This window comes from Lissotriton vulgaris, chromosome 8 (assembly GCF_964263255.1).
Source record: "Lissotriton vulgaris chromosome 8, aLisVul1.2, whole genome shotgun sequence".
Taxonomy (NCBI): Eukaryota; Metazoa; Chordata; class Amphibia; order Caudata; family Salamandridae; genus Lissotriton; species Lissotriton vulgaris.
The window spans coordinates 279,256,278-279,400,456 of record NC_141696.1 but is presented as its reverse complement, the minus strand read 5'-3'; the positions used below and the strand labels follow the sequence as shown (position 1 = coordinate 279,400,456).

The 144,179-nt window shown below is 45.4% G+C and overlaps 1 protein-coding gene across 2 annotated transcripts; it reads right to left on the bottom strand.

Moving 5' to 3' along the window:
- Positions 1-51,369: 51,369 nt before the first annotated feature.
- Positions 51,370-141,820, bottom strand: C8H21orf91 (chromosome 8 C21orf91 homolog). Of its 2 annotated transcripts, XR_015299272.1 has the most exons (6): positions 141,664-141,795; positions 129,637-129,770; positions 77,279-77,812; positions 70,363-70,425; positions 55,009-57,047; positions 51,370-54,131 (listed from the first exon to the last, which is right to left on the bottom strand). XR_015299272.1 is itself a non-coding variant. In XM_086934045.1 (5 exons), coding segments are annotated over exons 1-5 (900 nt in total). In that variant the 5' UTR covers positions 141,666-141,820; the 3' UTR covers positions 51,370-56,880. The 2 variants fall into 2 exon arrangements, 1 of the variants encoding a protein (XP_086790171.1); XM_086934045.1 differs by having other exon boundaries at positions 51,370-57,047; positions 141,664-141,820.
- Between the last annotated feature and the right edge of the window lie 2,359 nt (positions 141,821-144,179).

Sequence of the window (144,179 nt, the reverse complement as noted above, 5' to 3'; positions counted from 1 at the left end):
TTTGTTTGCAAGAAAATGTCCAACATTTGGCAGCCGAATAATAGTCACACGCACACTGAAACCACACAAATGTTATTCACAAGCTGTGTGTATAACTTAGCAGCTAAGATGACTAATGACCTCACAGGCCTCAGGGCTGTGAGATTGTCGGGCAGGCAAATTCTATTTGCAGCCAGATGTCAAGTCTGCCCATGCGCATCAGCGCTTTTCAAAACTCAACCTCACCAAGGGAATCTACGTGCTTTTTAAAAAAAAATTTAAATGAGCAATGTCCAAACTATGGTACAGATTTGCCATGCAAGGCAACAGAAGGCAATGTAAGCACTTAAGGGAGATTCACTATACAACACAGAGCCACCTTGTGTGGGTTTCCGTGACATAGTAAAACTGGAGTAACGCAAGAAGGCACACTCTGCATGGGGAAGGAGTTCCATGGGTGAAGTGTGGGTGTTCCCATGCATCCACCCATGCATTCTGGCACGTTCCCAAATTTACTAAGAGTAGTAAACCTGGGAATGCGTTAAAATTATATGTCTTCCCATGTGAGGCGTAACAAAGAGAAATATGTTTATTTTTCCTCACGATTTCCTCTTTGTACATGTGCTGCATTCTGAAACAGACGTACATAGAGGAAAATACCCTGGGGGATTGTTTCTGTGCAAGAAGGTGTCCCTTACTGTACAAAAACAATCCTTGCTGTAACGTAGACACCCTTAAACTATGGTGCAATGGTTCCTGCATTGGCAGCCACAACTGCATCAGCGCAGTGGGAAATCAGGATAGCGCCATATTCATAATTCCTGCTCTCTCCATTTGACACTGCGCCAAACGTTTAGAAATCTGAGCCTAAGTCTTCCCAAAAAATTAAAATTTATTTGGCCTAGGGAAAAAAATAGAAGGTGAAGACCACTGCAACATACACAAAGAGAGATTGAATTCGGGTCGGAGGCCAAAATTTGAAGACTAGCTGGAATATGTAGCCCCTAAACTGACTTAAACATACAAAATATACTCCAGCGTCTATATAACGAGAGAACTAAAAAAGGAAGTTCCCACCAAGAATCAAACTATAAAATTAAATAAACATAAGAATTTATGTGTATGGATTCCCATCATTCACCAAGCCTGGTGATAAGCGTCATCATTTGGGTATCCTTGATGTATAGAATGACAGACTAGCTCTATAGGCATCAGAGCTTGCGAATGTCAAATGGGTGTATTTCCAAGATGAGCAAGATGTAATACATGGGACCCCAAAGAAAATGTTTTTTTTGTGGGTATTTTATTAAATGCAGTGTAAAAGTGAAGTGTGAAAATATAGAATTGGTGCGTGAACAGACTAACTCTTCTTATTTGTGTCAGTCACGATCAAAGATTAAAAACATGAACGCCAGGACTAGTTTTCACAAATAGCTGCCCTAGGCAGTGGTGGTCAACATATTTCAGCACGTTAAGGCAATAGATAAAGCCATGTGCTTTCGTCAGGACCTCAACACAACAAAACTGCAATGACTATTAATTACAATACAAAAAAAGGATATGGTGTGAGTACAACATCTCACAATTCCGATTCCTTCTTGATATCTTCAATTTTCTGAAAGATACAGAACACAAGAGATTCTTGGAGAGAAACGACCAAAAAAGTTCACTCTTATATGTGGCCACAAAACATTCTGCCTACATATATGCCCCTAAATGGTGCTTGATTCCATCTTACCTTCGTAATATGGAAGACAAAGCCTCACCCCACCTGGCAACGGCTCAGGATGTAAGAGGCACCGCTCTAAAAAGAAAAATACACCAAACTAAAATTCTTGTGGTGCATCAGACTTTAACATTTAAAAACAATAACATCTATCCTCAGTACACAACCACAAAACCATTCAGCATTAGGTACACTTTCCACATGTATGTAATTTGGCACCTAATAATAGATGTCAAAACACAGACCCTAGATGTAGAAATACGCAATGCTCTAGGGTACATTCCAACTAAATATATGTATAAAGTTCATCTGTTATTACACAGATTCGAAGAAAGGTTGTAGCTACTTTCTCATATGCAGGTACTCATCCTACATCTATATGAACCCATTAAGTCATGTGCTGCCTCTGTTTACCAAACAGACAATCAGTGAGGTGACTTTTCAATAGCATAGGTGTAATATGTCCCTTCTATGTAAGTAATACGTGAAGGATTGTCAGCCTAGTCTTAATGAAACAAACCCATATCTGTCCTGTGTACCGCGTTCTGCCACACGATTATTTAGCATGAAAAACAACCAGACAACTGTTTCTATGGCTATCAATATCTTAAGTATACTAAGCCCCTTTCTTAAGAGCAATGCGTCTACAAATATATCAGCCTAAGTTAGAGGAAACAACCCCCTAATTGCTGAATGCTCTGCGTACTTCCGCTCGATTGTTAGCCCAAAGGGGACATTCAGTATGCCACTTACCTTTCCGTCGGTACCTCGGACGGTCAGCAGAGCCGTCGGGGAGGTACCGAACGGAAGGTGAACCCGGTATTAGTATGCTTGGCTGCTGCTGCAGTCTTCCGGGTCCTGCTCCGTGATCCCGCGGTCTGGGAAGTCCCGCGAAATTATGGATTGAACTACAAAAACAATGGGAATTGTAGTTCTCTTGCGGCCCAATCGAGCTGTGTTCTGTATCTTTCAGAAAATTGAAGATATCAAGAAGGAATCGGAATTGTGAGATGTTGTACTCACACCATATCATTTTTTTGTATTGTAATTAATAGTCATTGCAGTTTTGTTGTGTTGAGGTCCTGACGAAAGCACATGGCTTTATCTATTGCCTTAACGTGCTGAAACATGTTGACCACCACTGCCTAGGACAGCTATTTGTGAAAACTAGTCCTGGCGTTCATGTTTTTAATCTTTGATCGTGACTGACACAAATAAGAAGAGTTAGTCTGTTCACGCACCAATTTTATATTTTCACACTTCACTTTTACACTGCATTTAATAAAATACCCACAAAAAAAAATTTTCTTTGGGGTCCCATGTATTACATCTTGCTCATCTTGGAAATACACCCATTTGACATTCGCAAGCTCTGATGCCTATAGAGCTAGTCTGTCATTCTATACATCAAGGATACCCAAATGATGACGCTTATCACCAGGCTTGGTGAATAATGGGAATCCATACACATACATTCTTATGTTTATTTAATTTCATAGTTTTGATTCTTGGTGGGAACTTCCTTTTTTAGTTCTCTTGTTATATAGACGCTGGAGTATATTTTGTATGTTTAGGTGAAGACCACTGCCCATGTTGGCAAACTGCCACTGTTGTTGAAGTAAAACACAGTTTTAATGACTTATAAATAGGTGCAACCCACTGGTAGCTATGGCACAGAGCAAACCGGATTACCTTATGAAAATGTGTAAAGTGTTTAGCAGTGTCAGAACAGTTAAAGTCAGAAATCAATACAATGAAAAACCCACAACCAATTTAGAGAAATAGAGAAACATTTATTGAGTAAAACAAAAATCCAATAAGGGGAACCAGAGATATTGATTTTGAAAGATTTAAGGCAGAATTAACCAAGAAAGTGTATAGCGCCAATCAGTTGTCATTTTTTGCAGTTGACAGGTACAACTTCAGGCCGACTTCGATGGAGCATGGACTGAATACACCAAACTGGTTCATTCTGATAAAAGATTTTACTTTCTTGCTTAATCTCTATAATGAAAGTCTAAATCCTCTAGCAGAACAAGCTTGCATGCTGTATTGATGAAGTTGTCTGAAAGCCAAATAGCAGCTGATCATGGACAAACTGAAGCAGTTGGTTCTGGCAGGAAAAGCGCTGAATGGGACCGATATCCTCATGCTGCATAAATACTTTTGTGACTTTGCCTGGTCAAGGTTTCTACCTTTGGACTTCTAATATTTTATGGAGCTCAAAATCCTCCAACGAGGCAACCCTAAAGCTGTCCCCAGCAAAGTCCTTCCAAAATCAGCCGCCTTTGACATTGGACATTGGTGTGTTTCCTTCCGGTCACCTGTTGTTGCTGCTCTTCGGAGTTCCCTGGCTGTCCGCTGCAGTTATCCGCTGGGCTCTTCCTCTCCATCGCGGGACCTGCCTGTGGCGCCCAGCGCGCTCCCCTGTCATCGCTGGTCTCCTCCCCCCGCTGCAGCCTCTGACCACCAGTGCTGCCGCCGAGCGGGGGAGTTGAGGACCACAAACCCCAGAAGCCTCCGCGACCAGGACGGAAGTCGCGTCGAGGCTGAGCGCGCCAGGAGGCGCACAAAAGGGGCATCCCTTGCTGGGGAGTGGGTGTGTTTCCTTCCGGTCACCTGTTGTTGCTGCTCTTCGGAGTTCCCTGGCTGTCCGCTGCAGTTATCCGCTGGGCTCTTCCTCTCCATCGCGGGACCTGCCTGTGGCGCCCAGCGCGCTCCCCTGTCATCGCTGGTCTCCTCCCCCCGCTGCAGCCTCTGACCACCAGTGCTGCCGCCGAGCGGGGGAGTTGAGGACCACAAACCCCAGAAGCCTCCGCGACCAGGACGGAAGTCGCGTCGAGGCTGAGCGCGCCAGGAGGCGCACAAAAGGGGCATCCCTTGCTGGGGAGTGGGTGTGTTTCCTTCCGGTCACCTGTTGTTGCTGCTCTTCGGAGTTCCCTGGCTGTCCGCTGCAGTTATCCGCTGGGCTCTTCCTCTCCATCGCGGGACCTGCCTGTGGCGCCCAGCGCGCTCCCCTGTCATCGCTGGTCTCCTCCCCCCGCTGCAGCCTCTGACCACCAGTGCTGCCGCCGAGCGGGGGAGTTGAGGACCACAAACCCCAGAAGCCTCCGCGACCAGGACGGAAGTCGCGTCGAGGCTGAGCGCGCCAGGAGGCGCACAAAAGGGGCATCCCTTGCTGGGGAGTGGGTGTGTTTCCTTCCGGTCACCTGTTGTTGCTGCTCTTCGGAGTTCCCTGGCTGTCCGCTGCAGTTATCCGCTGGGCTCTTCCTCTCCATCGCGGGACCTGCCTGTGGCGCCCAGCGCGCTCCCCTGTCATCGCTGGTCTCCTCCCCCCGCTGCAGCCTCTGACCACCAGTGCTGCCGCCGAGCGGGGGAGTTGAGGACCACAAACCCCAGAAGCCTCCGCGACCAGGACGGAAGTCGCGTCGAGGCTGAGCGCGCCAGGAGGCGCACAAAAGGGGCATCCCTTCCCGCGTCGCGGGCAGCGCGCGGGCAGGCGCCGGGCTAAGCCCGGGCAAAGGGCGGGCCCTCTGTGGCCCTCAGAGGCCTGAGGAGACTGGGCTGGGCACCACCCCCTGGCCAATTTCGCAGCGACCATCAAGGTAACAACGCTTTGTGATTAATATATTGCTAATGGCTCCAATTGCATCTAAACCCACCACCAAGAACACGGTTAAAAAAACGCCTATTAACACACGCTCCGTTGCAAGGACCGCTGCCCAAATCAAGACACCATTACCAACGTTAACTGCAATTGACCGCATGCTTCAACAGACAATTGTAGTGGTAGCAAATGCCATCGAAAACACTGAGAGACGTTTGTCTCTACCACCTAGTGCCTGTTTAATTCACCGCACACCACTACCTGTTGATAGCACTGTATATAATATCAATATGACAGCATTATCCAACGATTCCATTCTTATGCAATCTTACACAGGTCTCCCTGGAACTGTGCCTCCACCCACAGTAGATCTTCCTACATCTCCCACACAACTCCAAGATAGGGACAGCCGTCTATCCCTAACTCCTAACTTACATATTGATGTCCCACCACTTGAGGAATCGGGCCCCAGTGCAGCGCCTAGCGCACCATTGATTACCTGCGATACTGCAGATACTATGCATACAATAGACTTAGTCAACAACAGCAGCGACAGTAGTATAACCAACCAGGGCACCGCCCAACGCAGAACCAGACGCACTTACACCAAGAAACCACAGGCTTTTTTAAGGGGATGTTTGAAACAAAAGGGCAAAAGAAAGAAGACCATCTTACCAACACCGCCCATAGATCCACTTAATGGAATTGCACAATTGATGCCTAATACAGGACCGGTAGTTAATATGGAGTCAATACTGGTCCAAATCACGGATGCTATGAAGCACCTTATTGCTCCCTTAAATGAAAAACTTGAGCAAATAGGCAAAAAGGTGGAAAACCTGGAAAAATTGGGCCTAGCCAAATTAGACATCCTTGAACACCTAGGCCCACAAACTACACAAACCACTCAACCCATCACAAATGTATCTACCAGGAATAAGGCTAAAACAACTGCCCATACTGCACCTAAACCACAGGCTCCAACAGTGAGTAATACGAACCCACCAGCACCTACCTATAAAACTGTAACTTTACAAAGTAACACCCATAACGGCCCATCTTCTTCCATCTCTAACAGAGCAGCCGGGGAGGTGCTCAAGGATTATACCTCAGCAAGCAGGAACCCACCGGCGCGTAGCTACTATAACAATATCATCCCTGCCGTGATCAATCTCCCACCAGAAAGTAGGCCTTTGGTGGCAATCCTTGCTAACGTACCAAAACTCAAACCCTCCCAATTTGAAAATAGTGAAACTCTTAAAAATAAAATTTTATATTGGCTGGTCAACAACTGTGGCTTCCCCTTAAGTGGTGCAGGCCAGATTATCTCAACTCAAAGGGTAGGGTGGGTGGGTCCAAGCAAAAAGGAAATAAACGGGGACTGCGTAATTATAAATTACAAAACCACTGAATGGGCGCGTGACTCCATCTTGAACGCACCCATCCCCTCCGACAATGAATATAACACAACCCTGTTCCCTTTGGATTATTTTTATAGAAACCTGGTGGGGTTCAAGACACCCGTGCAGAATTTCAAACACCCTAGAGCAACTAATACACCTTATCCATCTGCACAGCAGGCACCTGCACTATTAGCCGGGCATCCTCCCCATCCTTTGTACCCCACGACCACTCATGTATTTAATAACCAGCATGTTCCACAACCACCTATGGAATTGTACAGAATGCCTAACCCCAATTATCTCAATTACCACAATACAACCGGGTCTGGAAGTAACATCTTTGGACAATTCGCTGTTCCAACATCTAATAGATTCCAGATGTTCAACCCTCTTGACGAAAACGATTGACTGCCAGATACATCTACTGGAGAAAGCGAAATCCATATAAACACCTCTGCTCTAAGTCCAAATAATCTAACCACGATATCCGACCCCAACCGCACATGCCCGCCTAAAATCCTACCTGCAAATGAACCGTCCATAGAGAACCCCATAACCAGCCCTAATGACATGGCAACGATAGTTAACAGTACCTGTCCTGTTGTAAACAATCTAGGCGATCAAATGTCATCGACAGCCACAACAGAAATGATTCCATCCCATGTATCCAGGGAAAGTTCACTGAGGGTTATCACATGGAATGTAGCGGGCCTAGCTTCCAAAGTAAACACTCCCGTATGGGATGGCTTTCTTAAGCAAGGCTATGACATCATATGCCTTCAAGAAACGTGGGACAGAGCAGAAGTACATGTCGAGGGATATTCCTCTTTTAGCGTGCTGGCTGTGGCTTCGCAGGCTGGCCGCGCTAAGGGGGGGTTAGTGACCCTGCTATCTACAACATTGACTGAGTTTTGGGTCAGTAGCCATGTAGTCGTGGGAGATTATGCATCTGTTTTGCGTGTGACCCATAGTGGACCTAAAGATTTAATAATCGTGAACTTTTACAATAACATCGCCAGCCACAGCCAGGGGTTGTTCATCTCTGAGATCGAGCAGGCTATTGACGCAATGTTATCAAACTCCCCTAAACCAGCGGTAATCTTGTGGGCCGGAGATTTTAACATCAAAACGTGCTCCTATGCGCTTAAGGGGGCTTGTGGCCACAGGGAGGAATACTCTGGAAGGGAAACTACCAGCGTCTTCAACCACTTCCCACATAACACCTTAGGAAGTGCCTTGAATAACCTATTGGCCAAATATGATTTGGAACTTCTGGAATGCAATACGAATGCTAATAATGTTAGATGCCCGACATTCCACGGAAGGAACAGCCATTCACTTATAGATCACATTATTGTCTCCAGCTCTGCAACGTATATAAATGTGTGGGTAATCGAACAAACGGTCAGTGACCACAACAGTGTATCCGTCGAATTACTGGGCTGGCCGTCAAAAAGGAATTTCCACGGCCAACCTATCCAGGACATCTCCGTAGGAAGACCAAACGGAATGAGGGTGAAATGGACAAAAGTTGACCCCACCAAAATTGTCACCAACGTAATCATTAATTGCCACGGAGAAGTGGAGTACTGTTTATCCCCAACACCATGCCCAGAAATCTTGCTGTCTAAATTTCTAATCATCACACAAACTGTTGAGAAATCATTGACAAATAAATCAAGGGAACGAAGAAAAGTTAAGACAGCGTGGTTTGATGATAACTGTGCCCAGTCACTAAAAAGGCTAAAAACCTCATTAGACACAAAACCGAGAGACCACTGCAAGATAAGGGAAGACCGTCACAACTATAAAATTGCCCTGGCTACTCGGAAGAGAGAACTACAGGATGAGGCATGGGTTAAATTAGATCGGGCAGCTGAAACAAAAGATCACAAACTCTTCTGGGACACTGTAAACAGTCCGTTCTTAAAAAATGATAACATCCCTGAGCTTACCTCACATGTCAGTTGTCAAGATTGGATTATACACTTCACTGGGATTTTTAACTCTGATTGTTCAGATTCTAATGTTTTAACTGGAATGCCAATTAATTTTAAATGGGAGAAATTATTGTTTACAGTATCTTTGAATGAGGTGCAGGATGCTATAGAGAAAAGCAAGGGGGGGAAAGCCCCGGGCCCAGACGGGGTCCCTGTGGACTTTTTTAAATCTGAGATTGACCTTTGGGCGCCTATTTTAACACGTTATTTCAATGCTGCTATTGAGAACGAACTACCTACCTCATGGGGTCAATCCATTTTGGTGCCTCTTTTTAAAAAAGGTTCAAGGGCTGAAGCACGTAATTATCGCCCAATTTCTCTTTTGGACTCGTCATTAAAAATACTTAGTCGCGTGCTTCTGGGAAGATTAGAGTCCTGGGTTGAGGACAATAATGTCCTATCACCCATCCAGTACGGGTTCCGTAGGGGTATAGGAACCATGGAGCAGTGTGTGAACCTTGAGCTTATCATCGGCAAGTACACAAGAGCAAAGGAAGGGCATTTGTTCATGTGTTTTGCCGATCTAAGCTCGGCGTTCGACCTAGTGGAACACACACTGCTCTGGCCAACATTACTCGCTATGGGCGCACCCCCCGAAATTATTCACCTGCTGGCCAGAATGTACAGTAGCCTATCAAGCAAAGTTAGATTTGGGCCAAATGGAGAGTGCACCCCCTTTTTTAAAATAGGTAGAGGGATTAGGCAGGGGTGCGTTCTCGCACCCTTGCTGTTTTCCCTTTTTATAAACCAGGTCGATCAGTCCCTACAAGAGTCCTATGCAGATGCCCCTATGATAAATGGCAAACAAATACCCGTCCTCTTATACGCGGACGACGCGGTCCTGATTTCCAGGACCGCGAATGGGCTCCAAAAGTTAATTGACAAATTTAATGTTTTTATTAAAGGCAGAATGCTCAAAATTAATAAGGGTAAGACTATGACTATGACTTGTGGGAAGAAATTAAAGAAAAGTAAGTCATTTTTTCTTGATGGGGATAAACTCGAGTCTGTGCAACATTTCTGTTACCTAGGCATTACCTTTTCTGGGGATGGGAGATGGGCTAATGAGCAATCTTGCATAGGCATGAAGATGATCAGAAATACTAACCGCATCTTCAGATTCGCCTCCAAATTAGGGGGGCGTAGAATAAGGGAGATGATTTCTATTTATAACTCCAGGTGCATGTCCTCTGCCCTTTACGGAGCAGGGATATGGGGATATAATTCCCAGATCGCCCTCTCCATTCAGCAGGAAGAAAATAGGTATCTTAAACGCCTATTATGTCTTCCTGCTTCAGCTTCCAACGAAATTACACATAGGGAGTTGGGCATACACCATGCCACAGACTTGATTGCACTACGTCCCCTCTCCCTTTGGCGTTCTATCTGGGCCAAAGATGAAACCAAGTTTACCCAGGAATTAATTTTAGATTGTATTAAACTGGACCAGCATTTAAAAATCCCCTGGCTAAAACACATTTTTCACTGGTATAATTCCCTTTTTTTCCAGGATATTTTTAAAGATACCCCAACAGAATTAGTTTTAACGAAGCGTGACCTTAAAACCACCTTCATGGATCATGCTGAAGGGATTAGAATGAAGGGGTACATTACACAAAGTACCTTCAAACTGTACCTGGAATACAATTTAAATACAGGATTCCCATCATACCTTATATTCGTCAGTATTAACTCCCATCGTTTCGTTTTGGCACGCCTGAGGCTGGGTATAGTCCACCATTTGGTGGCCTTCCCTACTATAAAGAAGCCGGGGTCTTGCCCGTGCCCATGCGATGGGAAATCGAAACAGAGTATCTGCCACTTTTTACTATGTTGCAACTTTTATACTGGTTTTAGAAAATTTTATTTAAAACAATTATTTTTAGAATACAGTACGTATGATATAAGAGCTGCAATGCAACTACTGTTTGACCTGTCGTCCCCTAACATATGTTATCGTGTAGCCACTTATATTCTTAAATGTATTAGGCACAGGAAATCAATTATCATATGATCTCCGTTGGAAAAGACACCTATGATCAATTGTGAGCTACTGTCAAACCTTATGCATTTCTCTTATACGTGACCTTTGGTTTTTATCATGATTTTAGATTTTGTATCAACTGCTCCTTTGGCTTGTACCCCTCTGGACTTATACCTTTTTAAAAATTCCTGTATATATTTGTTGATAAATATGTAAACAGATTTTTATAGTTAATGCACTTTAGTTACTCTGGCATATTTTTGCACATACTACTGCACTTTATGCCCAGTTCAGGCCTCTTTTTGATTGTATACAATTGCTGCTAAAATACGTGAGAGAAGTTGTAAACATTGCACTTTAGTTATCTCTTGCATAATTTGCACACACTATTGCACTTTATGCTCAGTCTAAACCCCCCCTTGACTGGTACCACCACTTAGCAAGTTTTGCACTACACTTTAAAAATTGCTGCTAAATATAAACGCCTCCCTTTTTATTGCATATTTTGCACACTTTACCGCACTTTAGACCTGGAATATGTCTCTTGTTTAAGTACTACCTATTTGCATGTTGTACCAAACGTTAAAAATGGCTGCTATCTACAAGTGATTATCCCATGGTACATTGATGTGATATGTTTTGCATTAATTTGCTGATCGCTGCTAAAATGCTATGTCCAATCCTTGCTTATTTTGCACATATTACTGCACTTTTCGCCCTGTATAGGTCTCTTATTTTTATTCCTCCCGGCATTTCTTGCACAAAACGTGTAAACTGACACCACATTTAGTGATTATTTTTTCTTTCAGATTTTATCTTGATTGCCTGTACTAATGCAATTGTTTTAGCAAGTTTCATCATTCTTTACAAAAGTGACTTCAATTGTATTTATGAATGTGCTATATGGTTGTATCTATACAAACCGAATAAAGCATTTTGAAACGAAACGACATTGGACTCACTCCAGCAGAGATCCCCAGCATGGTCCAGTCCAGCACCAGTTGCTACTGGTCCACTGTGCACTTTAGGAAAAAAGTACTCTGCTACAACTTACTTTATCCCCTTAGCCAAACAGGAGGTCAGCCAACTGACCCAGTGGAGTACACTTCTTAGTCCTGTGGACAAGGGAGAGCAGGTCCAGTCCTCTTCGGTTCTTCCTCAGGTAATTAGGAATTGGTCTGTCCCTAAATGGAGATTGCTGTCCACCTAGGGTTGTGGGTAGGGAATTGAGCAGCCCCCTTCTCCTCAGCCACACCAAACTGGTTCTGGGACAATCTCCCCTTTCCATTGGGCTAGTACCAATTTGGCTACAGACTGCCATGGCCAAAAAAGGCTTCTCTTTCCTAGGTCTCTCTTTACATACAATTTTGAATTGGACTGCCATACCCTGGTCCCTTTCAATTTAATGAAGTTCCTTAACCCTCCCCAGCTGCCATTCCTGAGCTGATACGTGTCACGTATCTCACACCCAGATCTTCCAGCCAAACAACCTAAGTAAATGTTTCTGGTTTGGGAACATTTTTCACACCTCATTAACAGGAAGCACTGACAGAGCAATCTGACAGCAGGCTGGTGCTAATTAGCTGGCTGGGGGTTCAGGCAGAAAAAGTCTAACTTTTTAAGTGTCACTTCTAAATATTTACTAAAGATCTGACCACCACAGAATTGTTTTTTAATAACATTAAAAATACTGTTCGATTTATTCTAGTACCTGGCCGTAAACTTGAGATAGAGTTATGATTTTATATTGAACTTTTTCTCATATGACATCTACAGCCCTATACAGAGAAAATAGCTTTTGTGGGCAAGTCGCTCTACTCTAGGTACATGCCAACATTAAATTCTTGCATGATTCACTATTGAATACTAGGCACCCTAATAAGTAGAATATAAGACTTACTTAAGTGTGATTTATTTGATATTTTAGAATAGGGTTCTTTGCTGATAAAAATAATTATTTTGACAGATTCACCTGGAGGTTTAAAAGGTGTTGGAGTCAGGCTACACGTGTAGGCCTAAAGCCATGTTTTCTTAGTTAGCTTAGTGGATGGCACAACCTGTGCCTCAGTCCACAAATTAGATTTAAAATGTTCATGTCTTTGATGAATTTTTAGCACCATAGACTATGGACTTCTCGTGAAACTGAATAGCCCTCCAGGCTACAACCTCATATTCAATCTTACTGATTGCTCTTGAAAAAGGCCAGAACCTTGGAAATACCTTCTGACCTCTGTGCCCTTCATCAAAGTTCTAAGGCTAATGTTCACAATGTGTGTAAGGATGTGTAATTGTGCTGCTGTTTCCACAGGAAGATAACAAACCTTACCTCAAAGAGTGTTTATATAGTATATTGTTTATACCTATGTACTGTAGAGGAGAGTTCTTTGTTTAATACAGCTGTACTGTGCGGTAGAGCTTATTATTATGATTGTTTATGCCTCATGTTGTTAGGTTACATTGGTGGCAGCTCTATTTTCTAGCATTCCATATAGAATGTTTGTGATTGAATTCTCTGGACTTCTGCATTGATCTGGATGGTGTAAGCAATATGGTGGCTTGCTGTCCATAATAACTAATCAATAAAAATGTTGTCGTCTCATACTCCCTGTGTCCCTCTGAACGACTGTTAAGATAATTTCATATCGTTCAAATAAAATTAAACCCCAGAACACTACAAATTGTTATGCCTAACATTAGTGGAAATAACGAAGCTTGAGTGCATTTTGAACTTCAACAAAGAAGGTTCTTTCTGTAAATGGAGTGTCCATTTCAGCAGACCATCCTTAAGGGACTGATTTTTTCATCTTTGAAGAATGTTGGAGACGGGACCCTGGCCGGCCAAGACTCGCGTCGAGGTCAGTCAGGGATCGCCATTTCCAAGTGTCAGGGCAAGGGAGTCACACGCCAAGGCAACCCCCACTCGCCCTCTAGGTAACGTGGCGCGAGCAGTCAAGGCTAAACTTGGAGGCGATGTAAGTTAAGTATTTGCGCACGCACCCCAGCAACAACAACCAAAGGCCCACCACAAAGGAAAACTCCACACAAGGTTATATGAAAATAGCCTTTGTATTATAATAAATATACATCAGATAAAACACACATCTTGTTACACTGTGCCAACAGGCACGGGCTGAATTTACAAGGGATATTTGTACAGGACAGGGCCACTTGAACCGCTGTCAAGGGTATCAACACTTTTAGCAGCAATACTTTCAGTAATAAAGCAATACCTTCAGTAATAAAGCAATACTTTCAGTAATAGCACTTTAGCAATACCTTCAGTAATAAAGCAATACTTTCAGTAATAAAGCAATACTTTCAGTAATAGCACATTAGCAATATAAAAGTAGAGCCTACAACCAGTAATCACTGGTAACAGGGCCTCTCTAGCACCACCTGTACTAGGGAGAAAACAACCACCTACACGTCACACTACCTGTAGGGGTGCAAAAGCAAAAAACATGATGTCGTAACATTCAGAGGTGTAAAGGCACATGACGCATACACAATACATTCAGAGGTGCAGAATCAATAACAATTTCGCCAAACTCACAAGTCACCACCTGTGACTGTCCCGGTGTCCCAATGTCAGGGCCTAAACGTGGCAGTTGCCCACAAAGTGCTGGGCAACTGGAGCAGGGAAAGTTAGCGCAAAGTTGGAGCCTCTCTGGGCTCAAAGAACCACCACTGGGGCACTGGTGAGCCTCTCTCAGGCTCTCTTATACCAGTAAGGGGGGGGGGGGCTGCTGAACCTCTCAGGGCTCCAGCAACAAAAGGGTGCAGCCTCGCTGGGCTGGGGGGTCCCTCGCTCTGGGGACCCGGATCACAGACAAATGCCCCTCAGAGCCTCTCTGGGCTCGTCAAACAAGAAATGCGCCGGTCGTTGGAGCCTCTCTTAGGCTCGGGTTGGAGTCCCCCTCTTGGGGACTCGGATCGCTCAACAATGCCCCCTAAGAGCCTCTCTGGCTCTTAATCACTACAGGCGCGAGGTCGCGCTACAGAGAGGGGGCGGGGCGGACACCGGCAATGTGTCCCGACGCTCCCCCCTTCCTCTGCAGGCACCTGCACTCACCGGGTTCGCGCTGGGCTCTCCAGCGACGGCGGGTCTCTCCCGCTGGTCCCGGGGCTCTCCTCTTCACTCGGGGAGCCTCGGCAGGCTCTCTCGCGGCTCGGCGATGGAGGCGGGACTTCCGGGTTGACTCTCCCGGGCCGCGCGGTGATTGGTCGGCCGCCTCACCACTTCCGGGTCGCCGCGGGCAGCGCGGCGGCTCGCTTTAGGCAGGCAGGCGGCTTCCCAGTTGATCCGAGGAGTGGGCTCCCTCGTAGATCAATCAAACCGGGCAAAGTAAAGCGGCAATGAGCGGGGTGGCACCCACGCCGCCAAATCACCACACGGGGCGGACAAAATACAGCGCTCACAGCGCTCGGGCAAAATCCAGCGTTTTCAAGCGCTAGGCAGGCGATCTCAGCGCTCCCAGCGCTGAAGGGCAGAGAGCAGCGCTCTCAGGCAAGAAGCCCTCAGTGCTCCCCAGCACTGGAGGACAGGACAGGGCTCCAGCAGGGCTGGAGGCAGGCAGGGGGAACAAGGCTGGGCCAGAGCCAGCACACTGGGTCTCCAGGCAGGGAGACTCCCCAAGTGGCGGTCCTTCTGGCCCCAGCAGCGGCACAAGCCCCCTCTGGCAGGATTCCAAAGTAGAACATTTTCCAAGGGGACACAGCCCCTTCTTATACTGTAAATTCCTTTGTTACAATGTGCAGGGTGGGGGGAAAACCAGTCGCAGCTGGTTCTGGAGCACTCTTGATGGCCCAACCACCCATTCCTTTCACTGGGGAGGCTAGGGTCATTAGACACACCACAGGGGGGCGGAGCCAGCATTGTGTGGGGAAAACCCAGCCCATCCAGGACACAGGTACACTCCTCCCACACATCACTCATGCTAATCTCCCACTCACCACCGGGCAGACCCATCCAGACTTCCTGGAGCCTGGCATGCCAGCCAGCTCCAGCCAATCACGCTCCAGCACCCTCACTGCACACATATCTCCATGTCCAGAAGTAGCACTTCCCAACTAGACACACACATGCCGCAGACACCATCTTGCAGCATTCACTCTCACGAGTTTAAGCATACCAAACTCGAGCCTGCACTCCCCACGCATCAGGAACTACCAGGGACACACACATTCCCCATGCATTCCTATGGGAGGGCAGGCCAGCCATACTTCACGCACGCACTTTCACTCTGGGACTCAGGGGAAAGTGCGCAGGGACCCTAAAATCACTGACACAGGGTCACAAATAAGGCAAAAAGTCTAGGGGTGAACCTGCCCTGCGGGCCAAGTCCAACAAAGAACATCAGTTAAATAAATAATTTTTATTAAAAAGAATACGTTTTCACTACCCAGCCAAAAAACCCTTACAACACCTAAACACTACCCATATCTGAGACCTAAAAGCCTTTAGTACCCTTAAACACTACCCATCCTTGAAGCCTAAAAGATCATTACTAAGCCCTACCTATCCCTGAACCCTAACACCCCCTAATACTCCAAAGTTCTACTGTAAGAAATTGGGTTATTAGTTGAGGAGTGTAAGTATTCAGCTCAAGTTATAGTCACAATCAGTGTCAAGGTGAACCACTAAAGGCACTAATTAAACCTGAGCTCAACCCCCTGGTGGCCATGGCATAGAACAGGCTGCAGCCATGATTGCATTGTCACCGAAGAGGGCACATTCCCATGAACTACCCATCAATGAATGATAAAAATGCCTTACTATCCCTAAACACTAACTATCTCTGGGCCCTAAATACTACCCTTCCCTGAACCCTAAAAATCCTTACTACCCTTCCCTGAACCCTAAAAACAATTACTAGCCATAAAGCCTAGTCATTCCTGAATCCTTAAAACACCTTACTACCCCTAAACACTATACATCCCTGAACCTGAAAAACTCATCACCCAAAACATCCAACCATATACACCCCTAAATACCATTTACCGGTGAAAAAAAACAAACTTAAAAACTTATATCCATTTATTTCTGGATCAAATTTATTTTTATTTTCATTTGCATTCAAGTACAACATTACAGCAATCAGATAGACATAGCCCCTAGTGCGTCCGTCGCCCCAAAGTCCGTGATAAGCATCAGGAGGCTGTTCTCTGGAGCAAAGTGCCATGAGTCCATGCAAGAGGGCACGAGTCCCGCCCAGTAATCAACTGTCTTTCAAAACCCCCGTACCCCGCCTCCCAACAAGACCCTCCCTAACCCCAACCACACTGCCCCCGAAACGAACCCCCTCCCTCCCTCCCCCTTTTCGTCCGGTGTGTTCTGCTGTGTAGGTGTGTGGCAAATGAGTGTTTCCTCTGTTGACCTTTCATGTCCCATCTTCTGGTGGCTTATGGAATTCAGCAACTAGTCTAAGGACTTTGAGATACTTTGGGCAAGTGAGCTCGCGGAATTCTTGTGACAGCAAGGATATTAAGGGTGCCCATGTTTCCCTAAAGATGTCGGAAGTCTGTGTTAGGGACGCCTGTATCCGTTCCATTCCCAGTATATACCAAAGTCTGTGGAGACACCCTGTGTGTGTGGGTTTCCTTGGGGTGCCCCAGATTGAGAGAATATGTTGCGTCGCTGCTCCTATTGCCAGCCCCATTTGGCGTCCCCGAATGGACTTGAGTGGAAAGGTGAGCTTGTTGGGCAGGCCTAGGATCGCGTATGCGGGGAAACGGGGAATCTCTGTTTCGAAACAGTCATCTACATCCCGAAGGACCTCCTCCCAGTACTCCAGTACTGTCGGGCATTCCCAGAGCAGATGGAGCATTGTCCCTATGTGTCCGCAGCCCCTCCAGCACATGGGGTCTCAGCGAGAATTGTTTTTGTGTAGCCGCTCCGACGTCATGTGCCAGTAATATGCCACTTTAACCGCCGCCTCCCGACTGGATATATTACGGGCCGTGTGATGTGCCGGGTAGTAGACGTCCTGCCATTCCTTGTGTGAGAGCGTGCGGCCCAGCTCCCACTCCCACCGCTCCTGTCCTGCGGATTTAGCCGTTGGCTGGGGGGGAGATAACATCCTGAATAGTTCTGTAATCGCCCGTTTATCCAAGGTTTTGGCAAGAAGCCATTTCTCGTATGGCTTAAGAGTGCGGCCTGTGTGTGGTATGACGTCTGTACTGGTGAGCCAATGCCGCACATGGAAATATTGAAAGTTGTGTGGTTTATTGATGGAGTACCCATCTTGTATAGCTTTCAGTGTCATAAAGCCTTGTGTGTCAAATAGGTGACCTGCCGAGTTGCACTCGATCTGTTTCCATTGCGGGAAGGAGCTACGGACCATTCCCGGTGGGAATGCCGAATTCTCAAATAGTGGCGACATTGGCGAGGGAAAGGACGTGAGGTCTTTAGTTATCGCTACCGCATCCCAGACGTGTAGAAGCGTTCTGGTGATGGGTGATTTCTTAATGTATGCTGGTCTATCTGTTCACGCCAAGAACGGAATCTTCCAGAGCGGCATCCCGGCCATTGCCCTGTCCTGGAATAGCCAGCGCTTCTCAGACATCGGCCTGGACCACTCCAACAGGTATCGCATCAGTGCAGCCTGAAAGTACCGCAGTAAGTCTGGGACCCCTTCCGCGGGGACATGCATGAGCAGGTCACGTCGCATCCTAGGGCACTTGCCAGCCCATACGTATTGCAGTATTGTGTCTTGCAGCTTCTTGATCATGCCTATCGGAGGGGTGATTGGAATGGTTTGAAACAAGTACAACACCTTTGGCAGCAGGGACATTTTGATTGCAGCTACCCGGCCCAGCCACGAGAACGGTTGTTGTTTCCATCGCTGAATATCCTCCTGGATGCGTGCGAGCAGTTTAGTGTAATTCAGCTCCACTGTTTGAGCCGTGTTGGGCGTTAGTTCAATCCCCAAATATGAGAGTGCAGTTTGTGTGGATAGCCCTCTCAGATTCAACGAGCCCCTGTTGACCTGGTGGGTGTTGCACCCCCGGGGAAGAATGACCGATTTGCTAATATTCATCTTAAAGCCCGACACCTCCCCAAATCGTTCCATCTCTTCCAAGAACGCTGGTATCGAGACCCTAGGATTATCCACGGTGACCAGGATGTCGTCCGCGTACAGGCTTATCGTGTGTTCCTCGCCCCCGAATTTAATGCCCGTGATGGCCCCGTTGTCCCTCACGCGTTGGGCGAAAGGTTCTATTTAGAGGGCGAACAGCAGGGGCGAGAGCGGGCAGCCCTGCCTCGTGCCGCGGCGTATGACGAACGGTTTGGAGCTCGTTCCGTTCACTTTAACCGGTGTTGGCTGCGCTTTGGTGTGTGGGGATAAAGCCCGCCTGATCCGGCTCTAATATGCCGGGGAGGCATGGGCCTAGTCGCGCTGCCAGGATCCCAGTGAAAAGTTTTAAGTCTAGGTTGAGGAGGGAGATTGGCCAGTAAGCCGCGCAGTGAGTCTTGTCCTTGCCTGGTTTTGGTAGAACGATAATGTCGGCCTCTAGCATCTCTGGAGGGATCGATCCAGGCCCCTGAAAGGAATTGAACAGCTTCGTTAGTACCGGGGCTAGAAGGGGGCAGAAGGACTTCTAGAAGCCCACGGAGAATCCATCCGGGCCTGGTGCCTTGAGCGGTTTGAGGCGTGCAATAGCGGAGATCACTTCGTCTAGTCGTATGGGAGCGTCCAGCGCCCGGGCGTTAGCCTCATTGAGGGCCGTCACATTAGCTCCATCTAGGTATGCTGCTCCCGTTTCAGCATCTGAGGCGGGATCAGCTGTGTAGAGCGTGGCATAGAATGCCTTAAATGCCTCCGCTATATGGTCGTCTTCTCAAAGCTCTCGGCTCCCTTCCTCGTATGAGTGGGATTTTAGCTCGGACGATTTTCGCTTTGATCTTATTGGCGAGTAAACGGCCCGTCCTGTCCCCTCCCACGTAGTACGTGTGTTTGAGGCGCATGGCAGCGTATTCCGCCCGATCAAGATCCAGGCTCGCCAGCTGTGCCCTGGGTGCTTTCAGCTTGCGACAGATTCTAGGTGCCCCCGTACGGCTGTGCGCCTGTTCCAATTCTAGCACTTGTGCCGTCAACTCCTGGCGGCGCTCCTTCCTTTCCCTATTTTCTGCAGCTGAAATTGCAATCAGCTCTCCTCTAATAACCGCCTTGAGCGCCCCCCAGACCGCTGTCATTGCCACCTCGCCTGTGTCATTCTGGCTTAAGTAGTCCGTGATACTCTGGCCTATCTGTTGTGTGACCCCTTTGCGGGAGAGCAGAGTTTCCCGGAGACGCCAAATACCCCTGTGTGTACGTTGTCGTGGAACCTGTAGGTACATTACTACTGCATCATGGTCAGATAAGGCCGCTGGGGTAACTTCCATATCTCGCACCATCTGGGCGAAGTCAACGGAGCTGAGGAAATGGTCAATTCTGGCATACGTGTGGAGTACATGAGAGTAGAAGGTGTACCCCGGGGCTGTGTGGTGAGTTTTCCTCCAGGTATCCAGGAACCCCCAGTCGGTGAGCCAACGTTTCCCTTCAATGGAGAGAGCCCCAGAATCGCCAAACCTACGAACCGACCGATCTCTTTTGTTATCCATGACCAAATTTATGTCCCCGCCAATCAGTATGCGCCTCGAACTAGCGCTCAGAACTTCGTAGAGTGCCCCTGTAAGAAACGCCTCCTGCTTTGTGTTAGGGGCATAGATGGACCCCACTGTGAGTGACAAGTTCCCAATGTGGATCGTGTGGGCTAGGAGCCTGCCCTTAATCTCCGCTACTTTGTCCCCCATTCGGCCTTTGAAATGTTTAGCAAAGAGTAAGGCCACTCCTGCTTTTTTCTCTGTGTTGGAGGAGTAGAGCTGGGTCGGAAACGCCCTGGACCGCATGCGGTGCCAATCCTTAGCTAATAGATGTGTCTCCTGTAGGAGGCACACTGCCGCTCCAGAGTGTTCTAGGTATGAGAGCACTGCTCTCCTCTTGATTGGGTTGTTTAGCCCTTTAACATTGAGGGTGAGAATCTGGATAGACTCTTCAGCCATGAGGAGGCCTATAACAACTCACTCTCTTCCAAGGTTTTAGTGGAAGATCACTCGCCCCTTCTAATCTCGCTGTCTGGGCAAATGGAACACACCTGGACTCAGCCCCTGACCCCCCCCCCCCCCATCCCGCGCCCTCCCCTCCCTCCCCTACCCCTACCAGTCCAAACATGGAACTCCAACTGGTAAACATTGTCCCAGGCCTCTATACTGTCTGTCCAGGCCTGTGGTGGATGAGTAAACGTGTGGGTTATGTGGCAGTGGCGGCTCAAGACCCCCGGTCCCGCCCCCCAACCGTGTCGCCATAACTTAGCTGATTACGACCATTGCTGCAGTCTCTCAGGATTCGGCGCCAGTGTCTTTGGAGACCTCCTGAATCACTGCGGCCTGTTCTTGTGCCATTGTCTCTGGATTCGGCTTGAGGCTTTTCTTAGGGGGACGTCCTCTTCTCACCTTTTGCCAGCCGTCGCCAGTCACCTGTGGGGATCTGGATGAAGCCCCGGATGACCGCCCTCCCTCGTTGTCGTCCGGTTGGTCCTCCTCGTGCTGAATGCCCAGCAGGGTGCAAGTGTCTCGTAAGGAGCACAGCTGGTGAAGGGCCCGTTCCATTTGAAGATCAGTCAAAACGGGTGCCCCCAGGAGTATGGGACCCCCTGGTTGCGAAGAAAGGTGGTGGCTATCTTGAATGATCTCCACTTTTGTAGGGTGATAGCCGATAGATCCTGGAATAATTCCACTGCGTGGCCTTGGAAGCGGAGAGGCTGTTTGAGACGTGCCGCCTTCAGTATGCGTTCCTTGAGAGGGTAGTCAGACAGGAAAGCCAGGATGTCTGGCGTGGGACCTTGAGCTCGGCGAAATGGGCCCACCATGTGGGCTCTATCAATACGGATCTCGAAGGCTTCGTCTTCGTCGAGCACCGTTCGGAATAGGGGTTGTAGGTATCCTGCCATATCGTCCCCCTCTGCTTTGGATGGCACATTTCGGACCCGAATGTTGTTGCGCCTTGAGCGGTTTTCTAGGTCTTCTGTGTGGGATTGGAGGTCCGTTTGTTGCTTGTTGAGCCTAATGATTTCCTGCCCCAAGAGCTCTATCTCTTCGCTTCTGGCCTGTCCCCTGAGCTCGTTCGCGGCAACCCTCTCCCCAAGGTCGTCGACATCCCGTCGGAGTTCTTTATAGTCCCCTGCCATTTCTTGCCGGAAGGTTTGGATGTCTTCCTTAACCCTTTCGATGCTCATGACGAGCTCAGCTCGTCATGATGCACAGTTGAGCTGTGCTGATGACGAGCTGAGCTCGTCATGAATAAAGAAGAATAGCAATTTTCAGCACAGGAGGGGGAAAACGCCTAGCAGCCAAGATGTTAAGAGAGGTGAAGAGGCCTTCCATGAACGCTTTAGTCGCCGGGGCCTCCCCCTCTGCGTGGGCTTTTGTCGATCTTAGAAGTCCCTTTGGTCAGCATCTCAGATATGGTGCGGTTCCCTTTGCGGTTGGAGGATGCCATCCTTCTCCCCTCTGCCGGTCCGGGAGTCCCCCAGTCGCCTCGCTTTCCTTGGCAGGACCTCAGTCAGTCCGTGACGGACGCGCAATGGGGGGAGGGGGTGCAGTGCGTCGGGATGGCATTGCGACTCCGTGAGGGTCGTGTATCCCTAGGCCCGGGATCCCGGAATGTGCTGTCTCGTGGCGCCCTGCAGCGGCTTGCTCCGTTGCACCCTGGAGGCCACATCTCCTCGGTATGGCCCTTGGTCTCTGCCCAACACCAGAGGCTCGTGTTATGCCCCCCGAGCTGCTACCCCTGTGGCAGGGTCTCTCTGCACCTCGTGTTCCGCTGACAGATCGCTGAGCCCTTTCCAAATCAGCCCCCAGGCGCGTCAATCTGTCCGTAGGCACTCTTTGGGGTCCCGAACACTGCCCCCTGAGCCCTCTCTCGTTTACTGTGGTTTCGGCGGCTCCCTTCGTCCTCTTCTCCCGGTTCGTGGACCTGTTGGGCAATGGAGGTGCACGGTCAGCGCTTGCGGTGTTGGGGCCACTCGCTTTGTCACGGTCAGGGGCCCGGGACTCCCTTCAAAGGCTCGCTTAGCACCCCCTGATCTCTCCTGTCCGCCCTGGGGTTGCCGCTCTCTTGCCCCTGTGCAGGTGGCTCCACAGCTCTTATTTGTGGCCTAGTTATGCTAGGCCCTGTGGCGCCATTGTTTTAACTGTGGCAGCGCTATCTTGGGCCCTTGCAGGGTCTCATTGTGTCTTTGGGCGCTTGGGACTTGTGAGTCCGCTCCCCAGAGTTGCACCCTCCGATCCGCCGCGCCGTCCCCCTCACTTGGCAGAGCAGCCCGCGGTCGCCGCACCTCCGGCGTTTAGGCCCAAGCCGGGGCCTTGCGTGAATCCGGGCGCCAGCTCCGTAGGCGCCTCATGTCGCGGGCCGCTCCCCCGGGGATCGCAGTCAAATTTAGGCAGGCACCGCTCCGGGACTGCTTCACCCGTTGTGGAAGCCTATGGTGCAGCAGCACAGTCTCTAGGGTGCAGCGTGAGGCCCGTAAGCTCCTTTCCCTGCAGGAGCCGGGTCGTGGTTTTCGCGCCTCCGGTCTGCCTCGTTGTTCCGCGGCTCGTTTCTCCGTCCCCAAGTCTCGCTGGGGGCCCTGGCTGCCCAGCTGATGTCCCGCTTGCCTTCGGCTTTCAGTAGCTGGGCTTAGTGGCGTATAGGTCTGCTTGTAAGCCCGGTCGGGGGATCAGGAACGGGGAGCCTCCTCGGGACACGTCTTACCGAGCCGCCATCTTAGCCATGCCCCCATCCATTTATTTCTTAAACATAAAAAACAGATAGTTAAAAAATATTGACTACAATAAATGTAAATAATAAAACTTAAATTGACTTTAATTTTAACTTATTAACTAAATGTCATTTAATATTAAATAAAATTTAATTTAGAACTCTATTGCAAATAAAGAAACCTAACCTTAAAAATATATATAAATGTTAAAATTAGATGACTTATCTGTAATGTAAAGACCCCCGATGTAGAGCCTATGAACAAAAGGTCAAGAGGTACTTGCTCCATCACTTTCCTAACACTATAGAAAAAATTGGAATGCAGAATTTTGAAACTTCACTGGAAAAAAAGACATGGATGGATACATGACGGAAGCTCCTGGGAATAAGGTTTCAGTGAAACTTCATAGTGGACACCAGTATTAGGTGAAAAATGTTCCATTTGGAAGCGAAACAGGCATTGACCAGTCTGAGGTTGAAAGATTCCATACCTTATTACCGAACTTAAATATCTGCAAAGATCATTCATAATCATGGGTGTATGAGATATCTATAAATACTAATGGGGGTGCACAATTTAAAAAGTCCAGAGAGACGAAAAGTATGTGAAAATAGCTCTTCTTTATTCAATTAAGTTCTTTCGGATAAAAAAATTCAGTTGCATCAAAGATCAGCCAAAGCGTTTCTCTCGCACACTGGGAGCTTCCTCAGGGCTGTGGATCATGTGCAATCAAATCATATTGATGAGGCACGTGCTAGCCGAGGCAAAGATTCTGTAGTCACTAGTTCCAAGCCTCTCAAAATATAACTGGAAACTTCACAGACAAGGATTCGTCCTCTGGGTGAAGTGTACAGTGTCCAAAGTAAGATCGTCTTCAAAGAATTTGCAAGAGGATGAGTTGTGCCTGCTACAAAAAGCCACCCACTTGGAATTGAGATACATATATATCCTTTGGACCACTGATTAGAACCATTTCGGTAGTCCTCGTGCTAATTCTTTGAAGACGATTTTGCCATACTTATTTTCCCTCCTTGCCCGGAACTTGCTCTTTCCCTTATCATCCACTCTTTTTCCAGTACAGATCTATTCCTTATTTCTTACTCCTATCCAACTTTTCGTATACCCCTACCTTACCTGCACAACTCTTAGCTCTATAATCTAATTTCTTCTTTAAAAATGTAGCACCTTCACACATGACAGTGAACATTTCTTCTTCTGCGCACCCATTACACATTATCTTGTGGAAAATTCATGGCTTTACACCTTTTATTAAACGTAAATTGTGGTGCGATTGGGTGGGAAAAGTCATTCATTGTAGATTTACAATACAATCTCTTCCTAAGGAGAGCCAACCAAAGAATTTCGGAGTGGCTATCCTCCTACACAAATCTTTACCCATCACAATTGTCGAGACTTGGTTTGATCCAGAAGGCAGATATGTTTCTTGCAAAGGTAAAAATAGGTATGACTGACCTTCCACAATGGGTTGCAATGGAACATTCTCTACTTAAGCGAAATGACGGCTGTGACTTTTTTTATGGCGCTCATTATTCACAATCTTCCCTTCTGTATCCGGTGACACAGGCCACATACCAAGCATGGCAGCAAGCACATCGTCTTTTATGGGTCACTGCACTTTTGCACTATAAAGCTCTACTTTAGGTTAATGAAGGTATTCGAATAAATGGTCATGCGCTTCACTGGTCTAGTTGGAAGTAGAGAGGAATTCAGACAATTGATCAGGTCATACGAAATGGAGAGCTAAAATCCTTTGATTTACAACGTAAATAGTTTGGTCTCCCATTGCACCAGACTTCACAACATTTGCAACTACAGCACTGTCTGAGGTGGTATCTGGGTCCTCTACCCTGGGCATTAGATTCCTTGCCAATTTTAGAATATCTCCTTTTTTGGGGATGACATAAAGGAGTGATGTCAGGTCTGTATGGTGTTCTAACATCACCTATATTCACAACCACTTCTTAAAGCTCTTCGTGAGAAATGGCAGAAGAGCTTACTCATTACCATTGAAGAAGATGTCTGGTCAGATATAGTGGAAACACTTAACAAGGGTACTCGAGAAGCACGTTTGAAATTTTGCCTTTTCAAAACTTTGCATGATTGGTTTTGGACACCTTTGAAATTGCAAAAGGCAGGATTACTGCCACATTCTAGTGTTGGAGGTGCTCTGGAGTCAATTGTGACCGTCCCTATATACTCTGCAAATATCCTATGCAGAGCTTTTGGGCTTATGTAGGGGAAACAATTTCTTCCCTTCGTCTCCCCTCACCCCTTCCATCATCTTACTGCATGATCTTGGGAACTTACCAGCCAATACACGTCTGCAACATCGCCTTTTGCGTACTGCACCCCCTACAGGCAAATTTTTTATCTTAAGGCATTGGCAATTGCATAATCCCTCCTCGCAAGAAGATTGGATGGTTGCAATGATTCAGACGGCATCCCATGAACGTATAATATATCAATTACAAGACCATGAGGAAGTTTTCCAACAAGTTTGGGCTCCTTTTCTTTGAGATCATTGAATGTTCCCTTCTTCTTTCATATACTTCATTCATTTTTCTTCTTCTCCTGTTCCTCCTCTCCTTCTACTCCTCCCCGTCCCCTTCCTCTTTCTTCTCTTCCTCTTCTTTCTCCCCCATCCTACCCTTCCTTCTCTCTTTTCACCTTCTCTCCTCCTTAACCTTCCCCTTTTCCCTCTTGCTTTTGTTCTTTTCTTATCCTTTGTAAGGAATCTACATTCATTCTACAATCATTCAGCTTTACACATTCATTTATTTATATATGTACTTATTTATTTATTTACTATTTATTTATGTTTCCTTAATGATTCCCCATCATCTTCAATGTTCACCCCCATCTTACGCATGCAATGCTCCACAGATTAAATTCTACTCCCCTATTCATATTCATGTTCTATTCTGTCTCAACTTTTCTATGGTCATATATAAAGAGAGTTAGGAACTTACAAACATACCATATACTATATATTTTCTTCCATTATCTGTTTCTTGTCTCTTATATAACCCCTTGTTTATTTCTACTTTTGTTTATTCTGTGTAATCTTCTCTCCTTTGAAATATAGTGATACCTTTATTGATGATAACCTTTTGTGAGCCCATAATGTTATGCAGCACTTTATGTTTTCTTGTATTTACATATCTTACATTTTTCCAATAAAAAATTACGAAACAAGAAATTTGATTTAGATGTTGTTGGAAGAGTCGGAAGTTTTCCTTTAGATGTAACAGACTTTGTGGTGGGCAAAACAAATACTTAGGCCTTTTTAGTATATAAAGTATTAGAAATGTGATTCTGGTTAAAACGGGATTTATTAGTACATGTGGTATAAAGAACTAATAAAGCTATTGAATTCTTGTTTGGACCACCACAGATTCAACTACATGGGTGAAGTAATAAACTGTATTGAGCACTGACACTGATAAAGAGGAAATGCACTGTTCTACAATTTATGATTGAAGCAGAAAAGTATATGATAAAGTTGAACAGTTTAACATTATTGCAGTAAATGTTAGTTCCTAATAATGGTTGTACTATGTCTAGTTATAAGGTTTTTATTTACTTCAACAACTTAGCTTGTTTCAGAAGGTGGGCAAACCAGTCGTCAATTATCTTCAATTCTATTCTCTGCTTTTGGTCAACAAATTTCTAATGATTTAGAGGGACTGCAAACCCAAATAAGGAAGGCAACTAAAGAAGGATGATTTAAAGAAATGCAAAGAAACCAATGGCCTCATTTACAAAGATTGGTGAAGGGCAGCGCTGCACGTGATTTTGCTGAGATGCCCTATGGCAATTTGAAAGGGCCGGAATACACTGTATTTACAAGGTACAGTGCATTACTGTCCTTTCAGCCAGCGCTGGCACACAATTTGCAGCCGAGCGACAACACAGCCACCCTTGCACCATGGTGCAAGAGTGTCTGTGTTGTTGGCATGATTGGTTTTTGTGCAGGAAAGGGCACCTTCCTGCACAAAAACAATCATGAGAGGCATTTTCCACATTCTATGGGTGCTGGAGAATGCAGCACATGTGGAAAGAAGAAAAAAACTAAGAGAAATTTTATAATTTCTCCTCGTTATGCCTGCTCTGGGGGGCATACGTGTTTGGTGCTACCACAGGTTTACATGATGTTGTAAATCTGGGGCTGTATCAAATCCCATGGGTGTTGTGTGGGAACCCCCGACTCCTTGATGCAGAGCAATTTGCACTGCTTTTTCTTACTCCATATCTATGAGGCCATGCAAAGCCATGCAAGGTGACTTTGCGTTCCCTCATCGATACAATTGAGAGGCCTGCGCCACTGTATACCATGAAAAGTAACACCCCCGGCGGTGCATCCCTCTTGTAAATGAGAGTCCAAGTTTCAGGGCACAGGTTCAATCCATGGGGGCTCAGGTACTGCAAGCACAAGGAATGAAAATTGCTTTGGAGTCTATAAGAAGAATTTAGAATACACAGAGATAGATCTAGGAGCTGTGATAAAAAAAATTATCAGTCCTCTGCAATAGATCTAAAGTAATAATGTATATGGAGCTATTGGGTGTGGTAGAGGTAGGGTGGGGGTAAAGTGTTCTTGCCCACTAGCGTCCTATGTTGATCTTTGAAGCACGTCAATTGAAACAATTTACGGGTAGAAAACAAATATATCCACAGTATCTGGAATTGCAGTGATGTTAGCGCCATTTAGGATTACTATTCATGCACTTATTTTTTGTAGGTGTGTTGTGTACCTAACCACAGAGGCAGTGGAATTCCCTACAAACATGCTAGAATGCACTTACCATACCCAGACATTTCAGAATCTAGACATCATGGGGAATCTAGGTGATGTGACTTGCTTGGATGACGACACTTTCTCTTACCCAGAACCGATACATAACTGGATAGGTACACACCTTGTAGAAGAAACTAGCTTCCAGTACATGAAGCTGCCATTACTTGAAGGGTACAGGGGAAGGGTACAGAGGAAGAGGCATAAACATACAATTATGGAAGCAGTTCCAAACTGAATATCGCAACACTGGTACAGGAAACAGTTTGCAAAATCCCACAGCAACTGTTTGTTACCAGTCTCCTCCTCCAGTCCTAGTTAATCAGTTCATCATTGCTGTAGTAAATGAGAGGGAATAGACTGGGCTTGTCATTAGTGCTGCACATGGTGCTCATCAGATTTTGACATTTCCAAGGGATTATGGCTAATACAACATATTATGGTTTGTGCAAGCCTCATCACCGTGTATTCTGCTTTGGCTCTAGTTTTTAGAAATGTCCAAGGTTAGTAATTTCCCAGCAAGGGTGCCTGCGTTGCGGGATGATTGTTGTTGTATAGGAAGGGATAACTTCCTGTACAAAAACAATAATTTATAGCATTTTCCTCTTTCTATGTGTGCTCCAGAATTCAGTACGCATAGAAAGAGGAAAAAACAAGAAGAAATAAAAGTATTTCTCTATGTTGCACCACTCTTATGCCTCCCCTGGGAAGGCGTAGGTTTCTGACATATTCCCAGCTTTACAAAACATTGTGAATTTGGGGTTGTGTCAGGTTCCATGGATCTTGCACTAGAAAACCCACAGCAACATTCATGAAATGACCCTTTGACGCAGAGGAATGCATGAATGTGGCACATATTTACAAGGCCATGAAAAGTCAAGCAGGGTGACGTTATGTGGCCTTGAAAATATATGCAAGCCCATTGCACTGCTGGTGTGCCGAAAAAAAGTGACAACGGCAGTGCAAGGGGCTTGTAAATATGCTGGGGAGTTTAATAGTGAAAATATCAAAACGTCATGTTCAGAGCATTTACTTGGCCAACTTAACCCACAAGAAGTCTGGCTTACAGTGATAGAAACCTTGGGATGTGTAGCTGTTAAAAATAATATGTGTGGTATGTTTCCATAGGGCCCAGAGGTGATGCCTGTAATGAAAAGGCAGGTACTGTAATCTGGCATTTTGCTTTAACTTGCTTTCCAAATTTCAGGAATGCACTGTACCAGTTTATTGTGTGTGGGATCTACTGACCCATAAAAAACCCATACGTGTCTAGTACCTATATGCTGATGAGACCCAGGAGAACATCGATGTACCTGAAAGATGTTTTTTGCATAAGGGAGACTGGAGGGAATTACCATATTTTGGAAACAAAATGGGTACTAACCAGTAGGAGTAGTTTTTCAGCTTGAATAATTTTCTGGATTCACATGCTGTGCATTATTCCACCAGGTAGTGGTTGAGTCCGGAAACGTTCTTGTTTTTTTTGTTGAGAGCGTCGTTGACCACCATTTGGTGGTAGGTCCATCCCCTGTCTGATGTCAGAAGGCACCCCGGAGGTTCCGGTGCACAGTTTTTCCCTCCACTGATTGCTTCATCTCCCGTTTCTGGGGAGGTGGGTGAATTCTGAAACTTCTTCAAGCTGCAAAACTTCTCCTACGGGTAAGTTACCATTTTGATTTGCAGCATGAATCCTTTTCTGGATTCACATGCTGTGCATTAGATTATATAGCGGTATCCCTTCCCTTGGGTTGGTTAGGGTTGAAATGTGGATGTGTTAGCAAACAGGTGTCCCACCTGTGCTTCCTTGTTCATCTGAATGTATACACAATGTTTTGCAAAGGTATGAGAAGATGCCCAGCTAACTGCTGTTCAATGTTTGTCAATAGGAACGTTCACTTTGAACACAAGTGAAATGCCTTTTTTCCTAGTTGAGTGTTCCCTGGGGCGCATTGGTAAGGTCTTCCCAGCCCTGGAGTAGCAAGTTTATATTATTTTCACTAACCATCTGGCGATTGTTCCGTTCTCTACTAGTGATCCCTTGCTTGTTTTGGCAAAGTAGACAAATACATTGTTACCCTTCCAAAGCTCCTATGTTTCCTACAGATAGTACATTAACCCCTGCCCCTGGGGCTAATTCCCCCAGTGCTGGGGGGAGGGGGGCAGTGTGCGGCACCGCGGTGCTCGTGGCGAGCTCAGCTCGTCATGCTGCACAGTGGAGCTTTGCTCATGACGAGCTGCGCTCGCCACAACTCCGCCCACTCAATGGAACGCCTCGCACATTAGGTGAATTATCCCTGCGTGGGTGTTCCGCGGCGGTTATGACGAGCTGAGCTCATCATGAGCACAGCTGCACTGTGCCTCTTGATGAGCTGAGCTCGTCATGAGCGTCGAATGAGTTAAAGCTTGGTTCTGAGGACCACCTAGTCCTTGGGGATTTGTAGGTAGTGTTCCTATATCGTCAATACTTGTTGCTTGCTGACTCTGCATTGCAATGTGATCAGAATTAGAAAGGATGTTTTCTGAGTAAGTGACTTGTGATCTGATTTGTGCATAGGCTCAAAGAGTTCTGTTATTAATTGTGTTAGTACAGTGCTCAAATTCCACAAAGGTGTTGGAAACTATCTTGGTAGTCCACCCTTCTTAGCACCTTCCAAGAATCTCTTCACCACTGGGGATGTGAAGAAGCGGTTACCAATAAACCTCTGGTGTACGCCTCTATTGCTACTAGGAGCCTTTAGTTACGTGTATGCTAGCCGCTGTCTAATAGGTGGTTGAGATGCTGGTAGCATTCCCTATTCTGTCCTGGTTTCCATTCTCCTGTTGTCTGTGCACCAATTGATGTATCAGCTCCATTTTTAGGTCTCATCTGACCCAGCGCATGCGTTGGCTGGCAAGACTTTAGTGAGGGCTCAAAAAATGCTACCATGGCCAGCCTAGAGTTACAGTGCATGTGCACGGGCGCGCGTTTAGGAGCAGATGCGCCATATGGCAAACCTCGTCATGCTCATTAAGCACCCACGATCACTTTCACTTTCTCACACGATCACTTTCGCAGCGCCCCTTTGATGTTCTCCTTCAAAGAACATCAAACATCGTTTGACTTACAACGTGCATTCTCTTTCCACAAACTCGATGTTTGTGTTCCTTTATTTTGACATGCTTTTAATATTACTGTCAGACACACAACCACACACAAAACCACAACCACATGCTCAACCATACACACACAACACACATACACACAACCATAAACACACACACACACAACCACACATCTACACACACACAACCACACACACACACACACACACACACACACACACACACACACACAATCACACACACACAACCACACACACACGAGATCCCAGCAAAGCTGAGAACTGCAGCCCTCACGAGTTTCGTGGAACCAGAACTCCTGGACACCGTGCACATTTGCTAGTGCATCGACTTCCCAAGCTTTCCCGAAGTTGTGCATTGGGCTACTTGTCGTCCAAGCCACAAGCACCATTTGCATTGAAGATTGTGGTCTGTGGGCCCGCTTCTAGCATTTCCGCTCGAGACTCCGTCGCGATCCCTGGTCCATCGACTGGTGGGTCCCCACGAAGGTAACTTTTGTTTCTTGGGCTTCCCTGGTTGCTCCAGACGTGCTCTGACTCCCCTCCAAAGGGTGGGTCCCTCAGACCTTCAAATCTGCACCAAAGCCAATCTCTGCTTTCTGCGTGGGTTGCTGTTGCCAAGGCTTGTTGGGTCCAATTTGGATACCGACACCACAGCACTAGACATCCTTCATGGGACAGCTCGAATCCACCTCCCGGTCATCGTCGACGCCTCCTGGTCCTCGTGGCTGAAGAGTCTAGCTTCACCTTCTGCACCTGAAATCACCTGACATCGGTGGGCATCTGGTCATCGCTTTCCTGGTGACTGGCTAGTGACCCTGACTCTGTCCCACTGCTTTCAGGTTCTTCAGATCGCCGATCCACACTTGGATCCATCCGGACAGTTTCAACTTGGTCGCCTGCAGCAGTTTTAAGCAGCTTGCCATAAAAACTACGAAGAAACCCAACACGAAAAGACACCTATGCACCAGGCTTCCCTGGGTGAGGTAACTCGAGTATTCCGGTGCTTGCGTGGGTATTGACTCAAGAACTGCCTAGTTCTAAAGGGGTTTGCTCCAAGTACACTTCTAAGTGTCCTACATCTTTAAAATTCTAATCGCTACTTTGTCCATAGAAGTCAACGGTGATTCGCAGCTGTGTTTAGACACTACACGCGTCCCCCATGGGTCCCCTGTGTCACTACCTTGGGTGGTTCCTGGTGGCCCCAGCAGTTCTACAGGCCCTAGGCCTCGTCTCTATGTCGATCGTGGTTATTATACCACTTTCTTAGTATATGGTTAGGTACGCCCCTAGGGCTAACCATATATTGTGCTAATTTACTGTGTGCTAAATAAGTTTACTATATGTACTTTTGCTTCTAGCCTCATAAAGAGACTAGAGGGATGCGTTTAGAATAATACATATATTTTATATATATATACCTGGTGTGGTTCTCCTTTCATTTGGTTATTCTTGAGATTATAGACTGGTAAAACAAACTGCTTTACATTCCTTCAAGACTTAGCCTGAAGGCTGCTCTCCACAGCTACCACTAGGATAGCTTTCTATATAGGTTTTCTTTAAAACTACCATCAATAAGGGTCGTTTGGACTGGTGCAAGGTGCCCACTAGAATAGTGAAAGCATATGCTAGGCCAACTTCTCACAACTTGTTCCCAGTTGTCTGGCTTTATCCAGTACCTTGTGGATATGGGGAATTGGAGGAAAGGCGTATGCAAGTTTCCCTGACTAGTTTATTGACAGGGAATTCACCTTTGATTGGTGGTGTGGAAACCTGGAGGCAATGTGTTAGCATTGTTGAGTATTTTGAGGTTGTGAACAGGTCTATGCTTGGCCTGTCACAGACTTTGAGTTTCTTCTCCAGTGTCTCCTGCTTCATCTCCCATTCGTGGGAGGTCATGGTGCTGTTCTGCCTTCTCAGTCTATCTGGCTCTGTATTTTGTTTTCTTGGTAGGTGGACTATCTAATGTGATCTGTCTTTGCATCACCCATCTCCATATTTCCTGGGCTAGCTTTGACAGGGTGAAGGATTTTGTTCCCCCCCCTGCTTGTTGATATGGTTATGTTGTTCGTTTGGATCTGTACAGTCTGACCTGATATGTGCACCTGGAAAGCCTTTAGGGCTAGAAATACTGTCTTTATCTCCAGGTAGTGGCTATGTTTTACTGCATCTCTGTTGTTCCATAATCCTTGTACCCTCAGGTTGCCTGTGTGCGCTCAACAACCTTTGTGGAATGCTTCTGTCACAATGGTCACCACGGGAGCTGGTGTCTTGAATGGTCTCCACCATGTTCATGGTTGTCGAATTCCATCATTGTATTTCCCTTACTACCTTTGCCGTGACAACCACTAGATACTCCCAGCTCACTGTGACTTGTGACCGTTTGTTGCAAATCCATTCCTGAGTGGGGCGCATATGCCATCTCGCATGCAGTATGAGTTGGATGCATGATGCCATCATGCCCAAGAGTTTCATGACAGTCCTCACTGTCAGGGACTGGCCCTTTTGGAAAAGGCCAGTCTGCTCTGCAATTGCCTCGGCTCTCTTCTGTACTGGATATACTTGTGCAGGCCTGGAGTTCAAGGCTGCCCCCATGAACACCTTTTATTGTTCCGACTGTGGTGAAGAAATCAAGGCGTTGCAAAGTGGCAATCACCGTTTGCCCGTCTTTGTGGCATTTTACTTTTGATTGTGCCATCACTAGCCAGCTGTCCAAGTACCGGAAGACATGGATTCCTTGTCTTCTTAGCTGGGCTGCTACTGCCACTAAGCACTTTGTGAATACTCCTAGTGCTACCTTTATGTACTTTTGTGTCTGTGGTTCATAGGTGTTGGACTTGGCCCTTTTTTTCCCAAACATTTCGCATTTCGCCCCCCTGTTTGAGTACGTCTCCCCCATGGTAGAAAGCTGTATAGGCCATATTTGGTGCGAGATGCCCTAGGAAATGTACTGCACTGGTGCGCACACTTGTTAACCCCCCTATTAAAAGAATGTACCCTGGTAACATGCTGCGTTTAAAATGGATGCCATGGCTGTGTGTGATGCCACCTGACTGTAGTAGGCTAGCAGTCTAAATGTTCGGTTCCCAGCCATCCCTGCCTTCGGAGGGAAAGCCTGCCACCCAGGGTGCTCTACTCCTCCCCCTGAGCCAGTTCGAACCAGTTCCCCAGGGGCTTCTAGAAGCTTCTGGCACTGTCTGGTAGGTGGAGAAAGGGGCGTATAAATAAGGGGGCTGTGCCACCATGTGCTCAGACAGAGCAAGGACATGAACGTGAGGGGACCTGCTGCCAGGGGGTACCGCCACTTGGGCCTGTGTGCTGGACCCTGCACCCAACTACAACCGCTCTGCTGTCCCCAGGGCTAGTGGAAGCCCCACTGCAGGAGTACACGCCACGCTACAGTGGAGGATGGTGAAAGCCAACCGCCCTGTCCTAATGAGTACCCACTGACTGCTGACCTTGCCCAGTAGTGCCTGTTGCTCTGCTACCTGGGACCTGAAGAAAGAAGGAGCGCTACCCCGGGGCCATGACTGCTGGCAAGCGCCTGGAGAAGAGCGCTTTCTCTGATGGGCAAGGAGCACCTTTGCCTGGGCCCAGAAGGAGGTGAGGAGCGCTACCTGTTGTCCCCAAAGCCCTGGTGGGACTGAGCCCATCGCAAGCGCTGGATTGAGGGGACTGAGCCCCCTTGCGCTGTGCTACCGAAGCGTTGCAATTCCCTAAGCGCTGTGGGGCCCAGGAGAACTGTTTTATTGGGAAACGCCGGACCTGCAATGCGCCATAATGCCCAAGCGCTACCTTGCCCAGGACCTCTGGCAGACTGCTGCTGCCAGACTGTGCCCTTGCGCTGTGGTCCTAACGCGCTGAGCTACTAGAGTGCTGTGTAGCCTCTAAGCGCTTTGCATGCCAGGAGAATAGCAGGTGCCTACCCTGCTTTATGAAGATTTTGCTGAGCGGGTGCCCACCCCGCGTAATGGCAGCACAGTGGCTTATTTAAATTAGGTGGGATCCTACCACGCGCATTGCCCGCAAGATCGTCACCACCGCTGCCCGGGTACCTTAGAGGAAGCGCTGTGCGACCCCCGATCACCACTGTGACCCAGGAGACGTGGGAGAAGCTGTGCAGACTTTGCCCCGCTTGGCGAAGAGGAGACACCACTGCGAGCCGCAACCGCAGTCCCCCTGGAGCCTGGGACGGCTGCTGTGGTAAAGGAAAGGCTTCAGAAGGCCCGGAGCTCTCCGCAGGTGACGTCATCAGCCGTGTCTGGTGGTAGGCGGGGCCCAATTGGATCCTGCGGCCACACCCACCTGAAGCCGCCACCTCATTGGCTCCTGTGCCCTGCCCCCAGGGGAGCTGTGCAGTAATTGGCGGAGGCTGCCGCGCCCCACGAGAGCCGCACACGGATTTGCTGTGGGGCCCGAAGCGAAGCCAGTGGTGACGTTGCGGGGCTACAGTAGTGACAAGGGAGCCCGGGAGTGGTGAGAGACCGGAGCGGGAGCCCACCCCGCCGGTCAGAGTAGCAACAATTATTGAATCCCCTGTGGGGCCCCACCACGGACAGGGCCACAGTGCCCCGGGGGCTACACAGCGACGCCGCAGTGGCGGGTCGTTGCAGCGATTGAGGCATTATTGAGCCTCGGTCCAGAAGGACTACAAAGTCCCTGGGTTGTTTTGAGGGCTCCTACTTGGCAGCGCTGACTGGAGTTTACACCACTGCCCCGCTGGACAGTGGGCAGTGGCGACAGATGTGGTGAAAGACTGATCTGCCACCTGGGGGGCTGGTTGTTTTGAAGCCAAGTTGTGTCTCTGCCCACTGATAAGGCCTCCTTGCCCCCATGTCACAGTATAATGTTGTATTCTCATAGCAGGGTGGCAGAGGTTGTGCATCAGTTTATTTAGGCCATGGTTAACCCAAGGTGTGGCTCAGACTTTATGCTCTTGATTCCTGCCTATGCCCCTGCTAATCTGACCATACCCAATGTGAAACCGGCCGTGATTCAGGCCCTGGGTTATGTTAATGCTTGCTGATAAGGTTTTTAGGCCCTGTGTTCTGCCTACACTATTGTGCCTGATGTTTTCCCCTAAGGGTGATGCCCACTGTTAATGTGGCTTCTTCTAGAGCAAAGCCTATTAGGCGGTTTTAGGTTAGGCCTAGTGTTCCTGGGCCTCAATATCATCTATGTCTAAGGCCTCATGATTTGTGTCCACAACATGGCTATTCCAAATGTTAATGCTTACGTTTTAATTGCAACAGTGGCACTGCTGGACCTTCTTTTTTTTCCCCATTTACCCTGTAAATAATCCCCTTGTATATAGTGCCCTGGCACCAGTTGGCGCAGCATTGTGACTACTGTGTTTACTATTGCATATTTGACCCAACACAAAAGTTATTCTTTTTCAGCTAATCTGGTGTGGTCTCTTTTTGTGGTGTGCCTTGGGTGTCGTCTGTGTGTACTACGTGAATGCTTCACACATGTCCTCTGGAGTTTGGCCTGCCCGCTCTGCACCACGCCACCCCATTTCTAACAATAGGTATGTGTAGAAAAGTGTCCTTTTATATCCTGTGGTTCATAGGTATGTGTAGATAAGTGTCCTTTAGATCTAGGGTGGTCCTATAATCTCTTTGTATTACTCCTTACAGTGTTGTCATCTTGAGGTGCTGTGTACAGATAACTTGTTTAGAAATCTGAGATCAAGAATTGGTCTCAGAGTCGGATCTTGCTTTGGCACAGGAAAGTATGGGGAGTAGATTTCCTGGTTTGCTTTTTTTGCTGAGACCTTTTCTATACCTCTATTTTGTAACCACTTGATGACCTTTCTGAATTGTATGATTTCTTGTCCCCCGGAGTTCTTTGGTTTTGAGGGGATTTGCGGAGGTTCTTAGATTCATTCTATGCATTATCCATGCCGTATGATGTTCAAAACCCAATTGTCTGATGTAATTGTCCCAGACTCCTGGAGGAATCTCATATCCTGCCCATCGCAGGTGTGGTAGGTTTGAACACTGAATGAGTCAATTGCCTTTTGGTCCTCCCCCTCTGGATGGTTGACCTCTTCCCCTTGCTCTTCCTTGAAAGGGTTGTCTCACCGTATGTTACCTTTGCTGAGCTGTTGTTTGCTGTGTGGCCTGATGTGTGCTGCTTTGGGGCTGCTGGTGTTGCTGCCCAGATGTGAAGGGCACCCTGCCTGTGGCTCTCCTCTTTGCGACTACTCTTCTCCTGAAGGAACCATTGAATTGAAGTGCCCTCATTGCCTCTGCCGTCTCGGTATCCATCATTAATTGTTGAAGGGAATCAACCACTGCTTGACTGAACAGGGTGTCCCCTGTGAATGGCATGTTTAAGATTAAGGCTTGTACCTCCGGTTTGAAGTCTGATACCCTGAGCCAGGCCTGTTTCCTTAGTATTCTCCCCATGCATATCTGCCTGCTGGCAGGATCAGCTGCATCTAGTGCCGACTTAAGGCAGGTATTGGCAATATTCTCTCCTTCCTGTATTACAGCCTTGGCTCTCTTGTGGTATTCCTCTGGGAGGTACTACATAAGACCCTCTATTTCATCCCATTGCTGATGGCAGTAGCAATTAAAGAGAGCACTGGAGTTAGCAATCCTCCATTGGGTGGTGCTTCTCTCCATCTTTCTTCCCACCAAGTCAAGCCTCTTGCTTTCCTTTTGTGGCGGTGACTCAGTGAGAGTTTTTCTCTTCCTAGCAGTCGCTACTTTCATTGAGGCTGCTGGAGCATTGCCCTTTATGTATTTTGGATCCTGAGTGGAATGCTTATACTTCTTTTTCACTCTTGATGTTACAGCCCTTGCAGTAGCTGGTTCGTGGAAGGCATCCTTCCCTTGGTTAAGGATGCTAGGGAGCATGGGCAGATATAGATTTCCCTTTTGGGGGAGCACTCATGTTTCAGTTCAGTTCAATTACTTTATTCGGATAAAACATATCCATAAAAGGACAAACTCACAATGATACATAAACGCACACAAATTCATAATAATCATCATAAAAGGCGCTATATAAAATCAATACTGTGCAGAACAATAAAAATACTATTATACAGTATTCATTATATTATCGAGCGCAGACAGCAGTTGTCAGGAAAGCACCCACACAAAATACTAATTCATCAACCTCTAAATTAAGAAGAATTCTATATACATCTCTCTAATTGACATGAGTGCCTTTTAAAAAGAGGAAGTAAATACAGTTTAGTGTATAGTATAAAAAATAAAAAAAATAAAAAAGTGCAATGTAGTTCAGCCTGAGCATCCATCACATGGGCATGGCACAAGGTCAAATTGGAAGCCAAGAGGAAAACAGAATAGTCACTACACAGTGCCTGCCCTCAGTCAAAAAAGTATGCCCACTCTCAGCGACCCAAAGGTTTAGCCAGATAACTGGCCAGGTGTTGGTAATTATCGATAACCATAAAGGAGGCGGAGGCTACAGTAAATTTACTGGACTCGCTATCAAATCGGTCATTTTTATAGTGCATGTATAGGGCCGCGCGGAGATCCCTTTTGTTTACAGTGTTTAGCTCATGTGGGCTATCAAAATATGTTCATAATTAATCCCACATAAACTAGATCTCAGCTAGCCATGGGATATCAATGCTTTTTTTGCAATTAAGGCAATCTATTATGATTTCTCAAATGCGGGATGCCACAGTGTTTTTCCATATGGGTAGCCAAAATAAAGCGGGACGGGCCCTAATATAATCTTTGATGTAATGTAAGTTTAGTTCACTATGGCAGACATATTAAGAGATAGGTGCTCCCAGAAGCTTTTGACAACACTGGTTCTCCTTGTGCTGAATATTACTGCATTTGGAGATGCCCCATACCATGGCACCGTGAACTGCTATAGGTGTACACTGAATTTTAAGATTTTTAAAATAGAGCCGGTTCTCCTGGGTTGGGGGGAAGACAAAGCACTAAATTAATTGATTTAGAAAACGTGTTCCTACAGTAAACAGTATGCCTCAAATAGGGAAAAGTGTTTGTACATTGTAAACTCTTATTGCCCACAGAGATAACATTTAACAAGTGCTTCCTCGGACCACAGGCCATTCTAAAAGATTTTTTAATGTTAGTACATAAATCTAAAGAGGCCATAAAATCCACTAAGCCTTAAACTAAAAGGCGCAAAGCATTGGGTGTGAAGCCCATTAGGCTCAGTGTATAACAGGGCTGGGAGTAGATGGCCATTAACTCTTTGAACTCCTTTAGTGAGCATTGTTAAAGACACGTGTAAATTATTAATATATAGAATAGAACTTAATGGGGTCAAGACACACACCTGCCTAACACCTCTAAAAACACCAATATCATTAGAAACCTCCCCATGCATGTTAATTCTGATCCTGGCTTTCAAATCTCTATGTAGATACGCTAGGAAGTGTACTAACGCCTCATCCATTCACCTTACTAAGAGGATAGAGCAAAGTCTGGCTCGATTAACAAAATCGAAGACATAAGTCAAGTCCATAAAAGCCAGATATTTTGGGGTCTGCTGGGCAATTGTGTATTTCCCAATTATTAATTTAAGGTTAAGGCATTGTTCAATTGTACCCACGTTGTTCCTAAAACCAAACTGGGCGGTGTGAGAAGTTGGGCTGGCATATGCTGTCCACTATTCTAGTGGGCACCTTGCACCAGTCCAAACTACCCTTATTGATGGTAGGTTTAAAGACAACCTACATAGAAAGCTATCCTAGAGGTAGCTGTGGAGAGCAGCCTTCAGGCTAAGTCTTGAAGAAATGTAAAGCAGCTTGTTTTACCAGTCTATAATCTCATGAATGACCAAATGAAAGAAGAACCACACCAGGTATATATATATATAAAATATATGTATTTATTCTAAACACATCCCTCTAGTCTCTTTATGAGGCTAGAGGCAAAAGTACATTTAGTAAACTTATTTAGCACACAGTCAATTAGCACAATATACGTTGAGCCCTAGAGGCGTACCAAACCATATATTAAGAAAGTGGTAGAAGAACCACAACTGACATAGATACAAGGCCTAGAACCGCTGGGGCCACCAGGAACCACCCAAGGTAGTGACAGAGGGGACCCACTGGGGACGCGAGCAGTATCTGAACACAGCTGCGAATCACCATTAACTTCTATGGGAAAAGTCGCAGTTGTAATTTGAAAGATACAAGGACACTTACAAGAGGACCTGGAGCACCGGAGTACTCGAGTTACCTCACCCGGGTGCATAGGGTTCTTTTTGTGCCAGGTTTCGTCGTCGATTTCAATGGTGATCTGCTGCAAAGTGCTGCTGGCGTCCAAGTGGAAAGTGTCCGGGTGGATCGCAGATGTGAAGAACTTGAAAGCAGAAGGGACAGTGTGTAGGTCACTTGCCAGTGACCAGGAAGGCAATGAGCGGATGCCCACCGATGTCAGGTGATTTCAGGGGAAGAAGGTGAAGCTTGACTCTTCAGCCACGAGGACTGGGAGGCGTCGACGACGACCAGGTTCTGGATTCGAGCTGTCCCACAAAAGTGGTCGAGTGCTGCGGTGTCTATTTCCGGATTGGACCCAACAAGCCCCGGCAACAGCAACCCACGCAGAAAGCAGTGATTGGCTTCGGTGCAGACCAGCAAGGTCTGAGGGACTCACCCCTTGGTGGGGAGTCCGGGCACGTCTGGAGCAACCAGGCAAGCTCAACAAACAGAAGAGTTACCTTCGAGGGGACCCACCAGTCAAGGGACTAGGGATCACGAAGGAGCCTAGAGCAGAAATGCAAGAAGCAGGCTCATGGAACACTTGTGGAGTGTAGGCCCACAATATTCGGTGCAGATGATGCTCGGGGCTTGGGCTACAAGTAGCGCAAAGCACAACTTCAGGAAAGCTCGGGAAGTCAATGCACTAGCAAATGTGCACGGTGTCCAGGAGTTCTGGTTCCACGTCACTCGTGAAGGCTGCAGGTCCCAGCTTCGCTGGGATCTCATGTCGGCCTCAGAGAAGTCTGTGTCCTGAGTCGCAAATACTTTGGTGTCCGACTGGAGTTTTGGAAATGCAGACAGCAAGACGCTTCTATGGTGCCTGTTTGGACAGGGGAGTAACTCTTTGACCTCAAGGGAGATTCTTCCGTCTTCTAGTTGTGTAGAATGTCTATGTTCCTGGATATATGTTGCCGAGTTTCGTCCAGGTGTAATCTGAAGGCCTAAGGACTGGGGTCCCATACTTATACTAAGATAGGGGGTTGGACATACTCTGAGGACCCACCTATGGAAGGGTCTGGGGAGAGGGGTAGTAACACCCCTTTCCCTTTATCTAGTTTCGCGCCAGAGCATGGGCTGAGTGACCCAGCAACTGGTTTGAACTGGGATATGCACAGGGACACCAAGTGTGTCCCCAGCACTGTCTGAAAAGCATTCTCTGAATGCACTTACCCAGCCCAAATACACTAAAGCCTGTCTGGGAGGTGGGTACACCTCCCTGTGACAGGAAACCTATTGTCCAGGCCTCCCCTGCCGGAGTTTCGTTCAGCAGCAGGAGGTCAGACCCGTGTCTGTGGCATCTATTTTGTGATGCCAGGGCTCTTTTAAACTATTACCGGTTAGACCAGTGTGTACATGTCTCTCCCTCTAGAAGGGTGGAAATCTACCCCCGCCACCAGGACTGGCGAGGGATAGGATTCCAAAGTGTTTGACACCAAACAAGACATGTTTCCAGGCAGCCATTCCAAAGTTAGCATTTACAGCGAGATTATAATGCACTTAAGAGTATATGGTCTGGCTGCATCACAGAACAGCCCCAAGAATAGATTCCAAAAGCTAAAGAGGGGTTCTGCTCATGCATGGGCACCCTCTCACACAAAACCAATCATTCTGCCTTCAGGATTATGAAGGCCTGCCATAGGAGTGACTTATAGGTTTATATGTGTCAGTGATAAAAAAAAGGTAGATATAGGTAACCTATATCTTAGCAAGGGGTGTATGCACCATCTTACCCATGCTGCAGTAGCAGACCCGTGGTGCCATTTTGGAAGGCTTCCCAGGGGTGGCATAATATATGCTTCAGCCCATGGTAGGCCTGTGGGGTACCTATGCCCATAGTACCTAAGGTACCATATACTAGGGACTCACAAGGGTAACCCAGTAGCCAATCTGGAGGGTACCTAAAGTAAATGCAATCATTTTAGAGGGGAAGCAGCAAGGCTGGGGTCCTGAATAGCATGGCCCAAGCCAGACTAAAGTTGAAAAACAGTAAAACACCAGCAAAAAGTGGGGGTAACCATAGTAAGCAGATCCTACTCTCCTACAGGTGGGAAGCAAAATAGAGTTCTCCTCAACTCAGATTTTGATCTGTTTATATAGAACCCTGCCTAGGATTCACAGTGTAGTATCTATCAACAAAAATGGGTCTGGCTGGGAGCGTTCGCCCTTTTTAAAAATTGAGACAATAATGCTGGTTGTCCATGTGCTTGGTAACGGGAAACAAACGAAATTATTAAAAACATTAAGTAGGAGCAACATGTTTCCTTCTTCTACTCCTCTAGTTGCATCCCATATGTCTCTACAGCAGAGGTCTTCAATCTGTGGGGGGCCTTGGAGTCCTGGAAACGGGGACGCACATTCCCCTGCTTCACTTGTGCTTGCAATCCAAAACATTAGATTTCCTTTTGGAAAAAGACAGCCGTCCTGGGACAGCTCATTTAGATCTTTATCAGTTGAAGTTTTAGCAACTGAGTCTCTAGTACTGTGAAAAGCTTTGGTGTGAGGGTGCATGACTGCCTGAATGAAATGCAAATGTGCCTATCAGTTCATCTGCAAGGGTAAAGGGTGCTTGGGAGCTGGTTATGGCTTTAATTGATCATATCACTCCAAGCTTCGTGATGACAAAGATTTGTTTTTTGAGTGGTAGTGCAAAGAGTTAACAACTGGACTGTGAAGTGCTTGCCTTTAATTTAAACTGCATTTGCACAGCCTTAGTACCCTTAAAGGGGTGTTAAAGGGACAGTTATGTAAAAATAAAATGCCATTACATACACTCTGGTGTTACTAAAATCTACATTTTGGAAGCACTATTTTATTGTAAAACTATTTGCGCGTTTTGCAGCACTCTATCTTACACCGTGTGTAATGCAAGTATAAAATAATGACTTGCATATTCACAGTGCTTTCTGTCACAGGCGGTAACTTCGTAGCACCAAAAATACATTTTAAATTCTCCACTGCACCAATTGAGATTTAATTCTGTGGCTCTCTGGTTACACATAGAGCTCTGCAGTGCATTAACTTAGAGATTTCATAATGCACTACAGTGCATTTCCCACTGAGTAACAACTTTTTACATTTATTTTTCTTTATGCTGCCCATTATTATATATATAGATACCCGATATTGAAAGACCTAAAAAAACGTACACAATATTTTGGGGCTTATTTTATGAGGCTTGCATCGCCAGAGCCTCACTTTTTTCGATTCTCCGTCAGTGCAAGCGTCTCAACAATACCGATGAGGCTGTGCAAAGTCACCCTGCATGGCTTTACATGGCCTCATAGACATGAAGTAACACAAAGCAGCGCAAGTCACTGCGTTGCCTTACTCTGAGTCAAAGAGTGGTTCCATGGGCTTTGCGTGGGGTTCCCCCGTAACGCTCATGGATTTTGATGCTGCCCCATATTTATAAATCAAGTAAACAGACGCCTCCCCAGCGGAGGCGTAACGAGTAGAAATGTTTTAATTTCTCCTCATTCATTCCTCTTTCGATGTGTGCCTCATTCTGCAGCTCACGAAGAAAGAGGAAAACGCCTTTCAGGATTGTTTTTGTGAAGGTGCTCCTTCCTGTACAAAAGCAATCCTGCCTATGTTGATGCTACGGAATAATTTGTGTGTCAATGCAAGGGAAAAGTACAGGAATGCACTGCATTTCATAACTACGGTACATTCCAACCCTTTCACATTGGCATAGAGCAGCACAGCAAAAAGACTTGCAGCGCTGCCCTACGTCAATTCCTCATAAATGAGGCCCTTTGTTTTTTCTACACATTTGACTACACCCCCACGCTCACTGACCTTTGGTTTGCTAAACAGTGGTTAATATTTCCCCTTCGTAAAAAATATTTGCTGTAGGAATTTGGGGCCTTTAAGGTTGTCGATAGTTGTCAATGATGAGGAGTACCAAGTTCTAGAAATAAGGGGGTCCTTACCCCTAAAAAAGTTTGACAAGGAGGTCTCGGCGTCAAAAAGTTTGAAAACCTCTGCTCTACAATCCTCTTGATCAGGCTGTTGTAAAGGGATAGGTCGCCTGGTGGAGATGCCTTGAAGGATAGCGGTCTACCCGCTACGCTGAGATCCTGCCAGGTCTCCTCAAACTGGTTCTGGTCGTCAAATTCTGTCAAGGCTTTGACCTCCTCATGTTCCTAGATCTTCTGCTCCTCTTCATGAGGCTCTGGGGTTGCTCAGGCCTCCATGCACGAGTAGTCGTCCCTGGCTTCTGTAGCCATCGAAGGTCTTCTAGTGATGAGGAATTCCCTCAAGGAGTCGTCAAACTCCTTTTTTCCTTTGCAGTTGTGCCGATTGTCTGCCTTGAGTCTTTTCTTTCGCTCGACTTAGAGCGCTCTTTGTTTAGCATCGACGGATCTCCCGTCTCCGAAGCCTTGTCCTTCTCTCTCGCTCCCTTTCAAGCAGATGGTTGCGTCGAGGTTTTCAATGGTGTCTTGCCCCATTGGTATCCACGGTCGGGACCTGTGTGGCTCTTTGTTTTTGCTGACCTATGGTCGGCTAATGTTTCTATGCCGAGGCCACCTTTGAGGGCATGGTGTTCGAGTACTTAGTGACCGTGCCTTTCGGTGGTTTAGTGACCTTCATTTCCTTCTTTTCTGCGTCCTTTGCCGCATTTTTTGACGCATGTCTCTTTTTGGTGACAGCTGCGTTGATTTTGATATCAGACTCTCCTCGTGCTGTCTCAGCCTCCTCGACGTACTGCTTCTCGTTGATGGATTAAGCCAAGGTCTTTGAGCGATTCCTGAGTCTTCTGAGTGCTGGCCATGGAGTAGCGCTCTAGCCACTGTTAACGTAGTACCATCGGTGTCATTGGTTAAACACTGCACAGGCCTCGCAGTCTTTGTCCTTGTGGTCCTTTGGGAGACAAAGGTTGCAGACTTCATGGGGGTCTCTTGTGCAAATTTGTGATGGCAGTTGGGGCAGAATGTAAAAGGAGTGTTTTCCATGACTTTCTTCTGCCTTTGCCCTCTTAATTCTCCAACCATTTTATTTATAAAGTTTTACATAGCCTTCCTGGGTCTGGTTTGCGCTATCAGAGAGCTTTGCAAATGTTTCATCAAATAGAAAGTGCAATAAACTAGGAACATATACATGACTAGCTAACAGGAAACATTAATGTTGTCAATACTCGTCGTAGATGAGGAAGGTACTCGAGTGCGTTATTTATTTGTTTTCCCAACTTTCTAAATGCACCCTGAACCCACAAAAACCCACAGGTCTGCTGCTACATACTCAGGAGAGCCGGGAATCCAGGCAAGCACAGATCTGAGTATAGCCTTGGCAAGTCTCAGTTCCTGTGCAAGGAAGACTGAAGGGAATTACCATGGTTTGAAAAGTCAATTGCTGAAAATGTGACAAACACCAGGTTCAGCACATTGTCCAGCTGAGGAAGGTCTAATTTGCATTATTAGATTCTTAAGATTGCCCAGAATATGTTAAGTTATGTGCATTTTTATAGTGTCCGATCACCTGTGAGGTTATCCTTGCTCATTTGCAGGTGTGTGAGGCTAGCCTTGAGTGGACTTACTCAAAGAATAAGAAAAATATGTAATTTCCTATACTCCTGAATTTGATGCCATCTAATGAATAGTACACCATAAACGGCCATTCTTTAGTGAGCACAAGAGACATCTTTGTTGGTAATAGAAGCATGCCATATTAATATTGAGACTGTCAGGAAAGGCATAGGAGGAGCTATGCCTGGGAGGAATTACTACTCAAAGCGATTTCAAAGGATAATATTCTGGCATAGCTTAACACAGGTGAAGCTGGAATACCCAGTTTATTAATACTGAATGCCTGCTGTATGTTTCCAGACTCATCAGTCTACCCTTCAAATTATATTAATGTGGTTAGTGGTGCAGCCCCCAGTAGCACTCCCTGCTTTCCACTTCCATGTATGCCGGACTCTGACACTTCTGTCACAGCTCCCCCTTTTGACCTGCCACCACAACAGACTGTGCTGCAGTGAGGTATCAGTGCTCCCGGACCCTCGCGCTCCAGACTGCTGGGACCTTCAACACCTCCTTGGGACACATAGCCTTCTCTTGGCATCACACTGTGTGCAAACTTACCTGCTGCAGATGCTTAGAGATCTGCACTGGTGGGCATCGCTGCAAATCGTTTGTGGGGTGGTCAAGGACAGTCTCTAAAACGATTTAAATGGGACCTGACCCCGCCCACCAATTTGTTTCTTTAACTGAATGGGGGGTGTTGATGAATTACTTCACAACTCACACCCATGTACCTATACTTGTGAAGTTGTGCACAACATTGGCTCCCTCAAACAAGCATTTGCAATGCAATAGGTCTCCCAGTAAGTAAGTTTGAGCTTTTGGCATTGCTAAATATTGCAACAAAAGTCAATAAATTGTAGGCCAAAAAAAGTGTATTTATTTTTGTAGTAATAGTGGCATGCTGCACTTTAGATGAATATGCTTAAAAGTAAAGTGTGCCATACTGCGATTGCTGCAATAGTTAATTGTGGATGCGTTAACAATTGATGTGTGCAGTGGTGGCTAGTCGTGTGTGTGCCTGTAGAAATTGTGCACCGCTGGCTGTTGGTGTGTGTGTGCCCGGTGCAAGTGTGCACCGCTGGCTGTTGGTGTGTGTGTGTGCCCGGTGCAAGTGTGCACCGACGGCTGTTGGTGTGTGTGTGCCCGGTGCAAGCGTGCACCGACGGCTGTTGGTGTGTGTGTGCCCGGTGCAAGCGTGCACCGATGGCTGTTGGTGTGTTTGTGCCCGGTGAAAGCATTCACTGACGTGGTGTCTCTCTCTCTCTCATGTTCTCTGTCTCCCAACCGTCTACATGGACCTTCAGTAGATTGTGATTTCTATCATACTGATCATCAGGCCATTGTAACAGCCACTGAAAGCACTATGCCTGCTCACTTCACTCTCACAGAGAACAGAATACCAAAAGGTTCCCGAAAGGATAATATGCCAATTAGTGGCCTTAAATGTAGAGGAACATCCTGGATTACAATTCACAGATGGAAGAAAAAGAGGGTCTGCTGTGACAAACTAGCAGTGACCCAGACATGCAAGGCTTACACCCAGACCCTTACAGCAAAATATGCCAAAACTGGCACAAGAGTAGGGCAGCAGCAATCCACATGGTGACATTGGGTGAAGAAAGTCATGGCACGGGGTACTACAGATTTTTCTAACTGATCTTAATCAATAAAAGAACTGTGCTAGAGCCATTAACTGGACTGTCCAGCATTGTATATGACTTCTTTAATATTAAACATATATATTTTGTGTGACAGCAAAATCATATGATGCCTTAAACTGATACATTATGTATTTCAAGCAAATATAAGTGCAAATGTGTCTGTATATTTTCAGATAGTCTACGACTTTTTTTTTTGGTCTAGCTACAAAAAAAACCATACCTTTCCATAGACTATCATCACCTTCACTGTAACTCCAACCCTCACTGGGGCAATTATCGTTCCCTAGGATTAGCGAGGGGTGAGTGGTTGACTTTGGGGAAAAAAACACAAAGTATGCTCTGATATTCTTACTCTTGAAGCGCAGGTCTGCCAACCATTACAAAGTTATCTTTGGAATTTTGGTTCAGGTACGTCTCTTTGCATCTATTGTACTTGCATTGTGCCTTCTGATTTATTGTCTACATACAATTAACTTTGTCTTCCATATCTGATATTCTCACCATGTGGATCCACAAGATTGTATTTGTTTCGTAACATGCGCCTATAATACGCTAGCCCACTTCACTGGAGGAATGAAGTCAATTCTCTGTAATAGACTGGTAGAAACCACATTTGAAAACTTTCACAAATGTGTTCTTTGCTTATTCATTCTGTTGCCAGTTTACTTTATTTATAGGGACTAATTAATTGCCACTAGCAGCATCTTTCCAGTGCTACATGTCACGGTTCATTACAAAAACTTCACAAGGAGAACTAATGTTGTTGGCATTAAATAGGACAAAAGACTGTAATGGATGCACATGCTCTGTTGGGTTACTTTGTTGTAAAATCAATTATTGGCACAAAAACATCATGAGTACAGTAACGTCACCTTTACAAGCCTCTTTTATTTTAGTATGGTTCTATTCCCTGTCCAATCATATAAGCAATTGGTTACAGATGAACACATCTGGTCACTTTCTTTTAGTGGGGTATGCACATTAATATGCTACTCACCAACGATAAGGGCGCTAAATGGAATACCAAACTGCAGCAGACTGGACATTCCTCCCCAGGGCTTTGGTCTTAGTTGAAGGCCGGGATGATTTTGCTTTAGAGACATATTTTTCTTTGTAGTTAATCACATGATTTATCTGGTTGGCCAAAATCCAGCGAGTACCGCCGAAGACCTTTGAACCTGCATACGACACGTTTGCGTTGCTGTTGCCTTTTGCCAAGGATTTGGCCTTCAATGTGTGTGCCTTCCGCCGAACCCGGAAGGGTTGCCGCACAGTATACAGCCAGTCCGCGACCGTGCAAGATGGCCGCTCTGTTTTCCTCTTAGCCGCCCCCAGTAGTCCTCTCCTGCACGTTGTGGACCACTTGACCAACCCGGCCGCTGGACCTCCATCGTGATCATTCAGTGTTGGTCAAAATGCAGGAAGTCGGTGGTAACGAGGTCATGTCTCGTCCGGACCAGGGCGCTACTGCTGTCTGCCGGACGTCCAAGGAGCTACTGTGTGTTGGCGCAGGAGATATTCAGAACAAGCTACTGATTAATTCAAAACTAGTCAAGAAAAATGCGAGTTCCGCAATTGTTGCAATCCCTAGGAGCAGCGTATTGGGCAGGGTGCAAGACTTTCTACCGAAGATGGCACAAGCAAACGAGAAGCTCCAAAAAGAAATGGCAACTGCACCCGTGAACCATTTTGATATAGAAAACCTAGAGGATGCTTCTGCAGACATTATTGAGAAGAATGTTGCTGTAGTGGAATTGAGTGGCTCAGAGGACAGCGACGTAGAGGAAGAATCCCGCCGCGGCCGCACCCGAAGTCAGGCAAGGTTGCCTGTGACGGGGGCGGGGCCGCGTCCGGACCGGAAGAGGAGGCAGATGAAGTAAATGCGTCTCGCGGCCCGGGGCTCCTGTGAGCAGTGGAGAGACCCGGGGCCGCCAGCAGGAGGTTGCGCAAGTGTTGCGGGGCTCCCTTGTCCAAGAGGGAGCCCCGGGAAAGGAGCTGGCAAGAGCCGCAACGTGAACGTGAACTTTGCGGAGGGGGCACGAGGCACATGAACGGTGCCTGCCCCTGCCGCGTGCTGCGAGCGGAGTCCCCCAAGATTGGCCCGGTAAGTTTAAAAGGGCTGGGGTGAGGGGGAGGGGGTTGGTATGGCTGCTAGAGGGGAGAGCAGATATGGGGACTGTGTCTCTGTGTGTGTGTGCATGGGGAGAGCAGACAGTGGGGACTGTCTCTGTGTGTGCGCATGCGTGGGTCTTGGAGCTTTCCAGGAGAGGAGACAGGAGCTGGCCACGGCGAGCGAGTGCACGTGGCCCGTTCAATTCCCTGCGCGTGGCCAGCTCCTGTCCCCTCTCCTGGAAAGCAGATTTGCTCACAATAGGTCTCTGGCGAGACCGCGCTTTTGCTCGGTTCAACGCCAGGAGACGTAAAAAAGCAGTAAAACAAATCCGTGACTGTTTAAACCTGGTCAGCTGATTTTATCATTGGTAGGGTTTTCCAGGGGATTGTTTGTTTTAACAGATTACCGGAAAGCCTACTCATAAAATAAAAGGAGTTTAAATGCAATCATCACAATATGCCTTTACATATAACACGTTACCTACTCTCTTGATGGCCTATCAGGTTAGAGAATAAAAACTATAAATCGAGGCCTAGAACATGAAAAGCACATGACAATATTTGGGGCGTTCAGTGCAATACATAGCATGTCCACAAATGTTGTTATTCGGTTCCTAAATACCTGGCTTTCTCTGCTGCTCACTGCCAACCCTCAAAGAAAGAGCATCTTAGGCATGTAGCACTTTTGTATAAATGAACAAACTGGAGCAAAGAGAGGAGAGTTTTCAAGATTGTTACAGCAAAGAGTCTACAATTTGTGAAAACAACACATCTCACCTGCTGGGAAAAGAGGAGGGTTGGTATACCTTATCATGCATGAAAGCGGTTTAACAGAGAAGGTTCAAACAAATAATGCTAGTTATTCAGATGCCCTTATGTGGCGGCTTAAAAGTAACAGTGTTGGTAGATATCCAAAATTAGAAGGATTTATGATTTCTCAAGTTAGCAAGTGTTGATCCAAGGCAATGGGGTCTCATGTGGTACAGGATTAGGCTGATGTATGTTATAGATGTCTTTTAAAAAACAAAGTAAGCCCAGAATGGTGCCGAGAAAGATGCTTAGCCAAGCAAGAGCATCTCTCTTGTGAGAGTGAACAGCGGTGAAGGGAGTGGGGAATCCAATTATTTTGGGTTGATACAGCTCAAAATATGAAGAAAAGTTCAGACGCAGTATTTACACAATTAAGAAAGGCTACCTATTCCAAACTATCATTTAAATAAAATTAAAAAAAAAAAAAGAATAATCACGTTTCCAGTAAATCCTTAAAACCGAAATAAAGTATGCCTTACGGCAATATGAAGACTATTTTTCCAGAACAGCATAACATTTTAAAATAAGTTGCAATATTAGTGTGTTTAACTTATAAAACATAAGCAAATATTAATAAATAAAAAAGGAAACATATTAATAAAATATGCGCTTTATTGCAAAATGTAGAAAATGTAAAAAAAGCATAAACTGTCACACAGCCCAAAAGCATATCAGGGCTAACAAATTATTGCGACCTATGTAGACCATGATCACGGTTCTCAAACTTTCAAGAATATACTTTAGTTTCTTTGTCATGGATTAAAATGTAACAATGTAATTGTATAAAACAATCAAAAGCACATTTTCTATACAGTTAAATATCTTACAAAGTAATATAGATATATTTGTCCTAGAATTCCCAATCACCAATTAAAGCTACACATTATTCAACAGATTTGATAACTTAACAAAAACACAGAAAATTCAGTTTAAAGCCAAACAATGCGAAGTAGTCTTGCACATTATGCTGAAAAATATCTGTGCACCGATACACTAGAAGGATGCAGACATCAATGGGAACCCCATGGAATCTGTTGAACAGCTGTTTCGCCCAGTTACTGTTGTACATCAAAGTTGATTCAATTCTGAAACATCATGGAACCAAAGAATTTAAGTTACATACCAGACAATTGAAAACCAAATTGTTTGAAGGCTGGGAGAGCTAGGTATTAACCAAAATATCCACTTAATATTAATGTTGCTCTAACTTGTATTCACACAGTATTGTGCTCTTCCTTTCCCTCACCGTATCCCAATTTTCTGGGACTACATAAACTGTGGCTAACCTTTTATTAAATGCAAAGAAGCTTAAATATTAGAACAATTTTAAATATACCCCTTGGAAGATGATCCAGAAAGGTATATAGCAGCCACTGGCAACTCTTTTCCCAAAGATCTATACCATACGGAAATTGAAACTTTGAAATTCATAAATATTACTCATATGCATATGTTTTTGTCTAATACTTGCAGAATATCATCCACTGGGAGCTAAGTTTATGTATAGTTAAAATTTGCAAATTCTATTTCTACCAAACAAACCAAGAAATAGGCTGTTTCAATGTTTCATTTCTGTTTTTTTAAGGCTGCCACTACTTTATCAGTTCATTTCTGAAATATAAGGGTACAAAATAATCACTCCGATTGCTCATCTGTGGGCAAATATACAATACTGAATAGCTTTACACTCCCCATATGCCATCATATGTGCAGTACATAAAACATAAGGGGGGTTCTATTGTAGAAATGTATATCCGGGGTTATGCCTTAAAGCATTATACATGCATACATCGTAGATGTAAATCGGAGGAAAACAAAAATGTGAAGGGCAGTCACGAGGTTACTAGGAAAAGAAATCAATTAGCTAGAGAATGCAGCGTTCAAAGGACATCTCTCGGCTCTGGTTGTAATAATTGTTGACATTTACATTTTGTGAGTAAAAGCCTGGGCCTGTTAAACTTGGCTTGCTTTTGCCACAACCACTTTATGAGCCTTTTCTGATGTTATTTTCTAATATACGATCTACCTTTGCAAATGAAGGTACTGTTGTTGGCCTCAGCAGCAGCATATTCAGCATGCATTCAAAAAAAGGCTGGGGAGAGGGAAGGTTTATTCTAGTAGCTTTACAAAAGTGACATATATTCGGCATAATCATTGCACGGTTTTAGTCTAAGGTTTCAACTAGGAAGTGTATTTCAGTTTGTAAAGGCATATAGAATAAACACCCTTCCCCGCATTCCAGAAGATGAAGGCCTTTCATATGCACTAAAAATGTCAATGTGTGTAATGCTAAGTAACTATACAATAGCAATTACAATTTATGATTACTCAGTTTGTCTTAACGGTCAGAGATTCAGTCTACATCCATGTCAGTAGTTTTGAACTCAGACTTCTTTCAATACTGGATCATCACCAAGTTCTTTTTTCCATGTTTTACAGTAATTCATAATTTCTAGGCTGTCCTGGAGAGTCCTCAGAACTCACGGTTTTAAAAACAGAAAACAACAAATATATATTAACAACTTAAAAATCCCTCTAAATTATAATATTTACATGGCCATGAAAGCAAAAAACTATCTAACAATAGCCAAATGAAACACAAAATTAAAAACAAATACATGCTTAAAGCAATTATGCTCAACTAAAAAAACACATTTGGTTTGCGCCTGGACCCACATTGCACAATAAACCTTTAGCTCGCAGGACCTGCTTGATTTATTTTTTTTAATTCCAAGGTAGTTTAGTCTGAATGTCAACGCAGTGCTAAACCGTTAATCTTGGAGTGGTCTTACCACATAATGAGGACAGGGAAGAAAATGTGCATTCAAAATCATCCAAGACCAGCTTAAGAACACATCTTATCCATTTACTCACTGACGAAAACTTAAACACCATAGTTGCAATAAAACTAAAAGAAATGTAGACTTTGGCATGATTATTTGCTTTCCTAATCTACCCGCTCCTTCCCCGTTCTTCAAGAATACAAAAGCCATTTTATTAGAGACTTACTGGACTAGTAATCACCTGCATAGCTATAGGATAATGAGCTCAAATCAGTCTATCTGAATGAGAAGGAAAACAAATGGGTCTATAAGAGTCAGAAGGTGGACTGCGATGGAAGAATTAAGTAAATGGGGCAAAATTAGACTCGAGAAAAGCAGCTATGTGAACTCGGGCTTTCCTTCCCAGGCAAATCCAAGGCAAGAACAGTAAAAGGTTGAGATTTAAAAAGCCGACCACTGCTTAGAGGCGGGATAGGTCTGAAGGAAGAACAGCAGATTAACCGCATGCGCGCTAGCGGGTTTTCCCGCTGCGCGCTGAAAATTCAAAAAACCCGTGTTACGTGACAAAGCCAGCTCGTCATGCGCGCAGCGCAGGTAACGCCCATGATGAGCTGGCTTTGTCATCTGCATCGAAGGGGTTAAGAAAGATCACACTGCTAAAATAAGTAATAGTGTGTTGGTAGTTCATTTACTCAATTTGAAAAAGGGCTTATTAATACATGATGCTGTTCATGAGTTAAATTATATTACATATAGAAGGGAATAGATCTAAGAGCAAGGAATCCACTTTCATTTGCATGCATGGCTATTTTGCATAACCAAATCTTAATGCTCCTTTAAAGTCAAACTGAAGGGTGTGATGCAATGCCTACCAAGTGTTCAAACAATTATTCATCCACCTTGAACAAATCATAAATATACTATACAGGGCCACTGTCAAAATCTAAAAATCATATCTGAACAAGGAACTTTTTTTCACAAAACTGGGCTCTTACACATTTTATTGCACTCAAAAAACAAAGCCCGGCAGTTTTGCAATCTGTGGAAATTGGTCAGACACTAATGATTGTTTTTCTCCACTTGTTAATCCTGTCTTAATATCTGAAACATAAAGAAGGATGAGTGCTCTAAACTGCTAGTATGCAATCCTAACTATGACTGAAACTTGATGGCCACATACTACAAACTCAAACCCTAAATTACAATACTTGGTTTAAACATTATTGATCTCAGAACATTATTTTAATGTTTCGTTTTTAAGCACCATTTTGTTGTATAGAGCTCGTACCTTGCTCATAATAATTATTCTAACAACACTATTTCTTTTATTACTTAATAACTATAGCTGCCACACTGGATATGTACATTGTAAATCTCCAATATGCTAAATTATCACTAACTGCTCCATCCGAACAAGCAGCCTTATACCTCACAGCAGTAATCAAACCACTAAATACTGTCAGTGCTGAGATTATAACTTTGAAAAGTCTAATAAGCAGAAAAAGTGAGACTCTGGTAAAAATTTGCTCCAGCTACAAGCACACCGCCACTGGCTTTCCCCAGCACAAGAAATAAGACTGACCAAAAATGGTAGTACTTACCATCAAAAATAAGATCAGGTCTTAAAAGCAAAAAAGCAGCCAATTTTACAGATGAGCGCATTTTGCCACAATCTCTGTCTCAATTACCAACACTTATGTCAGATGTAGAATTTACCCCAAAGGCTAGTATGAATGGCAGAAATGTGCAAAACCACTTATTTTTACTATGAATTTGTCTTTCTCCACAGTAAAAAGACTTTTATTGCAGAGAACTCCTCCCATAAAACAATGGAACATGGGGTTGTTCCCCTTCCTTTGGGAAGGAATGATTTCCTGCCTTTTGAAGTAGTTTTACTGTCTCCAAGGTGACTAAAAACCTTTAAAAAGTTTGTGAACTCTCAGAAATATTAGGTTTTGTGGGTGGACAAATGATTCCTTCTCCTGTTCACGATTGAAGACGTGGTCTAACAGATAGTCAGCAAAACATGCAGACTGCTTGCAGTAGCAAAACGGATGTGCGGGTCTAATACTTTACTGAGTCAAATCCAGGGAGTTTCCTATAATAATGTTGTTGTCCTACCAGTAATGAGGAATTGCCTGGTAGAGTGTTAATTAACCCCATGCCGTCTCTCACCGGGGATAAGGACAAGTACGTGATAAGCAATATCATAAATATAAGAGATGACATTTACTCAACATGTGTTTGGGACATAGAGGATGGTTCCCCAAATTCACCTAGTCCACAATTTAATACTTAATTGGTTAATGTTTCCTCACATCTGTCTGTGCATAGTTATGCAAATAAAAATGGTTGTGTGCTCCTTCTTTACTGCCAATACTCACACAAACGCATATCAATTTATGCTTCCCAACAGTCTCTCAAAACGAATATCACATTTTACAAAGCATTTTCAAGGCAACAATGTACTCAAACCTCAGGGGTAAACAAACTGTTTACAATACTCAAGACTTTAAACGATACAGCATTCATTCAAGCACATTATTTTAATGAGAACTGGAAAAATATTTTCTTTCAAGTATAAAAAAGATTTATAGTAAAATATTGCTCATAATAAATATGAAAATGTGTAAGTATTTTGAATACTGTTTTCTCTGTGTAAGGAGTCCTCAAAATTGATTTTAAAATCTGAGAAAGGTGCTTTACTTCTTAACAAAGTAACAACAGTGTCTGCGACGTCCACATTTTTTCTTCTTTTTAACAGTGACAGGATGCTGTTCTATTAAAATGAATTTTCAAATAGTGCCTTTGTCTAGTGGACAAGGCTATGGTTACAACTGAACACGCAACAATTTTTACGGAGAAAAGCAAACTGTTCATCTTAATCAGCCATGATTATCCAGGGTAACATTCTTACTACCTCTGGGAATTTGAATCCCCACAACTGCTGGCTAGGGATTTATGAAGTGAAACCATTCCCCAGAATAGACCGGAAACTTTGCCCCGATCAACAAAGAAAGCGGTTTTCTGTCTTTGTCGGGGGTGAAGATTTCCTTCACCAAGTCAGTTCCATGCAGTAGGTTGTCCCATCCAAACAGAAAGGGACTTGAAATGGCAGACAAAGCTGAAAATCATTCACTGAAAGGGACAGCTTTTGTTGCAGTAAAAAAAAAAAGTTTCCTGGGGGGTAAAAACACTACTTGAATCCTGATTTTACAATATAAATGTGTAAAAGTTTAAAAATCGCCAATAAGGTTCTAAAAATGTTATGCTCGTGAGCAGAGCTGTGTGACACAAACAGCAGATTAAAGCAAATCTATGTTCAGTTACTGATCGGGGAGTTTGTCTTCATTCCAGCTCGTCCCATTTGAAGACATGGAAGCTTAGAACTGTTTTTCAGCAGCTGCTCAATCGCAATGTGGCGTACATGGAGCTCCGAGGACAAAGAATCTTTCTCTTGTACTTCACGTGTCAGGTCGTCAAATACATCTAAAATGTTAAAATTAAATTACTATTTTAGAATTTCTCCATTATATTCAAACATTTTCCAGATTTTTTTTTAATACATTCCCATATCCGTCTGCTATCCATTTTTAGGTCCCCACTATCCCAGTTTTTCATTCATTATTAAACAATCTGAATAGGAAAGAAGACAGAGTTACTTACCTCTGTAAACAATCATTCTGGTGGATAATTAATATCCATGCAAATTCTTCAAGTTAAGAATCTTCCCACAGAATCCTCACCTTATAATTTATCCTTTCATCCATCCCACAAATTCCTTATCTTATGAATTATCATTCCTGGTTTCAGTCTAGTCCGGAAAAGCTTTGCTTCAGCAAAAGCTATCCAGCATCACTAGGTGATGCCATTCAACTCCAGTAGACACTCATTCTTTGGACATGCAAGCACTGGAGTACACAGAGCACAATTGTCAAACAGTGCTCTGGGGTCAGTTCCTGATCTGTGCGGACACAAACAATTTGAGTTCAACAGTAGCAACTACACCACATACTAAGTTTGCATGTCTTGTGTCTTATGAGGACAATGTGAGGGATCTGTGGGAAGGTTAGGTATTCACCAGAAATTTGGTTTCTGATGGTAAGTAACATTCCACTAATGGGTACATCTTACTGCTGATTACACACCAATTGAAGGAGTCCCAAAATATTAGCTTCACCGGAGGTGGGATGGAGTGCTGGTTAACCAAGAAAATCATGCAACACAGCTTGGGCAAAGTACCTGTCACTGCATGCCTGTGAGGAAGAAGTGAAAGCAAAATTATGTAAAGATGACCTTGTAGGCACCTGGTAGATGTCAACATCTGGCAGGAATATGGAGAGAAATGCGGAGGCGGCCATGGCTTTAGTAGAATGGTAACTAATGCCCTCCAAGGGTGGTCTCTCTTGGCAAAGGCTAGGAGATCTGGATATAGAAGATGACCTAATGTGAAACGCTGCATTTGGTCACCACCTTGCCCCTTTTGGCTCTAGCACTGCCTACAAGCAAATGATTATCTTGTGTCCTGATAAGTGCAATTAATTTGTTGGATGGAGAAGAGGGAAGAAAGAAGGGTAATAGACTTTACCAAATGAAATAAAGAAACAGATAGGGTAAGAAGGATGAGCAAGAGTAAAGAACCAACTTATCCTGATAGAAAACTGTGAACAGTAGACACAATGATTAAAGCCTGAAGTTCTTGGACAATATGCATCATAGCTATTGTCAAAGACAAAACTGTCTGCAGAGTAAGAACTTGAATGGTGCAAATGTGCATGGGCTCAAACGGGGAAGCATCACAAATTCATAACGAGATTCAAATCCCACTAAGGAACAATATATCGAGTGGTAGTAAACAAGTGAATTAGACGTTTGTAAGAAAGCACTACTTGTGGCGATTCATACAGGGACGGTTGGTCTGGTATACACATGAGTCAGACAGGGCTGCCACATAGCCTTCAACTCTAGCTACCACTGAACCCTGCTTCTCAAGGGCCAATGCAAATCGCTAGACACTGGAAAGTAGAGATTTGAGTGGGTTGATGTATTCCAAATCACACCACTTAAACTCCGTTCAGTGACATAGTGAGAGGGATTTGGTAGTGGGATTCCTTGGGGCCAAAATGACATCTGCAACCCCTACTCAGAGGTCATTTTGGTAAAACCATGAACTGATAGTTGTGAGATCCCACCACGATCCTGAGGTACAACCTGTGGGAATGAAGCTGGAAATAAACATGCTGAAGATCTATGGACACCAACCAGTCTCCTGCATTCAGTGCCAGTAGGACTTTGTGTATAGAAAGCACCTTGAATTTGTCCTGTCCAATGTACAGCTTCAGAAAGAAATGGTTCAGGATGACCTTGTCTGCTGGGACTGCGCCGCCATGAAATAACTGATACTGTTGTTTGAAGTGTCACGCTAGGATCAACACTCGAGCAATAGCTCAACTTTTTTTGAAGAGCTCCTGGGGGTAGTCAGGTGGTGGACATGCTGCCAGAAGTAAAGGCTTTACCGTCCATCCTAGGAGACGATGTAGAGAAGACATTCAGATTCTGCTACAGGGGAGATAACTAGACAACAAAACTTCCTGGATACGAGTAAAAACATACAAGTGGGGATCCCCAGGAGCAAATCGATGGCATCTGACAGTCAGTCTGTAGACTGACAGCCCTTGAAAGGGTTTCTCCCATGCAGGCGCAGCTGGATCCTAAAGGGCTTCAATGAATTGAAGCCAGGGCTCTGCATTTGAGGAGGAAGGTTGTAGAATCTTTGTAAAAGGGTTACACTTTGCCGCCACAGAATGGTCTTCAAAAGCTCCACATTTATCTGCTTTTGGGAGACATACTGGGAGGTTTACTGCTTTTGTGCCTTTCCTTATTCTTTTTACATTGCAAGGTTTCTTTGTGGTGCAAGCAGTAGCTACACTACCTCCTAGCTTTACTGCTGCCATGCTGCCTAAGAAGGAGTCTGATATACACAAAGAGATTGCTGAGGCTCTTGCAAGCAGCATCTAGAAACGTTTGATCCCTTCACTCTGCTGATCAATCCCAATATATGCATATGTCATTAGAAAAAGAAAAAAAAAGCATTTGCAATGAAATAGGCCTCGCATTTGCGAGAGATAGAGCTATTGGGATTGTAAAGGACCATGTCTTTTACCCATTTGTTTTGGTTTGGAGTGGATGAATAAACAAGCATTTGCAATGCAGTCGGTTTTGCATTTGAGAAAGTTAGAGCTATTGGCATTGAAAATTACAATGTTTTAAACTTTTGTTGAGGGATATTTGCTTAGCACTATGGCCATTTGTATCACCTCGTTTTGCTGGAGTACCAGAAAATGGAAAATAGGTTATGAGGGCGGGGACACAAGAGTAATATGCAGAGTGAAAAAACAGTAACAACATCCTGGAGATAGCTAACACTCCTAAGGAATGCAAAATTAAGCAAAGTATGTAAAATGTAAGCAGGAACAACACAGTTACCTTAACGCTTTTACACTTATTATTCAGATATGATGAGAATTTTTGCCTCAAAAGTTAAAAAAATGACTACAGGGACGTAATGGACCGGTTTCAATGTCCATTGCCTATATCCTTACAAAAAGCAAGCAGTATAGTTTGAAAAGAGCACAACCTTGAACATACCCCGGTACATACTTTATAAACTAAACTAAGGAAAACTGCTGATAAGCAGGGGAGAGGAGTTGGCCTAACGGCTAGGGCGGTCAACCTCGAATCTGGGGAACTGGGTTCGAGTCTCGGCAATGACCCTGAACATCCTGTGATTCTGGGCAAATCACTTAATCTCCCTGTGCCTAACAAAAATGAATGTGTCCTCATGTAACGCAACCAGTGCTATGTAAAGCACTCTGATACCTGGTCAAGTTCGCGCTATATAAAACTCCGTAAAAATTTAAAAAAAGAATCACATTAAACGTTTTCCACTTTACGCATTAACCAGGTATTGCAGAACCTCCCGGAATGGTGCACTTCCCCACCCAGGGAAAACCATGTTGTTCAAAGAAAGAGGAAAAAACGAAAGTAGCGCTTCACTGGCAAACTCTGTATAGTGGTGCTAATGTGTGAGGTTGTGAATAAAAACAAATATGGCCATTTTGTGACCACTTTGTATTGCTTTATTTAGTTTTTGGGCGTTTTGCATTGTGAACCTTTTTTTCTCTCAGTCCCGAGGCTGCTTTTTGGGATAGAAAAATGTCAGAAAAAGACGACATTTGCAGCCAAGCAGCTTTTTTCTTTTTTGAATCCATGTCACAGGGGAACAAATAAAGAAAACGAGAGGAAAGAGAGGGTAAGAGCTGTTTGTTGAAGTCTTGGTTTTAGCAAGTGAGGAGAAGTGAGAAAGAGGGAATAAGAGGAAGAAAGAGAGGGGTTGGCCAGGGCAGCTGCCAGCGGCAGAACAGAAGTGAACACTGTAGGGAGGTGGGCGGTGTGTAATGAGTGTGGTGAGGGGGTGGGCTCACCCTTTTTAGAAGGGGGCCACCACACCCTTTTGAGGCAGATAATATTTGTAAACTTGGAACCAATGTAGAAACACTGCTATTCTGCCACATCTGCTTTGAGTTGAATTTTGAAGGTAAGCTTAATTGTATATTTTGGTCTTTTTAACAAAAAAATTAAATTCAATAAGTACCGTGTTTATGTGCCTTACGAAGCCCTATTTGATTTATTTCTTTGAGATTGAGATTTCCTTTGTTGTATTTCTATTTTCCTTGAACCGGTTATCTGTTTGTGTACAATAAAAAAGCAACACAATAATTGAACTTGAGAATTTTATCCTCCGAAGCAAAAAAGTAAACCTTTTTGAATCCTCTTTAAGTAGCTTGATTCCTTCAGTGATTAGTTCTTTGTGCAAAATTATTATTGCATGCCTCGATTTCCTAGTGAGTCAAGGCATGTTAAACAAAAGGAAGGTCTACAATTTTTATACCTCTGTAACCATTACGAAAGCTGATATGTGTAATGAAGCCTTTTTATTGGAGGGAGTACACTAAGCCTGAACGAACAGTCCCATTTAGGGTATAATTTTTTTAGCATAAGCCTGTAGCGTTAAAATGGTAGGCTTAGGCTATCAATAACCAGTGCCCTGTTGGTGTGCTCCATATTCAACACTGTGAACATTGCTTGCTTTCTGCTATTGAATAGTCTGACCCTCTACATTGTCGCTGCATGCACCCTGACTAACTGGAATTGTAAAATGGAAGATTCTCATTGAACTTTAATTTGCACACCGAGAGCAATTATTTAGTCGGATTTTTAGTACACAGTTAAGTCTCTACTCATGAGTAAAAACTCACATGAACAATGTATCTAACCCTCAGAAGGGATGTTGTATAGCAGGACATAATTATGGCATCCATTGCTCTTTTGTTCATCTCTCTTCCCTTGTAAAGCGCTCTGATACCCGCAAGGGTCATGTTTGCGCTATATAAAACCTTCAAAATACAATTAAAATGAATCCATGTAAAGGGATTGGTTTTATTGCGGCTGGACCAAAGATCAGCCGAGGAGCAAACAAACATTTTCCACTGAAAGCATCAACAAGGTACTGCAGTACCTCCAGGAATGGTGTACTTTCTCACACCAAAAAACAACGCTTAAAGAAAGGTCGGTAAACAAAAGTATTGCTTCACTGGTAAACTCTGTACAGTGGTGGTAATATGTGTGGTTGTGAATAAAACCAGTCTGGCCACTTTGCAATCACTCTAGCTTGCTTTAGTGTTTATTTTTTCATATTTTAAATATTTTTTCTCTCCATCCCAAAGCAGCACTTTCAAATCAAAAAATGTCTGAAAAAGACATTTTCAGCCAAAGTGTTTTTTTTAATTTTTTGGTCCATTTCACAGGGAAACACATAAAGGAAAGGAAAGAGAGGGTAAGAGCCATTTGTTGAAGTCCTAGTTTTCAGCAAGTGAGGAGGAGCGAGAGACAGCAGAAGGAGGAAGAGGAACAAGCATTTACAATGCAATGGTTTCGCCTTTGGAAAAGTTAGAGCTATTGGCATTGTAAATGACAACATTTGTATTTATGTGTTGGTTTTGAAAACAGATAAATAAATGGCATTGTCATTTACATTGCCATTAGCTTAATATCTAGCAGTCACTTTGCAGTCACTCTGCACTCCCTAGTCACTCTGCACTCCCTAGCACTCCCTAGTCACTCTGCAGTCCCTAGCACTCCCTAGTCACTCTGCACTCTCTCTACTCTGCACTCTCTCTACTCTGCACTCTCTCTACTCTGCACTCTCTCTACTCTGCACTCTCTCTACTCTGCACTCTCTCTACTCTGCACTCTCTCTACTCTACCAATAGCACTTTCCCACCTCTCAAAGACCAGCAACCCTACTCTACTAAAAGTCTAACAGAGTAGCAGTCACAATATCACAAGCACTCGCAGACAAGCACCACACACTACCAGCAGCGCTAACAACCCTCCGAGAGTAGCAGTCACACCCCTCACAGACTAGCACCACACACTACCAGCAGCGCTAATAACCCTCAGAGAGTAGCAGTCACACTATCACAAGCACTCACACCCCTCAGACTAGCACCACACAGTACCAGCAGCGCTAACCCTCCGAGAGTAGCAGTCACACTATCACAAGCACTCACACCCCTCACAGACTAGCACCACACACTACCAGCAGCGCTAACAGCCCTCCGAGAGTAGCAGTCACACTATCACAAGCACTTACACCCCTCACAGACTAGCACCACACACTACCAGCAGCGCTAACAGCCCTCCGAGAGTAGCAGTCACACCCCTCACAGACTGGCACAACACACTACCGCACAAGCACCCAAACCCCTCTCCGCTATACCACCCTCAATTAAACCACAAAACCACCTCTCCTGTAAACCCCCTTCAGTTAAACCATAACAATCTCCTTTAAATTGCTCTCAATGAAAACATTCTCAGCCACACTCTAATACCTAAACTTTAATAATGTAAACAACTCTCAGCTAAACAAAAATCACCTAAAGCCCTCTCTTGTAAACCACCCTTGGTCAAACCACAGCCACCTCTCCTGTAAACCACTCCCAGCTGAACCTCAATAATCTCGTTTAAAGCACTCTCATTGAACCCGCTCTCAGCCATACCTCTGTCATGTAAACCACCCTTAGTTACTCGCCATTAACTAAACAGCACTCATGTAAACAACTCTCAGTCACACCTCAATCCCGTTCCTCCGAACCACTGCTCATCTAACCCAAACCGCACTCATCGAAGCCACTCTCGGCCAAGTCACACTCATGTAAAGCACTCTCAGCTAAACCACAATCGCATTTATCCTTCTCCTGTAACCAGCACTTAATTAAATTACAAACATCTCCTTTGAATCGCTGCTACATTCTCAGCCATACCCCTGTCATCCATACCCCTCTCATTTGAGATACTTTCAATTCAGCCGCAGACCAGGCACTCGTCTAATCCAAACTGCACCAATCTAAATTACTGCCCATAAGGCCCCCTTGGATAGTCTCAGCCAAGCCCCCTGAGTTGACCTGTGCTCAAGCAAATCACGTTTAGCTAACCCATACGAATCTAACCCGCTTTCAGGTAAATCATAGTAACCTAAACCTCCTTCAACCAAACCATTCTCATCTAAACCGTTCTCAGGTAATCCAAGGGCTGCTAAACCTTGCTAGTGAAACAGCACTTACCAAACGAGTTTCGGATAAGCCAATATCAGCTCAGCCAAGCTCAGCTGAACCACACTCACACAAATTATTTTAGCCAACCTGTACTCAGCTAAACGACTTTCAGGCTACATGTCGAGGCACACTAAACAGACCGCTATCCCATAAACCCAGCTCAGTTGAACCACTCAGCCAAAGCCCTCTCAGCTAACCCAGAACTAACTGGAGCACTCACACACACAACCCCACAGTCGGCGAAACCATGTCATAACAAGTCGCTCTCAGCTCTCCAGTACTCAGTCGGACCACTTTCTTTTAAACCACATTCAGGTTAAATACGCCCCACCCCCTGACAAGCGCCTCTGGTTAAACCACCGTCAACTAAACTAACCTCTGCCATACGACTCCCAGCCGAACCGCATTTATGTGGCCCGCTCGTCTAAAGCACATTCGGCTAGTCGACTCTGGTTAGCCACACCTTCCAAAATACACCAACGCGCTCCCATGTAAGCTACACTGAGCAGTTTAGCAGAGCTTGTGCCCGTTTAGAGAAGTCTACAACCCTCGGCAGGTCCGTGCCAGGCTGAACCACTGGCAGCTGAAGCACGCCCAGCTAGAGGTAATCAACTAAACTACGATCTGCTGATGTGCAGCCGCTAAACTACACCCTGTCTAAGGTAAACTCAGCTAACCCACGCAGCAAAACCACACTCAACTGAACCACACTCCGATAAAGCACTCTCAACCATAACACATAAATTACACTGCCCTAAACGCCCCTGAGCCAAATATTTCCAAATGAATCACAATCAGCTAAGCCAAGCATTGATAAGTCCGTATTAACTCTCCGAAGAACAGCATGCGAGCACGAAGGAAAGCACAACAAAAGTGTATTTAGGCAGGACCACACGGAGAGCGGGAGGGGGGAGAGCGGGAGGGGGGACGGCGGGAGGAGGGACAAGGAGAACTTGAAAACTCACCGGACTGCTTAGGCTTTCATTACCAGGTAGGGGGGCGGGAACGGGGCACAGGAAGGCGGGTGCCGGCATGCGAGCACGAAGGAAAGCACAACAAAAGTGTATTTTGGCAGTACCACACGGAGAGCGGGAGGGGGGAGAGCGGGAGGGGGGACGGCGGGAGGAGGGACAAGGAGAACTTGAAATCTCACCGGACTGCTTAGGCTTTCATTACCAGGTAGGGGGGCTGGAACGGGGCACAGGAAGGCGGGTGCCGGCATGCGAGCACGAAGGAAAGCACAACAAAAGTGTATTTTGGCAGGACCACACGGAGAGCGGGAGGGGGGAGAGCGGGAGGGGGGACGGCGGGAGGAGGGACAAGGAGAACTTGAAAACTCACCGGACTGCTTAGGCTTTCATTACCAGGTAGGGGGGCGGGAACGGGGCACAGGAAGGCGGGTGCCGGCATGCGAGCACGAAGGAAAGCACAACAAAAGTGTATTTTGGCAGGAGCACACGGAGAGCGGGAGGGGGGAGAGCGGGAGGGGGGACGGCGGGAGGAGGGACAAGGAGAACTTGAAAACTCACCGGACTGCTTAGGCTTTCATTACCAGGTAGGGGGGCTGGAACGGGGCACAGGAAGGCGGGTGCCGGCATGCGAGCACGAAGGGCTCGGACACCCTGCCACACGGAGCCTTCCCTAGCCCATTTGACTTACCGGGCACTCTGGCGGGGGCTCCTTGCGGGGGTCGCATTGCTCCTTCTCTCCGGACTTGCTTTGAGGGACGGCCGGACTCCAGATACCTCCGGGCGCGCGCGGGGACGCCTCTCAGGTCGGGCCAATCTCTGCCCGGCCCAGGAATGACGCGGGGGAGTCCCGGCGGCCGAGGACCAATCGCCGGGCTGAGGGGGAGAGCTGACGACGGCCGGCCGGGGCAGAAGGTTACTCCTCAGCAGATACGAAGCCAGCTCTTCCGCAGCTGCTTCCACCAGCGGCTCAGGAGCCCAGGCAGAGCTTCGGCTCACTCCCGGGCAGGGGGCGTGAGGGGGGCGGGAGAAAACACGAACGGCGGGAGGGAGGCCTACGAGGACAGGGGGGGGCGGGAGAGGAACGGACGGCGGGAGGGGGCGGGAGAGGACACAGGGGGCGTGAGGGGGGAGGGGGGCGGGAGAGAACACGAACGGCGGGAGGGAGGAGGGAAACGTGCCGGGGAAAAACATGCCCAGGACAGCAGCAATCACGGCCGGGCCGGACCAGACTCGGGGGCGTTCCCGGCGTCGCGTGACGTCGGCAAAAGCCAAAGAATCTCGGGAACGCCCCCGTGTCTGGTCCGGCATTGACGGACGCCTCTCTGTTCCAATGGCTAGCCTCCATTTATGGAGCTAGCCAATGAAGCAGAGAGGCGTGTTCAAGTCACCCATACTAGAAACTACAGATTTCTCTGGAGGAGGAGCCTAACGGCTCCGCCCCCCAGCGAAACCTAAAAAAGGGAGGGGCAGCGGCAGAGCAGGAGGATTGTAAGCTATCGCTCAAAGAAAGAAGAGAAAACTAAAGTAGAGCTTCACTGGCAAACTTTGTAAAGGGGTGCTAATGTGTTCGGTTGTGAATAAAACCAATATGAGATCTTTTCGTAGTTTGAACATTTTATTTTTCTCTCCGTTACGAGGCTGCACTATGAAATAGAAAAATTTTGTCACCTGTCCTCGTTAGAAAATGTTAGCGTGTCGAGCTACGACTTTGGAACTGGAGAACTGGGCTTATGTAAAGCGCTCCAAAACCTTCCGGTCAGGTTCGCACTACAACAAGCCATCGCCCAAAGAAAAAAAAAAAAAAAAAAAAAAGGAGTGCGCACAAATACTCATGAATTAAAGAAGGTGAAACCCATATGTACCAGGGACAGCCCGCAGTGAAGGAGGATCTAAAACAACAGAAGACAGGAGTAATTAGACATGCTGACCAACCAGAAGCATGCATTTATAAAAGGCATGAACTGGACCAAATGAAAAAAAGAGGAGGGGCTTCAACCCACAGTGTACATAACAGCATGCCTAGCAGCGCATGCGCCGTCTAAGCTCGACCTAAAAAGCGACCCTGACAAAAATGAGATTAGCTGAAAAAGTACATTTATTTTTTTAGGCTTTTGTCAATTGTGGAATGGATTTACTCGCAACAGAGGACATTGTGGCACCTCAACAAGGGTAACTAAGCAAGGGTAATTAAGCAAAGGGCGTAAACTAGTAGACAATCACAAGTATGAATAAGGCAATTATTGACAACCCCTAAGCCTGGATGTCTCACTGCCCAGCCGCATGTTTGTTTTATATGAGCCAGGAACAATCATGGAGTCTATATGGTCCAGGATTCAGAACCACATCAGTGATGCCCCCGGGACTCAACACATCCAAACTAATCTCTAAACAAAGAAGCAATATATGTGGCATTCATTTGGAGTTCTGACTAAAAAGTCAAAAATAAAAGCTTCAGTAGTTAACAAAATAAAAAAGCATTGGCGTAGCCAAAAGGTCTCCCCTGTTGGCCTTGCCAATGCTATTTGTTGTGCAGCATGGGTCACAAAACAAAGATAAAGAAAAACAAGAGGCAGTGGAGAAGAGGGGCAGAGCAATAGAGGGTACACGCCCACGAGGGAGAAAGTAATAAAGTGCAAGGACAGAGAAGGTGTCATAGGAAAAGCACACAAGAGAGAAAGCATCATAGGAGGGTAGAGCAACATGGAGCATAGCGGGGGCGGGTATTTGGCAGATAAAAGCACATGAGCGAGAGAGCTGGAAAACATATGCACTGTAATCAAATGCAAAAAAAAAAGATAGTTCCTTGTATATGAACAGTGGAAGAATGTAAGTCATCCAGTCAAAAGGATGATGAAGAGGCAATACTCCAGGTGAGGGACAAACACAGAACGCAAGCCGAATGCACGGGCTGTAAGCTCAACTTAACTTTTTTGGCAAGCCCACAAGAAGTATTTGGTAATCCGAAGGCAAAACCTAAAAACATCAGTTTTCTTGATATAGTTAGAAACAAAATGTAGATGAGGATTCTTCTTGAAAAGAAGAAGAATAAGCATGGCTTAAGCAGGGTGTAATAGTTAGAATATTTTGAGAACTGAAAGCACAAAGAAAATGGTGAAACATTGATGTTTTGTATAAAAACAACACTGTAAGATGCTCCAAAATTACTTTCATATTGTAAAACAAATGAAGGAGTATCACCCGATGTGTGGGCTGAAGGTTTTCCAAATTGGAATATTTATTCCTTTTCTAAAAACCCCTCCCTCACCACCTAGTGGTGACATGCTTCATCATCAGGGTCCACCCTGGTGGCCTAGCGTCACCAGGGTGTGCTTCGACACCTGTACTACAGTGGAGCAGGATGTGGGATGTGGGTGCAAAAAAACGTGTTAAAAATTGTCCTGGTTTAACTTTGTAGAAAATGGATTTTATTAAAAAGCAACTGGACAATGATAAAATAATAAAGGTGAGATACTGGAAGGGGAGTTACGACCTACGTATCAATATGTGTTCAAAGTGTATTGGTCAACATGTTTCAACCGTTAGGGAAGGTTCCCGGTATTCATCAGGACCAAGGAGATGGATGGTATGGGCCCCCTAAAAGACCCACCCTGTCCAAAATCCTTAAAAGACCAATGGTAATATATACCAAAGGTGAGATGCTCTCAAAAATAAGGAGCATAGATACAAAAAACTTGTGGGATTATCCCGTTAAGCTTCGGCGGGCAGGGGGTAGGTGCTTCACGCGGTACAACGTATTAGTTTACTGGCGTGGCGAGAGGCCCATAACCTACGTCTACCATCTGCTGCTCAGCTATAGCTATAGCCGAGCAGCGGATGGTCTACCGTCTACCGTCTACCATCCGCTGCTCGGCTATAGCTATAGCCGAGCAGCGGATGGTAGACGTAGGTTATGGGCCTCTCGCCACGCAAGTAAACTAATACGTTGTACAGCGTGAAGCACCTACCCCCTGCCCGCCGAAGCTTAACGGGATAATCCCACAAGTTTTTTGTATCAATGCTCCTTATTTTTGAGAGCATCTCACCTTTGGTATATCTTACCATTGGTCTTTTAAGGATTTAGGACAGGGTGGGTCTTTTAGGGGGCCCATACCATCCATCTCCTTGGTCCTGATGAATACCGGGAACCTTCCCTAACGGTTGAAACATGTTGACCAATACACTTTGAACACATATTGAGATACGTAGGTCGTAACTCCCCTTCCAGTATCTCACCTTTATTATTTTATTATTGTCCAGTTGCTTTTTAATAAAATCCATTTTCTACAAAGTTAAACCAGGACAATTTTTAACACGTTTTTTTGCACCCACATCCCACATCCTGCTCCAATGTAGTACAGGTGTCGAAGCACACCCTGGTGACGCTAGGCCACCAGGGTGGACCCCGATGATGAAGCATTTCACCACTAGTTGGTGAGTGAGGGGTTTTTAGAAAAGGAATAAATATTCCAATTTGGAAAACCTTCAGCCCACACATCGGGTGATACTCCATCATTTGTTTTACAATATCCGAGTCCAGGGGAACAGGAGTATTCCTCGTCCATCACAAGTGGACACAATCCCTTACTCTCTCTTGTGTTTTCCAAAATTACTTTCACCATTGTAAAAGGTACTGAAATAGGCCTTTTACACCAAAGAATAGTCAATGCTGGGGAAAGACAGCTGCGCTTTTTACAAGGTGTAAGGATAGAAACTATAATGCTAGGGTGTTCTTAACTTATTGCCACATAATAATTATTTCTAACTTCTAATGATATTAAGTAGTTAGTTCTTCTGTGGTAAGTGTGCAGTATATGAATGATATGTTATAGTAACCAAGAGACCGATACTAGACATCAAAGGTGTACTTCCACACAATCATTAAGTGCATATTTAATGGAGTTATTTCAGGAACAAATGACATTTTTAACAAAAAGCCTTCCGATCATATTTTTAGATCACATTCTAAAAATTCTACAGATTAAGGTGGTTACTAATCCATACGAGGTATGTTACCATATCTAACAGCCTCTACTCTTGGGCATACTCTGTTTATTGTAATGTTTATCTTGAAGATTCCCTAAATTGTATTTACAAATCTTAATTGGTAATGAAGCCACTCTACAAATTCTTTTTAGAAAAATGCATTTTCCTACTTACCCTGGATTTGTTGCAGGAGTTTTCCATTCAGCTGCTCTAAATCTTTTTTACTCAAGGACTCCACTGAAAAGGAAAGGCATATTCATCACTGAGCACAATAGGCACAGGAAATTAGGAACATCCTGAACATGTACTAGATTCAAAACCTATTTTTAAAGTACCATACAAAATATTCTAATTGTTTCACCAAAACTACACCACCTCTCACACGACAATTACTACTTATATATACAATTGTATCAAGTGCATTTTATTCAAAGGGGCCAAGAGTGATTTTTCTGCGAGTCAACTAACACAATAATAATCCTGTGCAGTGGGACTGACTTTCAAAAGAACCAATTACTTATCTTTGGTAATGAGGTTTTCTGGTGGATACTCTAACTGTATATTCTTCACTTTTAGAATATTTCCAGTTACTAGACCTGATTGGGAAATTTTTCCAGAAATGCTCCTTGTGCACTAGTAGATGGAGCCATATAGCCCCATGCTGACTTCTCACTGTCTCAGAAGTGACGAGCAGAGCTGCATATAAGCACCAACTCTGGGCGGTGAGTGAGGGGTTTTTAGAAAAGGAATAAATATTCCAATTTGGAAAACGTTCAGCCCACACATCGGGTGATACTCCTTCATTTGTTTTACAATATCCGAGTTCTTCAGCGAAGCCTGCCCAACTTGCGCATCTGTCCTGGCATCAGAATCCAGGAGGTAATGCTTAGCAAAGGTATGGACAGGTTTCCATGTAGCCGCCCTACAGATATATGCAATGAGGGGAACAAAACAAAAAAATTGGATCCGGCAACTAAAGAAAAGCAAAAGACCAAATATGTACCTTTAACTGTGCCCAAAAAAAAGCCGTGCCAAGCTAAGGACAACGCAAACAAGCATTGACAAAGCCAATAGGTCTTGCCTATGCAATGTGTTCAGCCATGTTGTACACCAGTGTTGCTGCCATTTAGAATGGCTAAACGTTAGTGCCATGGGTTGGGTTGGAGTGAGTTAGATTAGGATAGACTGGAGTGGGCTAGATTGTGGTAGAGTAGAGTAAGATAGTGTGAGATAGATTGGAATGGAGTAGAGTGGGGTAGATTTGAATGGAGTAGAGTGGGGTAGATTGTAGTTGCAAAGGGGTAGATTGGAGTGGTGTAGAATTGAGTGGGGTGAAATGGAGTAGGGTGGGGTAGATTGGGGTTGCGAGGGGTAGATGGAAGTGGAGTAGGGTAGACTGGATTGGGGTAGAGTGGAGTGGGGTTGGATTGGTGTGTGCTGGGTATATGAAGTGGGATGGGGAAGATTTGAGTGGGGTAGATTGAAGTGGGATGAATTGCGGTAGAGTGGAGTGGGATAGATTGGAGTGGTATAGACTGGAGTGGGGTATACTGAAGTGGAGTAGGGTAGACTGGGGTGGATTAGAGTGTGGTAGATTGGAATGGAGTGGGGTAGACTAGAGTGGAGTGGCATAGAGTGGAGTCGGATAGAGTGGAGTCGGATAGCGTGGAGTCGGATAGCGTGGAGTCGGCTAGCGTGGAGTCGGCTAGCGTGGAGTCGGCTAGCGTGGAGTCGGCTAGCGTGGAGTCGGCTAGCGTGGAGTCGGATAGCGTGGAGTCGGATAGCGTGGAGTCGGATAGCGTGGAGTCGGATAGCGTGGAGTCGGATAGCGTGGAGTCGGATAGCGTGGAGTCGGATAGCGTGGAGTCGGATAGCGTGGAGTCGGATAGCGTGGAGTCGGATAGATTGTGGTAGACTGGAGTGGGGTAGATTACAGTGGAGTAGATTGGATTGGGTTAGAGTGGAGTGGGGCTGTGTTGTGGGGTGGATTGGAGTGGACTGGGGTATATGGAGTGGGCTGGCGAGGATTAGATTGGGGTAGAGAGGAGTGGGATAGACTGGAGTGGAGTATACTAGAGCGGGTTCAGGTAGATTAGGGTGGGGTATATTGGAGTGTAGTGGGTAGACTGGAATAGAGTAGGGTAGATTGAATTGAGATAGATAGGAGTGGAGTAGATTTGAGTAGGGTGGATTGGTGTGGAGTGGGGTAGATTGGAGATGAATGGGGTAGACTCGAGCGGATTGGGGAATTGGAGTCTGGTAGATTGTGGTGGAGTGGGGTAGACTGTGGTGGATTAGAGTGGGATAGATTGTAGTGGAGTCGAGTAGGAAAGACTGGAGTGTAGTGGAGTCAAGTGGGATACATTGGGGTGGAGTGGGATAGATCGGGGAGGAGAGGGATAGATCGGGGAGGAGAGGGATAGATCGGGGAGGAGAGGGATAGATCGGGGAGGAGAGGGATAGATCGGGGAGGAGAGGGATAGATCGGGGAGGAGAGGGATAGATCGGGGAGGAGAGGGATAGATCGGGGAGGAGAGGGATAGAGCTGGGTGGAGCGGGATAGATCGGGGTGGAGTGGAATAGATCGAGGTAGAGTGGGGTGGGGCAGATTAGAGTTGAGTGGTTGGATAAGAGTGAAGGGGGTAGACTGGACTGGAGTGGGTAGAGGGCATAGACTGGAGTGGGGTACAGTGGAGTGAGGCAGATTGGAGTGGGATAGAGTGAGGTGGGGTGCGGTAGATTAGGATAGGGCGAGGTAGATTGGGGTGGAGTGGGCTAGACTAGGGGAGTGGAGTGTGGTAGACAGCAGTGGGGCGGATTAGGGTAGACTGGAGTGGGGTACATTGATTTGGAGTGGAGTGGATTAGATTGAAGTGGGGTTAATTGGAGTAAACTGCCTGGATTGCATTGGGGTACATTGGAGTGGGGCAGATTGTGGTAGGCTAGAGTGGGGTAGATTGTGGTACAATGGAGTGCCGTAGATTGGGATAAAGTGGGGTGGGGTACATTGGAGTCTGGTGGATTAGACGGGAGTGGGGCAGATTGGGGAGAGTGGAATGGGATAGAGCCGGGTAGAATGGGTAGTTTGCAGTGGGGTAGGTTGGATTGGTGTGGGGTAGATTGCGGTACATTGGAATGGTACAGGTTTGGGTTGAGAGGAGTGGGGTACACTGGAGTGGAGTAGATATGGTAGTGGGGTAGATTAGGTTGAGTGGAGTAGATTAGATTAGATTGGAGTAGGGGTAGATTGAAGTGGATTGGAGTAGGGGCGATTGGAGGAGGTGGATTGGAGGGGGTGGAGTGAGGTAGATTGTGGTAGACTAGAGTAGATTGGTGTAGATTGGAGTGGAGCGGGGTAGATTGTAGTGGGGTAAGTGGTGACGGAGGGGCTTAGTGTGGTGTAGAGTGGAGTTGAATAGTATCAAGTATGCATGGTGTCGTAGCGTACTACCATTACTGACAACACATTTTCAATTGAAATTACCATTACATTTGCACAGACATGCAGTTTTACTGCATACAAACAATGTGTGGAAATGTCATCACCTAATGTATTGATGTTTTGATTGTAATCAAATATTTGTTTCCACCGTACTTCAGAAATACAAAAAAAATACTTTCCTAAATCTACTATATTCTGAAATATCAGAACCATTCATTGCTGTTGTGTGCTAGAAAAAAAGTATTTCTGCTTCACTGCAAGACTGTCACAAGAGCAAGATTTACAAAGGCACAAGCTTTAAAGGCTTGGTTACATAAAACCAGCACTGGGAAGGGTAAACAAAGGATGAACCAGGTGGACAAACTCAAGCTGGGCAGACTAAAGCAAATAGAGCAGGCAAATAGAAAGCAAGCAAATGTGAGTTACAATCCACAAAGCCCATGCTCAGCAATGGGCAGAATACATTCCTAGGGTAGCTTTCAGAATGCCCACAAAAATCTGTTATTAAACCAGACAGCTGTGCTGTCTGGCAGACATCAACTTAAAAACAACACTTCCGAAAGGTTCTGGTGCAGGACCCTGCCCTCCCTCTGCGACAGGAGATTGACTAGAAGAGGCAGCCAGATCAGAGGGCAGATGTTCAAGCCCAGAAGTTCGGGATACCGCGCTTTACTTTCCCAATCTGAAGCCTCAAGGAGGACTTGGGCCTGGAAAAATTCCCCCTCCCATTCAGAACTTGGGGCAGGAGAGGTATCAGGGGGAAACGCTTACAGGAGTCGAGAGTTCGACTCTAGGCAGAATAAGTCTCTCAAAGAATGAGACGCTTAGAAAACTCCAGCATGCAAAAGTGCTGACATTGCACGTTCTTAGAAGGGAAAAGAGACACTGCACCTCCTCCAGGTGTAACAGCAATTTGTGACCCACGAGGCATCAATGGATGAATTAGCCACCCCTGGTGTTCAGAGATTCCTCCAGGTGATGCACCACCAGAAAAATCCCTGGGCATTTCAGTCACTTCCAGAGGTACAGGGCTCAAGACGCTACTCATCCTGTAGTACCACATGGCGTTTGTGTTGTCTGTGAATACATGTACGAGTCTACCTTATGGATAGTATGACGGCTAAGAATAACCCGCAACTCTAAAAAGGTTGATGTGAAGCCAAGCCTCCGCCGAAGACCAGATGCCTCTGATCTCCATCTCTCCCAAGTGGCTTTCCCAACTCAGAAGCTAAGCATTGGTCATCACTGTCCACTCTGGATGGAGTAGGGAGTAGGGAGAGAGGTCGGTCACTGACCCAATCATGGTCTAGCAGCCATCACTGCTGATCTTTCACAATCTCCTCAGAAATCTGGATCTGATCCGAGAAATCTCCCCGCCTCCCTTTATGTTGCGCCCAGTGGGAATTACATTCCACAGCAGAGCACGCATATGCCACCTGGTGCGGTTGTAGGAGGCCCTCAGTCCCAGCAACCTCAGAGTCATCTTCACTGAGACCCATGACAGAGGAAAAAATATCAAAGACCATAGCCCACATGTCCTGTACTCTTTTCTGGAGGGGATGGGGGGAGGGGGGGGGGGCACACCTGTGCCTATGGTCCTGCTCAAGAATCAGCGGTGCCCAAGAGTGAGGTTTGGGCCAGAGTGAGGTTTGGTCAAGGGGTGAGCTTACGGGAGTAATTCACAATGGGTGATGGGTTCCTCGGGGGGTGTACTTGCTCCTTTCCAGTTTATCCTATTTATATACAAACTTGGCACTCATTTAGCATCAAGCCCCAGGACCATACGTTTTGATGGTCCTGGGCACCCAATGCCCTGTTTTGTTATATGTGGATGAAGCAGTTTTGATGGCATGCACTTCAAGAGCCCTGGTCAAATAATTTGTGAATTTATGGGATTCTTCGACTTGTTGACCAACTTTGCTAAATCTTTAATTCTGGCTTGTAGCCCGAAAAGCAATCCCATCCCGAGTATTTTGCTTGGATCAAACCGCCTAGTTAGTACCAACACATTTTCTTACTTGGGGGTGGTATTTAGCTCTAATGGTTCTTGGCTGCCAAACATAACTGAGCGGAGATTCAATTTATCCAAGGTAATTAGCTCTCTTTTTAGCTTACTGTCTCCTCCAGGCGGTCAAGTGTTAGCCCCTATGCTACAACTGTAGTCTATACAATGTTTACCGGTTGCCACCTATGGGGCAGGGGTTTTGGGCGCTAGGGACATATCAGTGCTTCAAGCAGAAGAAAATCATTTCTGTCACAAGCCCCTATCCGTCCCTCCTTCCACATCAAACTTAATTTGCCATAATGAGTTGGAATTAAGCTATATTTGCAATCTAGTCCAAATCTGTCCCCCTTGACATGGCTCAACTTGGAAAAGATTAAGAAGCGATGTTAGCAAGAAAAATTAAAAAGAATTGCTTAGCTTGAGACCAAGGACTCGGTTTCCCGTGGCTAGCATTTGTAGAAACATATTTTACTGCCAATGGTCTTCACCAAACATTCACAGATGCTGACACTTGCCTAACATTGCAAAGAAAGCAAGTACGATCCTTACTGTTAAACCATGCCCGGGAGAAAAGGTTAGGTACAGAATTACCAACGATCTCCATTTCGGCTTCCGTTCATCTGAATCATGACAATATCCCGAGTGATTATTTTTGTGGAAGGAGAGCTTGATGGAAATGCTCGGAGGTTTCGTTTCCGAGCAGACACAAAAAAATATTTACTTTGTTTTCTCCTAGGTTTTCAACACAACCTTGAATCACTTGTGTTCCCTTGCAATAATACTCTCAGTCAATGTTGCACTTTACCATCTCTTGTGATGTTTATAATAGACTAAAATGTTTTAATGCCTTTGATCAAATCCAGAAACTTGACACATTGTATTCAGTCATTACGTTTTTTAAAACAACTTTAGGTTGATGAAATAGGTTTCTAGTGAGCCTATTTTTAAGAGCTGCTGTATAGTATAGATTATCAATGTGCCCCGATTAGATATTTTTTGTTTGTTTAAACAAGTATTGTTGTAAACTTTAAAATGTTAACAGCATAAGGTCATTGTAATGCACAGTAGCAGTGTTTTGAAGCATACAGCATGTTAATTTGGCATCTTTCTTTAGATCTTATTAGGTTGCATAAGATTACCACAACTGTGAAAATATGGGCATTTTACAATCGGTTTCAGTTTTTGTGTGTTTTATGTGTCTTAATTTGTACTTTTATAGCTGCATTGCAGTCGAATAAAGAGGATTTGAATTTGAACTACATATGCCTTTGCAGCATACAACCCTACAGTATATGTGGATATTTCAACCGCTCCAGCGTCGTTTATATATAGATATGTTACATATGTGCCTTGTAATTTTATGCGGAGTCTTTCTGGTAGTGGCCTTGAAGCTGCAATGCGAGTGCCCCATGCATCGTTCATGTTTGTAATTCAATCTTTTGGGTAATGATCATATGACGTTCTAAGCGAGCAGCTTTTGTGGGGACATCAGTATGGCTTCTGGATTTAATTTACCTTAATTTACCTTGACAGTAGGACTGTTTAAATTCACGAATTAACACGAAAATTAAATGCTTGTGAATTTACTTATCTTGAAAAATTACAATTATACATATGGTATACCACTGCTCACAAAGACTTACACTCCTCTCTGTTGAAATGAGGATGTCTTCTTTGGTTGGTGGTTTTGGGGTCATGTGTAGATTTTTCAGTTGCTTCTCCCTTGGATGGGTTTGACCATACAACACTACTGTGGCAGAAAGTTGCCCCTGCATTCTGCAACATATCTAGTCCAAATCCTGTGGATTCTCTCTGGTTCAAAATACTTCGTGAACATTGTGAGAAGGTTCCGGCACTTCCATCAATCCACTTTGAAGTATACCGAGGTACTTCGGAATCAAACTGTGGCAACAACGTCCTATCACCTTGATGCTTGTAATTGTAAAGCTGGTTTTGTGAGGTTTTTGAGTATTCAGAATCTGCATATAAATCCTTATTCTGTGCATATTGAACAATCCAATTGATTTTTTTGCTTAAAATAGTTTTAACTCCTTCATAGGTGCTTTTGGAGAGTTTAGATCGTGGACAGTCTTGGTTGGCAATTAGATGATATTTCTCAAAACAATCTTTGTGTCCCCTTAATGATCTGGTATGTAAAAGGCTGGATCTCGACACCCCTAGAAATAGATACAAAAAATAGGTATTTTTCTGATTTAATCTTATATGACAATGAAAAAGCATTAACACTTTAATAAAAACATTAACAAGGTTCCTTATCCCATCAATTTTATCCAAAGGTTTTCAAAAGCAAGATCAAGATGAATCAGTTACTTACTCTCAGTAATGCTCTTTCTAATGGATAATCTATCTAAACAGAGGTGGATTACTCACCTTTAGACTATTACCCAGGTGCCAGACTGGTTGCAAAGGTTTTCAAGCAGAGCTTCGGAGTGCATTGTGCAGCTATGCGTTAGCCTCATTCCACCCCAAAAGTCATGTATCGGAGGTGCATATAAGTGTCACACCTGGAGTTTCTTGGTTGAGTCTGTCTGCTCGCTCGGATGTGGCGCTCAAAACAATAGGGGTATCATGGTGCAGATCTATAGTTTGGGACGTTTTTAGATGACGAAAAGAGACCACTACACAGAAGGGAAAGTAGGGAGGACAGTGAACAATCTACAGTTGCTTTTCTGATGGGTACTTCAAACTACAGATTCCTCACCTTTAGAATAGATACCAAAGCAGTACCTCTACAGTAGAGGGTCTGTGGTGCACGCTCAGACCAAAAAGTCCAGCAGGACTAAACAGGCAAAATGCTTTTCCCGTCAGACTTGGCTGTCAAAGAAGAAGTGCTTAATGAACGTGTGCAGTGACACCCATGTCGTGGCCAGACAGATGCCAAGAACAGGCACCAGTTTCTGCCCTGGTGGAATGAGATCACAGCCCTTGAGGAGGTGGCTTCTTGGTCAATATTCTTTCCTGCAATTCCTTGCCTTTCATTAATCTGGATAATCCAACAAAGTACTGATCCTCCACCAGAGGATCTTTGGTTCAATCAATATAAAAGCAAAACCAATTCTGGGATCAGATCAATGGAGTCTCTCTTTTTCCTTCGAGGGGTGGAGTGGAGGAAAAAGATGTTAGGGTGCACAATTTGAAACAAAGTCATGACTTTCAGCAGGAAGGTGGCCTTGTCCATAAACCAAACCGGTCTGGGAAAAAGGTGCATATACAGAGCCTGAAGCTCACTCGTGCAACAAGCTGAAGTGACAGAGAAAGACAGTTTTGAAATACAAGTGGTGCAGAGAGCAGTTCAGCACCTGTTTGAAAGAGGTACACATAAGGAAAGTCAGGACCAAATCGAGATCCCACTGTGGCATCACAAACAGTTTGGGAGGGACAATGCACGTCAAACCTTCAATAAAACGCAACAGGTGACTTAAAGGACAGATGACTTGACAAACGCAAGAAGGAAAAAAAGGGGCAGACAAGTGAGGTTTAAGAGTGTGCACTCCAAGGCCTTGCTGGGCCAAAGACAAAACAAAGAGCCCTTACATGCCAGACTAATGTTTTACTGAGTTGTTGACTTCACACAATGCCACAAATTTGTTCTAGCATGCAGCGCAGATGGACTTTGTACGAGTTCACCTTAAAGGGAGAATTACATCAACAACCCCATGTGGAAGACTAAATACAGCCAACTGCCACCACTCAATGTCCACATTGGAGGTGTGGACTGCATAGGTTCAGGTGCAGAACCCTGACTAGCTTCTGCAGCAGAAGAGCCTGTGGCAGCAGTAGCCCAATCGGAGGACAAATGTTCATGCCCAGTTGTTCCGGGTATGACATTCTCTGGGCCCAATGGGGGGCCCCTAAGATGGATTGGGCCGAGTCGTTCCTGATCTTCTTCATAACTCAGGAGAGGCAGTGGTAGAAAACCTATAAGAGTACAGTGCTCCACCATAGCCTGAATAGGTCTCCAAGAGGCAGAGTTCTTGGGAAGTTCATCAAGCAGTAGTTTTTATGTTGCGTGTTTTTGACAGCACCAAAAAGATCCAGCCAAGGCTCACCCCACTGACACCTCGGTGTACAACTGTCATTGGTGATACACCAGGCACCACCGGCTGAGCTTTACCACCCTTGCATCCAAAGAGCCTGCCAGCTGGTTCATCATTTGGGAAATGGCCGACACTCTAGCCAACTTGAGGACTATAGCTCTTGGCCTTGCTGTTGCAGTACCATATGGCAGTGGTGTTGTCCATGAGAACCTGAACCAGCCTTTGCTTGATGGAAAACAGGAACGCCTTACACGCTAGGCAAAGGGCCCGCAGCTTTAACAGATTTATGTAGAGCCAGATTGCTGCCAAAAACCGGACTCCACTGCTCACAGATGACCACCCCATCCCAAAAGGGGTGCATCTGTCACCCCCATCAGCTCTGGTTAGGGGAGGGTTCTGCCACTGGTCAGGTTGCAGTTGAGTACCGGCCACTGCATATCTGGCGCAGAGTTAGAAATGGGCGTCTCTAGTTGGCAGCTTTAGGTACCTTTGTTCAAGTATGGACCCTTCTTCCTAGTCAGGGTAAGGGGGATACACTTCTAAAATAACCCTTGCTCATCTCCTTGGTAGCCTGGTACTAGCAAACAGGCTTATCTCAGAGGCAGTGTGGAAAGCATTTGTGCATACATACAGTAACAGTGAAAACACTACAAATGGACACCACAGCAGTTTAGAAAAATAAGCAAAATCTAAACCAACAAGACCAAAAATGAAAAAAATCCAACATACAATACTTGTAAAAAATAGTTACTGTGTAAAATAACCTTTAAATTGCAGGAATAACGTGAAAAAACTGTTTCTCAGCCCCTGCAGATACTTTTGGGGCTACCGCGATACTGAACACGACAGAGTCTAACAATTCCAGCCAACCGCGTCGGTACGGGTTAGCTAAAGCGTCAGACTCAGAGACAGGACCTTTCTTGTTGTGGCCAACATGCCGATGTGAGTCGGTCGGGGCAACAGTCGTGGTTCGAAGTGAGATGGAAGCATTGCAGCGTGCGGTGTCCTCACGGATCGGTGCTGGTTGATGTTAGAAGCGTGCAGCGATGGAGTCGGTGACTTCTGTGCAGTGTTGTGGTGCGTAGTGCCGTGCAAGCAGCGGCTCATTGACGGAGTCGGTGAGACCAGGATTACATTGTGAAGCGCGGTGGTGCTCTCTGCAGTGCCTTCAGGACACGGAGTCTGTGACAGTCTCAGTGACAGAGTCAGCTGCTCTTCACTTCTGCAGCGACTGGAACCAGCGGAACCAAAGACGTGCCCAGAAGGATGGTAAGGTCTTTGCTGTTCCTGAGACCTTTTGAACAGGGGGCAAGTTCCACTTCAAGCCCTTGGAGATACTTTCTCAAGCAGGATGCTTTGCAGAAACAGCCACAGCAGGCCAACCCCAGACACCACACAACAAAAGGGTCAGTACTCGTCCTACAGTTTATCCAGCCCTTCTCCTTGCTAGAGGATTCTTTTGAAGTCCCAAAAGTGATCTAAAGTTCAGGGCCCCAATATTTATACAGCAACATCTTTTGTTCTCTGGTGGCTGAGAAGCCCTGAGCTCAGTCAAACCCAGTTCTGTCCTCTCTGGTGCAACGTCCTGGCAGGAGGTGAAAACAGCATTGCAGAAGGCATACCAGGCCCATTCAGGTGAAAGGAAATCTCCTCCCCCCTACTCTAAATGCAGCCCAGGTATATTCAGACCAGCCCTGACTCATTCAGACTCTCTGGAGCCACTGCACTTCCCCAGCCCTTGCCACTCCAAAGACAGACAGCCAATACACATCCTAGCAGAGGCACATGGGATGGCTAAGCAAGAAAATACCCACTTTCTAAAAGTGGTATTTTCAAACTCTAAATGTAAAAAACACCCTCACATTAAAGAAGCATTTTAACATGGAGTTCAGGCATACAAAACTTTATTTTCCTACCTTGTTCCCAGGGGTAGTTATGTTTATAATATGTTATAATCAACGGGAACAGATAGCCTTGCAATAGTGAAAAACGAAATTGGTTGTATTTCTCCATCAGGACATGCCACACACACCGGGGCATGTCCTACCTTTCACATACAGTGCACCCTGCCCACAGGGGTACCTTGGGCCTACCTTAGGGGTGACTAACATGTAAGAAAAGGGAAGGGTAGGGTCTGGCAAGTAGGTGCACTTGTCAAGTCGACATGGCAGTACTAGACTGCACACAGGCCCTCCAATGGAAGGCCTGAGTTATGTTTACAGGCTGTTTATGTGGGTGGCGCAATCAGTGCTGCAGGCCCACTAGCAGCATTTGATTTACAGGACCTGGGCACATACAGTGCACTGTACTAGGGACGGACTTGTAAATCAAATATGCCAATCATGGAATCACTAATCCATAACAATAGTTTATAAAGGGAGCACTTGCACTTTGGCACTGAACAACAGTGACAAAAAGTGCCCATAGCATCTAGGCAAGCAAAACCGAAGTTCAACACACAGTAAAATAATAGGAGGCAAAGGCAAAAATACAGGAGAAACCCACACCAATGGTGCCAGGTCTAACAGATACGTTCACTGCATTTAATTTTAATCAACTGGTCCAAGCGTCTACTCACTCAGCTGACTTTTTTATTTTTGGTTTCCACTAATCATCGTACTTAAATACAGCATATATCTGAAATGAGTTGAATAGGACCAACCAAGAATAATCCAGGCTAGGAAAATCTACAAAGAAGCCATTCGAAAAAGAAAGAAAGAGATAGAGGAAAAAGTCTGGGAGGATCTTATGATGGTAAGTGAGACGAAAGACTCCCGAGCTTTCCTGGCAGGTGGTAAATTCCCTGACCACCTCGGGTGGGGGCCCTCAAACAATGGATTGTGTTATTCCAAGCAAAAACTGGGTGGCCCATTTCCCTAAAGTCATTGGTGCAAAAGAGCAGACACTGAATGTAAGCCTTAGCGTTATAGTTAATTGTAATTCAACTGCTACTCTTGAATTAAGTATCTCAATAAAAGTGCCAGATGTAATTTTAGCCTTAGAGAGTAGCCCCTCTGGGCCCTCACAGAATCCCCTTAGAACTTTTCAAATCTTTGGCACAGTTCTGGGCACCCTTAATAACAAGTGTAATAAATTAGCGCAATTACAGGCCCCCAGGTTAAGATCTGGCAGGAGGCTAGTATCGTCCATATTTAAAAAAAAGGAGATAAGCACCAACCTCACTGCCACTGCCCAATATTCCTCCTAGATAGCACAGTTAAGATCCTAGTAGGGATATTATTGGCCAAATTGAAACATGGGCAACAGAGTCACGCGGGCTCTCAGATCTAAAGCTTGGTTTTCATCCAGGTCTGAGCACTGTTGAACAATCCTAAAATCTCTCCCTGAATGCCCAAAAATACACTGAGGCAAAAAAAAAAAAAAAAATGACGTGTCCAACTTGCATTCATGGACCTAGCATGCGCCTTTGATATGGTAGACCGCCCAAAGCTGTGGACCATAATGCTCCAATTAGGCATTGATAGAGTAAAATATCTCTACTAAGTAGGTTACATGAACATACTACAGTCATAGTGTGGTATAGCAGGAACGGAGCTCTATCAGAGGACTTCCCATCAATCACTGGGGTTAGACAAGACTGTCTTGGCACATTTTCATATTAATTCCCTGGGAGAGCACCGGATTACGGCGGGGAAGGACCTGTCAAAGATCCAAGATAGAAAAATCCTAGTGCTGCTTTACGCAGACTATGTTGTCCTAATCGCACTAACTGTAGGCCAGGGCGGTGCACTCCGCTCCATCAGCGGAATTTGGAGAGTTTTCTGCACTCTGCGTAGTGCAGCAGATTTTTTTCCACCGCTCGTAAATGGTAAGTTCGTGAGCGCGAACTGCCACTGGGTAGAATTTCTAGCCGAGCGGCAGGAAAGACCAGCGTGAATGGCAGTTTGCACTACACTCCTCCACTTGCTGAACTGCGCATAGTTTTTGTCACTTCGCGAAGTTTCGAAGAGCAAAACTCCGCGAACTACACCCAGGCCTGACTAACTGCTAATGGTCTCCAGGTCTTCTTTGATACTTTTAACCCCTTCGAGGCTAATGACGAGCTGGGCTCGTCATGGCGCTTACCTGTCGTGCGCGGATGACAAGGCCAGCTCGTCATGTAACGCGGTAATTTCAAATCTGCCGCGCACAGCGGGAAAAGCCGCCGCAGCGATGCGGTTAATAGTTTTATGAGTAGTTTAGGACTAAAAACAAATCGAACTAAGTCCTTTGTAATGAAACGCGGTCCCAAACTAGCCAAGATTAAAAAGTTTTTACTAGGCGGGGAAGAAATGATGAAAACCCTACATTTTACATATCTGGGAATTTCGATAGACACAATTTAACTGGAAATTTCTCTTGAATGTAAGAGCCATGCAATTCCAGAGAGCAGTTGATGTAGTTTTTAGGTTCTCTAAAAAACTAGGCCACAAACCACTCAGAGAAATGCTGGTTATCTTTAAAAGTAAATGTGTGCCTGTGGAAACATTTGGCACAGGTTTATTGGGGTATATTAGTGGCAAATCTCTACAAAATGTGGAAAGAAGTTTATAAGAAGACTACTGGCAGTTCTACATTTGAAGTTGACGGCCTTTTGCCACAAAGAGGTTGGGCTTGATTATGTGTAAGGTTATATCAAGTTGCAACCGCTTCCGTTATAGCACAGAATCTGGAAAAACCCAGAAGCCTATCTATGTAGGTCAATCTTACAGGGCTGTCTGAAGCTGGACAACTGTCAGGTTATCACATGGCTTAAGTAAATTAAAACGAGTTTTAATAGACTTAGTGTCCCAAATTTTTAATCTTAACCCGGATAGTCTGTTGACCATTCCCTTAACACAGACTAAAGTACTTTTTAAGTAAAAAGCACAAATGACAGTGGCAGAGACTAGAGCACGACGGCTAGGAAACCCACTTAGGGTCTTACCTGAACTTCCCGCACTTTACTTACAGATTATTATAAATGAGAAGCACAAGTTTCTTCTGACACGGTTCCGTCTCCAAACTTTACACTTTCAGTTAGCTTTCTCAGTTAACTCTCTTCCTCGCGGTCACTACGAATTCCCAGTGGAACAAAGCACTATGCACTTTTTGCTTTTTTGCACATTTTACAGCGCACAAAGAGTGCCGTTTCTCTGTCTAGGTAACTAAACTGTTATGCATGCGGTTTTAAATTACATGTTAAGTGCCATAAAGGTACGATCTTATTATTGAATGACTACCTTAAGATATAGATGTATTTTAATATCCGTTTTTAGTATAGTGCTTCTATCAATCCTATGAATTTTAATATTGTATATGGTTTTGCTATCACTTTTATGGCTCAGTGGAGCTGAATAAAGTATTTTGAACGACTGATGGAAGGATCATTTTGCAATTACTTTAAGTTGCGAGGATGTCAGAGCTTATCGGCGGGATCTCCCTCCCAAACAAACACTGCCCTTGCAAAAACACCTGCCTTCGCCCTATCAAACACCTAACTCTCCCCCCCCCCTCCCCCCTTTCTTGGAGAGAGGACAGGAAGCGAGGTTGTGTGTGCGAACCCCCCTGTTCTGTTGCGGGCATGTATTGAGTGAGAAATTGTGACTCCCAAGAAAGGGCAGGTTATAAAATGTGGCGCGCTGGTCACCATGGGACTTCCATGTTTATAGAAATGGTTTTCTGTATTAATTAAAAGTCCTTGAGTCACACAAACCAACTATAACATTTTCCTCTTAATCTCTTTGCCCCTTTAGGATTATCTCTGCTATTAAGTCCCCTTCCCTAGTTAGAGAAATTATAGGGCTATGTAGATTCCTGGCTCAACAGGGCGCGTTTTACAAGGCACAGCTTTTTATGACGTCTGTCCACGGTTATAAAGAGAGGTCTTTCTTTACTGTCCTTTCTGACCTGAGCACTAGGCCTGGGGTTTAAAAGCACATATATTTCATCTTTTCAATTCATTGCGCACTGCACATACCAACATGATATGCAACCAGCATGTGAAAATAGAGACACATGAAGATATTTAGGTCTCGCCTGTCGATGCGCATGCGCATCGAGCTTGCGAGTCTATGGTGGCTTATCCACTCTTTATCCAACTTGCAAGGAATCGTGCCGATTCCTTGCAGTGCACGAGAAATTTAAGCTCAATGCGCATGCGCATTGAGCTTAAATGCGCGTGCACATGCCCCCAGCCGCCTGCCTTGCCTACTCTCTCTCTCACAGCCTCTCCCAGCTCCGCCCCCTCACTTCTTGATTGCACGGCCGCTAGGCCGTGCCTCCCCTACTCTCCTCCCCCCTCCTCCTCCTCCTACTCTCCTCCCCTGCCTGCCTGCCGTGTCGCACCTCTCCCCTCTCCGCCCCCTCCCCTGCCCGCCGTGTTACGGTGAAAGGCTTGGAGCTAAGAGAGAACGCACTAAACCAGCTTCTTTACGCCCCCACTGCTGTGTGTGGGTTTGGTTTACATAAAGGCTTTACACTCGATGGGAGGCTTGTTAAGAAGTGTCGAGCAGACTCAATTAGCTGACATATCGGTGACGCGTCTACAGATTTATGTGCTAGCTGCTGGCCTTTTAACAAAATAGTTGCTGTGCTTGTGTTTCTTGGCAACTCATCAGTTGTGCAGGCGCGGAATGTTCCAAAACCTAGGACCATGAGCGCGCCATTTCTTTGATCATTATTGCGAAAACTGTAAACCGCTCCGCCCCCTCACTTCTTGATTGCACGGCCGCTAGGCCGTGCCTCCCCATCTCTCCTCTCCCCTCCTCCTCCTACTCTCCTCCCCTGCCTGCCTGCCGTGTCGCACCTCTCCCCTCTCCCCTCTCCGCCCCCTCCCCTGCCCGCCGTGTTACGGTGAAAGGCTTGGAGCTAAGAGAGAACGCACTAAACCAGCTTCTTTACGCCCCCACTGCTGTGTGTGGGTTTGGTTTACATAAAGGCTTTACACTCGATGGGAGGCTTGTTCAGAAGTGTCGAGCAGACTCAATTAGCTGACATATCGGTGACGCGTCTACAGATTTATGTGCTAGCTGCTGGCCTTTTAACAAAATCGTTGCTGTGCTTGTGTTTCTTGGCAACTCATCAGTTGTGCAGGCGCTGAATGTTCCAAAACCTAGGACCATGAGCGCGCCATTTCTTTGATCATTATTGCGAAAACTGTAAACCGTGTTTACAATGAAAACAAAACGTTTCGCGTAGAAAACTTGATCAGGAACACTTGTATACATTTATTTTATAGATTTTTTTTTTCTTGTAAAAGAGAACAATAAAACGAACCAGCAAAGGATCCGCATTGCGTCATAACATAGCTTTCCACGCCATGTACAAGTAATCATGTGAATTCCGTCTCGACTCGGTACAAAGAGCAGGACCCAGAAACCATACAGATGACATCTCGGGGGTACGTGTCTGCTCCTCCGGGTGCTTTTTGCTGCACCCTCACACTATACACCGTCTCCTATGGAGCATGGGTCCAGACTTCTGAACCATTCAGACTTTGCTGGGGCCCTTTCGTCTGCAATGTCTCGAGTAACTCCTAGGAGGTCTACACACAACGAGGAATGAGCTGCTCTTGTCCCCCCCCCCTCCATGCTTCCATAATGCCCATCAAGGTAAGTCTAGGATCCAGCGTACACTGGCCATGGATGTCCCAAGGGTGCTAGGTATCTCTACTCGGCCCATGGCACGTACACGTGAGGATGGACATCCACCCCTTCCTCTGTACTCTAATTGGATGATAATAGACTCAATGGAGAAACGTAAATTGGATTGTGGAAAGCAATACCCACTAAACATGGTGCGAGTTCCTACAGGCTCCTCTCCGCCCCCTTCCTTTAATAGCCCTCCCCCTCCCCAGCACAGAGCACGAAAACCGGTTCTTATCCGCCTTTTAAGGGGTGCAAACTTGAAGTACAGGGCTCGTCCGGCAGCAGAGGTACATAATTGAATGTGTTCGGTGCCTGCATTTTATGCGCGAATGCACGCAATAACACAGACCGCTGTACTTGGTTGTCAAGCTTCATAATGTAAATACAGGCAAAGCTTTAACCGATCGGCCTACAGGATATTTTCCTCAAAACACCTCGGTAGCTTTTTGTCACATTTTGAGCAGCAAATTCCGGTGATGGAAGTGTATAGCACTTTCTGGCGTATACTAATATTTCCAGATGCCAGTAAGAGCAAACCTGACACAATAGATTTATACTAAGCTGTGCATAAGATTTGTGCCTCTTCCTTTTATCATTCTACTTATGAGATTCGTGCCTCTTCCTTTTAGCATTCTACTTTGGTTTTGGTGGAAAATTGCAGAGTACATTTTAATATATAACCATTTTGAATCCGTAATGATATCGTAATGGAGACTAATTTTGACTGTTTTACTCTACCGCATGTCTTGAACTCTTGAGATTACAGTTTCTTTTAGGTCTCACTGAGCCACACACACCACCCCCACACAACCCCACACACAGACACCCACACACACACCCCACACACACCCCCCACAACCCCACACACCCACAGCACCCCACACACAACCCCCCACACACAACCCACACCCCCATCCCCCACACACACACAACCCCCCATACACAATTCCCCACACACACCCACACCCCCCCACACACACCCACACCCCCCCCACACACACACACACACAACCCCCCCCCACACACAACCCCCCACACACACAACCCCCCACACACACACAATCCCACACACACACACCCCCCCCCACACACAACCCTACTCACCCCCACATACCCACCACACTCCCACACACACACACACACCCCCACACCCCACCCCCATACCCCCACACACACCCACCCACAACATCACTATGCGCTACTACAGCATCACTGAACACCACAGCATCACTCGCCACCACAACAACTGGCACGTCTTGGGTTGCCTTGTCCTACAGCTAAATTCGAACTGTTCTGAACTAGTCTCTCATAATTTTCACAATTTTGCAGTAAAACGATCAAAGAGGTACTAACTTAATTTCGACATCATTATTGAAGTGCAGTTTATCTTGTCTTCCTCAGTACTTCGTACATCTCTCTAGAGATGTGGCCTAATGACCAGAGCTGCCATCTTAGTCACGTACATACAAAACATGTTGCATTACAAATGCTATAGGTGTCTCATTCGCAAAAGTTATAACTATTGGCATTGTAAACGACAAAGCTATCAATTTAGCTATTTTAAAAACCAATACATAAATACAAAATTTGTCATTTACAAGACCAATAGCTCCAACTTTTCTAATGCGAGACCTATTGCATTTCCAATGCTTGTTTTACATTAAGAAGTCGAAACGAAAAATGCGGTTAAATTACAAAAAAAATCCTGTCTGGTGTTACGTTTCTTTTTGCAGTGTATGTAGCATGAGCTTGGTCCAAGGGCATTAGAGCGCTTTACATAAGCACCTTCCATGTGTATTTTTAGCCATCTCAGATATAGTTACACAAATCTAGATTACAAGATTGTACAGACATTGATTACAAAACATCTTCAAGTTTCTATAGGGGTCGAAGTCGCATCAGTCCAATCCCAGGACTGAGCTAGAAGTGTCCGACATCAGTGCTGTATGCAGTGGGTCACTGCTTGCCTAGCCATGTGAAGAAACGTTTGTGGACCAGGATGTGTCATTGCACTTTATTTTCACATTGTTGTAAGGCACAGGGGGCGCACAGTGGGTACATTTCTGCTTCAGGAAAGAATCCATTGCCTCCCTACAACACAGCATCCATGGCCCACCTCGGTGAGTGCCAGAGTGGTGCTCAGAAAGTGGGATCCTGGAAGTTGCAGAGGACACCGGCTCTCCTCGCGGTACCCGGTTTCTGGTAGACAAGGATGCTCATTGTGACTTGAAAGGGGGCTGAAGCGCCTCAGCAACTAGTAGCCTGGCTACATGATGACGCGGGCTCTTGTACTATCCTGTTTGGCCAGACTAGAAAAGGATGCTCAGTGATATGTTGTGGGCGGAGCTTGTTGCCTGGCTACAGGAGGATGCCGGTTGACGCTGCTGTCATTGTTTCTGGCTTTGGCGTGTACATTTGGGTCCCATGTGCACCCGTTTTGCTGCGCAACAGACAGCATTTTGAATTGCTTCCGGTGCAACTCCCTTGTTTCCCACACCTAGCAGCCTCTGTACTGCGGTGCCCATCATGCATCGTGGTGTCCTCCTTTGGCGCTGACCAGTATATTGGAGAGGGTTCCCCTATTTATACAGACTCTGTCCCAGAACATCACTACCTCAAAATGTAATACAGAACTACCCGTTACTGACCAGAAGCACATTATGAACTCAAGACTCCCATGTGATTATTAGTTGAGTGACCGAGAAACTCTGACCTTCTAGGCAGAGCACTGGAATTATGCGACAGGAGGTGATCAAAATGTGCGACATAATTGACTAAATTATGTGGCAAGAATAGGCAGATTATGTGGCCTATCTGGTTACAGTATTTTGCTATTTTTACTGGTTATTGAGCAGTCTGGGCAAAGATTCCACTTCATCAGTAACAGTTCAACACTGAAATGCAGAAATAGGCATTGAAAGGTGACAATTTGACGTTTGCAGATGGCCTCCCTAGGAGCGGTAATGTGTCACTGCATTTTAGAGCATGATTACAAACCCCCAGTGAGTGATGTGACAAGTCCTGTCCTGCGCGCAACTTCTAATATCATCCAAGAGCAAGGGGCGGACTCTGATCTGTAGATGTGATCACTCACCTGTGGGTAGAGAAGATATTGTAGTGTCAACATCATCTCTAGGGTGACCAGATTTTGACCACCAAAAACCAGGACATTTTACACAAATATAAGAAATACTGCAATTTCCCAGTAACCGCGGCGCACAGAAAGACAGCGACATAACGTAACTTAACATAGTCCTGTGAGGTCCTTGGGAATCCTCACTGATGCCCGGACCATATCTAGTGCGGCCCTTCCTGCACTTGATTAAGGAATCTGTCCAAACACCACACCACTGGAGGGTCCCTCCCAGGCTGAGAGCCCCCTAAAGGAACATCTCTCTGCCACTCTCTCTCGCCATGTGAAGCAGTCCATCCTCTCAGTGACGACTCACTACCACCTCACTGGGACATACTCTGCCAATCCCTGCAGGCCAGCATCTAACTAGGTACTGACTCACACTAGACTTCGCCCCTAGAGACTGCAGACACGCCCCCTGTCACTTACAGATAATTTCGTCCTCCACTACAGTCGGTGGCTCCCTCTCGAGGGCTTCCAGAGCCATCACATGCCACAAAACCATAATCAAGCGTCAGACCATCTCTGTCAGCCACGGGTTTAGTGACAGCGACCTTACCCACTATTTATATTGGGTAATTTTTTTCTTTTTTTGAGACATTTATGTCACACCGTTGCGGTTTGTTGTCTTTGAATCTGTAATACGTTTTAACTAGAATAGATAGGGAACTATTTTTTAACATTCGTTGCCAGACGCCGGAACGTGGATCCACACCTCGAGAGATTAAGAGGACACACACTTGTGCCTCACAGGAACAGAACTGTTCCTTTACTCACTTCGCTTAGGATTTCACGTTGAATTGTTTCTGCCACTTAGGATTGATTTTTGACTAGGTCCAGCGTCTAGACATTGACATGCCTATTATAGGCTGCTAATTTTCAGCTACGTATACTTCTATCCAAGATTCGTGTCACCCTGCCGGGTTGGAATTATCACCGGATGTGGGCTTTCCAAAATTTGGTGAATCAGCCATTGAGCCCTGAAGAGTTGTAGAGCACTCTTTTCTACAACGAAACACGTGTCGGCTGGCTGTTTTTGTAAACTGTATCGGATGCACGATTTAAAGAAAAGATTAAGAACAAAGACTCCATCGTTGGATTTTCCTATTCTTGCTCTAAAACATTATTTATCTATCTGAAGATTTACTGTCGTTGTGTGCACAGGACTATTACGAAATTGTTGTTGTGTGGTTCTCCACACAGATCAAGAGGTTTGGAGGATCTCCCCTTCCTGTTGGCACCATTCTTATTCTAGACACCAACTATACACATTACGTCAATACTGCTGAGCGCCACTAATTCCTGGTTACTAAAACCCATCTCAACCCATAACTATTTTTTTACAACTCTGAAGATTTCTACAGTAATGGCAGAGTTCATTGTAGCCGCCCTCTCAAAGCCAGTGATGCCTCAGTGCAAAACCCTAATTGAAACGCAGCTCTTCTGCTTATGCATCGAGTGCAGACTGGAATGGGGGTGCAGTCACTGGGAGACTAGAGAGTTTCCAGTAATAAATGCTAAGGGGCCCATTATGATGTCGGGCGGATTGCCCCCGCCAGGCTGGCGGTGGCCACCGCCAGCCTGGTTGGGGGAAATCCACCCGACATCCACTCTTGATTTCCCCCCGCCATATTAGTATGGCGGGGGGGGGGGGGGACCTCGGCGGACAAAAAGACCGTTTGCCGCTTTTCTGCCCCGGTCGCCTTGCGGCGGGGCTAAAAAGGAATAATATGGTGGCAGTGTCTATCAGACACCGCCAGCCATATTATGATAGGCATTTTTCAATGCCGCCACGGATAGGCATGCAGACTTCACTCTGGGGACCCCCTGCGGGCCCCCAGAGTGAAGGAGAGTAGGGGGGTGCACACGGGGGATACCTGTGGTACCCCCTTGCATTTGCATAATCAAAGCGGCAGGCAAATGCAAAAGTGCTTTTTAAGCACTTGGCGGGCGCTGCTGAGAGCACCGCCCGCCACAATGCTTAACATGCAGATGTGCCCGCCACTGAGGCGGGCACATCCTAATACCCCCACGGGCCCCCTGCCCTTATGGCAGGTGGTTCCCATTACCACAAGGATGGTGGGCGGGCAAAGTCCGCCAGCCATCCTAAAGACCCCCTAAGTGTTCAGATCGGGGTAACTGATCTAGTGCAGCAACGGCTCTGGCTAAAGGGCCTTTCCATCAAAGGGTATACACACCAGTTGTCCTTGAGTCTGCCAGTCACACAGTGCCTTTTACTGGAGAAGAAAGTGTTGACCGCCATTTCGTCCACTTGAGGCGCCACAGAGCTGAACCAGTCTCATCTGCTCTTGCTTACGGGGAGACTAGACATTTGTGATTTTGTCTGTGGGAAATACGAGCAGGCAGACCCAATAGTCTATGAAGCGGGTGTGTATTTGGGGTGTTGTTGCTGGACCCTTTAGGATCCAAGCATCACATGTGGGCGAGTCTCTAAAAGCTTGAGCCAGATGCTTCGTTGAGTTTGAGGGCCCCATGGGCCCTCGAGTAAAAACAAATTGATCTTTAATATGTCTGCCATCCATGCTGTGCCCTAATGTGCTTAAAAAAATGTAAATAAAAAAAATTAACCTTTCATATAAAACAGGAGAAGGAAATAGATATCCACCCAGTGCCTCAACATCACAATGTGAAATGAGAAATCTTGGAAATTTTCCTGGCTTCCACATTTGACTAAATTGTGTGATCCAAGGCAAATATTTTATTTCACAGTGGTTCGTTTTAGGTCGAGCCTGGGCAGCACACGCACTGCTCTGTGAGGCATACAGTCATTGAGTATGGCCTTGAACCTTCGCCCACTCTCTGCCCATATTTTTCATTGGCTTGTGTCATTGTCCTTCGTAAATGGTGGCTTTTGATTCGTTAATAGGCTTGTTAGTTCCTCCTTAGTACCGACCTGTCTTCATTTGTAACCTTCCATGAGGACTGGCACTTTTTCGTGCTACACAGCATGACTTATTTAGTCTGTAAGCACTATTTTCTTTAATGAGTTTCTCCTACTGCTGATACGACATGCTTTCCTGCAACATTAAGCACGCCATGCTCACTTTCTCTTTCCAGCAGCCCAGGACAATGGCTGCCGCTTCTTTCAAATGAAATAGGTCTTGCATTTACAAGAGTTTGAATTATTGGCATTGTAAATGCCAATGCCTTTTATTTATGTGTTAATTATCAAAACGGATAAATAAAAGACATTGTCATTTACAATGCCAATAGCCAAAACTTTCGCAAATGTGAGACCTATTGCATTGCAAATGCTTGTTAAAGAATGCTATATTATGTTGGACAATGTAGTCAACTTGAGTGTCTTTTCTTGCCAGCTTCAGCACCAATCTAGCAGATGATGAGATTGCCGACAAGGGTAGTCAAGTTATTTGAGTCAATGATCGATACCTCTGGCCTAAACACTGAAGAAGCCATAGAAGCCTTACATTCAGGGGTGTATACCTGCATGAAAAGCACTAATTTCCAACAATAAAAGCAGCTCAATGCTGCAGGAGCCTAGGTGAAAACTTAACAAAATTTTCCACCACAAAATCCTACTATGTCAGCACTAAAAGTGTAGGCACTCCCCAAGCAGACAACATGAAATTGTTTACACAACACAACAGATTTATCTAGAAAACTGGACATAACACAGAATGAATATTCAATATGGTGACAAGGATGTGAGTCAGGTGTGTCAAATTTTGAAAGTAAATGTAGTGGATAGTATCGTGGGATTTACAGAATACAAGGAGTGCAATACCGCCTACATATATACAAGTAGATTTAAGCCATTAATAAAAGCTGTTGAAATGATTGCTATGTCCACCAGTGAATGTGAAAGAGGTTTCAGCTGGATGAACTACCTGCTCACACCAAAGAGAAATTCTCTTTCCACAAACTGTCATCCCTTCTGTTTTTTAAATGTGTTGGCCCACCCATTCAAAGGTTTGATCCACGACTGAATGTAAAAACATGGCTGCAACTAGGAAGGTGATCAGCTGATGAGACAGTTTGCTGCTCACACAACCAGGGGAGGAGAAAAGTTCCCCTTCGAATGTATGTGAACGCTTATTTGATACCGGGGTTCTTAACTATCACTGCTGATCTTGTGCTTTCTAGGTTTGTTATATTTGAACTTACCTGTGTCTCGGTAGGTGAATAAACTTTCGTTTTTTGCAATTAATCTTAGCGGCCCGAGAATTCCAGATTGTATTTTCAATGAATCAATGCCTCTGACAGATAGGGTAAGCTCAGTTATCTGTTCAGCAACCTGTTAACTAGTATTGAATGGTATAATGGAATTCTCCTCTTTTCTTCCTAGAGCTGCCCACCATAGCTTGAACTGTGTATAATGTACAAATTCAAACGTCATTCATGTGCCATTTGTGCGGAGGCAATCTTCACATAAGCAACATTTGAAAGAGAATGTTAAAAATATCCTTTATTCGTCAGGAATATCTTACAAATGAAGAAACGTCCATCATCACTCGCACCGAAACAATCTTGATCCTAATAAATTGTTCAGTAGCCCCGCACCTATCCCCACCTCTTGCTCAGTCTCCTTGTCCAGCCCCCAGCTCAATTTGCTGAGTACCTGCACCGTTTTCCCTATTTAAAGAACTGCCCACGATTTGTTTTCCTTGCTAATAATAGAACAAAATGAAGTTATGTCCTGGCTTCGAACAATGAGAAGTTTCATCATTTACAGCTTGCTTTGCCATGATGCACTCCTGTAACAGAAAGGTAGAACCCTGAAGAGAAAGTGTCAGACAATGGGAAGAACCACAGACAGGACTACTGCGCCGATAACCATAGCAGACCTGGGATTAACCAAAGAAAATAAATAAGACTAGGAAAGCCGGTACACAATCCACTGGGAAGGTAAGCAGAACACCATCACCAAGCTTAAATGTTCTAGAATAGTAAACACAAAAACCTGAAGGATTACCCATCTTTGTCAGGAATACACCACAAAGAGCCTCACCCTGTATGCCATTAAAGGCCACAAAACGAAGCATAAACCAGGTACTTGAATAGAAATACAAGCTAGTCTCTGGGAAAAGAGGCAATTTCTCATGCACGGTCAAAGAAAAGAGGACATGAGAGAAACAAACACTAGAAGGGATAAGAGTTTTTAACCCCTTGCATGCTCATGACTGCCCTGGCCGTCATTCGTCACGGTGGGTGTGTGCGGAGGAATCTCGCCCACTATTCAAATCACCTGCACAGCGCAAAAATTAAAAGGAGCACATATGTGAATTTCACAAAGAAACGCTGGAGAATAAATTGAGAGATTATAGAAGTAGTTGCAAAGTACCTAGCCACTATAATCACAAGAATTGTAATGCCTTCCACGTCTGCACTCAGAATAGAATGTATATACGTAATGGAGAATGTGCATATTCAATTGAAGGTGCATGGGCGGCATGATAGAACAAGCATTTACAATGCAGCGGTTTCGCCATTGCAAAAGTTTGAGCTATTGGCATTGTAAATGACAACATTTTTATTTTTGTGTTGGTTTTGAAAATAGATAAATAAATGGCATTGTTATTTACAATGCCAATAGCTTAATCTCTCGCAAATGCCACACACAAAGACACAGACCCACACACACGAACAGCCACACACACACAGCCACACACACACAGACACACAGCCACACACAGCCACACATAGCCACACACACAGCTACACACACACACAGCCACACACACACACAGCCACACACACACACACACAGCCACACACACACAGCCACACACACACACACAGCCACACACCCCCCCACACACACAGCCACACACCCCCCACACACAAGAGGGGGCTGGACGGGAGGTGGTGAGGGAGCGGACTGTGGGGGTGGACAGGGTGAGGAAGAGGGCTGCGGGACGGCAGTGAGGAGGGGGATATCTGCAGGGGCTGGACGGTGAGCGAGGGTTGGTGAAGAGGGAAAGAGCCATCAGGCGTGGACAGTGAATTGGGGGCGGTATGCAGGGACCGGATAGTGGGGGTGTGTGCAGGGAGCATGGAAAGTAAATGAGGGCAGACCCCAGGGACGGGGAGTGCAGCCGGTATGCGAGGGGAGGGAGGGAGAGGGCTGGAGGGTGAGTCAGCGAGAGGACTCTGGGACATGGACATGGTGAGGGAGAGGGCTGAACGTACGTAAGCTAATGTGTTCGGTATGAGAAACGTAGCCTTTTTATGGCCAAACCGCGGTGTCTTGTAATTTGCTGCTTAAAGTAGAACGATGATAGTGGAGCAGGGGGCAACATGAGACTCCCAGTAGGACTGAGGAAATAAATGTCCGGGCGGCTGGAGGGGGGGCGGGGGAAGGCAGCACAGGTGGGAACGGAGACACGGACAGCGGGAGGGGGAAGGCAGGACAGCAAGCACGAACGGGGGGGGTGGCAGGACAGCAGCAAGCACTCACCAGAGGACGACTTGTGCGCTGCTGCCTCAAGGGGTCTTGCAGCATGGTAGAGGTGACGAGGGAGCAAAACTCGCAAAATATTTACAAAGTGACATGCATACAAATATGGTGGGGCTTGTACTTTCACTCTGTCCACTGCATGTGTGGCCTCCAAGTCCTAGGTTGCAAATGCACTGGGTTCAAAAGCCCGGACAGGCTCAAAGTCTCAGCGTTGTTATTAACTTCAATACCTCTATAAAATTTTGCGAATGTGGAAGTGTCCGTTAGCCCTACCAATGACAATTTCACAGAATATATTCTCCACACACAAACAAAATGCCCGCGCCGTCTCTGTGTAAGGCACTGCAATGCATGCCAGAGCAGGAAAGACTATGTGGAAATTTCCACACCCACCTCGTGCTCACACCGAGCCATGTGGCAGGGCAGCCCCTTGGATTTTCTGTTTTTAAAAGTGCAATCACTACGATTATCAGCATATTTCTCATGTTGACTGCACAAGACGTAAATCATTCTGCCCATTTGCTTTCTAAAACTGTTTCAAGTGAATATTTTCGAGCACTGGCAGGCACTGTGCGGTACTGCAGTCCACCAAAATGCAATCAACACGTTTGCTTTTCCTATGTGTACAGAGTAATTTGACCCGTGGCTCGAGAAACTCGATATATTCAAGCCATTATGCAAGGTTCAAAGTTCAACAAAATCCGCCTTGTCTTTCAACAACACCCACACAGAGGTAGCATGGTTACCAAGCAGTAATCAAGCATACTACATTTCGATTACCTTTTGTCTCTTATTCAGAAGAAATAAAACTCCAAACTTTGTCTGGGTGCTGCCTGCACGAAAAACTGTCCCAATTCAGTAACCAAGCTGTATATTCTCATGTTTTTCTGAAACCTTTCAGGTAACTCATCCCTTCTTCCGTCACATCTGTGCAGAGTCTCATATGGTGGATCAAGGGCATCCCCAAAGCGCTAGCATTTCCCTTATTTATTTTGTAAGGCGCCGACTTGTAATGAGATCACTTCGTAGCGCTATCATTTGTCAGGCGTTTGGCTGTGGCGCCTTACAGCCATGTAGACTAAAACATCCAATTCATTGATGAAAGATTGCCCCGATGGTCTCAGGGTCAAATCTGTGCGGGTCAACTCTGCCTTTCATCCTTCTGATATAGATTAATTGAGTACTACCGACTTTAGATCACAGAAAAAACATCCGATATCTGAGTACGAGACCCCTCGAGGTATCTACAAATGCTGGCTGGGGGTTACGTCGAGTTTGTCTGCAACGCAGATTCCTGAGAGCTGTCAGGTATATAATTGCGTGTTCAGACAGCAACCCCCTGGGGAAGTACATTTTGAGATAAACGACTTTCGTGTCGAGAGACTGTCAAGCCCAACCAAGTTCCATGCGCTGATTTACAAAACAGGCAGACTTCCCTTCTCGATTTTAAGAGGGCTGGCATTATGTGACTGAACATTAAGTAGAATGTGAGGGTTCTCGACCAGCTGCTGGCCAGGACTGAGATCAATGATTACAAGATCAATGATCCAAGTCACTTCGAAAAATCGCCATTCCGCCAATGCTCCAGGGATTCACATGTTTGTTACAAATGTAATTGTTCATTTTCCTGTTAATGGTCTGACACTGGGGAGGGGTCATCTGTCCCACCTAAAGGTAGCCAGAGAGTAGATCGAACACACGTGACTTGCCAAAGATCACTCCCATTTAGTCAACGTGTACCGTAGGGTGGGAGTTTTTTTCGGTTTTGGTGTTTCCACACATGGGCAACTCTCACTCAGCAAACCAGACCCCCTCCCTATAATGTCAGTTGACTTCATATTTCCTCCCCCTGCTTTATTCTGTGATCAGAAACTTTAAGCTAAGCGTGCAGTCTAACAACTAAATACAATACAGCTGTGCGCCTCAATAATTTCACCACTGTATGAGCATTAAAAATCAACAGCAAAATACACATTCTGTTCAGAGCGCCTGAAGCGGGGCATACCCACCAGCGGCAGGGTGTGCAGACTTACATGTGGAGTTTGCTGGTCACCGTGTTTCTGGGGGCGATTAGGGCGCTGCTCTTTACCCTGCGCCGTTAGTGGGAATGTGTTTATGCCCAAGAGACAGCTGACTATGGCGGGCGCTGGCAGAGGAGGAATTAAGAACAAGTACGCACATTTTAGGGTCACACGCAAACACCACTTCCCCACACAGCCAAGATGGCAAAGGGCCACAGTTTCACCCCTTCCTTCCACTCATTCAGTTTAAAGAGCCGCACTGAACACTGCCTCAGAAATCACGAGTCACTGTGATTACAGAGTGAACAAATTAAAAAAAGCAGACGTTAAGTTACATGAGGCAAAAGTGACAATTGTGAGCAAACAAAATACACGAGGTAGCAAAAGGTAGCAAAAGGTACATTACATATACGAACTCGAAAGTTTCAAGACGGAGCTTCGCAAGTAAGCTACTGCCCGGCCGCCATCTTCGGCGGAATGACAAAAACACGCCTTTGCTGAAAGAAAAAAAAAAAGCTACCGCCCACCGCCGCATGATGTTTTAAAAGGGGCGGAGAGGGAAAAAAATAAATAAAAATATATATTAAAAAAAAAAACGCCGGCACGCCCACGAATCGCCTCGGACAATGACGGACAGATCTCTCTTCCAATGGCTAGCCTCCATTTATGGAGCTAGTCAATGGAAGAGAGAGGCGGGACAAAGCCACATACTGTTCTAGCATAAGATTACACCTGCGCCAACGCTGCTGCGCAGCGGACGCCAGGTGAAACCTAAAAAATGCATTAATATGTTATTTTTCGGCTTTCCAGAGGCAATAAGTTTGACAATAATTTGTATAAATCTTAAAGCCAATAAAGGTCATTTAAACTTGTTTTTGCGGGGGAAGAGAAAGGGAATGAGGAAAAAAAATGTTTTTCCAGTGTTTAGCATATGGTTTTGAATCCATTTTTGTGTACCCGTTTCTGGGAAGGCACTGCTGGAAGCTACACATATATTCTACACCAAATACAAACAATATGCTCAGGCGAGAGAAATGTTAAAATAGTCACTGGACGCTCAAACCTTGGAAAATGCCTCACAATTGTGATTCACATAACACCTTTATATCAAAATGAAGAGACTTTTAAATCAGTAAATGAAATAGCAACAGGTATGTTTTTAAACATATCCTGGAAGCATCAGTTTGTGCCTAAAAATCCTCATGACCAAAATGTCTTCTCTCTGTTCTCCTGCACCCCCCAAAAAATCATGCATACCTGTAGCATTTTCTATCACAGTTCTGAAGGTACTACAATTACCTAAATTAAGCAGCACTAATTTATCAAACGCAGCAGCATGAAAAAATTTCAATGATTAGCCTTTGCAGAAATCCAGACCTTTGAGTGGTAGGAATGCATACACCTTGTAACTGTTGCCATTTAAGGTAGGGCCAAGGTGCAAACAAGACAACAGGTACCCCGAGGATATACTCATACCCTTGGATTTCTTAACCTCTTAAGTGCTGCGTCGGTGCGTTGGCCGACGGCAGCACTACCTCCCCAGTGCTGCGCACGACCATTGGACGTCCATTCAGCACTGGTTCCAATGGACAGCGCAGCACTGGGGAGGGATGTTTAATAGCATCTATGAGGTTAAGATACGCTTGAAGTTGTAGAATAAAACAAAACAATTGTATTGTTTTGATACATTGGAATATTAAGATACAAATGTCTAAATGTATTAGTTGTTTATTGTATGTTGAGAAAACAAAGCAAATAAAAACATTTAAAAATAATAGATGGGGCAAAGGGGCTATTGGGGACCTTGACATGTATCATTTTCAAGACCAAAAGCAGAAACTGCATTTTCAGCATTTGTTTCCAATCAGAAACAACACTTTCTGGCGAAAACACAGCATTTTTCATACCACCTGACAAATTCTACCGCTTGTACGTGAGAATAACAGGCGCAAGCAAAAATTAAGCTTCTCTGTGAAGTTTAAACCTTTGGTTTGGTAAAATATTTATATATAACTAATGCATATTGAACCACAAGTGAATCTCACGCTTAGTACAGCTTATTACGCTTACTTCCATTTCAAAGTTGCTCCTTCCGTTATGGACAAAAGAAAAGAGGAAGAGCAAGTGTGGGCGGTTAAAGGCGAAGCTACATGCTGTGGTTTCATAAGGAAATGTTTAATGGTTGAAAAAGCACAGTCCACAATGAAGTTAAGCGAAGCATCTTTTATGAAGGAAAAGCAGACTAGGAGGACATGGCTGTATCTTGGGCTATTGTCTTGAAAAAAACCTGCAGCCATTGATTTAATGTGACATTAGATGTAGTGTTATTATTCCGCTAAGGGCACTGACTTTTTTATGCACCACACAATTATGGGCTGAGTAAAAAGCACATGATGTGGGGAGCAGGTCATTGGCTGACCCAGTGTATAAAAGGATACTTACAACAGTGCAGATGCTGAGGAAGGTGGAGCTGTGCAGTTGTGTTCCTGGTGTGGAATATGTCAATAAATAACCACCTATTACTAATAATACATTTAAAAAAACAAATACAATCTGATCCAAGCTCTTCTGCCTCCTTCATCGTAGTCCCATATGATAAGCTTCATTAACAAAGGCATGTTGCATTTGATGAAGCTAAATAAGTCTCAAACGTGTGGCATGCTATTTAACTCTCTAACATTTAACTCACCAGCCTCTGCAACTACTTGATTTACGGTTAAACATTTTCACCCAAGACTATTGATTCACCCGAGTGTAAGGAACTACGGGAGAACCACCTGGCAACCCTCGAAAACTGCATACAGCCCTAACATGTTACAACAGGAATAGTCATGCTTGCATTCTTTTCTTCTAACTACACGGACGACGGTTCTGAAAGGCTACAGCGAAGACAAGAAAACTAGACAATGCAAAGTATGGCTGCTCTTTCTTCCAAACGGACAAGTACGAAAATGGGCACAATCCTAATGAAAAATCTGCAGTGCGTTAGGCAGTTTGTAAACACATTTCACAAACAAAAGGTGGTAGAAATAAAACAAACCTGAAATAATTAGCTATATATTACTGACTCAAAGCACTGTGTGTGGTAAACAGCGGTAACTAGTTATTTGTAAACCTAAGGGCTGGTATGTGTGAACAATTAAGTGTCTGAGAATTTGAAGTGGGTTTTTTCTTTACTGTTTTGTAACATGTATATAGTAGCACTCATTGCCAGAAGGTTAAAAGGCTCACTGTGGGGGAATGTGTGGTGCGCAGTGTAACTTGTAATCCTGTGTGGCAAGCATTTTGATGTCATGCATGCGAGACCCGAGAGGGGCTTTTACGCAGTCTAGGGCTCCGCGCTTAGCAGTGCGCTGGGGACGCACGTGAAACAGGTAATCAAATTACATCTGTAATTTATTTATCTTTACTTTCAGAGTTTTATAAAGCGCGAAAATGACTCAAAGGTATCAGGAGCGCCGTACACAGCAAAAGGAGTTGCAGTTACATAAATCTTACAAAAACAAAAGTATCTTATAGATATAAAAGAGAACTCTGCTCCTTCACACCTTATGGGGACTATGTTGCATCAACACTACATGCACGTTGGAAGATAATGGATGGTTACATTATCTTCAATCCGATATCTAAAAATGTTTTTAAAGTAGAAGATACAGTGACTGGCCTGTACAATAAGCAATTATTCTACAAAGCAGTTCATAATGGTGCGAACACGCAAGACATTTATTATTTAAATTCCATGACTAACACACCGACAGGAGCAGAGGTACATCAGTGCACCCTACAGATCGAGAAAAGAAAAGTCTTCTGGCAGCAAATCTCTATTCTGTGTGAACTCAGCCAAAGCTCCATGTGTAAATACCTACTAGTATAAACTATTTCAAAACATATCAATATAAAGGTGAGTTATATACCATTCTAACATTCCTAACCTGAAGTGCATAGTCAAGGAAAACATCCATTGATGTACAAAACTTCACCACCTACTTTATCTGACAAGAAAATGCAGTAAACATACTGTATTTCTGTATGTTACAATTACAGAGATAATCAAATTATAAAGAAACAAGCATTTGCAATGCAATAGGTCTCGCATTAGGAAAGTTTGAGCTATTGGTATTGTAAATGACACATTTTTTATTTATGTGTTGGTTTTGAAAATAGCGAAGTTAATAGCTTTGTCATTTACAATGCCAATAGTTTTAACTTTCGCAAATGTGACACCTATACCATTTGTAACGCAATATGTGTTGTATTCACGTGACTTGGATGTAATGATATTACAAATAACAATGGCTTTTACATTTTTAATAATTAATACTTAAATAAAAGTGATTGTAATTTATAATGGCAATAGCTTAAACTTTTGTAAATAACGTTTGTGAAGATTATGTTCAGTGCATTTTATTGTGATGAAAATCCAAGAACAGAAGTGAAATATTAACATCTTTTTGTGACATTTGTAATAAAGCTTGAAACATTTAGAGAACATATTTGAACTAGTTGTTGAATGGTTGCACAGATTGATGCTGTGATAGCGCGGAGTGATGTGGTGGCGACAAGGGATGCTGTGGTGTTCAGTGATGCTGTGGTTCCACATAGTGATGCTGTGGTGGCCCTGAGTGATGCTGTGGTGGCCCTGAGTGATGCTGTTGTGGAGGCCCTGAGTGATGCTGTTGTGGAGGCCCTGAGTGATGCTGTTGTGGAGGCCCCGAGTGATGCTGCTGTGGAGGCCCTGAGTGATGCTGCTGTGGAGGCCCTGAGTGATGCTGCTGTGGAGGCCCTGAGTGATGCTGCTGTGGAGGCCCTGAGTGATGCTGCTGTGGAGGCCCTGAGTGATGCTGCTGTGGAGGCCCTGAGTGATGCTGCTGTGGAGGCCCTGAGTGATGCTGCTGTGGAGGCCCTGAGTGATGCTGCTGTGGAGGCCCTGAGTGATGCTGCTGTGGAGGCCGTGAGTGATGCTGCTGTGGAGGCCGTGAGTGATGCTGCTGTGGAGGCCGTGAGTGATGCTGTGGAGGCCGTGAGTGATGCTGTGGAGGCCGTGAGTGATGCTGTGGAGGCCGTGAGTGATGCTGTGGTGGTGCTGAGTGATGCTTTGGTGGCGCTGAGTGATTATGTGGTGGTGCTGAGTGATTATGTGGTGGTGCTGATGCTGAGTGATTATGTGGTGGTGCTGAGTGATTATGTGGTGGCGCTGAGGGATGCTGGGGTGGCGCTGAGGTATGCTGGGGTGGCGCTGAGGTATGCTGGGGTGGCGCTGAGGGATGCTGGGGTGGCGCTGAGGGATGCTGGGGTGGCGCTGAGGGATGCTGGGGTGGCGCTGAGGGATGCTGGGGTGGCGCTGAGGGATGCTGGTGTGGCGCTGAGGGATGCTGGGGGTGCGCCGAGGGATGCTGGGGTGGCGCTGAGTGATGCGGTGGTGGCGCTGAGTGATGCTAGGGTGGCGCTGAGTGATGCTAGGGTGGCGCTGAGTGATGCTAGGGTGGCGCTGAGTGATGCTAGGGTGGCGCTGAGTGATGCTAGGGTGGCGCTGAGTGATGCTAGGGTGGCGCTGAGTGATGCTAGGGTGGCGCTGAGTGATGCTAGGGTGGCGCTGAGTGGTGCTGGGGTGGTGCTGAGTGGTGCTGGGGTGGCGCTGAGTGATGCTGTGGTGGTTCTGAGTGATGCTGTGGTGGTGCAGAGTGGTGCTGTGGTGGTGCCGAGTGGTGCTGTGGTGGTGCTGAGTGATGCTATGGTGGTGCTGAGTGGTGCTGTGGTGGTGCTGAGTGATAATTTGGTGCTGCTGAGTGATAATGTGGTGGTGCTGACTGGTGCTGTGTGGTGCTGAGTAATGCTGTGGTGGTGCTGAGTAATGGTGGTGCCGAGTGATGCTGTGGTGGTGCTGAGTGGTGCTGGTGTAGCACTGAGTGATGATGCTGAGTGGTGCTGTGGTGGTGCTGAGTGATGCTGGGGTGGTGCAATATCCAGTGCCACTTTTGATATCACTTTGTGCTACACTGTACTTGGCTGCAAATTAAATGGGAAAGAGTTTGTTCATTTCCTTACCTACTCAAAAAGCAGTTTATTCCGAAAATACACAATTTTGGAATAAAAAGCATAGATCCGAAGTCCAGGCAACTCAAAATGAGAGCCTTGTAAGAGAAGTAGTACAGAGGCAAAGGGATGTTTTTATTGTAACTAAAGTTGCAAACCTGAAGAACACACTTAATAAATGCAATAAAAGCACATTCATTCCTAAAATGAACTACTGTGCAGCATATTTAGGACAATGTGAAACGAGTGATAAGAAAAAACACAACCAGGTAGGGATGAAAGCAGTAGCCTTACCAGAAGTTTGCCTCAGAAAGACAGCACAAAAACTATATTTGTACATACGCCGATTTTACTTTAATTAGTTATAATGATGAGCATTCGCCTAAAGCACAATTCGTTGGCCCTGGGACAAGATCTATTGTGTTTTTGCAGAGAAATAAAGATTTAAAGGGCTTGAACATTGGCCTAGATTGTCGCATTTATTGCTGAATATCAAACTCACTGGGCAACTTAACGAGCCCCCACCTAAGGAAAAAAAACACTTTCACACCGGCCCATTGTATCTCAGGTGTAAATATAGCATACACCCAAATTGGGGCAAATTATACAATAATAGAGTCACTTGATGAATAAAAGTTGCACACCTTTTATTGCACAGTAAATCAAATATGGACTTGTAAATCACAAATCAGTTCAGCAGGATCGGAAAGCGGATGACAAGGATCACACAAGGCGCGTGCAAATCGGAGCCAAGAAAGGGAAGTCTTTTTTAGTTCTTATATTTTTGTTGACGCTACCCCTTTAAATAGATGTTGTAAATACCTCTACCATCTCTTGATTCACGACCTGCCATACCAAAGGCTCCGGAATGCTGTCTTTTCAGAATTAAACAGCAATCTTAATTGCGCAAAGCTAGTTTGTGGTTTGCAAACTACAGACGAGCTTCCCCCAGACACAAGCAACTGGTATGCACAAGCTGCATCCATGTGAAAATGGCTTCACAGGAACATTTTGTACTAGCACTGAGCGTGTGTGAGGGGCGGGGCTGTGGGGGTGGATGCATGTTTGCATTATCCTAGAATGAGAAATGTGGGTTCTTTGAGAGAGATAAACTGCCTGGCCACACCTCAACAGCCACGAGAACATTCCTTTGCTTTGTGAAACTGTAAAGTTTATGTTCCACTAACGCAGAGTGTGTCAAAACATTTTAAGCACTTAAACCGTTGTGAATGCCGTGAAATGAAAAAATTGCGGAAGCAAATCTGCTAAAGTTTTGAGCGAAAACATTCTAAGCAAACAAGGGAACATAATTAGGGGGTAGGAGAAATGCCTGAGGCCGAGCGCACGCTGGGGGGAGCTTCAGATGCCTGTGGGAGGAGGGACTAAGAGGCATCTCTTATTAATTGCACCTGCTCATAACAGGAAAAATTAGCAGTAACTTGTACATACCAGCCAAGGGTACAAAAATGACGGCGCAAGGTATGCTTGCTTCCTTTAAAAGATGTAGAAGACTGAAACCAAGACAAATGTTATTATTAATGTACATCAGGCAAAAATGCGCTCTCAAGTAACATCAAAAACAACGGCTATGTGTCGGTAGAGACCGAAATATATTGTCAGCTAAACACACACAAACGCTAATGCTGCATGGCAGAGCATGTTGGGGATACCACAGCAAACCTCGAACCCCCGTAGGCATGTGTTTCGTGGAAAACATGAATAAGACGCCAACTCGAGGTTTGTAGGCATGTGTACTCTGATAATTGTAAACACAATTAATACAATGCACACATTGAAGCACGGAGGTTTCGAGTCGGATAAAGGTCTACGTTGGTTTTGATTAGATGAATCGGTTGGCTCTGTATCATAGGTTATTAGGCTTGGATTCCTGTACTGGCTTTATGTATTGAACTTTAATGAAGCGGTCTTGTTACGCATGATTTAATTACGAGATGTAAATATGCACACTAGTTAATTACAATCTTAACTTCAGTAATAGTAAACTGTCCTGCACATTGGGAGTTGAAATGGATTGCCAAAGGGATTGGTTTCCGAGAAGAATCCGATCTGCACATAGTTATTGTAAAAGGTTAATTATTGCATAATATCACTGAATTAAACAACCGGTACCTGCAAGCCTTTAAATACAGGAGATGCCGTTACTATTTAAGGCCACTGGGTGTCAGTGGTAGTCTCTCGACGCTGTAATTATACCAGTAGATACGAAACGTCTCTTGTATTAATTTATACTTTTTATGTTGTGGTGGATGCAGTGTTGTACGATGGGTAGGGCTCTTTGGTTCTCTAGAAATAACAGACGACTGCGATTTTGGCATGTGCCAGGATCCTTGTTTATATTTGTTAATTAAACGAAACCTTCCGGTATGTTTGGTTATTTCAAAAGAAGAGTGCACTTTCAAGTTGAGTCTCATGAAGAAGCAAGCTCTAAGTGTGACCGTGAGCATGTTGTAACACTTCAGTGTATCCAGTCAGCCAAGCACGAAACAAGCAATGGCGGCTGGAAAAAAAAAAAATCGGCCACGAAATGAAGACAAGAAAAGGCGGGTTTAGTATAATAGGGCTGCCTTAAGACGGACGTCTCAGATGCATTGTTTGCATCCGTTAGTACGTGGCTCAGATTGGGCCCAGAGAGCTGCTCTGTGTGTACTCCCATCTGATCTTCATTAACTGTGGTAAACACTGTAGTGAGGTCAACCCTTCCCCTACCCACACAAAACGAGGCACTACAAGCTGCAGAGACTGCAGCCTGTCCTTGGCATGTTTCAGAGAGAGACATACATGACGCCAGGAGAACCAGCACGGAGTGGCATTGGGCCCCAAACCTGACGCTATCTTACTCTCTTGAAGGGGAACAAATGGCAAAAAGAGGACCCTGGGGCCCCGCAGAACAGAACAGGAAGCACACAATCCAGGCATTGGTCACCTTCTGGGGATATGTAAATGGATTAGGCAAAGGCACTGGACGACGTCCTCTGAGGCCAGTCCCAAACACAGCGCAGCGGCGGCTGCATTTCAGACAAACATTATCATTTTTAAAGCGCACACTGGTAAAAACTGCATGGGACAAAGTGAACATCAGAAAGAGCAACAGATGAGAAAACCTGCCCGCAAACTAAAACTATGCCGTGCACTTTTAGCCAACGCACTTAAAATGCATGAAGGCAACTCTTCTGAAACAAGCTGGAGGAGCGGCGGCAGTTCAGTCGAACTACATAAAATGTGCTTCTGTCATACCAGAAAGTGCTCGGAGTCTAAACAGGCCGGGGCAGGAATTCCTGGAGTCAAATAGTTTGAATGTTTACAGCGTGACAGAAAAGAGCTGCATGCGCCATTGTTGACTGGCCGCCGTGTTAAAAGTGAAAGCGGGTGCCGTGCTGAATAGGGAGAGGGCGGGCACCATTGTTGACTGCTATTAATGTAAAAGGGTGCATTTTCGGAGGTCTGCACGTAATTTAAATTAAAAAAATAACCAACAGGCAAGCATAGGGTCAGATTGACAACATGCAATATTATCAAGTGTCAGAAAGACAGCTATTTCAAAAGAAAGAAAAAAAAGAAAAATGTCAGCAAACAGGAAGTAGTCGAGGAAGGCACAGGGCAGTGCAGCCGTGAAAGTGAAAGCGCGGCCGCGAGACGCGCTCTGTGGAGGGGAGGGGCGAGTAATAACAAGTACGGGAAATGCATGCGGATCCCTTTGAAGTACCTCATGGCCTCGCGGCCCTAAAAATGAAAGCAATTAGGGGGGAGTTGGGAAGGAGGCTGATGGCTTGGATGTGGACGCGCGTTCCGCACTAGTAATCAACACGTACTGTCCAAAATCCGCGATGGGAGAGCTTCTTGGATTCACTGCTATAGACTCGTTCTATTCCATTCCTGCAGAATGGGAATAGGCCGAGACCTAAAAAGGCAATCACCAGATTAGTATCGCAGTGAGCAATTACAGAAATAACAGACTCCTTTTCTCTAAGTCGAGGAGCATTATAAGTGGTGGGCACTGACATTTACGAAGTGTTCCAAGTACTCTGGTACTATTGCTCTCCAACAAACTTATTTAAGTAGCCCCTTTATACTCTCTCCAAGGGTAGCAAGGGTGAGCAGTCAAGACTTGCTCCAGTAGTGGTACATGGTGTGGACCTCTGACACTCTATGGAACAAGCAACTCTCTCATATCTTTTAAACAAGCATTTACAATTCAATGGTCTCAGCAGCATTAAAGGTAGAGCTATTGGCACTGCTCATGATTATTATTTTTTTAAATCATAAATAAATGGCATTGTCATTTACATTGCCAATAGCTTAATCGCTTGCATATGCAAGACCTATTGCATTAGCACCCACACACAGAGTAAGTAGTAGAGTAGTAGAGTGAGTAGTTTATAGTGAGTAGGATAGAGTTATTAGTAAAGAGAGTATTAGAGAGCGAGTAGTAAAAAGTGAAAGAGTGAGTATTATATAGTGAGAGGTGTGACTGGATGTGTTCTGATCACCTCAACACCACTCTTTTCCACACAGATGTCTGCGTATGTTCAGTGTTTGCCATATGCAGGGGGGCTCAAAATGTTTTCTTTGAAGCTGGGAAATAAAGATTCTCTCTCCCCTGACTGGGGGATTCGCCCAAACTCTGTACAGTGCAGCCCTTGTCAAAATGGCAATTATTCATGGAAAACTGCCTACTTCTCGTGTCCTCTGAAATTAATTCTGGAACAAAGGTTAGAATAAAGCAAGGAGGAAAACGTCACTTGTACTTAAAAGCGAATTCCCAACGAACAGTCACACTATGAAAACCCTCTCATTGGAATTACTTGAGCTGCATCATCTCCTGAACCTGGTTCCAAAGTGACCGAAACTTCAAGGAACGTAGTTTCTAGATCTAATAACTGGCATAACAGCTTGGTGGGTTAAGTACATGATCTAGACACAGCCTATTATCTCCCTAAGGTGGATAATACCTGGCTTTAAGTGGGATGAAAGAAGCGAGAGGTTTCTTAAAGGGGCAAACACCTACATAATTAAGTGCAGTGCTTAAAGATAAACTACATGTCTGTGATTTCCAGTGTGCCACCTGACCGGTATTTAAACATTACTGAGGCCTGTGGAAGGGGCAGTGGTCGTCAGCGTCTCAGTCACTCCTGTAATGATCACCATTAGACATGTACTCCCTTTTTCTCCCCACATCTCGCCCATCAACAGATCTTACATCTCTTTCCACTCTCTTCTTCCTGAATGTACCTCCCATCGTCTTCACTTCACTTCCCCAACCCAAACACACAACGCACTCACTCAGCTGCAAGCACTGCATTTTCTTTCACTTCCGCATTGTCAATATTTCAACAACAGTGGCTCTTCACCCACATTTCCACAGAATCACAGTAACAACTAGAATACTTGACCATAGGTTTGGTGAAAAAAATATTTGCCTAAGATCAAAGAATTTACGCGGGGGAGAAGCGATTTATCCAGGTTTTATGGTTTCACATCGTTCAAATCAGTCAGTAAATGGCTATCTTCCTGTCTTTCCTGATATTAAAACTGTGCTTTTACCTCTTAGTGTGTTTTTCTGCGCCTTTATATAGCGGCAACTGGACCCGAAGGCCCAGCGTTTTACAAGAGCAGCAGTTAGATTACACACGGTTGCATCCAGTCTCCAGGCACCGGGAGAATATGTGATGTGTCCAGAATCGCACGGTGCGGATCCGATGCAGAGACTCGACCCTGGTTCTCCAGTGGGCAGCTCTGATTGCAATGCCACATCCTGGGAACAGGAAGGGAGGCAAACAGAAGCAAGTGAAAGCTCCTGTTGAGGGCTCGAGATTCTAGCAGCGCCTCGCGCCGAGCCAGGTTGGAGGTGTGTGTGGCTTGCCGCCCTCAGAGTTGAAGGTCAGACTTTGGAGCAGGGAGGGCTGGGGAGTTCGACGTGTGACCGATTTTTACCCAGTGGTTCAGAAACATAAGAAATGCGACACCGGACAAAATTTCCCAATAAATAAATTATAAAAAATGTGTAAAACTTATTAAGGCCCCCAGTTGCATTCGACTGAAATTATATATATATATATATATATATATATATATATATATATCCATATCCATATCCATATCCAAAACTGAGGTTGCGCTCTGAAACCCTGCCCCTTGCAGCGGAGGTATTTACAACAAGGGGTGGTGAGGGACAGAGTCTCTGAATTAAGCAGAAAACTCTCACCCAGTCAAGAGATCAGGGCTAGATTCAACACCGTTTTTTAGCTCACTGCACCATCCCAGTTTCAGAACCTGGCTGTATGCAAATTAGTCTGTTCCTGTCCCAGTGCATGATGGGAACAGGGCAAACCAAACTACAAAAGCCAATTCTTACACTGGGAAGGAAACAAGCTCCCGGGGACCGGTTTCTGGCATTACAGCCGTCTTCGGCCCGGTTTGCTTGAATCCTGATGGTGCAATGAGCAAGGGACTCACATCTGAGTATACCCTTCCACGCTTAGGGTGGACAAAAATATTTACAACAAGGGGTGGTGAGGGACAGAGTCTCTGAATTAAGCAGAAAACTCTCACCCAGTCAAGAGATCAGGGCTAGATCCAACACCGTTTTTTAGCTCACTGCACCATCCCAGTTTCAGAACCTGGCTGTATGCAAATTAGTCTGTTCCTGTCCCAGTGCATGATGGAAACAGGGCAAACCAAACTACAAAAGCCAATTCTTACACTGGGAAGGAAACAAGCTCCCGGGGACCGGTTTCTGGCATTACAGCCGTCTTCGGCCCGGTTCGGAGCGTCTCGTGACCAAGAGGAACACTTCCTCGAAACGCGTCGAGTGGAGCTATTCATTAAAGCTCGTTAAAACTGCATTAAGCTGGCCTGGACATTCCTTCTTGATTGTGTTGGAAATCACTTTTGGATATATATATATATATATATATATATATATATATATATATATATATATATATATATACACACACTTTCGAAAAACTGCCCACATTCTTTTAAAGTAGCAAAGCTGAGGTAGGAGATAAAAGTAGCGACAAAGGAGGAAATTCTAGCGCAAACTAAACCGCGAAGGACATAGAAACAAGTAACAGACAGCGAGGCGAGAGATCAGCGGATGAACAATGGGAGTGGTGAGGGCCAAAGAGGGAGGGGGCGAAGACACTCTATACACCCCAGGGCAGAGGCTGCCCGGGTACCCCATTTGTTCAGCACATACCGGCTGCTCCTGGGGAGGGATTTACCTGCTCAATCACCCACGCCCCCTCGGAGGAATCCCCCCCTCCCTCCTCCTTGCCCCTCGATGCCGTCTTTCCCCCGCCCCTTCTAATGAATACTAATGAAGAAATCTCTGCAATATCCAGCTCCAGCAACCTCTCTCCTGCAGAATCGGCCCGGTACGTTTGCTAGACTTATTTTTGGTAGGAGGCGGATGGACTTGTGGAGCACCCGATCACCGCACGGACACTGTACGGCGCGTCCTGTGGGCTTAATACACAGTGAGTGCGGCGGGGGCAGGGAGTTGGCTGCTGAAAACCATTGTGCAGAGCCTTAAGTGAAGAGAGGAGAGGTGCGTCCAGCTACTGTGAGAGCGACCATCTTAGATGCGGACACAAGAGGAGTCTTGGCCGTGCCTGTAATCCTGACAGCGGCACGGCGCTGTGTGCTCAGCTAGATACTGCCCAACTCGCTGTGTGAAGAGATCGGGGGCAGCTGCAGCTACCCCTTATGTGCAAGTAATCACCGGGAAGCCTACCAAAGCGCGCAAGGCCACAAGCATCCCTCAGACACGGGGACATGAGCGCCTGCAGAGCCAGAAGACACACGACCACGTTTCTTCCTGGCGAGGCAGGAATGCCTTGGAGAACCCGGTGTCTTTTTGTGATTCAGGCGTGGTTTTCGTTCTCTCCTCTTCCCATTGGCTGGAAGGTAAAATTCCAGTTAATGGGAAGAGGAAAGAAAACAAGAAAGAACCTTAAAAAAACGCCCCAAATCCGAAAAAGATGGGGCTTGGACAAAGTGACGCCCCTCTCCTCCAATGGCTGGCCAGCATTTACTAGGCCAGCCAATGGATTAGAGGGGCGGGTTGCAAGCCCCCTCTACGAAATATTAAATCTTCGGGCTCCGCCCACACTGCTTACAGCAGTGCGACGGAGTCCTCTTCCTAAAAAGCATAAGTGTTTCATTTGCACATGGGAAAGTACGGTACTCTAAATAAATTACACCACAAGAAGGGATTGCAGAATCTTCTAGGGCTGATGCCTAATTAGAAATAGACCAAAGTATGTGGTTCTGGGTATCCATTTAAATACTTTTCAGTTACTACTTTGAGAATCACATCCCAACTTTCTGGTATCTTCTTTTTTAAAAGAACTTAAATTAGAGTCACAAATAAAGTTGCATAGGAGCAAAAAAAAACAAACCATCAGGGTTCCAATTCACATACTCCAGCTCGGTGTGATTTCGCTCTCTGTAATGGTATTTACCCGCATGGATGTCCAGACAGCATGGATTAATGACTAAGCACGTTTGCACTGGGGAACAGGTTTGTGGACATTCTAGTGGGTTTACTTGTAAAAGTTAGTGAACACTCACTAAAAGTCCAGTCTATAGGTTTTCTTAAACTTTTAGCATGCACATTCCCACCCAGAAAATAATTGTATGTATATTACTTTCAAAGACAGGAGTAAAATCGATTTCTCGGAAGAAAACCTTTTTCTTTGATGGGGCAAAGATACCCCCTTTAACCCACAAAAAAAAAGTTACACTTTAGAATGCTACTTGTACGTGCAAAAATGTAAGTCCGGGAACTTGTGTGTGCAAAAATGGATACGCATAAAAGTAATTCTCGGAACATCTTACAATTGTAGCTCACTTGGAAAGCTATGGGAGTCTTGTAGAATTCCTCTAAATCGAAAAAGTACTAAATTTTAGATGTAAGCTTCAGGAAGTATATTCCTGCCTTTTTCAAACTCAGTGTTCAATTTGTGAGTGCCCAGATCTGCTGTCAGCAAAGTTTTGCTCTGGTTGTTATCATAGCAAACCAAGATAACGCAAACATGCATGCTTTGTGGCCAGGAGTTAGAGTCGAGAGTGTACTCCTTGCAATGAGATAAGGATTACCTTTTTAGGTTTTGCCTGCACAGCGTTTGCGAAATCTATTGTGTTTAATAGAAGTCTTATAAGGGGGCTTACATCCCGCCCTTATTTTTTATTGGTTAGTGTACTTGCCACTTACTTTTCCTCAGTTTCTATTGGATGTTACATACTATTTCCTGTTGTTCCATTTGTGTTTGGTCTTATCAGGCCCAAGTCCTCCTTTTTATCTGCTGAACTTCTTTGTGAGGCTGCTCTCTTAAGCGTGCTTGTACAGGATGCTAAGCCGGCGCTGAGATTCAAACCTGGCTTCCCAGCTCCAAGGCAGTCGGTTCTGGCCATTATGCCACATCTTCTTTCCTGCCCCTTCCCTTCTATTTTAGGTACTTCTGTTTGGTAATCATGGTCATTTCACCACCACTCCTCGCAAAACTCTCTTAACGCGCCACCCCTCACAGTCTACGGCTCATGTTCCGACTGCTCCCCTCCCATTCGCTGCTGTTACAGATAACCCCTATTGAATCTTTTGTTGCAGTTTATAGCTCTCTTATACCTTAACTTTTGTTTGAGTGACTCACAAAACTGTTCAATATTAAATCTCAACGTGGCTTGTTCTCCTCTGAGGAGGTACAGGCAGTCGCGCTGCAGAAACATCTCTGTGCGGCCTCCCCTTCCTTCAGCAATAGCAGCTCGGTCACTTAGCCGCTGCTCCGCGCAAACCGCCCTCAACGCGGCCCCCCTCTTAGTCTCTGGCCGCTAGAGGTGTCTCGTTCTCAGCCAGCCAGAAAAGAAGGCCCAGGAGCCGTGCTGCAGGACACCATTCATTGCAAGGGGATCAACTTCGGTTTCATCTCCATGGACCATCGTCTAGGCAGCCTCCCTAGACAACCCTGTTGCATGGTTCAGCAGGTGCAGTGGCACAGGGGCCAAAAGCTCCAGGAAACCGAATGAACACAGATTATAGATATATGTTGCTACTAAGCAAGCAATCGGAAGTGCTGCTACCTTGCAGGCTCCAGGACCATGATTTGGATGGTGCAGCAGGTGCAATGGCACAGGGGCCAAAAGGTCATAACACGATTATTGCTGTATTTTACTACTAAAGAAGCAGTCACAAGCTCAGTTACCTTGCAGGCACCAGAGCCATGATTTAAATGGTGCAGCAGAGTGGCACATCGTCCAAAAGCTCCAGGAAGCCCACTGAACACCAATTAGTGCTATATGTTGCAACTAAACAAGCAGCCACAAACGCAGTTACCTTGTATGCAGTTAGGCCATGATTTGAATGGTGCAGCAGGTGCAGTGGCACACGCACAAAAGCGTCAGTGTGGTTGTCCACTGCATGTGGTGTTTTTCCATTGACCTCCGCCCGTCACCTAATATCCCAGCATTATATTACCGCCAGTTACTGCACAATATATCGGCTCTCTCAATATACAAATCATAAACACTTTTATGGATTTTCAGTAACTTCTTTTGACCAACTCTTCACCAAGCTACAACTTACAACAAAAAACATTATTTTCACATAGGCAAAACCTATCGCACTTACCAGTGCTTGGTAAAAGGTAAACAGCTTTTTCCCTGTTCAGCTTAAAAAGGTTTCAGAATCTATCATTTTGCACTTTGAAGAATTTTAAAAAAGGGATGTCTCTAGGTACAAGTCAGTCCTCAAATTAATGTAAAAGTCTAACAGTAGTTTAACATCATATGAAAATTGCTGGTAGCACTTTCCCCAAAAAATGCTCTCAAAGCTCAGTAACTATTATATTATACAGGACAGGTGAGGTGGTCAAGTAGAATGAAAACTTCAATTATTATGTTTTGAATGATGAGTTACCATAGACAACACTGGAATATTGACAGCTTCAGTGAAGACAATGAAGCAGCAGCAGGCTATAAACACTGGTATAAACCTGCTGCTGTCAAGGTTTCAATGTCCTAATAAACAACTGCTGACTCTCCTTCTTGTGTGCTCCTCCACAGGCTAAATGGATTGGCATTGCGCTCTGTCACTGGTGCCTCAGAAGCAGGGAGGGAAAAATTCTGCTCATCTCCGGTCACCTTGGGCTCTGCTAAACAGTTTGGCAGGGCCCAAGAAAATCCAGGGGTTGGTCACTGCTCCTCTGTGCGTGTGCTCAGAACTATCAAGTGCACACAGCAGGAGCTCTGAAAGACACTTACGTTTCGGAGGAGAGAGGGGTTATAAATCTTGAGTCTCCCAGAAGGCTACCTTTCTTAATTAGGACATAACACCCTCATGAGACAGAATGTTCTAATAGCCTTCCATGCTAGGCTATACCGGCCATTAAGGTTATGTGCGATTGCTATGGATAGGGGCTTCAATGGTGGCTATTTCTTGATATGAGAGGTTATAAGGCTAGATTACCTTTCCCTTCCTCCGCCTCCTCATGATCATGACCATGGCTTGGCATGTTTATGGTAAAATTGAAACTGTACTACTTGGATGGCCATGTAAACCTCAAGACGATGGAGAAAACAACCAAGCTGTTAGCTTACACAGAAACATTTGATACTGGATTACAATACCCGTTAATGGAGGCATGTATGTAGTATACATTTCTTTTTCAATGAGTATTACTAATAATCAGCAACTTACTCAAACTACTAATTATACACAGATTATTGTTCAATAGCTGAATAATAAACTGACATAATATACAGAGATACAACTTGCTGTATAGTTCTCATTAATTTATCCAGCATAGAAGTCAAATATGAAATGGAGGACTGCAAATTTTCCTCCACGTTGAATTTACACCATCAAATCATACATGTCGACCCATGTAATGATACATACATCCGGGTTTTCTATAACTGCATTTTTCAACTACCCCTAATAAAGCTAATATTTTGAGGAGTCACATGTCCTTCCTTGTAAACAAGAAGAATGGACTCATTCAACTGGGCTTTACGTACTCCTGCACTGAAGCCCCATTCTCAAGTAGTTTATTTCGACAATTGTCTAAGGACAAACATGGAAAGGCTTTCTCAAGTTACAATTAAAGAGATACGCAAGTCTAATCCAAGGCCAAAACATTTTACTCAAGAAATACAAAGAGGATGTTCCAGTGGATGACTGGGACGTTTTACCTACAACAGTTGAAGAATTCATTAGCACCAAGAGTCTGTAAACTTTTCAGTGAATTCTCTGTAGGAATTTCATTGTTTGCATTTTCTACGTTTTGACTTTATCAATGGAAATTGTCACCAATAAGCACTGTCATCTAAGGGCATTGCGGGAATGCCCAAACCGAAGAAGAGCTTTTCACAAAGCGGCACATGGGATGATAATAATAATAATAATAATAATAATAATAATCCACATTTGTAAAGCGCACAATCACCCGTAAGGGTCTCTAGGCGCTGGGGGCCGTCGGGAAGATTAGGCAAGCTATTGCCCAGAGTTACATGGTGCTGGGCTAATCTGCCGCCGGTACCGGGGATCGAACCGTGATCCCCAGATTCCGGAGTCAGTCGCCCTAGCCGCGGCGCCACACCTCACCTCTGCTACCCAGTCACTGTTTCAATGGCCTGCACGGCTAGTGGAAATTCACTTCACTTCACAGGTCCTGCAATTTCCTGCATGTTGTGCCCTGGTACAGCCCACATGGTAATCTGTCAGCCAATTAGGCACCTAGTCGATTTATGTCTGCGCCATAAAAACACAAAAAAGCAGATTAAGCTACAGGCAACCAATCAGCTACTGGCCGCAGGTTTACCTAGTCCAGCCGGTCATGTAATCCTACAAACAGGTAGGCGCCATTGTGACTGCTACTGGTTGGTTCACCCATAGGGTGTTTTTTCCACAAATAGCAGGGTGCAGGGAATTACTGGTTAAGTGTTAACAATCTGTGAATTTTATGGCAGGACCCGGAGGCAAGGATTATGCTCTACTTTCTTCGTTTAATCAAATAGCAGTCACAATGCAGTATCAGCAGTCAACCAAGAAAAAAGTAAAACACACGTCATTTCCTATAACTCAAGGGAAAACAATTAAGTTTTTAAAAAGAAGAGTTCATGCCAATCAAGCGCCCTTGGCCTCAGTAAAAAGTGCTGTCCCTCTTCCATCGTTCTCTTTCTTCGCTGCTAGCAGCCATGTCTTGTCAGTTTAGTGCTGAAATTCTAGTTCCCTTCACATTTCTCTTCACGCATTGCTCGTAACCTTTGTTGCCACAATATTTGTTTGATTGTTTGACTTTTAGGTTGCTCATCGAGTTGCTCGCGGCCGCGAGAATGCTGCACTGCTTCTTGGCAGCCACTCCTTTATTTCCCTCATCGGAAGGCTTTGGGGCCAGGGAGCGCAGTGGTCCACCGACTGGTAGGGGCACGCACTCTCCTTGCGTCTATTTCCTGACGCTTGCTGGCTCGTGCCGCGGAGCACGCACCAGTTACCGACATCGCTCAGCGCCTACACCAGAGGTCTTCAAACTTTTTGATGCCGAGACCCCCTTGTAAAACCTTTTTAGGCGTAAGGACCACCTTCCGACAAAAGTTTCTAGAAACTGGTACTCCTCTTCATCAACTTTTGACAACCATAAATGCGCCTGTTGGACCTCATCACATCCCTCCATCATTCATCCACCCACACTTTCACACATCCATCCATCCACCCTTTCATCCTTCCATCCATACATCCATCCTTCATCCATCCACCCTTTCATCCTTCCATCCATCCATACATCCATCCTTTACACATCCACCCTTCCTTCCATCCACCCATCATTCATCCACCCACCTTTTCACACATCCATCCATCATTCATCCATGCAACCTTTTATTCATTCATACATCCATCCTTCCTGTCATCTTCCCATCCATACATCCGTCCTTCACCCATCCACTCTTTCATCCTCCCATCCATCATCCATCCACCTTTTCATCCATCCATACATCCATCCACCCACCCTTTCATCCATCCATCTACCCATCATTCATCCCCCCACCTTTTCACACATCCATCCATACATCCTTCGTCCGTCCACCCTTTCATCCTTCCATCCATACATCTATCCTTCACCAATCTATCCTTCATCCATCCACCCTTTCATCCTTCCATCCATACATCCATCATTCATTCATCCACCCTTTCATCCATCCATTCACCCATCATTCATCCACCCATCTTTTTACACATCCATCCATCATTCATTCATCCACCCTTTCATCCATCCATCCTTCATCCGTCCACCATTTCATTCTTCCATCCATACATCTATCCTTCACCAATCTATCCTTCATCCATCCACCCTTTCATCCTTCCATCCATACATCCATCATTCATCCATCCATCCACCCTTTCATTCATCCATTCACTTATCATTCATCCACCCACCTTTTCACACATCCATCCATCCACACATCCATCATTCATCCATCCACCCTTTTATCCATCCATTCACCCATCCTTTACCCATCCACCCTTCCTTCCATCCACCCTTCCTTCCATCCATCAATCATCCACCCACCTTTTCACACATCCATCCATGCAACCTTTTATCCATTCATACATCCATCCACCCTTCCATCCTCCGATTCATACATCCATCCTTCATCCATCCACCCTTTCATCCTCCCATCCATACATTTATCCTTCATCCATCCACCCTTTCATCCTCCCATCCATACATCCATCCTTCATCTATCCACCCTTTCATCCATACATCCATCCACCCTTTCATCCATACATCCATACACCCTTTCATCCATCCACCCATCATTCATCCCCCCACCTTTTCACACATCCATCCATGCATCATTCATCCATGCAACCTTTTATCCATCCATACATCATCCACCCTTTCATCTGCCCATCCATACATACATCCATCCTTCATCCATCCATCCATCCACCCATCCATGCATCCATCCATCCTTCATCCATCCACCCTTTCATCTTCCCATCCATACATACATCCATCCTTCATCCATCCACCCTTTCATCCATCCATCCTTCATCTGTCCACCCTTTCATTCTTCCATCCATACATCTATCCTTCACCAATCTATCCTTCATCCATCCACCCTTTCATCCTTCCATCCATCCATACATCCATCATTCATCCATCCACCCTTTCATTCATCCATCCACTCATCATTCATCATTCATCCACCCAGCTTTTCAACATCCATCCATCCTTCAGCCTGTCATCCATCCATCCACCCATCATTCATCCACCCACATTTTCTGTGCCTCTCTCATGGGGGGGGGGGGCGGGGGGGGGATCAGTATCTCTCTGCGTCGTCGTCCTTCTTCTTTCCTGCTCATGGGAGGGCATCTCTGTGCCTCCCTGGTAGGGGTGGGGGACGTGTCATGGGACCCACAGCTGCGCAACATATTTTGAACTCAAAGGGCTAAACTACAGCCACTCGACCAACCCCCCCACCTCCCCAGCTCGTGTATGTGAGCCAGGCTGAAACAGCTTCAGGGACACACACACAGTCACACCCAAGTACTTGACAGGTCTTTGAAAGACCTTTTACTTGCTAATGAGGCGTTGATGTTTTTCACACCTCGGTGTGAATTAGGCCTCCGTGAGCACCCTCCATCAGCCTAATGTCAGGAGCTGCACTCTGCAGAATCTGCGACCCCCTTCCCAGGACTCCACGACCCCCCTGGGGGTCGCGCCCCACAGATTGAAGACCGCTGGCCTACACCCAAGGCCTGGGTCTTGTGAACACCCTCATTACTATAGACCTCACAAAGTCTATTTCAGGCAACAGCACATTACTGGGGCATACCCCACCATGCAATCGGATTACCCTTACCTGGTGGTTGGCCACCGCACCATAAGTACACGCACTAATTTACTTGTCGGGTATACTTACCTCTAAATTCATGGAGGATTATGGGGACTATTATGAGGAGGAGGAAGAAGTGCCATATTTCCAGGTCACAGATGAGTTCTGCAATGAGGTGGACAGCTTCGCAATTGAGGCAGTCTCCGACGCAATGGCCTCTCCGGAGAAGAGACTCGTGGATAAGGCACAGCGGTGCCTACAAGCCCTTGCACTGAGGAAAGATCTTCCTGGGCCTTCGCTCCCAAAACCTCCAGAGCAGGCCTTTGCCCCCTCTCCTGGAGATTCCAAGTAAATGCCTGCAATGCTCAGGTTTGGACCTGGACATGTTTGCCAGGTTAAAAGGGGAGTAAAGGACACACAAAGTTCAGCGAAGACTGGCTTGGCAGTTCGGGCTGTCCTGCTCCCATGAGGCACAGTGTGAAGACTGATTTGCATATGGCTGGGTCGGAACCGAGGTGGCGAAGTGAGCTAAATAACAATGATAGATTCAACACAGATCTGTGACCGCAGGTGAGTGTCTGACAAGTTTCAGCGCTCCGTCCATCATCTCCTTGTGTTTGCTAGGTTAAAGAATGGTTTTTTGGGCGCCAACCCCCTTCGCTCCCTGACCCAACTAACCCCTTGCAACCGAGTGAGACTGCGCCAAATTCATCTGCCCCTGCTTCGGATGGGTGACCTACAGGTTTGGAGGGAGAGTCTGACTACGACCAGTCCTGGAGACTCTCCTCCAATCCCCCCTGCGGAGGAGCATGGTGAATCCCAGTAAGATCTCTTGGAACACGTGGAACTGATGTATCCTCTCTCCTCAGAATGGGCGGCAGGTGACAAAGTGGCCAAATATGTGGCCGGGAGGCTCAGGAAACCCCTAGAGCTGGAGGACAGAAATCGCCTTCAGGCAGAATCTCCCCGGCAGTCTTTGGATGGTAAAGTGGTTGTTACGCCTCAGATAGATGCAAGCATAGCCACTTTCCTGGCCAAATACATCAGAGATTCAAAGAAAGGTCTCGATTGCTCCTGGCAGTCCTGCCAGGACTGAACGGGCCCTTTAGTAAAGATAAGCGATATGGCGGAAGAATCCAAGGCATCCAGAGCTTTAATCTCCACAGAGGTACTGTTCAGCTGGGTACAACAGGCGATTATTTTTCTCTGCAACAACAACTGCGGCATCTCTACAGAGAGGTGCAGGTCCTTGCTCATTAAAATTGACCCCCAGCAAGGGGAGTTGGCGATGTCAGTCAGGTGGGGTGGCATAAGGTGGGTTCTTTGGCGAACCGTTCATCAAAGATCTCAACAAATTTGTGTCGACCTTCACTTGATAAGGCCCAATTAACTGTCAAGCGCATTTTCAAAGTGAGTGTATTCACCCGGGCCGGCTGTGGTAGGGGTGCTCAGCTGGCCGTTCCCATTACTCTGCCTGTGGCAGAGGCCAACCTTCCCAGCGAGATCAATGGCATGACTTCTCGCGCTTCGGGGGATTTGACCCGGTCGTGTCACAGAGGCTACCACAACAGACCCCAAGGTAGAGGATCCAACTCCAATTCTCATGGCGAGTCTTTCACTAACTTTCTGCAGTCGTTTGGGGGTCAACTGGCACAATTTATAGACAATTTGCACGCTCTCACTTCAGATATCTGGGTGCTTCTATCAGTACAGGAGTTCTGCAGGTTTCCCTTTCAACATCTACACCCTCATACCATCCTTTTATCAGATACCTCTTATTCAGCGGAAGGTTCAGGAATTCATCACCAAAGGGGCAATTTGTCCTTCAAATCCTCATTCCTCTGGATTTCTAAGCAATCAATTTCTGGCCCGAAAGCAGGATGGTGGTCATGGGCCTGTGATCAATCTCTGGAAATTTAATAAGTGGTTGGTTTCAAGATGTGAGGGTGTACACCTCCTTCGCGACCCGCTCCAGCCCAATGACTGGATGGACCTCAAGGATGCTTACCTCACAGTCCTAATTTTTTTCCTCCTCATCGCCGGTTTCTTCAATTCCAATGGCAGGGACATACTTTTGAGTTCACCTCTACCTTTTAGCCTGCCGTCGGCCCCTTGATGTTTCACCAAGGTTCTGAAGCCAGAGATAGAATGCTTGAGGGTGTCCGGTGCACGAATGATAATGTACCTAGACAACATGCTGCTTATGGACCAATGCCTGCATGCTCTGTCCCGTCATCTGCAGATGGCAGTGGAGCTACGACAGTCCATGGGGTTTGTGATCAATCAAGCAAAGTCAGGATTCTCCCCTTCACGCTCAATCACCTTTCTGGGGTTTGTGATCGATTTGGTGAAGACTACTCTGAGCCTTCTCATCAGGAAAATGGCCAAAATCCGACATAAGTTGAGGTGGATGCTAGCAAAACCTTGGACCTCCTTCTGTCACATAGCCAGAACGGAAGGCCTGCTGTCATCCTCCATTCCCGTTATCTTCCTGGGGCCACTACACTTTCGGCCCCTCCAATGCCAAAAAGCATCTCACCTTTGCCGCGGTCTCACTTACTCCAAGTAAGTTCCTTTGTCCAAAGACTCCAAGGAAGAGCTCGAATGGTAGATCTCCCATTTGGAGGCGTGGAATGGTCATGCCACTTTTGTCTCACACCTGGATCTTGTGATTGAGTCCGATGCCAGCGGTTCAGGCTAGGGAGTTCATTGTGGAGAGTTCGCCACTGGTCGGCCGCAGAACAGTCCCTCCATATCAACTGCCTGGAGCCGATGACAGGTTCCTTTTCAGTCAAATGTTGGACCAGTCACGTGCAATTGAGTGTCCTTTTGAAGATGGACAACATGGCGGTGGTCCACTATATCAACCAGTTGTGGGTAAGCGGTCCAGAGCCCTCTCGGACCTGGCTAAGACTTTTGGGAATACTGCCTGTAGCATCATGTTTCGGTCATGACGGAACATCTAGCAGGGTAGGCAAAACCAGGTGTCCGATTTGCAGGCCCCCCCACCCCTGAGATTCAAGCCTCTGGAAACTTCTCCCAGCAATGTTCAAAGCTCTTTTCTCCATATGGGGCCCGTTCATGATTGACTCGTTTGCGTTCCGACTCGATCATCAGCTTCTCTGGTACTTCAGCTGGAACTTGGGCGGATGGTACAGTCAAGAGGTATTGATCGAGCTAGTCTCAATGGATGAGTTGGTGTCTGCAACTGAGTTTGGGTCCTGTGGGGGCTAACGTTGTCCACATCCTAAATTTCACGGCCTCTTTAACTTTAGGAGGAATGTCTTACAGATCGGTCAATACTTCTAGATCCTTTGGTTAAGAAATTGCTATGCGGCATTAGATTGTCCCTTCCCCCCGGAGCCCAGGAACTGGGTTCTTTGGAACGTTAATAAAGTTTTGAACTTCTTGTCCTCATGGCCAAGTAGCAGGTATCTCTCTAGGTAACAGCTGTCGGCCAAACAGGGCATTCTTTTATGCTGGATCGCCTGCAAGAGGGTTTCTGATGTTCGGGCCCTATACATTACAGGAAGATCCTTTGCTCCGGACGGGGGTCATGTTTCACATTGCCGACGAACCAAATGATATTCCTGGGTGATTTCTTACACAGCTGTTCCTGAGGCACCCAAGTTGTGTGTCGTAAGATGAATCAAGGATTATGGGACTATGACTGCAGAGCTTCGTCCTCATGGGGAGAAGCAACTGTTGATCACTTTAAGGAAACCTTTCCAACCAGTCTCTTCTCCAACCATCAGTAGATGGGTGCGGGGATGAATGCAGGAAGGGGGGAGGGATACCAAGTATTTCATGCACACTCCGCTCAAGGCGCAATGCTTCAAAAGCCTTTGCTACTAGTATCCTTTAGTACTCCCCAGCAGGATTTCCTAACTGACATAGTGTCCAAAATTAAATCAGGCTCCCCCAATGACCCGGAGCCCGCGAGAATACTTAGGGAAAGTATAAATACGCTGGAACACCACATACGCCATCTCTTGGATCTTTCATTTGGGTCGGGAAGTGTCCAGTCAGCCTGGAAAGAGGCAGTGGTATTCCCGCTCAAGAAAAAACCTAACATTAGTGCGGAGCAGTTAGATAACTTGCGCCCAATCTCTCTTCTCCCCTATTTCTCTAGAATTGGGGAGAAATTAGTTAATAAGCAACTGACAGAACACATCGAAACATGTAAACTTCTTCACCCAACCCAATCAGGCTTCCGGGCATCCCACTCGACTGAATCCGCCTTACTCCGGTCAACAGAAACCATACGCAAGCTGGTGGATGAAGGCCACACTACAGCGCTGATCCTTTTGAATTTAAGCGCTGCTTGCGACATAGTAGCACACCACATCTTGCTGCAGTGTCTGAAAAAAGAGGGAGTGAGAGGCAGAGCTCTGGAGTGGCTGGAATCGGTCCTTCAGAATCGCAGCTTTCAAGTAGCCCAAGGACCCCACCGGTCGAAGAGTATCAGGCTGAATCAGGTAGTGCCCAAGGGTCTAGCTTGAGCCCCACCCTTTTTAATCTCTATGTAACACCAATAGCAGAGATTCCTGAAAGGTTTGGGGTGCAAGTAGTAACCTATGCTGATGACACCCAACTCGGTGTCTCTCGCCCAGTCAGATGGGGCAGCAGCCAATAACTTCTCGATGTGCTTACAAGCTACAGCTGCCTGGATGGCCAAAAATTGGTTGAAATTAAACTGAAGCAAGACGAGGTGCTGGTGGTGGGGAACGCACCATCTGTGTGGACATCGGCATGGTGGCCGCAGGTACTGGGGCATGCACCCTCTCCCAGCGAACAAGTCAGGAATTTGGGTATCTGGCTAGATAGCAAAATCTCCTTCGAGCACCATACTAGACTAGGCAGGACAATGCTTCGGTATCCTGAGAAATATGCGGAAAACACTTGACCTACTCCCTACTTCGGCCTGGAAAACAATGGTCCATGCTCTTGTTACATCTAGGTTGGATTATGGGAACGTCCTGTACCTGAGAGCCAATGTCAAATGCATCACCAGGCTTCAGCGTATACAGAATGCGGCTGCCCGCATGATCTTGATGTTGCCCAAAACCGCGCCATCTAAGAAAGCCCTGGAATCTCTTCACTGGCTGCCGATTAAAGAACGGGTGTTCTATAAAACCCTGCTGATTAGTCATCGCATCATGCAGGGGAAGGGGCCATCTTATCTTATGGAACTTCTGAGCCCGCATATCCCTGGGCGCGAGTTGAGATCTTCCGGGAAAGGGCTGATGAAGGTTCCTAAGTTTAGAAGAGCTCGGATGGGTGGGCGCTCCTTCCAAGTTCAAGCTGCTCAACACTGAAACAGACTCCCACCCGAAATGCGATCAGAGACTTCGGAACGCATTTTCCGGAAACAACTTAAAACCTACCTCTTCCCTCTGGTTAGAGAGTGAGGAGGTTCGTATTTGAGAAGCTGGGGGGGGGGGGGGGAACATGCCTGATTAATTGTTGCTAGCCACATCACAGCAGGGGGACACACTGACCTCAGTGTAACCAGGCGCTTTATAAAATGTATTATTATTTGCTTTTGGAACCCGCTTGGAGGACATTCTGAAAAAAGTGGAATGGTCCTAGGATTCAACATTCAAGAGGTTTTGTTTCAGCCAGTCTCCTCCATTGGGGCTCTAGTGGCAGACAAGCTTTAAACTAGCATGTTCCTCGTCTCCAGGTCCTACCATGGAATGAAACATTTCCTAGCTACCTTAATGGAAAGTTTAAATTCTATTAAGAACTCGGAGGAAAGGAGTAGCCCACCCTCTGATGAATCATGACCCACCGGAGTCAATGGATCTGCTTATTGATGTATGTAAGGTTTTTTCCTATCACTGGACTTCCTTTTTAGGTGATGTATCTTGATGGTACAAGTGATTTCCTTGTCTGTGGCTATACTGTTGATATAGTTTGGTGAAATACTTCCCCAGGTTGATAACTGCTTTCTAAATTACAGGGACGGAGTCCTTCCAACAGGAGTGAAGTCTTAAACGGTCGACTTGGTTGCAGGATGAAAGAGGACAATAGAGGAATAACACCTTTTACTGAGGCCTACAGCACCTGATTGGACATGGACTGTTCTTTTCAAACTTCACTGTTTTCCCTGAGGTTATGGGAAACTAAGTTTGTTTTTGGGGTTGACTGCAGAGATTGTATTGTGGCTGCCATTTGATTAAACGAAGAAAGTAGAGCATAATCCTCGCCACAGAGTCCTTAAAAGAATTTAAACTTACCATTACGATAGCTAGGAAATGTTTCATTCCCAGACATGAGTTCAGCAGACCCAGTTTATTCTCAAACCTATAACTCACGTACTTACTTGCTTAAAAGTTACTTTTTCATACCACTTTATAAAAAATAAAATGTAAACAAGTATTGGCAAAGCCAACAGATTTAACCTTTACAATGTAAGTGCCAAACTACGGACTTTGCAGAAGGTTGTTTATAAAGCATTGTTTTAAAATAATGCAAAAAAGATAGAAAACTTCAAAACACTGGAAGAAAAGGAAATGTATGTGTTAATGTATCTCAAAACTGTACATGAATTCTAGGTTTTCTACCTTTGGAAATGGCAAAGTTTATTTTTCAAACACTTTTATTCGGGAAAGAGTAAACAGTATTTAAAAAGAAAAAAGTAGTGTCAGAATTTAAATTAATTTCTTGCCAATGCATTATTTTTGTTCGACAAGACTCTGAACCTAAATATATTCTTCAGCTATTTGGTTCTCAGCAGTGACCTAGGGATCAGATTTACAGCCTCCAGAGCAAGAGACATCTCTTTTCCACAATGCTAAGTATACCTGCGCCTAAATGCCAGCTGGATGAGCAGAGCCCTGCCACAGGGACTGTGTTTTCATGCAAGATGTAAAATACAAGCAATAAATCAAACAAGCATTTGCAATGCAATAGGTCTCACATTATAAAAGTTTGAGCTGTTGGCAATGCTAATTAGAACACAACACTAGCAGCTCAAAGATACAGCAATGTGAGGCATATTGCATTGCAATTGTTTTTTTTATATAGCATGAAACAGCGGCTGTGTGTGGTTGTGTGTGTGTGTAGGTGAGTGTGTGTGGTTGTGTGTGTGTGTAGGTGAGTGTGTGTGGTTATGTGTGTGTGGTTATGTGTGTGTGTAGGTGAGTGTGTGTGGTTGTGTGTGTGTGTAGGTGAGTGTGTGTGGTTGTGTGTGTGTAGGTGAGTGTGTGTAGGTGTGTGTGTGTAGGTGAGTGTGTGTAGGTGAGTGTGTGTAGGTGAGTGTGTGTAGGTGAGTGTGTGTAGGTGAGTGTGTGTAGGTGAGTGTGTGTAGGTGAGTGTGTGTAGGTGAGTGTGTGTAGGTGAGTGTGTGTAGGTGAGTGTGTGTAGGTGAGTGTGTGTAGGTGAGTGTGTAGGTGAGTGTGTGTAGGTGAGTGTGTAGGTGAGTGTGTGTAGGTGAGTGTGTAGGTGAGTGTGTAGGTGAGTGTGTGTAGGTGAGTGTGTGTAGGTGTGTGTGTAGGTGAGTGTGTGTAGGTGTGTGTGTAGGTGAGTGTGTGTGGTTGTAGGTGTGTGTGTAGGTGAGTGTGTGGTTGTAGGTGTGTGTGTAGGTGAGTGTGTGTGGTTGTAGGTGAGTGTGTAGGTGAGTGTGTGTGGTTGTAGGTGAGTGTGTGTGGTTGTAGGTGAGTGTGTGTGGTTGTAGGTGAGTGTGTGTGGTTGTAGGTGAGTGCGCGTGGCTCTGTGTGCGCGCGTGGCTCTCTGTGTGCGCGCGGGGGGCTCTCTGTGTGCGGGGGGGGCTCTCTGTGTGCGGGGGGGGCTCTCTGTGTGCGGGGGGGGGGCTCTCTGTGTGCGGGGGGGGCTCTCTGTGTGCGGGGGGGGCTCTCTGTGTGCGGGGGGGGCTCTCTGTGTGCGGGGGGGGCTCTCTGTGTGCGGGGGGGGGACTCTCTGTGTGCGGGGGGGGGACTCTCTGTGTGCGGGGGGGGGACTCTCTGTGTGCGGGGGGGGGGACTCTCTGTGTGCGGGGGGGGACTCTCTGTGTGCGGGGGGGACTCTCTGTGTGCGGGGGGACTCTCTGTGTGCGGGGGGACTCTCTGTGTGTGGGGGGGCTCTGTGTGTGTGGGGGGGCTCTGTGTGTGTGGGGGGGCTCTGTGTGTGTGGGGGGGCTCTGTGTGTGTGTGTGTGGGGGGGGCTCTCTGTGTGCGGGGGGGGCTCTCTGTGTGCGGGGGGGGCTCTCTGTGTGCGGGGGGGGCTCTCTGTGTGCGGGGGGGGACTCTCTGTGTGCGGGGGGGGGGACTCTCTGTGTGCGGGGGGGGACTCTCTGTGTGCGGGGGGGACTCTCTGTGTGCGGGGGGACTCTCTGTGTGTGGGGGGGCTCTGTGTGTGTGGGGGGGCTCTGTGTGTGTGGGGGGGCTCTGTGTGTGTGGGGGGGCTCTGTGTGTGTGTGTGTGGGGGGGGGGGCTCTGTGTGTGTGTGGGGGGGGGCTCTGTGTGTGTGTGTGTGGGGGGGCTCTGTGTCTGCTAATACTCTCTAATGCTCACCTATTGCAATTGTAAATGACAATACCATTTATGTTTTAAAAAACAAAAAAATAGAAAAAAAATGCAATTTGCAATGCCAATATCTCTAACTTTAACAAAGACGAGACGAGAGGGGAAAATTCTCAAGTTCAATTATTGTTTTGCCTTTTTATAGTACACAAACAGATAACAGGTTCAAGGAAAATGGAAATACATCAAGATAAAGGAAATCTCAAAGAAATAAATCGAATAGGGCTTCGTAAGGCACATAAACACAGTACCTAATAAATTTTATTTTTTTGTAAAAAGCCCAAAATATACAATTAAGCTTACCTTCTAAATTCAACTCAAAGCAGATGTGGCAGAATGACAGTGTTTCTACATCGGTTCCAAGTTTACAAATACTGCAAACATTCTCATCATTCAAATCAATATTTACAAACTGCTCTTCTTCAATCATTGTGCCCCTAAAAATAAAGAAGTATATTAAAAGTAGCACCAATTTAATGTCATCAGTGTAAGCTTAGTAGAAGAGAACAAAACATGTTTCTTATTAGCCAATCACCACTAGCACACCTTCAACCGATATAGATTTTAACAGAAGAACAAAGTCTAGACATATGGGCAACAAGCTTTCACTAGGACACAATCTTTTACGTTTGCATAGTCAAGCACAACAATAAAACCAGTGTTTATGTGTACCATCGTTATGGTATGTCGGAGTGTGGAAGCACGGTAAGTATAAAAGCAGAATAAGTGAAAACATGTTATGTCATGTATGAATGAGAGACTGTATTTGAATAAAGAAACAAAGGTGGGCAATAGTAGGAAGAAGGAGTTTAAGCAGAGAAGAAGAGAGAAGATTTAGTTGTGAAATAAAGGAAAGGGGAGCTACAGATATCTAAAGGTTTATTTAACATGTGCATGCATTGAAGGGGGTATTAGTGGTTTTGTGAGTGTAAATGAAAATGTGCATTACTAATAGTGTACAGAGCAATTAATCTACACCTGAATGCTGGTGTATAAATTGACATAGAAACAAATTTGCTATGACCTATTAAAGTGTTTTTCCTGGCTTAGGCTAACTAGGCTTCAGTTAGGCCTAAACACCTTCTTGCCAAAAAGGATGCTGTGACATGAAATTTCTCTGTTTATAGTTGTGCTCGCTAATACGTGCAGCAAAATGTGGATTTGTTGATCTCTGAAGGACACCGTTTTCAAAGAGGGCTTGAAGCTTTGTAGCTTTGCTACATGTTTTCAAGGACCTTCTGCTTGCACACAGTATTGTACTCATTCACAATGGTTAACTGTTATGTAACTGGTTTGTTCTGAAGCCTCCAGTCGACTTAGGGTCAGAAGAGTTGAATTAATATTCATGTGGGAGGGTTATTGCTAAAGTGATAGGGTGACTATTTATAAATCTGTAATTTGATTTGTTGAAAATCTAATTCTTTGCTCACACCACGGTGACTGCAGTTTTAATGTTTTTTTAATAGAGTAAATGGTCTTGAATTTGTGGTTAAGCTAATCTTTTTGGTCTCTAACCTAGTCACTGCGGCGCGAAATCCGCCGCAGTGCTGGACATTCCAATTGTGGGCGTGGTCATGACGGCTCCCGACCGTCATGAGCACACGCCCACCGTGACTCATGAAGGCCGGGAGCCGTCATGAGCATGGAAGAGGCTAATGGGGATGCTGCTTGACTGCTTACTAACTTTGCTGCACATTTGAGACTTAGTCTATTTCTGATTTTGCCTATTATTCTCTATTGCAGAGAGCCTGCTTGACAATGCTTTTATCCATTTAACTGAGATATGCTGCATCAGCTTTTTACTATTTCTGTATTGTATTTCTTGGAATGTTGTAATAAACCTTTATAGTTTTTCTAAATTCCAATCTAGAACTCTCGATTTGAGTCAGTCCTTTTCTTTATTAACTATTTTGAAATGATGTTTTGAACCTTGTCTATGGGACACATTCATTGCCTTGTGAACAGAGCTTAACACAGTCCCCGATTCACCCAACTCCTGTGCGGGCCACTGAGCTATAACATTTTAGTGGTACAGCATGTCCACAGGGTAATGAGAATTAGACCCGTCAGCCTTGGGTTGGTCTTCCCCCAAATGTTTTGCCAAGCTTGCCTTACTTTTTGCTGATCTGTTTTGTTTGGCCTCAGGACTCTGGGCACTTTACCACTGCTAACCAGTGTTAAAGTGCATGTGTTCACTCCCCTGAACCATGGTGACATTGGTTCATCCACAATTGGCATATTTAATTTACCTCCAAGTCCCTGATAAAGTGCACTATATGTGCTCAGCGCCTGTAAATTAAATGCTATTTATTCGTTGGCCTACAGCATTGATTGTGCAACCCATTCAAGTAGCCCATTCAACATGTCTCAGGCCTGCCATTGCAAACCCCGTATGTGCTGTTCAACTAACGTGTCGTCTTGCCATTTAAAGCCCCATGCCAAGCCTTAAACTCCCCTTTTCTTAAACATGTCACCCCTGAGGTAGACCCAAATTAGCCCATCAGGCATGATGCAGTATAAGTAAAATGCAGGATATACACTTTTTCGTTTTACATGTCTTATTAGAGAAAAACTTCCAAATTAATTTTTACTACTGTGAGGTCTACCCCTCTCTTAGGTTAACATTGGGAATTCCTCGTTACATTTACTACGAGTAATTTCTGATTGAGGAACAGTAGAACTGTCATATTTGGTAACTATGGACTTGTAATAATAAATCCGCTCTAATGGTAAAGTTGGATTTATTATTACAACTTTAAAAATGCCACTTTTAGTAAGTTTGTTATTTTTCTGCTCTAAAGCTCCATTTGGCTGCTGCCTATCTCCAATACACGTCTGGGGTGGGTGACGCTGGGCCTTGTGCATTCCCTCGAGACAGCCACACACAAAGGAAGCTTAGGTGTTCTGATGAAGCACTCGCATCTTAATGGGTCTTCTTGGGCAGGAAGGAGTGAGGAGCTGACACACCTGAATGCGCTGTGTCCTGCTCCCACACAAAGGGCTACCTAACCCCCTGTAGTGAAGGAGGATCTCTGTGCACTTCAAAGCCCCTCTTTGAATTCTCCCCCACTTCAAAAGGCACGACTGGGTATATAAACTGGACTTCTGACCCTACCAAATCAGTACACTTCTGGACCTGTGGATACTCTGCCAGGAAGAAGGACTGCTGTGCTGCTGAAGGACTGCCACTGTGCTGGATTGATACTCTGGAAGAACTGCTTTTCAGCTGTGCTGACCTGCCTGCTGCCCGCTCTGCCTGGTAGAAAAGGACTAGACCTACACCACTTGAACTCAGTGACTCCAGGTCTCGATTTGATATTTATAAAGCGCAGCATTCACCCGAAGGTATCAAGGCACTAGAGATCAGCTGTACATACCCCGGAAAGTAGAAAAGAGAGCGATCCAGCTCACCGCTAGACTATTAACATCCAGGTATTGAGGGCTTTTCTGAAGGGAAGCAGAAGTGGGACAGATCTGCGAGCAAGGGGTAGGGAATTCCAGAGTTTGCTTGCTGCCACCGAGAATGCCCTGTCCCCCCACTTCTTCTTCTTGGTTCTTGGTACTGACAGTTGCATTTTTAGCGAGGAACGTAATGGTCTGCTGGGAGAGTGCCAAATGAACAGTCTTCAGCCTTGAAGGGTAGGGAGCATACAATGATTTATGAACCATACAGAGAGATTTAAAACTAATGCATTGTTCAATGGGAAGCCAGTGCAGACGATCTAGCCCCTTCCTGATTGTTTTCTGGGAATGTTCAGAATGAGTCTTGCCAGAGCGTTCTGCAGTACCTGAAGTTTGGTGCTGCACGCTCATATTAGCAGCCAGGTACAGAGCGTTTCAGTTATCAAGTCTGGACATTACAAAGGCCAGTGCTACCTGTATTCTAGCTGGTCGTAGGATAAAAGAGAAGATTTTTTTTAACATCCTTATCAGCCAGGAGCATGTAGAAATTGTTCGATTCACTTGGATATGGAAACGGAGTTCAATATCCTTCAAGACGCCAAGGTTCTTAGCCTTTTTGCTCGGGGGAGGACAGCATCCCAAAGAATGAGGCCAGCAGCTACCGTTCCACTTGGATACCCCTGATCCAAATATCATCCCCATTAAGTTTCAAAAAGTTAGCAGACATCCAGTCAGCCACTCTAGTCATATATCCAATGATATTTTCTGACAATGAGCCCTGTCCCCTGGGGATGGTAACCATAACTGTGTATCATCTGCATATGACACCACCTCCAATCCAAAGGAATGGACCACAGTTGCAAGGGGTGCCACATACAGATTGAACAGAGTAGGGCTCAGAGAAGATCCCTGTGGGACTCCACAAGGTAGAACATAGGAGTCAGAGTGAAAAGATTTAAAATTCACTCTTTGGGATCTCCCTGCCAGAAATGAGGACAGGAGGGCAAGTGCTTGATGTGAGATACCAAGACTCCGTCCAAGCTGGTCTGCTTGCCTCCTGTTCTGAGGTCTCAGGAACATCAAAGACTTCCAGGAGCAGCACCAGGACTCTGCCCCTTTGAATCCAGTCCTGGGCCCTTAGAAATGTGTTTTCTGAGTGGCAACTAAAAAAAATCCATGCATAGCCGTCGTTGCCCCAGTTGGAACAGACACCTTCCCTTCGGTGCCGACACATCGCCCCTTCGAAGACTTCACACTGCCGGCTGTGCGGCTCGTCGACGATGCACTCCAGAGTGTGCAACTCGATGATGGCACATCGCCTGCGAATCTTAAGGATCGGAACTGGTGCATCACCTCCCTGCTCCTCATACCTTACCCTCGACGTTGACATATCCTTCAACCAAGATACTTTTTCAGCGGGGCAAGTTTGGACTCTATATCCGACTCGTGCCCCATTACGTTCGGCCTGAACTTTCGGATTGGACTTGGTCAAGTGCGATCAGATAGCCAGGGTTGACGCTTTTTTGATTTAAAGCACTATATTTGCAGATATTCATTATAACCCTGGTACTACTTATAGGATTTTTGGTCTTGTTTTGTTAATTAAATTAACGTTTATTTTTCTAATCTGGTGTGGATTCTTTTTGTGTAATGTTTTCACTGTTTTACTGCTTGAAGTGTTGCACATATACTTCACACATTGCCTCTCAAGTTAAGCCTGCCTGCTCTGTGGCAAACAACCAGAGGGTGAGCACAAGTTAATTTATGGTGTGTATCTGACTTACCCTGACAAGGATCGTGGTCCTTATTTGGACAGGGTGCATAACTTTGCCAACTTGAGACCCAATTTCTAACAATAAGGGATTGGTTGAATGTGGGCTCTGAGCTTTGCATGTATGCGTGTTTGTGTAAACACTACATTATGGGTTTGAGAGCAAAGCAGAACACACATTTAGGGGAGAGCACTGGTGTATGGTTATTTTATATTTAGTTCACAAAGCATGGACTCATAAATGGACTATGGTGGTTTATTCTTCTGCAGGTAGAGGCCAGTTTTATTCCAGAGATATGTGAAGGAGTGTATCAAGTGGCTTTTTGTATAGAGCAGATTATCGCCCTATCTCGGAAAAGAGCGCCATGCCAAAACAGTATGCAAAGAGAAATATTTTGTGTTTTTCTGTTCTGCTAGTATAATATTGGCATCCAGGGCCAGAAGTAGATCAATTGGGAAGAGATCAGTGTGGTTATTTTAATAAATCAATTTTATTGATCTTAAACAAGAAAAAACAGCAGTATTCAAATGCAGCATGTTACAGCAGTTGTAGAGTATACTCATGTTACATACACAGAGATGTGGAATTCCTATAGCACCACTTCAAGGACATATTATTTGGGGTCAAGGGCAACAGGATTTCATGTGTATTTTGGCCTTGGGACAAGTAGGCCCAACCCCCTGCAGCACAAACACTTTGGCTGCCAGTTTGCATTACCACATTATGGATCAGGGAAGTGCGCTGTCTGCAGTTAAGGTAATAATGTTGTCCATATGTTAATGCTGTTCAAACTTGTATTTATGGTTCATTAATTGGAAGTCTTTATTATTAGGGTGAACTCTTTAAGTAAATGTAAGCTCTGACTGCACTACTAACAGTGGTTCCAGTAGGAAACAGTGTACACACGTTTTCAAAGTTTAGCAATATGAGGCTATGTTTAATGTTTACAGCATGCTCTCCGATTTGATGGAAATATTTGCAGAAGCTTGAAAGCATTATTGACGATTCCTTGTTTTCAAAATAAAATGTTCATAAAAAATTAAAGCAGGAAAAAAAACATTTAGCTAAACTACTGTAAAATTTCAGGTACTATTTATTTGCAGCATCATTTAGTAACGTGTTGATGCATGCTAGCATTTCCCAAAAATATTCATTATGGAAAATCAGTGTAACCAGTTTCATTGTGAGTATGGGAAACAAAAATAAACAAGCATTCGCAAAGCATGTGTGGGTATTAATATAAAATGCACTGAGAGGGCATCTTAGAGCCCTGGTGTGGTTCCTGACAGCTACCCGCCATTTGCCACCACCAGACAGGTATCTGGACCCCTGGGTAAAGGGTCTCCTCTCTTTGGGTCCAGAAACAAGGCCCATCATGGGCAGAGGTGTCATGCCTCCTTCCCCAGGATGGGCTGGGTCCACGAAGGGTAAGCTTCAAAGGCATGCCACCTTTGTGAGCGGACCCTGCCTTTTGCTGCTCCCAGTAACAGGCTCCCACTGGTTCGGACCCCCACTTAAGGCTGGAGAATCAGTGGGGAAACCAAGTGAGGAAGAGAGGAGGCAAGGTTCAGAGTCGCCGCAAAATACTAAATTTAGGGTCAACTCTGAACCATGCCTCCTTAGATTTGAGGAAGAAAGAAGAAGGACCCAAAAGCCGAGAGGACACCGACAGTTTTGACCCCAGCCCTACCAGCCTGTCCCGACTCAGACCTGCTCACAGCGAAAGCCTGGCATGTCCAGTAGCCATTCAGAACCCAGAGGACCTGCTCTGCCTGTATTCTGTACTGTTTTAAAAACAAATACAAACAAACCTTTAACAATTCGATTTCAACCCCAATTGCATTTTCTTGTAAAGTTTTGCATTTGAAAGTGTATCCTACTTACCTGTGCCAAGTCCTGCTTGGTACCAGAAATAAAATATAAGAATACCTTTTTATGCTTACCTAATTGGTTTGGATTCGTTCTCTGAGTGTGTGCCATCAGTCTTGATTGAGTATTGTATTGTAATTGCATTTGTTTTGCGCTTACTACTCCCGACGAGGGGTTGAAGGATGTTTTTCGGCGAGTAGCACGCTAATCCGGGACCCATAGAGGATTAGTGTTAAATTAGTATAGCGAAGCATGCAAGTAAATTTTAAGTGGTGGATAGGTTAGTCAATTATTTGGATTCGGAAGGATAGCAGAAGGGTAGAAGAGGAAAAAAAGTTTGTATTTATATAGCGCTTTTTACCCCCGATTGGGGTGTTGAAGCACGCTGCTCCGGAAACCCATAAAGGATTAGTGGTGAAATAGTATGGTGAAATATGAAAGTAATTTGAGTGGTGGATATTAGTCAGTTATTTGGAGTGTGAAGGATAGTGGAGGGCTAGAAGGGGAAGAAAGGTTTGCATTCACATAGTACCTGTTACCCCGGAAGGGTGTTGATGCGCTTTTCTGGCGAGTAGCATGAGTGAACAAAATACATGTTTAACACGCCCAACTGATAAGGCTAACTGCCCGACCACACTACCTCAAATAAAGCTGTTCCTGTTTGTCTAATTTAGCCTCTGTTAAACCTCTGGGGATCCACGGGACTCGGTGCACACTATACCTTGCTTTGGTATAGTATATGCAGAGGAACCTTACACAAAATGTCCACAAATACACCATTATTCTATGTGGCATATTTATGCCACATCACAGCATCATTTTGGCACAAGGTCAACGAGGAAGACCAGAATATGAGTAGCTGTTGTCCACAGCATGTTTTTTTGTGCAGAAAAATATAGCTCAAAATGCCAGTTTTCTATTTCGCTTTTTCCTCATAACTTTGCGTAATTATGCAAGCGCAAATTACAGAGATTTCGCACACTCCAAGTTAAAACTATTAACTCAATGTGTGTACCCATGAAAAAGAAAAGAAAAATAGTTGAAACCACGCTGCAGAGTATCCTAATACAACAAAAAAACAGGCCTTTTGCACGTGCCGCGTAACAAATCACAAAAAAGCATGAACGATTACCGGAGATTCATTTAGAATTCGAGTCAGCAGATACTCATGGAGAGCAAACACAAGTACAAGTCAAGCCAAAAGAAGGGCTATTTAAAGCCAAGCAGCTCATGAGGCAAAGCGCACATGCAAACATCTTAGCTGTGCTAGAAATAACACGGTTCTGTCAATTAGTCAAAACGCAAACCCTCACGGTGAAAAACCCCTCTCAATTCAAAGCCTTACAAAAACGGAACAAGAAAGACCCAGGGGAGGGGTATTCCGTGTCTTGAAGCAGGAAGGATCTTTAAACAAATGTGTGCTATAATCATCTAACAAAGGGTGGAAATGCCTCAAGCGTAATAAAGTAAAACTCCCATAACCCAGTCGATGCGTCTCCACCCCCTTTATAAAGCCACTAAGACGCAGTGTTTGATCTTCTCGTATTACAAACTCGGACGGGCGAAAACCTGCGACTTCTTAAAAGCAGCTGCACCTCCCCCCATCACGCTGAGGCCATGCAATTCACACACTTTGTCTGTCACTCTCCTGGTCACTCTCCTTCTAGTCTGGAAAGGTTTCTCCTGAGAAATGCTGCGGCTGGGTGAACGTTGATTAAATCCCTCACAACTGACTGCATCACCAGGTTCACTGTCACTACTTAACGGAATGTTGTGCTGCAGGCCATGTTAAAGAATGTAACCGTTTGACAGCCATGACGGTCTAAATACTGTGTAACATTCAGCAAGTGACCACATCCTTCAGGAGTTAAGTATTGGCTAGTGAGTGACACAAGACAGACTTACTGTCTGTAAACTACCAGCGTTATATTATTTCTGACCGGCCTGCTTTTTCACATGCAGAAACGTTAGTAGACCGTCGTATGAGCATCCAACAAAGGCATATAAGTGTATAAAAAATCCAAGAGGACAGATCAATAAGGATTCATCGCTGGGCAGGCTTAAGTACACAGCTCTGGTCAAACTATCTTGTCCTGCACAGCACAAAGGGAAACCAGGGAACTCAACATTTCAGACCATAAAGGAAAATGGCAAAACATATAGAAGTTGGCTCAGGGGAGAGCAGGGAGGACTGACATATCAGACACTAACTAGGGTGACCAGAATTTTAAAGCAAAAACTGGGACATGCCGTAGATACAGACGTAGAACTATGATTTGGCAGACGGCATAAGACTGGTATTGTGGCAACACCAAGGAGAAATTAAATTGCAGATTTGATCCAGAGTGCCAATTGTGTACCTACTAACCAATAAATGTTGCTAGGCAATCCTGCATAGTTATGAGGAGACTAGTCGCCATATCTCTGAAACTGGCCTTGATACTACAGGTCACCCGACCTGTTAAGACGCTTTAAAAAGGTAAATCTTAAGTAGCCCGACAAAACGCCGCAGCTGTGTTCTAAAGAGTGGTTGCGGACACTGTCCTTGCCTGCTCATGAAAGAGAGCAAGAAAAAAAATAGAAAAGAAAAAGTGATAAACACTGGGGATTTATGAAAAATGAACTATTTATCTGTAGTGTATATGCTTACTGAGCACCATCAAACCTGGACAAGCATCTCAGTAACAAATTCTGAATGAAAGACAAGCCAGTCTTCTGGTAGTGCTTCCCCAACAGCATTGATAATATTAACCACAAGAAGCTGCACAACATTCCAGCTACTTACGTGGGGGTGGGGGGGGTTACGTGGCCTGTGCTTAAAAGGTTTATCTCCTTTCTTTAATGCACAGTCCAATTCATATTCTCCAGATCTCTTGCAATGACTTACCAGGTGCCGTAAGTTACCTGCTCAAATAAAACAAGAAGTATCCAAGGACAAAAACATCATGTAGAGGGACTGTAAATTACTTGCACCCGGTTACACATGAATTATCTTCCCCATGCACCAACAAGTTGGAGTCATTTAGTCTTAAAACTAAAATGGCCTATTATCAAGTTAAATCCCTCTAAAATGAATCCTTCATAACAATATTTTCACACCATAATGCAAAACTGAAAGAACAATTGATAATCATGTGAACCACAAGCTCCCTTGCTCCCCAAGAAAGGTCTATAGGTTTGTACTACATTCCAGTTTCAACTTAAAAATACACATAATCAGACAAGCACATTAGCCATTTTCAGTTCTCCACAGAAATATCATACATGTGTACAACAAAATTGCCTGCTCATCCAGTAAAGGCATCATGACCAGAATTAAGTTAAACTGGCATCTCTCAAATCTCTTGATTTGGCACAAACTCAACGGGGGGAAAAAACATTAAAAAGAGAACAGCAGACCATGTCCTAAAGTTGGTGATATGTCTGAGAAATATCAAATAATTCCTGTCAAATTAAAATATACAGACCAATCACAGGATCCCAAAACCAGAAGGGAAGACGTCCCAAAAATATATTAGTAATTCATAAGACATTAGGAAATATATCAATTTTTGTTTACAAAAAAGGTTGTAGTAGTCCATCTTTATTGACTACCGCAACCCAAACAAGGACAGGAAGTAAGCGAGGAACTGAACTAGAGGAAAGGAATTGGTTGGAAATGTGTTAGAGAATATTAGGGGAAAACGAGATGGAGTTTAGGGGGCATAAGTATAACCTTCACCATTAAAAAGCAAAAATCACCCATGGTATCTTGCCCAAAAGGAAAAGTCATAGTAATTTCTCAAGATAAAAGTCATCCACCAGTTTACTTTTCATCTAAATTAGCCTACTCTAGCACTCATGCGTTTTGTTTTAATTTAAAAGCTATTCTATCACAAAGAAAGTTATCTTCGTGAAGACATCTGCACCAGCTACAGGCTAGACTGCCTGTTGCGAAAACGACTAAAACACGAAAAGCAAATTACACCTCCAGCTTCAAAATATTTTGGTAAAACGCCAAAGCAACCAAACAGGCCTTTACTTGTTACACTTTGACAATTCTATACGAGAAGACATCAAAACGAAAGATCTTCTAAAAATGACCGGAAAATATATTTTCAAGACTCTTTTAAATCCAATAAATTACCACAATCCTATCAATGAAACTCCTGAAATGTGGCCTATTGTCATCCACTTCTTGTCTCTACTTTAACCATGGACAGACATTTGCCAAAATGGAATAGCATAAATTATCTAAAATATGTTTCAGTTATTAACAACATCAGTTGGTTGTCCCCTTAACGTAGCCACAGTCTACTATTTGCCGCTGATTAATAATGGTAAGGACAAGCATTTAAAACTATGAAAAAAACGTTATTTTCTAAGACTTAGTTCATGTCCCCCTAAGACCAGGGGTGTCTTGAGTAGTGACAGATGAAGTCAGGGGTGTCAAAGAAAGGTCAAAACAGGGGTAGCTACCGTTACACCGAAACGATGTCCTTTACTTTCAATGTCGAGTTGGTGGTCTGCCAGCTTGCTATTTTGGACCAGAACGCACACAACCTATGGCCTGGATCAGCGCTCAAATACATAAACAGTCAGGAAGAATGGGGCAGCAAAAACAAACATTCCAGAATAAGACAAGGACAGCAGACAGCGAGACTCTGGCCCGGAGGATCAATGGCATTAACCACAGCAGGACCTCGGTCCATTACTGTGGAAACCCTAGCTGGAAAGATGACTAGCGCAGATCAAACTTCATAACAGCGGCAATTGGCGCTCTGGTCCCAAATCTGGAAGATCAGGGTCAGATTCATAGATATCAGACAGGAACAGTCGGGACAGGATAGAGACATCGGTGAACAAAAAAAAAACACACTACATACAAACCTAGCACATCTCTAATACAGCCACTGATCTGGATGGGCCTGCTTTCGTGTCGGTCCATAGATCGAGGCCAGTGAGTGTGTGTGGGAGCCGCTGCGCTGCCCCTTCGCTCGGTAAACACTGCTGCCTGGACGGCTGGCTGCCCCCTGGCACCCACCACAGGTCGAGCTTCAGGGCTCGTTTTAAGAAGCGCGTTTAGGGGGGGGGGGGGGGGGGGGGGGGGGGACAAAACATCAATCTCGCAGGAGCTGTCAGGTTCTTGAAACAACCCACAGGGAACGAGGGAATGTTTACATCTCCGTTTTAGGGAAACGAACTGTGGGGTACCCAATGCAGAAATGTCAGCCAGGGACGGAAAATATAGAGAGAACAGCTAATACAACAAAAGTGCCGAGAGGTAATTACATACAAAAAAACCTACATGTGTTGTTAAGAGGCCGCTGGTCCTACGGTGCTCTTTGTTACATCCCTCTCTTCGGGCACAGCTGCCCACTGCTGTAGCTGCCGCTTCCTCACTATTGTTCCTGAAGCTCAGGCTGTTGCTGCTGCCAGCATGGACATCCCCTAGCATTGAAACTAAAGAAGGACGCGCGTAACAGAAGCATAACCGAAGCCACCTTCAGTACTAATAAAGTCTGGTGGCCATCTTCGCACTTTCGTACGTGTTAGAAACTTATGGAAAATTCATGTTATACTGAATTATTATCAGCAACTGTTCATGTGCCTTAAAAGTGGTATATGTTAGAATGCTGACACAAACAATTATTGCCTAACAGTGGTATCACCTTTTTTGGATATTTTATCACAACTAGCTGCAGCAAGCTGGTAATACGAAATGTATTGTGTTTTCCATGAAATGCGTCGATTTTTATTATACTCTACCAATTCCCATTTTAGGCAGCCATTATCTCCTGTCCGGTTTCTGATTGTTAGGCTCAGAAATGTTTCTAGTACCGTTCGTCTTTCAGCGCAGCGGCCATCTTTAACTTTCGTCGAGAGGGCTTTTCTGTAGTCAGATGTCGAGGTTTTACCACTACAACAAAAGTATTTGATTCTTTCAAAATAGGCACAACACTGCGATACTGTTTATCTGTAGCACGAAAGTGACACATGTAATATTTACAATTAGCTTTAAGGCTAATTGACCGTAAGATACCTTAAAAAGTGGCAGCATTTCCATTATCACGTTTAAAGGGGTGCATCTTTCTTAGAAAAACCATACCGGACATTTGTTTATTTTTTGTTGTTGTGGAATACCCAAGAAAGTGGATTTTTTTTAATTGTCAGAAATATTTTGTAATCTTGCATTTCCACATTTGTTAGATCGATCAATCATTCTGAAACGTTTAGAGCACTCAGATACTTTTAAAATGATTTCTTTATGTGTCTGTTATTTTACGTTTATGTTTCAGAAGGAAAAAATACCTTATTTCGCATACTTTCACAATTTTTGACCTGCTTTGAATTAAAAATATAGGCCATGTCCGTAAAAAAGGCCATGTGGTAACAGTATCACTTATAGCATGGGTACTCACAAACTTTCTCTGAGGGCCAAATTTACAGTGTGGTTTGTGGCTGAGGGTCGCACCAGTGGGGGCGGGGTCAGAGGTGGAGGGGGCGGGGCTAAATCAAACAAAAATTGTGACCATGAGGTTAAACACAGGTCCCTGCAGCAGACACCTTTGTCCACTGAGCCACCAGACCCAGCATACACACATCTTTCTCTCTCTCCCTGCTTCTCTCCCTCCTTCTCTCTCTCTCCCCCTCTCTCTCTCCCTCCCTCCCTCTCCCTCTGTGTCTCCCTCCCTCTCTCTCCCTCCCTCTCCCTCCCTCTGTATCTCCCTCCCTCCCTCTGTGTCTCCCTCCCTCCCGGTGTGTCTCCCTTCCTGTCTCCCACTCTCCCTCTGTGTCTCCCTTCCAGTCTCCCACGCTCCCTCTGTGTCTCCCTCCCAGTCTCCTACTCTTCCTCTGTGTCTCCCTCCCTGTCTCCCACTCTCCCTCTGTGTCTCCCTCCCTGTCTCCCACTCTCTGTTTCCCTCCCTCCCTCTGTGTCTCCCTCCCTCCCTCTGTATCTCCCTCCCTCCGTGTCTCCCTCCCTCCCTCTGTGTCTCCCTCCCTGTCTCCCACTCTCTGTTTCCCTCCCTCCCTCTGTGTCTCCCTCCCTGTCTCCCACTCTCCCTCTGTGTCTCCCTCTGTGTCTCCCTCTCCCTCTGTGTCTCCCTTCCAGTCTTCTACTCCCCCTCTGTGTCTCCCGTATCAGTCTCCCACTCTCCCTCTGTGTCTCCCCCTCTCCCACTGTGTCTCCCTCTCCCTCTGTGTCTCCCTTCCAGTCTCCCACTCTCCCTCTGTGTCTCCCTCCCAGTCTCCCACTCTCCCTCTGTGTCTCCCTCCCTGTCTCCCACTCTGTTTCCCTCCCTCTGTGTCTGCCTCCCTCCCTACCTCTGTGTCTCCATCCCTCCCTCTGTGTCTCCCTCCCTGTCTCCCACTCTCTGTTTCCCTCCCTCCCTCTGTGTCTCCCTCCCTCCCTCTGTGTCTCCCTCCCTCCCACTGTGTCTCCCTCCGTCTCCCACTCTCTGTTTCCCTCCCTCCCTCTGTGTCTCCCTCCCTCCCTCCCTCTGTCTCCCTTCCTCCCACTGTGTCTCCCTCCCTGTCTCCCGCTCTGTTTCCCTCCCTCCCTCTGTGTCTCCCTCCTCCCTTCCTGTCTCCCTCCCTCACTCTGTGTCTCCCTCCCTCCCACTTTGTCTCCCTCCCTGTCTCCCACTCTCTGTTTCCCTTCCTCCCTCTGTGTCTCCCTCCCTGTCTCCCACTCTCTGTTTCCCTCCATCCTGCCCTCTCTCTGTGTCTCCCTTCTCCCTTCCTCTGTGTCTCCCTCCCTCCCTCTCTGTCCTCTCACCTGTGTGTGTGTGTGTCAGCTCTCAGCCCGGGCTGAGACAGCTT

What these genes read in the sequence shown, in the direction of transcription:
- C8H21orf91 (XM_086934045.1), bottom strand. An exon ending in TCATTTCAACAGAGAGGAGT is followed by an intron (nt 70,426 to 77,278) that starts GTAAGTCTTTGT and finishes TTTCCTTTTCAG; the next exon opens with TGGAGTCCTTGAGTAAAAAA. An exon ending in ACTCCTGCAACAAATCCAGG is followed by an intron (nt 57,048 to 70,362) that starts GTAAGTAGGAAA and finishes TTAACATTTTAG; the next exon opens with ATGTATTTGACGACCTGACA.